This window comes from Saccoglossus kowalevskii, chromosome 7 (genome assembly GCF_978046115.1).
Source record: "Saccoglossus kowalevskii chromosome 7, keSacKowa6.1, whole genome shotgun sequence".
In the NCBI taxonomy this organism is placed as follows: domain Eukaryota; kingdom Metazoa; phylum Hemichordata; class Enteropneusta; family Harrimaniidae; genus Saccoglossus; species Saccoglossus kowalevskii.
In genome coordinates this window covers 32,097,973-32,242,151 of record NC_140647.1, presented here as the reverse complement: position 1 = coordinate 32,242,151, position 144,179 = coordinate 32,097,973, and the positions used below count along the sequence as shown (strand labels likewise).

Genomic DNA, 144,179 nt, shown 5'->3' with positions numbered 1-144,179 from the left:
ATGCATTGCTACTTGCACCCATAAATCATCATATAGTTGGCATGTATTGTTACTTCCACCCATAAATCATCACATAATTGGCATGCATTGCTACTTCCACCCATAGATTATCATATAGTTGGCATGTATTGTTACTTCCACCCATAGATCATCACATAGTTGGCATGCATTGCTACTTGCACCCATAGATCATCAAATAATTGGCATGTATTGCTACTTCCAGCCATAGATCATGACATAGTTGGCATGCATTGCTACTTGCACCTATAGATCATCACATAGTTGGCATGCATTGCTACTGCCACCCATAGATCATCAAATAATTGGCATGCATTACTACTTGCACCTATCGATCATAACATAGTTAGCATGCATTGTTACTTCCACCTATCGATCATCACATAGTTGGCGTGCATTGCTGCTTCCACCTATAGATCATCTCACAGTTTGCATGTATTGCTACTTCCACTTGTAGATCATCACATAATTAGCTTGTATTGTTACTTCCACCCATAGATAATCACATAGTTGGCATGCATTGCTGCTTCCACCTATAAATCATCTCACAGTTTGCATGTATTGCTACTTCCACCTGTGGATCATCACATAGTTGGCATGTATTGTTACTTCCACCCATGGATAATCACATAGTTGGCATGCATTGCTACTTCCACCTATCGATCATCACATAGTTGGCATGCATTGCTGCTTCCACCTATAGATCATCACACAGTTGGCATGCATTGCTACTTCCATCTATCGATCATCATATAGTTGGCATGCATTGCTACTTCCACGCATAGATCATCACATAGTTGGCATGCATTGCTACTTCCACCTATCGATCATCATATAGTTGGCATGCATTGCTACTTCCACCTATAGATCATCACATAGTTGACATGTATTTCTACTCCCACCTATAGATCATCTTATAGTTGGCATGCATTGCTACTTCCACCCATAGATCATCACATAGTTGGCATGTATTGCTACATCCACCCATGGATCATCACATAGTTGGCATGTATTGCTACTTCCACCCACAGATCATCACATAATTGGCATGCATAACTTCCACCATAGATCATCATAAAGTTGGCATGCATTGGTACTTCCACCCATAGATCATCACATAGTTGGCATGTATTGCTATTTCCACCCATAAATCATCACATAGTTGGCATGCATTGCTACTTGCACCCATAGATCATCACATAGTTGTCATGCATTGCTACTTGCACACATAGATCATCACATAGTTGGCATGCATTGCTACTTCTACCTATAGATCATCACATAGTTGGCATGTATTGCTACTTGCACCCATAGATCATCACATAGTTGGCATGTATTGCTACTTCCATCCATAGATCATCACATAGTTGGCATGTATTGTTACTTGCACCCATAGATCATCACATAATTGGCATGCATTGCAACTGCCACCCATAGATCATCACATAGTTGGCATGCATTGCTACTTGCACCCATAGATCATCACATAGTTGGCATGTATGATACTTCCACCTGTAGATCATCACATAATTGGCATGCATTGCTACTTCCACCCATAGATCATCATACAGTTGGCATGTATTGTTACTTCCACCCATAGATCATCACATAATTGGCATGCATTGCTACTTCCACCCATAGATCATCACATAGTTGGCATGCATTGCTACTTGCACCCATAGATCATCATATAGTTGGCATGTATTGTTACTTCCACCCATAGATCATCACATAATTGGCATGCATTGCTACTTTCACCTATAGATCATCATACAGTTGGCATGTATTGTTACTTGCACCCATAGATCATCACATAGTTGGCATGCATTGCTACTTCCACCATAGATCATCACATTGTTGGCATGCATTGCTACTTCCACCTATAGATCATCATAAAGTTGGCATGTATTGTTACTTGCACCTATAGATCATCACATAGTTGGCATGCATTGCTATTTGCACCCATAGATCATCACATAGTTGGCATGCATTGCTACTTCCACCTATAGATCATCATAAAGTTGGCATGTATTGTTACTTGCACCTATACATCATCACATAGTTGGCATGCATTGCTACTTCCACCCATAGATCATCAAATAATTGGCATGCATTGCAACTGCCACCCATAGATCATCAAATAATTGGCATGCATTGCAACTGCCACCCATAGATCATCACATAGTTGGCATGTATTGTTACTTGCACCCATAGATCATCACATAATTGGCATGCATTGCTACTTGCACCCATAGATCATCAAATAATTGGCATGTATTGTTACTTCCACCCATAGATCATCAAATAATTGGCATGTATAGTTACTTGCACCCATAGATCATCACATAATTGGCATGCATTGCTACTTCCACCAATAGATCATCAAATAATTGGCATGCATTGCTACTTGCACCCATAGATCATCACATAATTGGCATGCATTGCTACTTGCACCCATAGATCATCACATAATTGGCATGCATTGCTACTTGCACCCATAGATCATCAAATAATTGGCATGTATTGTTACTTGCACCCATAGATCATCACATAATTGGCATGTATTGTTACTTGCACCCATAGATCATCACATAATTGGCATGCATTGCTACTTCCACCCATAGATCATCAAATAATTGGCATGTATTGTTACTTCCACCCATTGATCATCATATAGTTGGCATGCATTGCTACTTGCACCCATAGATCATCATATAGTTGGCATGTATCGTTACTTCCACCCATAGATCATCACATAATTGGCATGCATTGCTATTTCCACCCATAGATCATCATACAGTTGGCATGTATTGTTACTTCCACCCATTGATCATCATATAGTTGGCATGTATTGCTACTTGCCCCCATAGATCATCATATAGTTGGCATGTATTATTACTTCCACCCATAGATCATCACATAATTGGCATGCATTGCTACTTCCACCCATAGATCATCATACAGTTGGCATGTATTGTTACTTCCACCCATTGATCATCATATAGTTGGCATGCATTGCTACTTGCACCCATAGATCATCATATAGTTGGCATGTATTGTTACTTCCACCCATATATCATCACATAATTGGCATGCATTGCTACTTCCACCCATAGATCATCATATAGTTGGCATGCATTGCAACTGCCACCCATAGATCATCATATAGTTGGCATGTATTGTTACTTCCACCTTTGGATCATCACATAATTGGCACGCATTGCTACTGCCACCCATAGATCATCAAATAATTGGCATGCATTGCTACTTGCACCTATCGATCATAACATAGTTGGCATGCATTGTTACTTCCACCTATCGACCATCACATAGTTGGCGTGCATTGCTGCTTCCACCTATAGATCATCTCATAGTTTGCATGTATTGCTACTTCCACCTGTAGATCATCACATAGTTGACATGTATTGTTACTTCCACCCATAGATAATCACATAGTTGGCATGCATTGCTACTTCCACCTATCGATCATCACATATTTGGCATACATTGCTACTTCCACCTATCGATCATCACATAGTTGGCATGCATTGCTACTTCCACCTATAGATCATCATACAGTTGGCATGCATTGCTACTTCCATCTATCGATCATCATATAGTTGGCATGCATTGCTACTCCCACGCATAGATCATCACATAGTTGGCATGCATTGCTACTTCCACCTATCGATCATCATATAGTTGGCATGCATTGCTACTTCCACCTATAGATCATCACATAGTTGACATGTATTGCTACTTCCACACATAGATCATCATATGGTTGGCATGCATTGCTGCTCCCACCTATAGATCATCTTATAGTTGGCATGCATTGCTACTTCCACCCATAGATCATCACATAGTTGGCATGCATTGCTACTTCCACCCACATATCATCACATAGTTGGCATGTATTGCTACTTCCACCCATATATCATCACATAGTTGGCATGCATTACTTCTACCATAGATCATCATAAAGTTGGCATGCATTGGTACTTCCACCCATAGATCATCACATAGTTGGCATGCATTGCTACTTCCACCCATAGATCATCACATAGTTGGCATGCATTGCTACTTGCACCCGTAGATCATCACATAGTTGTCATGAATTGCTACTTCCACCCATAGATCATCATATAGTTGACATGTACTGTTACTTCCACCTATAAATCATCTCACAGTTTGCATGTATTGCTACTTCCACCTGTAGATCATCACACAGTTGGCATGTATTGTTACTTCCACCCATAGATAATCACATAGTTGGCATGCATTGCTACTTCCACCTATCGATCATCACATAGTTGGCATGCATTTCTACTTCCACCTCTTGATCATCACATAATTTGCATGCATTGCTACTTCCACTTATAGATCATCATACAGTTGGAATGCATTGCTACTTCCATCTATCGATCATCATATAGTTGGCATGCATTGCTACTTCCACGCATAGATCATCACATAGTTGGCATGCATTGCTACTTCCACCTATCGATCATCATACAGTTGGAATGCATTGCTACTTCCATCTATCGATCATCACATAGTTGGCATGCATTGCTACTTCCACCATAGATCATCATATAGTTGGCATGCATTGTTACTGCCACCCATAGATCATCAAATAATTGTCATGTATTGCTACTTTCACCCACAGATCATCACATAATTGGCATGCATAACTTCCACCATAGATCATCATAAAGTTGGCATGCATTGCTACTTCCACCCACAGATCATCACATAGTTGGCATGAATTGCTACTTCCACCTATAGATCATCGCATAATTGGCATGCATTGTTGCCATTATTGGTGTGTTCTCACATAGTTGGTATTCATTATTGCCATTACTGGTGTGTTCTCACATAGTTGGTATTCATTATTGCCATTACTGGTGTGTTCTCACATGGTTGGTATTCATTGTTGCCATCACTGGTGTGTTCTCACATGGTTGGTATGCATTATTGCCATTACTGGTGTGTTCTCACATAGTTGGTATGCATTATTGCCATTACTGGTGTGTTCTCACATGATTAGTATTCATTGTTGCCATTACTGGTGTGTTCTCACATAGTTGGTATTCATTATTGCCATTACTGTTGTGTTCTCACATAGTTGGTATTCATTATTGCCATTACTGGTGTGTTCTCACATGGTTGGTATTCATTATTGCCATTACTGGTGTGTTCTCACATGGTTAGTATTCATTGTTGCCATTACTGGTGTGTTCTCACATGGTTGGTATTCATTGTTGCCATCACTGGTATGTTCTCACATGGTTGGTATTCATTATTGCCATTACTGGTGTGTTCTCACTTGGTTGGTATTCATTATTGCCATTACTGGTGTGTTCTCACATAGTTGGTATTCATTATTGCCATTACTGGTGTGTTTTCACATAGTTGGTATTCATTATTGCCATTACTGGTGTGTTCTCACATAATTGGTATGCATTATTGCCATTACTGGTGTGTTCTCACATGGTTGGTATTCATTATTGCCATTACTGGTGCGTTCTCACATGGTTGGTATTCATTGTTGCCATTACTGCTGTGTTCTCACATGGTTGGTATTCATTGTTGCCATTACTGGTGTGTTCTCACATGGTTGGTATTCATTGTTGCCATTATTGGTGTGTTCACACATGGTTGGTATTCATTGTTGCCATTACTGCTGTGTTCTCACATGGTTGATATTCATTATTGCCATTACTGGTGTGTTCTCACATGGTTAGTATTCATTGTTGCCATTACTGGTGTGTTCTCACATGGTTAGTATTCATTATTGCCATTACTGGTGTGTTCTCACATGGTTAGTATTCATTGTTGCCATTACTGGTGTGTTCTCACATGGTTGGTATGCATTATTGCCATTACTGGTGTGTTATCACATGGTTGGTATTCATTGTTGCCATTACTGGTGTGTTCTCACATGGTTAGTATTCATTATTGCCATTACTGGTGTGTTCTCACATGGTTGGTATACATTATTGCCATTACTGGTGTGTTCTCACATGGTTGGTATTCATTATTGCCATTACTGGTGTGTTCTCACATGGTTGGTATTCATTATTGCCATTACTGGTGTGTTCTCACATGGTTGGTATTCATTATTGCCATTACTGGTGTGTTCTCACATGGTTGGTATGCATTGTTGCCATTACTGGTGTGTTCTCACATGGTTAGTATTCATTGTTGCCATTACTGGTGTGTTCTCACATGGTTGGTATGCATTGTTACCATTACTGGTGTGTTCTCACATGGTTAGTATTCATTATTGCCATTACTGGTGTGTTCTCACATGGTTGGTATTCATTATTGCCATTACTGGTGTGTTCTCACATGGTTGGTATGCATTGTTGCCATTACTGGTGTGTTCTCACATGGTTGGTATTCATTATTGCCATTACTGGTGTGTTCTCACATGGTTGGTATGCATTGTTGCCATTATTGGTGTGTTCTCACATGGTTAGTATTCATTGTTGCCATTACTGGTGTGTTCTCACATGGTTGGTATTCATTATTGCCATTACTGGTGTGTTCTCACATGGTTAGTATTCATTGTTGCCATTACTGGTGTGTTCTCACATGGTTGGTATGCATTGTTGCCATTACTGGTGTGTTCTCACATGGTTGGTATTCATTATTGCCATTTCTGCTGTGTTCTCACATGGTTAGTATTCATTGTTGCCATTACTGGTGTGTTCTCACATGGTTGGTATTCATTATTGCCATTACTGGTGTGTTCTCACATGGTTAGTATTCATTGTTGCCATTACTGGTGTGTTCTCACATGGTTGGTATTCATTGTTGCCATTATTGGTGTGTTCACACATGGTTGGTATTCATTGTTGCCATTACTGGTGTGTTCTCACATGGTTGGTATTCATTATTGCCATTACTGGTGTGTTCTCACATGGTTAGTATTCATTGTTGCCATTACTGGTGTGTTCTCACATAGTTGGTATGCATTGTTGCCATTACTGGTGTGTTCTCACATGGTTGGTATTCATTATTGCCATTACTGGTGTGTTCTCACATGGTTAGTATTCATTATTGCCATTACTGGTGTGTTCTCACATAGTTGGTATGCATTGTTGCCATTACTGGTGTGTTCTCACATAGTTGGTATTCATTGTTGCCATTACTGGTGTGTTCTCACATGGTTGGTATGCATTGTTGCCATTACTGGTGTGTTCTCACATGGTTAGTATTCATTATTGCCATTACTGGTGTGTTCTCACATAGTTGGTATTCATTGTTGCCATTACTGGTGTGTTCTCACATGGTTGGTATTCATTATTGCCATTACTGGTGTGTTCTCACATGGTTAGTATTCATTATTGCCATTACTGGTGTGTTCTCACATAGTTGGTATGCATTGTTGCCATTACTGGTGTGTTCTCACATAGTTGGTATTCATTGTTGCCATTACTGGTGTGTTCTCACATGGTTGGTATGCATTGTTGCCATTACTGGTGTGTTCTCACATGGTTAGTATTCATTGTTGCCATTACTGGTGTGTTCTCACATAGTTGGTATTCATTGTTGCCATTACTGGTGTGTTCTAACATGGTTGGTATTCATTATTGCCATTACTGGTGTGTTCTCACATGGTTAGTATTCATTATTGCCATTACTGGTGTGTTCTCACATAGTTGGTATGCATTGTTGCCATTACTGGTGTGTTCTCACATAGTTGGTATTCATTGTTGCCATTACTGGTGTGTTCTCACATGGTTGGTATGCATTGTTGCCATTACTGGTGTGTTCTCACATGGTTAGTATTCATTATTGCCATTACTGGTGTGTTCTCACATGGTTGGTATTCATTATTGCCATTACTGGTGTGTTCTCACATGGTTGGTATGCATTGTTGCCATTACTGGTGTGTTCTCACATGGTTAGTATTCATTGTTGCCATTACTGGTGTGTTCTCACATGGTTGGTATTCATTGTTGCCATTACTGGTGTGTTCTCACATAGTTGGTATGCATTGTTGACATTACTGGTGTGTTCTCACATGGTTGGTATTCATTATTGCCATTACTGGTGTGTTCTCACATGGTTAGTATTCATTATTGCCATTACTGGTGTGTTCTCACATGGTTGGTATTCATTGTTGCCATTACTGGTGTGTTCTCACATGGTTGGTATTCATTGTTGCCATTACTGGTGTGTTCTCACTTGGTTGGTATTCATTGTTGCCATTACTGGTGCGTTCTCACATGGTTGGTATTCATTGTTGCCATTATTGGTGTGTTCTCACATGGTTGGTATTCATTGTTGCCATTATTGGTGCGTTCTCACATGGTTGGTATTCATTGTTGCCATTACTGCTGTGTTCTCACATGGTTAGTATTCATTGTTGCCATTACTGGTGTGTTCTCACATGGTTGGTATTCATTGTTGCCATTACTGCTGTGTTCTCACATGGTTAGTATTCATTATTGCCATTACTGCTGTGTTCTCACATGGTTAGTATTCATTATTGCCATTACTGGTGTGTTCTCACATGGTTGGTATTCATTGTTGCCATTATTGGTGCGTTCTCACATGGTTGGTATTCATTGTTGCCATTACTGCTGTGTTCTCACATGGTTAGTATTCATTGTTGCCATTACTGGTGTGTTCTCACATGGTTGGTATTCATTGTTGCCATTACTGCTGTGTTCTCACATGGTTAGTATTCATTATTGCCATTACTGCTGTGTTCTCACATGGTTAGTATTCATTATTGCCATTACTGGTGTGTTTTCACATGGTTGGTATTCATTGTTGCCATTATTGGTGTGTTCATACATGGTTGGTATTCATTGTTGCCATTACTGGTGTGTTCTCACATGGTTGGTATTCATTGTTGCCATTACTGGTGTGTTCTCACATGGTTGATATTCATTATTGCTATTCCTGTGTGTTCTCACATAGTTGGTATTCATTATTGCCATTACTGGTGTGTTCTCACATGGTTAGTATTCATTATTGCCATTACTGGTGTGTTCTCACATGGTTGGTATACATTATTGCTATTCCTGTGTGTTCTCACATAGTTGGTATTCATTATTGCCATTACTGGTGTGTTCTTACATGGTTGGTATGCATTATTGCCATTACTGGTGTGTTCTCACATGGTTGGTATTCATTGTTGCCATTACTGGTGCGTTCTCACATGGTTAGTATTCATTATTGCCATTACTGGTGTGTTCTCACATGGTTGGTATGCACTATTGCCATTACTGGTGTGTTCTCACATAGTTGGTATTCATTGTTGCCATTACTGGTGTGTTCTCACATGGTTGGTATTCATTGTTGCCATTACTGGTGTGTTCTTACATGGTTGGTATGCATTATTGCCATTACTGGTGTGTTCTCACATGGTTGGTATTCATTATTGCCATTACTGGTGTGTTCTCACATGGTTGGTATTCATTGTTGCCATTACTGGTGTGTTCTCACATGGTTAGTATTCATTGTTGCCATTACTGGTGTGTTCTCACATGGTTGGTATTCATTATTGCCATTACTGGTGTGTTCCCACATGGTTGGTATGCATTTCTCCCTCTACCGATTCTCACGTGATTGTCATGTATTGCTCCTCTACCGATTCTCACGTAATTGGCATGCACTGCTGCCTGTACCGATTCTCACATGGCTGGCATGAATTACTTCCTCTATCAATTCTCACATGGGTGGCACGAATTGCATCCTCTATTGATTCTCAAATGGTTGGCATGCATTGCTTCCTCTACTGGTTCTCTCATAATTGGCATGCATTGCTTCTTCTACCGATTGTCACATGGTTGGCATGCATTGCTTCTTCTGCCGATTCTCACATTGTTGGCGTGCATTGCTTCCTCTACCAAATCTCACACGGTCGGCATACATTGCTTCATCTACCGATTCTCACATGATTGGCACGCATTGCTTCGTCTACCAATTCTCACATGGTTGGCATGCATTGCTTCCTCTAACGATTCTCACAGGATTGGGGCAGGCATTGCTCCCTGTACTGATTCTCACATGGTTGGCATGCATTGCTTCCTCTACTGGTTCTCTCATAATTGGCATGCATTGCTTCTTCTACAGATTGTCACATGATTGGCATGCATTGCTGTCTCTACCAATTATCACATGGTTGGCATGCATTGCTTCCTCTGTCAGTTCTCACATGGTTGGCACGAATTGCTTCCTCTACTGGTTCTCACATTATTTTATTGGGATGCATTGCTGTCTCTACGGGTTCTCACATGGTTGGCATGCATTGCTACTTCACCGATTTTCATATGATTGGCATGCATTGCTCCCTGTACCAATTCTCACATGATTCGCATCCAGCGCTTCCTTTACCGATTCCCACATAGTTGGCATGCATTGCTTCTTCTACTGGTTCTCTCATAATTGGCATACATTGCTTCTTCTACCGATTGTCACATGGCTGGCATGCATTACTTTCTGTACCGATTCCCACATGGTTGGCATGCATTGCTTCCTCTACCGATTCACACATAGTTGGCATGCATTGCTTCTTCTACCAATTCACAAATGATTGGCATGCATTGCTTTTTGTACCGATTCCCACATGATTGGCATGCATTGCTTTCTGTACCGATTCCTACATGGTTAGCATGCATTGTTTCCTCTACGGATTCCCACATGGTTGGTATGCATTGCTTCTTCTACCGATTGTCACATGGTTGGCATGCATTGCTTCCTCTACAGATTGTCACATGATTGGCATGCATTGCTATCTCTACCGATTATCACATGGTTAGCATGCATTGCTTACTCTACGGATTCTCACATGGTTGGCATGCATTGCTCCTTCACCGATTTTCATATGATTGGCATGCATTGCTCCCTGTACCAATTCTCACATGATTCGCATCCATTGTTTTCTGTACCGATTCCCACATAGTTGGCATGCATTGCTTCTTCTACTGGTTCTCTCATAATTGGCATGCATTGCTTCTTCTACTGATTGTCACATGGTTGGCATGCATTGCTTTCTGTACCGATTCCGACATGGTTGGCATGCATTGGTTCCTCTACCGATTCACACATAGTTGGCATGCATTGCTTCTTCTACCAATTCACAAATGATTGGCATGCATTGCTTTCTGTACCGATTCCCACATGATTGGCATGCATTGCTTTCTGTACCGATTCCTACATGGTTAGCATGCATTGCTTACTCTACGGATTCGCACATGGTATGCATTGCTTCTTCTATTGATTGTCACATGGTTGGCATGCATTGCTTTCTGTACCGATTCCCACATGGTTGGCATGCATTGGTTCTTCTACCAATTGTCACATGGTTGGCATGCATTGCTTCCTCTACGAATTCCCACATGGTTGGTATGCATTGCTTCTCCTACCGATTGTCACATGGTTGGCATGAATTGCTTTCTGTACCGATTCGCACATGGTTGGTTTGCATTGCTTCTTCTACCGATTGTCACATGGTTGGCATGCATTGCTTTCTGTACCGATTCCCACATGGTTAGCATGCATTGTTTCCTCTACGGATTCCCACATGGTTGGTATGCATTGCTTCTTCTACCGATTGTCACATGGTTGGCATGCATTGCTTCCTCTACAGATTGTCACATGATTGGCATGCATTGCTATCTCTACCGATTATCACATGGTTAGCATGCATTGCTTACTCTACGGATTCTCACATGGTTGGCATGCATTGCTCCTTCACCGATTTTCATATGATTGGCATGCATTGCTCCCTGTACCAATTCTCACATGATTCGCATCCATTGCTTTCTGTACCGATTCCCACATAGTTGGCATGCATTGCTTCTTCTACTGGTTCTCTCATAATTGGCATGCATTGCTTCTTCTACTGATTGTCACATGGTTGGCATGCATTGCTTTCTGTACCGATTCCGACATGGTTGGCATGCATTGGTTCCTCTACCGATTCACACATAGTTGGCATGCATTGCTTCTTCTACCAATTCACAAATGATTGGCATGCATTGCTTTCTGTACCGATTCCCACATGATTGGCATGCATTGCTTTCTGTACCGATTCCTACATGGTTAGCATGCATTGCTTACTCTACGGATTCGCACATGGTATGCATTGCTTCTTCTATTGATTGTCACATGGTTGGCATGCATTGCTTTCTGTACCGATTCCCACATGGTTGGCATGCATTGGTTCTTCTACCAATTGTCACATGGTTGGCATGCATTGCTTCCTCTACGAATTCCCACATGGTTGGTATGCATTGCTTCTCCTACCGATTGTCACATGGTTGGCATGAATTGCTTTCTGTACCGATTCGCACATGGTTGGTTTGCATTGCTTCTTCTACCGATTGTCACATGGTTGGCATGCATTGCTTTCTGTACCGATTCCCACATGATTGGCATGCATTGCTTTCTGTACCGATTCCTACATGGTTAGCATGCATTGCTTCCTCTACCGATTCCCACATGGTTGGTATGCATTGCTTCTTCTACTGATTTCACATGGTTGGCATGCATTGCTTTCTGTACCGATTCCCACATGGTTGGCATGCATTGCTTCCTCTACCGATTCCCACATAGTTGGCATGCATTGCTTCTTCTACCAATTCACAAATGATTGGCATGCATTGCTTTCTATACCGATTCCCACATGATTGGCATGCATTGCTTTCTGTACCGATTCCTACATAGTTAGCACGCATTGCTTCCTCTACAGATTCCCACATGGTTGGTATGCATTGCTTCCTCTACCAATTCTCACATGATAGGCACGCATTGCTTCGTCTACTGATTCTCACATTATTGGCATGCATTGCTTTCTGTACCGATTCCCACATGGTTGGCATGAATTGCTTGCTGTACCGATTCGCACATGGTTGGTTTGCATTGCTTCTTCTACCGATTGTCACATGGTTGGCATGCATTGCTTTCTGTACCGATTCCCACATGATTGGCATGCATTGCTTTCTGTACCGATTGTCACATGGTTGGCATGCATTGCTTTCTGTACCGATTCCCACATGGTTGGCATGCATTGGTTCTTCTACCGATTGTCACATGGTTGGCATGCATTGCTTTCTGTACCGATTCCCACATGATTGGCATGATTCCTACATGGTTAGCATGCATTGCTTCCTCTACGGATTCCCACATGGTTGGTATGCATTGCTTCTTCTACCGATTGTCACATGGTTGGCATGCATTGCTTTCTGTACCGATTCCCACATGATTGGCATGCATTGCTTTCTGTACCGATTCCTACATGGTTAGCATGCATTGCTTCCTCTACCGATTCCCACATGGTTGGTATGCATTGCTTCTTCTACCGATTGTCACATGGTTGGCATGCATTGCTTTCTGTACCGATTTCCACATGGTTGGCATGCATTGCTTCCTCTACCGATTCCCAAATGATTGGCATGCATTGCTTTCTGTACCGATTCCCACATGATTGGCATGCATTGCTTTCTGTACCGATTCCTACATAGTTAGCACGCATTGCTTCCTCTACAGATTCCCACATGGTTGGTATGCATTGCTTCCTCTACCAATTCTCACATGATTGGCACGCATTGCTTCGTCTACTGATTCTCACATTATTGGCATGCATTGCTTCCACTACCGATTCTCACATGATTGGCATGCGATTCTCACAGGATTGGCAGGCATTGCTCCCTGTACTGATTCTCACATGGTTAGCATGCATTGCTTCCTCTACTGGTTCTCTCATAATTGGCATGCATTGCTTCTTCTACAAATTCTCGCATAATTGGCATGCACTGCTTCTTCTACCGATTGTCACATCATTGGCGTGCATTGCTTCCTCTACCAATTCTCACATGGTTGGCATGCATTGCTTCTTCAACCGATTCCCACATGGTTGGCATGCATTGCTTCTTCAACCGATTCTCACATGGTTGACATGCATTGCTTCTTCTACCAATTCTCACATGGTTGACATGCATCACTTCTTCTATCGATTCTCAAGTGATTGGCATGCATTGCTTTCTGTACCGATTCACACATGGTTGGCATGCATTGCGTTCTCTACGGATTCCCAAATGGTTGGCATGCATTGCTTCCTCTACTGGTTCTCTCATAATTGGCATGCAGTGCTTCTTCTACCGATTGTCACATGGTTAGCATGCATTGCTTCTTCTGCCGATTCTTACATTGTTGGCGTGCATTGCTTCCTCTACCGAATCTCACATGGTTGGCATGCATTGCTTTCTCTACCAATTCTCACACGGTCGGCATACATTGCTTCCTCTACCGATTCTCTCACATGATTGGCACGCATTGCTTCGTCTACCAATTCTCACATGGTTGGCATGCATTGTTGCCATTACTGGTGTGTTCTTACATGGTTAGTATTCATTGTTGCCATTACTGGTGTGTTCTTACATGGTTGGTATACATTATTGCCATCACTGGTGTGTTCTCACATGGTTAGTATTCATTATTGCCATTACTGGTGTGTTCTCACATGGTTAGTATTCATTGTTGCCATTACTGGTGTGTTCTCACATGGTTGGTATACATTATTGCCATCACTGGTGTGTTCTCACATGGTTAGTATTCATTATTGCCATTACTGGTGTGTTCTCACATGGTTAGTATTCATTATTGCCATTACTGGTGTGTTCTCACATGGTTGGTATACATTATTGCCATCACTGGTGTGTTCTCACATGGTTAGTATTCATTATTGCCATTACTGGTGTGTTCTCACATGGTTAGTATTCATTATTGCCATTACTGGTGTGTTCTCACATGGTTAGTATTCATTATTGCCATTACTGGTGTGTTCTCACATGGTTGGTATACATTATTGCCATCACTGGTGTGTTCTCACATGGTTAGTATTCATTATTGCCATTACTGGTGTGTTCTCACATGGTTAGTATTCATTGTTGCCATTACTGGTGTGTTCTCACATGGTTAGTATTCATTATTGCCATTACTGGTGTGTTTTCACATAGTTGGTATTCATTATTGCCATCACTGGTGTGTTCTCACATGGTTAGTATTCATTGTTGCCATTACTGGTGTGTTCTCACATGGTTGGTATTCATTGTTGCCATTACTGGTGTGTTCTCACATGGTTGGTATACATTATTGCCATCACTGGTGTGTTCTCACATGGTTAGTATTCATTGTTGCCATTACTGGTGTGTTCTCACATGGTTGGTATTCATTATTGCCATTACTGGTGTGTTAATATGTTTAAGAAATCGGAGGCTAATAATAACCGCTTATGTTGGGCATGGAACGTGAAATAATTACTTTTTTCGTTTGGCTTTGGTGATGTTTGGCATAACAAAGGTGTTAACAATATTGACAATTTTATTGTAATATTTAAACAAAAAGCTTGACATTCAAAAGTGGCATACTCAATTACATATATAGGTGATATACCTTTAACATATAACAAATTTAAAACTGTATTTGGCCAAGAAAAATATCTAAACATTGTTGACAATGTATCAATCATAACTTTGTGTTTGTAAAGTCCGTATCTCTGCACACAATTTGCGCATTGAAGCTGATAGACCATTACATAATGAAAGGGCTGACAGAATGTGTGTTTATTGTAACCTTAAGTTGAGGATGAATTTCACTTTTGTTTGATTTGCCTATTCTATTATGACTTGAGAATAAAATATATGTACCAGAGAATTTTCTTATTTTCCCCATAATAGATAAATTTATTCATTTAATGAATACCACTTAATGTAACTGTTTTTAGAAACTTTGCCAAAATTATTTTCTATGCAACTAAGTAACGTAATTTTTAGTAATATTGAAATGTAAGTTTCTGTGTATTTGTGTTCTGGGTTGTTACCATTTAAATTTTAGCACGAACTGTTATTAAGCGCTCTGTAATACATTTTGACAAGTATTGATTGGCCAGTGACGTCACGTACTTATCATAGCCCAGTCATCCATCTAAAACATAAGTAGCAATTTACTTAGTCACATGGAAGCAGAATTTTTATTTTGCTCACTAACTGGTAATTATTATATCATTTTTCGCAAATCTTTCATCTCATTGCGACCTCAAAATGTAACGTTTCGTTTTTTTGATAAAAGTGACTGCAGTATTTTATAACTTTTTTTATATTTGAGTTAAAAAGATGGTTATCAACGCAATGCGAATAAATGTGGGTGTTGACGTCATTCTACCTCTGCTGATCGAGTGACACCAGGCAGCAAATGAGGAAGAAGGAGCGTACATAGTTACCTATTACTGGGCATACACAAGTTAATGACGTTAACAAATATATATATATACTTAATATTCTTAGCAAGAAAAAATAATTAGTTCCGGCCTCAATAGTACGAGATTAGTTTGCCGGCAAATAATATTGGATGTTCGCTGCGAGAAATACAGATCAATGGCATTCAGAATAGTACATGTCTGACAATTTCCTGTATTAAATGAAGTAATTTTAATTTGTACATGTATAAAATAAACAATAATAGCGCTGAATCTTACTCAAAATATGTCCACAGTTCATTACTTGACTGAATGAATAAATAAATAAATAAATACAATCGTCACAAATTCACCAATCGGACAATTTTAACTTGGCTGTTGTAGAGAACAATGTTAGTACACATATGTTTCAAACTTAAGTCACAAAATACCAAGCCACATTTTATGAAGCCAATATTGCATCGACATTATGTTTAAGGGCCTTGTATGTTTCATAATATTTTTCGTAAGTTTCGTAATAAGTACTAGCATTATCGTGAAAATAATGATAATGGATTAATGAATGCATTGCAAACCAAATTGCATCATGTTGTGACTTGACGTGAAAATCATGATGACATATATTATATAGACGTCTATCCCGGGAGCCTTTCAAATTGACAAATTAAACTCCCCCATCATTTGTTTGTAAAAAAAATCTTTTCAGCGAAGAAATACACTATTTAAGTAATGAAAACCCAACTGTGGCTCTCATCAACTTGATCGATGGATTGGGAATTCCGAACAAATCTGTCAAGCACATTGAAGAAATGGAATACGGAGAAAAACCGCGAACAGATGTAAAGAAAATGTCAGGACATATGGAATTAATAGCACCGTTAATGATTTACATGTGAAATCAATTGGTGCATGAGAAGACACATGTAATCACACATGCTAAACAGCCTTGGTTACCTATTAACCTATTTACTGAACACCGCTTGATAAGTGCCTCCATTATTTTAGACTCGCTAACACTGGTGGTTAATTAACTACCACTGGTGACGTTGAACCTTTAGTTTACTGTACAATGCGACACGTGTCACACCCGATGTGGCGGTTAAAAAATCAATAATATTTTCTCTTCCGAACATAAATTATAATGTGATGAACTCGTTCAAAAGTATTTCTCGTTAACATTGCTACCGACTTTTGTATATTAGTCTTAATACAGTAGCTCACGACACAAACTGCTGAAATTGTGAATAAATTCTAACCACATGTGTCGACAGCAAACTAGAACTACATGGCACCTTGCTTGTATCCAAAAACGCACCTATTTTGTGAAGTTAAACGAGACAGTGTTGCGCGAAGGTTTTACAGATATAGACTTGACATACTGAACTGAGCTTTCAAGCGATCTAGTAATACTCATATATTATATAACAATTTAATTATTTTTTTTAATTAATTACGCGTGGGTTGGACCAAGTTTTACTTTTTTTTTCTTGGCGCACATTATTTGTCGTGAGTATTGTAAGATTAGAACAACTGATTACTTACTTTGTTTAAAAATATTGTCAATTACCGACAGACTTCTGTCTACAGTGTAGATATATTTAACTATCCTGTAGACAAACGTCTGCAGGTATTATTATGAAACAAAAAAAGTAAAAGTTGTTCTGATTTTACAACATTCAGAGCAATCGCAACGACAAAAATTCGGCGGTTTTCTCTGTAATTGCTCGATTAAACTCAAATTTGGAAATATAACCAGCAAACAGAAATAACAGTTTAATACCAACATTTAGCTTGCAGGAATTGGATGATTGAATGAATATGTTTATTATCACCTATATTCATATGCCAATATCTCGTGTGATTTATCTTATTTTATGGTAATTAATATCACACTGATTTGTATTTAAATTTGATAGTGATTTCCATATTATTAAAAAAACAGCTTTCAAGAAATATAAAAGGTATTGATTTGGAAGTAATATTTGTTGACATAAACAATGCATTGAAATTGCAACATTATAGCGAAGTTGTACATTGTCGTTAACATACACAATAATTTTGCCAGGTGCACCGCTGGAAGGTAAAATATAAATATAAAAATCGGTGTATAAAAAGTACTAGTGTATTGCTAAACTGACTATGGCGTAATGAGAAGACAGGATAAACAACATTGTGTTTGGTAACACATCGAAAACCTTACAAAATCAAATGCCGTCCATAAAGCTTAATTACATCGATCACGGCCAATGTAGACCATCAATCCAACTGCAAATATGATAAGATGGAGAAGAAGACACTTCCGGCATTCGACCTATAGAAAATGAGCGAGCTACTTTAAAGATCGGCCCTTACAGTATTTCACAAAAGATACGGGCGGTTCCATAATTACTGGACACAAATATGCTGTGCGCGAGCCTGAACCCTGGGACCATCATGTGATACTAATTATGGCGTTAGAAAGACAATTAATTTCAAATCCGAGTAGCGTCTAAAATGCCATGTTAAATTAACACATAATTCGTAAAGAACTATTGAGAGTTTTGACAATTGTTGAGCACGGTGTACAGCCAACAATGTAACAATACTTGGCCCAGGATTAACTTAGATATTCGTTGTTCCCTAACCCCTTCATTATTTCTTATATATCGACTAAATACTTTATACGTTACGTAAGTTCGCAATCAATAACACCAAGAAAATGAAAACGTGGCTTTTGTTATATGCAATTCACTGTTTAAGTCGTGTTGGTGGTTTCACACGGTAAATTCAAACCATCCAATGATCAGCTGTTCGCAATGCGTTAAATACGGAATGCGTTTCTGAGCATATGATCAGGCAACATGGAGAGCGGAGAATGTAAGCTGTCAGTCATCCACCCGGGCACTCTCGACCCTGGGTAGCTAGCTGTCATTCATTCTGTCAACCGTATTTCTTAGCCTAGTGTATTGATTTATTTATCTAAGTGTATACAGGGGCAAAAGCTCATGACGCGAGACTTTTTCAATTGTTCGTACACACACCATTACACCGGTTCGCACGTGGCCTGTCAAAGCTAACTGCCATTTACCCGCCTTCGTTGTGTATGTATGTATGTATGTATGTCTAACAGTGAATACCATGACATCATACTACGTGATATGGGAAATTATCACAAAGTGTAACAGGATGATGACGATGGATTCCGAACTGACCACAGGATATTTCGCGTCGCGCTAGGGTTAAAATAATGTCAAAATAGCTGAGAGAGATTGGATCAGTTGATTACTTCGCCCAAGCCTCAACATTTTTCACATGCCATGAGTTTAATGTGACATTGCCAAGTACAGGAGTCGCAAATGACGTATGGCAAATTCCTGATGGATTTGTTCAAGGTTTCAATTATAAATGTCTTGCACGGTAATACAACCATTGCCAACGGCCCGTTCTCGATCAACACCACCCATGGCTGGTTACCTATAGGGAGAGAGCGATAGAGAAAGACCGAAAGAGGAATTCTAGCTCGTTATAAGGGCTATCAATAGAATCCCCTAAACATATAATTGTCAAACAAACACTAATTGCTTGTTAAAGAGATATTATCAACGGGATATTGACCGGCATTTATTTGTGAGTACACACATACATATATATATATATATCGCTGTCAAAGTATTCTTTGACAGCTCAGTTGTAACTCATCTGTCACACAACTATTTGATTATACTTCCAATTACGCAATTTAGCTTAATCTGCTTGGAATGCCGGGCATACTTGATATGATTGAGATTATCCAGGGAACAAGTAGATCATCATCATGGTTACAAACCCTATTTTGGCCTTTAACGTTCCAACGCTGTGTTGCCATGGAAACCGCAAGTTCCACAGGCTTAATTTAGTCAGAGTATGCACCTATATCATGCAGTGCGGGTCTTCAATGAAGTAATTCAACGCATGATTTATTATCTGAGACACGCTAAACAGTAACTCAACAAGGGGGAGTGGTTGAATGAAAGAATAATGGACAGCCAATCGTTGTCCTCTCGTCAGCTGACTGCTGTCAGTTCCCAGCAAGACACATTATCCGACGGAACGAGTATAAAAGACAGCAAAGTTATTGAGTGCTACTTTTGCGTACTGACCATCCACGACCAAATCACTCTGAGCTCAGATAGCTTCTTATTACATACTTCTTGTACTTCTCAATACCCAATCGAAATGAGAAGCGCTGTTGCACTCGTCGTTATTGCTGCCGTGTATTTGATTCATATGACGGAGAGTAACAATGCGGCAGAAATATATGACGGAAAACAGCCGAAGCATGAGTATTTCGAATCAACGGAGCATCACAAACATGACCGTACCATAGAAGAAGCATCACCGACAGAGTTGTCACTAAACGAAACATTTGGAAACAGCACCCACAATAGCACAAAGTCAAGTAAACGCTGCCAACTTTGGGAACACGAGAAGAGAGCGCGATTAGAAATAATCAAAGCTAAAATTCTGGAAAAGCTAGGCATGGACAAACCACCTAACATAACCAAACCTCTTGCTGATATTCCAGAGCATTTGTTGAAGCGTCTAATTGCCCATAATGGATTCCAAGAGCTCCAGCATGACTCTCCAATGCACTATGAAGACAAAAAGACAACAAGAACAGAGAAGATAATAATATTTGCTTCCAAAAGTGAGTAAACTATTCATATATTTACCGAAAATTAGCTTGTGAAGGGAATGGACTCATACTCAAAAGAATACTATAATATATCAAACTCCGCTTAACATTCAATCATTGTATTAAATTCCAAATAGACATCGACGATTGATTAGAAAGGCATGTGTTATTATATCTATTACCAAAATATGCAACCTTGTGAGCAAGTGTCAAGGTAATCCCGGGGATACTGGCAGATGAAGTCGTAACAGATAACCCTCACATCCCGTACACAGGTTCCCAATAGTATATTTCAGATAAGGCTGAGTGAATTTTAATCGCTTCTTACACCTCGCTCAACAAGAGCTGCAACCACTCCAATGCACAGCCAAACAAATGAATTGCGACATTGGGAGAATGCTCCTGTGTGTTGAAAATCACGATGTAATTCCTGATGCGTGCCTCGTTGTTGAGTATCAACGTATTCAACTAACTACTGTTGAAATGCACTAGTCATAGAATAATTACCACGTCTTTATTTCAAATGTTTATATAAGTTTTGTAACAATTCTCACTTTTAGATACACGATTCACTATTACGGTGACAAATTCATATTATATTCCACGCTGCGTTAAAGTATATATATAGTCACGCCCACATAAGAGTAGTGGGTTTTGCAGAACCTATTAAAACGGTATATGATATGTCAAAGTGCAGTTAAAATGTTATCATTGAGTGTACGGTTCTCATATAATCAGATTAAAGTGGGTAATCTCATGCTTTAGAAGTCATGCCAATGAAAAGAACAATCCCGCAGCTCCGAGAGAGATTGGCAGAACGACGCCAATAGTCTCATGTAAGCAGGTCGTATTGTAAGAGAAGTCAAAGAAATAGTCACCAACATGATCAATGTGTTAACAAACACTGAATTAAACTTCTCAAGTGTTAAGAATTCGCTTGCTGTAAACTGATACAGTTACAAGTGTGGCAGAGGTGCTAGATTACTAGTCAAATAACCAAACGCACGCCAAACCCACGTGCCACAGGGCCAGGTTAAAGATGAGTTACTGAAGGCTATGATGATTTATAGTGACATACATTACTAACATCTGGATGTAATAAAATCACGTAAATGTCAAGCATCTAAAAATAAATTATTAAGCTATTACGACCGATACCATTCGACAAATTCCGGATCGCGCTATAAAAGTGATACTGAAAAGAAATAATGTTCTCACTTAACAGCTAATTCTAATTTAAACCTTCTTTTTTATTAAGGGAAAATGTGACAATAAAGCTGTACATTGAGTTAATAGTTTCATGGGTCAAAAATATTACACCGAAGTTTGGGCTTGTTTTCTGTTTTTATTTAGAGCACAATCTCGCCTAGTTAATGTGACAGGTGGCTGGTTTATCGTACACGTTCTAATGATTGGCATGTCTAAACAGAACAGACTATACAGAGTCACGGGGCACCAATAGAATGTTTGTTGATGGAAACAACAAAAGACGTGCCAGTAACTAGATTGATGCCATAGTGCAGTACGTTCAACAAAAGTGTAGTGTGTTTGTTTGAGAAACAGAACAGACAACAATCATAGCGAGTGGCATAAGACGGGTATAACACTATTAGCTTTAAAATATCAACTCTATGAATGACAATTTTTTTTTTTAAGCAAAAAATATAACATAATTTCCCATAAAATAATCATTGAGACCATGTACAACACTGGTATCTTAAAAATATCTTGTATTTAATTGAAAAATCTTTCATTTGCCATAATATTTATAGTTCTATATAGTCATAATGCTATAAAGCAATCAATAATCATCATTGGATGGTAGCATAATAAAACACGTCCAAATTGTAACCATCTTTTTTTACCCAAAGCAATGAGTATTATTAATTCTCAGCCATAAATATGAATTTATTTCGCTTCATACGTATTCTCATTACCAACATATTTGTACAAGTACAATGGTTCGGCGATGAATTATAAAATATAATAGTCTAAAACAAAAATTAAATGAATGTACCACATTTGTTGCCTAACACCTCAAAATTAATACGTGAAGTTATTTTCTTCTTTTCTTGCAGATCCAAATAAGTTCATGAAACCAGAACACACATCGCACGGCTATTCTTTCTTCGAATTCTCCCCTCAAGTGCGAGATGCACAGATAATAGAAGCTCGTTTACATGTTTATATTAGACAGCAAGAAGCAGTACAGACCACCGCAACCTGGTTACACATTTATGAGCTTGGACCACCAGGGAAACACCACTACAACAAAATTGCTTGTAGCAGAAAAATAGAACTAAGTTCCAGAAAGGGTCACTGGGAACAGTTTGACATCCAACGTGTCGTGTTCGGGTGGTTTCATGACCATGAAAGCAACTGGGGATTAGATATTGATGCAACGGACCATGAAGGCAACTCAGTGGTTGTCACAAGTTCCGATTGGGGTTCCGAAGACCATCAACGCGTGAGTACATTAGCTAATCAGTCAGTCATTCACTTGTTCACACAGGTGGAACACTTGTGCAACGTTTATTGGCCACTCAGACAACACATGATATCACCCGAGGAAATTAGCAGCTGGACATCACAACTAAACGACAAATTATTTGATATAACTATGTTATGCGTATTTGTAATTATATAGCAAAGGAACGTTGTTCCCATAATCCAACATCATGGATACAGTTTGGCTCGGGTTTGGTTAATCGTACCAGAAATTAACATCAACAAGAATCAATACCATATTAATGATATTATTTGTTGCTCTTTTACACAATTTTAGTTTCTTCATCATATTTTTTTTTTGCATTTACATAGATGCCCTATCTGGAACTACGCACTCGTCAACACAACTTGAGACATAAAAGATCACCAGAACTAAACTGTGATGAGAAATCGGAAGAGGAACGGTGTTGCCGATATCCACTAGTTGTTGACTTTGTGGAACTCACCTGGGATTGGATAATCGCACCCAAGACCTATTCCGCTTACTACTGCGCAGGGGAGTGTCCCAATGTTTACAATCTTCAAAATGCCCACAGCTATTTCGTTGAAAGGGCTAACCCACGAGGACACGCAGGACGATGCTGTACTGGTTCAGAAATGTCCCCAATTTCGATGATCTACTTTATAGACGAAAAAAGCATAATGTTTGGTGTAGTGCCAGATATGGTAACAATCAAATGTGAATGTTCTTAAATTAACAATGATTCAACGAGTGCTGCATCGGAAGTTGAACTGCTTGCCTTGACAACAAAAACACTGTTGTGCCTTGAAGCTGTACATTATTTATATCCCTTGCGTTTCCAGGGCGGATAGCTGTCACACTCCCAAGGGTGTAAAAACAAACAATTTACACGCGAAAGAAATATATTAACGCGACATTTACTGAGAATAAATATTTGAATATCAGAGTACTTGGATTTTGGCCTGCCGTCGTGGAATTCAAGAGAAGTGAGAAGAAAGAAAGCGATAAAAAACAGATTAGAGTAATATGGTTATCCGTGACGCGATTGTATAAACTGTAATATGGCTGTCCCATTCTTAGTGTTATATTAGACAGAAATAGTGGACCAGGAATGGATCAGTGACAAATAAATATAATAACACGTGTGGAATGCCGGACACTTCCACATAACCTTTCTCCTTAGTGCCTCAGATTAAAACCCTTCCCTTTTACTTCCTTAAGGTAGCGAAGAAGAACTTAGTTTTTTTTCAATTCATTTTGTAAACACAGATGCTGCATAATGCATCATCATACTTAATGAAAACACAGATTGCTTTGTGCAAGGAGTGGATCTGTGTAATTGGTTGTTATGCAATTGTATAGTTAGTATACCTACTGTGGAACTTGCTTGTCATTGGATAATCCCAGTTGACATATTTACATAACAATGGGTGATTGCTTGGAAATTAGGTGAATAGACTTATCTATTGTTATTTCTTTTAGGAAATCACAATTTGAAAAAATGTATATAAGATTGTTTTTTTTTTGTTTCTGCAAGGTCTTAATCACTCACTTAGATTGACCAAACTTTTGCTAACTTATATAATAATGCTCTATGAAATAGATGATTCTACTATTTACATGTGTGTATATCGACGAATAATGCCAGTATGAATATGAGTATTTTCAACAAAATGCGTATACGTATCTATGTACTTATTTGTAGCTACTGTATGTATCGTTCATATCAAGAGTAGATATCCATTTAATGTCACCGATCAAACAGGAATGTGAATGTTGATACACGTTTGCTAATAAAAGCATGGTTAAGAACCCGATATCGACCAGATGTTCTAATGTAACAATAATATGCCTCTCTACTCAGAATCACAACGTGCCAACAAATAATTTATGACAAACAAATGTTGACCATGCATAGACTCTACTGCATAGGGCTTACAGGATATGTTGCTAAGCATATCAAATAGCAGAGTAGTTCAGCTATGAAATTCAACATGCTGTCAAATTCTAAAGAATGTATAAATGTATGATTTGGAAAAGATATAACTTGTTATGTGTATTGGTGTATACGGAATTGAGTAATACATAAACATTAATGTTGATTCATTATTTGGATGCATACGTCGAATATTTTAATTAATCAAAATCAAATTACACACGTGCGTATTTCATATGATAGCTTAGTAATAATAATTACAAAAAATATTTATTGATATGCTGAATCTTTATGAAAATGAATAAGTGTCAAGAGGGGAAATGACATGTACATGACATGTACATAAATTTGCTTTATATAAAAAATTTCCTTTTTTTCGTCAGGCGATTGAAAACAACTTGACCGGTCACACGCAGAAAAATACCCCCCCCCCCCCATTCAGAATTCCATTGCAGTAAATTAACCTTTAACCTTTCCTTTCACTCATGGGCAATTGGCGTTACCAAAATGCCAATGAAAGCATCTTCATTGGATTTGAATGCAACGCAAAAATGTTCAGAATAAATGTTTTATAAATATTTATAAATGTCTAAATATCAAATTCACGTCATCGTGAAATCCAGTTCGTTGGTTTGGGAAGCAAACGTTTTTTTACAGCAACATCATCATGAAAAAAAAATTAGTAGAAAAGTAAAAATAATTCCCACAGTTTTAATTCTATCTTCCTTAATTTAGGTCAATGACAGAAACGTTTTGATCTGTTCGACTGCGCCTGATATGTTGACTCGTGGAAGGGTACATTTGGAACTGGTGTGGCGGGCAACTAGTTGCCTGACCCATTCATGGCGACGCGATAATACCTCAAAAACGAGTCAATACATTGACAACAAAGCCTTGACCCAGTCGATGACATATTTAGGATATACGGGTGACGCCCTCCCCATCAATGCGTGATAGCAGTGTGAACATGTGGACGTTGTTCCCATTATTCACAGAGAACATCCCCGGTCGAGCAATTACAATTATAGTATCCCAATAGTTTGTAAAATACGTGTAGTTGCACATTCGAAAAATAAATCGCTTTTTTGCCGACTAAAATATATTCGTAGGCGATTTTTCAGATTGATTTCTTAAAGTGAAAAATCATGGTGGATTTGTTCCCGAGGTTTGTTGTTCAAACGATCCGATTATAAACGGGAAAGTGTTCACCTAATTTGGTCGTCTTAGTTGTTTGCTCGTGGATTGACCTCAAGCACAGCTCAGATGTCGTCTAATAGCCGGGGCTCTGAGGTATTGTATTGTATAGCCTAAACGCCGGTTCAATAATGGCTATATCATGTAATAACAGGTAAATACACGAAACGTGGAATACTTTTGTGGGAATTAGAAAAAAAACGTTTCTCAGCCTGTCTCTATTTGCCTTGATTTGACTAGGATTCAAGATTTTGGTCTTTGAACATCGGTATATTATACGCATTTATGTTTATTTATTATCATTCGCCAGCTAACTGTAACCAAGTGAAGCTCCAGAATAGGAACTGTAAACTGGACAGAAATTACGTCACTGCAATCAACAATATATTTACTCGGATGCTACGAAATACCCACAGCAATCCAGCTGAATTAATCAGACTTGATTGAAGGTGCATACAGTAAATAGGAGCGTCACAACAGAATGTTGCTAGACGCACGAGGTGCAGATCATTAAAAAAATAGAAAACTGACCTTAACATGAATCAGCAACGTCTCAGCGGTGTTACCAGGCGTGCGAAATGAGTGCGGAACCCATCATCCTCTAATATATTGTTAATACCTTTCAAGTAATAATTATCTAATCTTGTGATCTATATAAGAGACGTAATTAGGGGTGTTGTCTCGCATAATTTGCTTTGAAGTAATATTTGGTAATTATCTGTTCATGTTTTCCAAAAACACTTTTTTTGTCACATGACCTACATGGTCCACCGTATCTTAATTTGAGACATGTATACACCCTGAGATGGAGCCGAGGGAATGTTACTTGAAAGATACGGGAAACTGATAATTTCCAATTGAAATCATCTCGCTCATCATATAGCTTAACAGTGGGTAAATTAATAATCAATTTTATTTGGGGAAACATATCAAGATATGAAGCTGAATCCATCAGGGTTAGTTCAAATGAAGATAACGAGAAATTTAAACTCAAGAGTTCTCCAATTTACCTGGCAGGTACATGTTGTTGGAACACATAGCAACACTTCTTTGTCTTAACTAGATTGTGTAAATTCGACCTCGTACAAGAAGTGGTGCACAGTTTGTGTCCATTGGAATACAAATAGTCTGTCTAAATACGAACTAACCAAACTTGACAAATATACTGTCAATGAGAAAATTTACCTTAACCATAATTTCAACATCAGTATATTGTTGTTTTGTATCTATGCATTGCTAAAATATCCAGAGTTGTGTTCACAATAAATTTATATCTCTGTATATCATTTTCGTAATTGAGGCCTGCTTTATTAATGAAGCTAGTCTAGAATTAAGTTTATGCTGTGTAAAATAAAAAAAAATAATAATAATCTCATTTGAATAATCCCATTAGTTACATAAACAGTATCACAATATCGACGAAGACAATTCCTAATAAGAATTAAGAACTTGCAAACGAGGTGGTGAAAATATTGAATATCACTAGGTGTTTCGGGTTAATATTTTACCTGATCCCATAATCCCACGACAGGTTCATATTAGAGGAATTGCGTGCTTCATTGCATGGCTCCTATCCCCGGTGTCCTTACCACCAATCTCCGAAGAAATCTTATGGCGACCAGCCTTATTATTCAATTCCAATTTTGTCTAACCACACTACGTGGGCTAGATCCACTTTACATCGCATACTTCAATAAATAAAATCAGATCATCAAATGCACAACTGCTAAATATACCTAAGGCTAGACTCGAGTCTTAACGGGTGGCAGTCGTCTTGCCGCGTCCTGTTCGATATGGGACTCATAGCGACGTATACAACGCGTGTAAAATACATTGTTTATTTACATGAAATTCGAACACGCGCTGCGCGACGACCACCGCGCTTTAAAGAAGAACGATCGTTCTAAAATTCGGCACCTTCATTTTTATCTACCCGATCTAGACTAATGTTTCAGTGAGCATTTAGAATTAACTGTACATTCGATCATATTGGGATGTTACATAAAACTCATCACTAGTAAGCCCGTGCTTCAAATGGTTGGACTGCAATCATTGTATGGACATCTAGGTGCAGGTTACACGTAACAGCCCAAGTGTTCTCTTTGTTGAATTTCATTACTGAAGTAGACACACGCAACCCAAAACAATGAGCGCATTATATGTTCAAACCTTATTTTGACAATTTCGATCAACATTAGCCAAGCATGACCACAAATACGGTCAGTTGAACACAAATTAGTTTGTCCTTTCAGTAAACCGATCGTAGTAAGTAAACAGTGCAGGCATATGAAATTACATTTACAACTATGCTGTTACACTCACTAATAGAATCACGTATCAGTAACGGCCAATAGGTCCAATTGTATATATTTTTTCATACAATCACCCAATACCCAACTTACTGTTACTGCGTGATTTATTTGGTAAAACGGGATTTAAAACTGGTATACATCGCTACTTGGGCAATATGTATAGTTTATTGGTTTGCAATAAAAGATGTCTGAAAAGTCGGTCACAAGTGAATATTGTATCGTGTACAAGAACGATAGCTGCATGCACTGTAATTCCCCGTAAACAACTCTGTATAATCTCAGAGAGGAAAACAAAATGACCCATATTCGTCACAGTTCACTACTCGCCTCTTAAAATGATGATTAATAGTTTGTTGCATATTCGACAGTAAAGAGGGGAATAATCTAATAAAGACAAGCAGTAGTATACAAATATGTAAGATATATGTCCGAGAAATATGAACTAAACATGATATGTCCAATTAATTGATCACGCACACATTACCAGTATTCAATGATGATGAAATCGGAATCTGTCAGGCATTGCGACTTCCAGAGATGTTGTTAATAAACATGCGACTTAAATGTAATACACGACACCCCAGGAGCTGATAAATCTTAATGATGTATTTTCAATGTCAGAGAGCAAGGTTACTTGTGTTTTCAAAAAACGGTATGCCGTGAACTAACACCTGGAGTTGTTCCAGGGGAATATTTACGCATATGCCATTTTTTGAGATAATCAGTACACTAAAGACAAAGTCATATTGGTACGCGCGAAGGCCAACTCGAATTAAGAACGTCTGAAGTATCATTCATCCAAACAGATTCTAATTAACATAAATGTGCAGTAGACAACATGGCATGGAAATAGTGGACACCTGGTCAAGCCGGTTTAATGGGGGAAAGCATAAGCTATGGCAAGTGTCAGAGGTCAACTACATACAGATTGATGACGTGTGGTATTAGAGAGGCAACCATTGACAAGAATCCCACTGTTATCACGTGTAATATTTATGCTTCTTTTAACAACTTCTGACAGACAACCGAAAAATGGCCATCATTAAAGTGAAGAATTAATGGCAACAAATGCACTCATAAAAGTACGAGAAGCTCTATATAATCATCGACGTACACGTGGCGAACACATACAAGTGACGCCTTAGCATAAGAAAATAAACAGAACAGAGTCATGACGTGTTTTCAGTAAACAGAGATATTAGTCAAATATATTGCTTCGAGGTACTGGTATGAGATATTGATTAATTAGAATAATACACTCATAAACCAATTAATGTCGACGATTTTACAATATTGATCTATAAAGCAATTGCTCGCTAATATCATACACAGAACAAATTACTTAGATTTTTTTTCAATGTGTACTCTGTGGAACCGATATGTATGAGATTGTATGATTGCGGCACACTGAAACATAAAATATGAATATACATGTGGGGGGTAATCAGTCTATTTCTAATGGTGATACAAAACAGCTTTTGTCCGAAACTATTGCGTTACAAATCCTTTCACAAAAAAACATTGTGAACCAACTTTGATATTGAATGCTATTAAAGTTGCGTTCTTTAATAGTAATTCTCAAATAATAATAATTGTTGCTGCCATTGCAAATCGTGCTTGTCAACAAGCAAATTGGAAGATCACAATAGCTTTATTGCAAAAAATGGCAGCTTATGTGATGATTATTATTTGAGTAATAGATCTCCAAACTCAAGGTCGAGTACATGTGCTTGCAAACACGTGTCTACCATATTAACTACGAATTGCATTGACCTTAATCGATGTGCTGGCACGGTTTTTTAAGAAACGAATGACTGAAATCAAATGGGGATTTTTTATTAGCAAATATGTGTCAGCTACAATCCATCAGGATATTTGACTTTTGAACATTATGTACTAAATTTAAATACCACATGGTAAATCTAAGTAAGGCATCACATCCAGTGGCACGACGGACTGTAGGCATTCTGATTGGTACACACATTGTACACAAATATTATCAGCCTTATTTTCGCATTCGTGTGAATTCACGGAATCCTTAATCAAGTCACGGTGCTTCAAAACACACGTATATAATTTCAAATTGGTGACATCAGACGTTTTCCTCCCTCTATTATTTGAAGAAAAATAATATATATTATTATGTTTAAGATATTGTAGAGCATTTAGATAATTATCTCTTAAGAGACATAGTAAATTATCCATGAAGCTAGGGTTAATCGCAGATTATTTAAAACACTCGCACTGTTACGAGTTTTTTTGATTGCATAAACAAACATACATGTCTAACAACTTCTCCCGGTCATGTGAACGTTTGTTTGTTGCAAACACTGTTCGCGTTTACTGGTCAATCAGTTTCAGAAGAAGTTGGTGAACGAGTGCAGGGGCAACCATGTAGTTAATAGGAGCTTTATAGCTCCAGGTCGAATCACGTTTTTTTCAAATCAGCCATGCTGTGGAGCAGTCACTTTACCGACTGAGTTAAACACGTGATAGATGAGGAAACACAAAGAGTTGCCCTAATATATGCATGTATCACAAAGCACTACAAATTATCTATAACGCTATTTGATTTGTACTATTGGACATTTCTCTGAAACTTGCACATTCGCAGAGTATTTTGCATGTTTTTCAAAAGTATGTTTTGCAATATTTTACCAGAATGCTGGTGAAATGTAATTTATTATTTATTACAGGTGCTTAATTGCTCCTTATTTTTTTATAAACATATTAAATTCTGTCATGTATACGTTCTCCGACTCAACTGGTAAATATTTGAGAAATGTAATCAGCAATTTAAGTACTGAATGGGAGAAATTACTAATTTTTTCCCATTCAGTGACAGTTATCTAAGAATTGTTTAGTATGGTTGTTATGGTTCAGCGATTAAACTTGTATGTAGATATTTCAGAATACACAGAAAGCTGCACATTCGTGACATTTACCAACCAACCAATGTAAGCAATTTATTACAAATCGTAGCACATGCACTATGTATCAGGTTCACCGTGTACATTTTTTTCTCTCATTGGATCATCGACCAAATTGTACATGCACGGAAAATAAGTTACTAGTATAATATACGCAAACAGAAAACACGATAGGATTTGTGGACAATTCACATACACACAACAGAAAAATGATGAAATCGATAGTAAATATTGAGGCTGCGCATCTCGTAGTTTAACCAAAACGATTTACTTCCGCAAATTGTCCTTACACACTGGTACTATCTGTAAACCCATAAGAACTCGCGGCGTTTCCAATACAAATACGTTGAACAAATATAACGTATAGCATAGTTTGCTTACTCGTTCTGGACACCTGGTATCATCACTAATACCATTACTGCCAGTGGTTCAAGATGAACCAAGCAATTAGTAAATGTCTTGTGTGGAATATAGCAATCCTTTTTTGATATTATTCCTTCTTGGATTTTTAGATTGGCTGATAGGCTGTTCACATAGTGCTAGGAGAGTTTGATTCTAGAAGCTAGTTGGCGCTCTTGTAGTAGACCCAACCAGCGTACGTCAGCAGCTGCGTGAGATACGGGCGTGGGATATGCCAACCATATATTGCGTGGCATGTACATATAGACTTCATTTAAGCACAACCTTTCCATTTCAAAGATGCATCTATCCAATCAACTACTTATTTGTTTCCAGTAACACACAATACGTGATCTAAATGTGTTTTTTTCGCGTGGCATTCGTTGATGGGCATTTCTCGCGTGTGAGGGGTAACTGGATATTGGTCATCCGTGACAACTTCAGAAACTGCTAAATAGATTATCGTCACTCGATAGGTCCAAACTCATATCTGGTACGTACTCCATCTTTTGGTCCACCAGGAATTCAATAATAATTTGTTCAAAGTTTCGGTATGACGTCCCCTAACAATAATATGTAAATTTGGTAAGAACAAATGTACTAAAATAGTCTCTTCCAAATATTCAAACCTTAAAAAATCCTTCATACTAGCTCTACTTCTTTAAATGTGTTCATCTTGATACTGGATATCTGAATACAAATTAAAACTCTATTCACGGAAAAGAAACACGCAAATACAAATTCAGGGGTGGGTGGTAGTTGTAGGAAAATACTAGGTAATTTCAGAAGAAGAAAGTTGAGTTGAGTGGATTGAAACACGTCACTGAATATTACGTCATGATTGCATTAGATTCTGACAAACAAATGAGTAAACCAAATAGCGATATGCGTATTTATAATTTTTGTGGCTGTGAAATATTCCTCAAGGATTTTGTTCTGGCAATAAACTTCTATGAGATTCACAACAAATCACTGAAAATCACAGTAAAATAATAAAAGTAAATAGGGTTATCGTCTGCACACATTGTCCATATTTGATCTCACGCGCTGTGCCGCATTCTACGGTTAAGTCAGTTTTATTTTTAGTAAGATCTCGTAATCGAGAAAAACGTCATTGCTCTTGCTTAGAAAGTTGTCAATGTCCTGGACTCACCGATGAATCTGTTATAAATGCTTTAAACCTTTACCAAAGTAGTTTATCGAATGGCATTTGTGAATAATCCTGTCATATATAATGTCTTTATAAAAATGTAAATATATTTTGAAAACAACTGTGTGAGGGCATACAATTTACAATGTATGCAACTACAAAATCTATTAATCTGTACATTTATTTAAGTCACTGAGTATCATGTATTAATTATAGACATACTGACTGGTGCAGAACTTGTACAAAACATATACATAAACATTTATTTGTTAGTTTTACCGAAATCTGGTAATGCACGGCTGGTAACCTGTTCTGGAATGGCAGAAATGCTTGACTTTGGGGCATGCTTAGCACTGAAATGTCATTCGTCTGAAAATGAAACCAAGTGTATATATAAGTGTGTGACATAATGTGTAATGCATGCATGACGTTTGATAGTGGCCAGTGCAGGTATGCTAGAAATATGGCTTCAGAACAGCATTTATTGAAGCAAAATGGTCAACAACCATTTTTAAATCAAACCCTAAAAAATGATGTTCATCAAGGTTTCATGATTTATATCATATGTACCAAGTATGAAAGCAATCGCAAGGCACAACTAAGAACAGAAATGCTTGATTTTGATGCATAATTAGTTTTATTATATCAAAAAATGAATGCATGTATATATATATATATATATATATATATATATGTATTATGTATGTATGAAGTTTACATGTGATTAGGTCAGACAGATACACGGATGCACAGAGGTGAATGTAGAAGTCTTCGTTTTCAGACTTTAAACAAATAAATACATATGAACAATATAAAAACTAATTTGAGAATTGAAAACATACAATTTAAGAGCAGTAATTATTAGCTGTTTTTATCTTCTTGTGCCCTGTTCAATATTTCTTTCTCATACTCGTCTTTTGTTAGAAGTTTTTCCATTTGTGGATCACTATTACCAAATTTTGGAAGAATGATTGAGATGAAACCATCTGTACTGGGCTGAAACAAAATTGAAAAGTAATTAATTACAATACAATTTTCAAATAATTTAGTAATGTATACGCAATTGTTAACCAGTGAACACAAGTGTCATTTTCTAGTATCTACATATTGTTTGCACTTTTGTTTTTACCAAATTTGTTGTTATAATGTAATCTGGGAACTTTAATTACATACAGTATGTATTTACATTGAGTTTATATAAAATACACCAGACATGAACTGCACAAGTATTATCAATTGTATGTGAACTACTGGTACTAGTAGCTGTTACAAATAAGTTTCAATACATGTAAGCAAACTTTTTGTTATAATACACTAGACATGCTAAAACCTGTTTTTTTTATTATGATTATAACATATCAGACATTCAACTACCTAAACACCATGTACTTGACATGAAAAAGGATGCACTGATGTTATATGACTAGACTGTGGTATGTTATTATACACCTTGTATTAATTAGAATCTGATGCAGAAGTGTTAACATTGGGTAAGGCTGATGCAAACAGTCTGGGGACAAATTCAGTAGTTCAGTAAAAAATACATGTTAGGGGCAAGCCTGTATACAACAAGTATATAAATGAATTATAAATGATAATTATGAAAATTTTGATCTATTTAAATTGAAATGTTATAAAAGGAAATGTTATATGTGAGACACCAGATAGGAGAATATTAGTTTAAATTAATAAAACATAAATGAAGATAATAGACAATGTATCTTGACAAGTTCTGTCAGTTGGAATAAACATACTACACATAAACATACATAAATGTAGTTGAGTGTTTTCGATATCAGTTTATAATTAAAAATTTTATGAAAATTTAAATACATTATAAATATAAAGACAACCTGTCTAAGAATAACACTTTGGGATAAGTCCATAGACTCTTTTTTAAAGATCAGTTTCATTGATGTGTGAATTATATACATGATTGAAATCATATAGAAAAGATGCACTTTACAAACACGTTTGATGCTATGAGACAAGATGGAAATGTATTGACTGAAATCTTACCTTTTCATTGATTAAGTTTGGCACTGAAAGAAGTTTCTCGTTCACTTCAACTAATTTTCCATTGACACAGCTGTAAATCGTATATTGCGAGTCATCGTCACAGGTAATGATGCACAGAGGTCCTGTCTCATTCACCCACTGCCCACCCTGTCGAAATGATCAGTATCAAACAATAATTCATTGATTAAGATATTATGTAATGATTAATGTGTTGGCATTTTATATTCTAAACTAATTCATCAAATGAATTGCACAGTTTCACAAACTCAATGTAAACATATACCCTTGTGTGATTCTACCAAAAGTATTTGACCTTAGTGAAACACATAGATCAAGAAAAAATCACATTTATGACATACATTCAATCAGATTTTGCATAAAATATGGCCATGGTCATAAAACAAAATGGTGGCATATCAAATTGCCAATGATGGCGCACTTTAAAACCCATTCAGTGAGCAGGATCTGCTTAGGTATAGCAGTGAAATGATGGCTGAATACGAGAAGATGAGTGCAATTATTATTACACTGAAAACAATAGAATTTGTCATTCCGTAAAGAGCTGTATCAGCACTTGTTTCTAAAAGTATCAAATTTGTCCTTAAAGTATTTCACCAACATTGACAGGTTCAAGGTTATTGACGTCACACGATACAGAATCGCAAAAGGTTATCACAAGAAGTAAACATCGGTCAATACGATCACCATACTGCCTTCATGCATACTTTGCAGCATTCTCGTGATAACCTCTTAAAACACGCATTCAGAATAAGAAATAGGGAGTATTATTTGAACAAGTCTGCAATACATGAAATAACTTGGATGGCGAACCAGATACAAACGATGCAGCATTCATCAGTTTAATCGCATGGCAGATTACATTCAGAATGAACTTAAGTACGTACATAAATACAAAAGAAATTAAAGATTGCATCATAGAGATGCCCTCAGCTTCTGTTTACACAGTCTGGTTGGCTGGATGGTTACTGGACATAGGGTTTTATACCAAGAACATGGGACTAATTCATTTGATGCCCTTGGGTATCCTTAGTGATGATGACTTTCAGATAAGACTCTTGAAAACCAAAAAGCTTACTGGGAAACTCAAACAAGTGAATTGATTGTTACATAATTGTAGCAGCAAGCAAAACTCATGCAAAATTTATAAAATTTATTCAAGAACACATACTGTTAATTAATTGTCATCAAATTTTGCACTACAACTCAGTTCATAAAAAACTTTTCACTTGGTGAATTTGTCGTCTATCATCTTTTTTCTAACATACACTTGGATCGTGAGCTATCAAGTAATAATGCATAGAGGACCTGTCTCATTAGCCCACTGTGTATACTCTGTCAAAATGAATTAGTATTCAAACCAATATGGTAAAACGTAAGAGTTTTGATACATAAATTATCCTTTAATTTGTTCTGAGTCTATTCATCACCTAAATCATATTTTGTGAACTCACAAAGCCATAGTTGTGATGAGTGAAAACTATGGCAACCTGAAGGCAGATTGGCAGAAGCATATTTCTCGTAATCAATTGTGGTGTTTTTTTATGACACAATTAAGATCCACGTTTGCTACGAATGCAAGACATACAGCACATCAAGTTCTGTGTGATTAACCAACCATTTTGGTCATTAAAAAAACACTATTGCAAACTTGACATTAAATTTTGCTCAGGAGTAGATCCAAAATTGCAGACTGGCAGCCATTATTTGATTGCATGTGTGTATGTGAGCAATGTTGTCAATATACATTGTGCACCCCCCCCCCCCAAAAAAAATAAGGAGGATTATTTTAGAATTATTAAATAATAACATGAGAGTACAACTTCACCTTTTTTCCCTTTCCTGAAACTTTGTTGTCCATTCTGTTGAGGTTTTTGGTTACTTGGAATGTCACATTCTTGATTGTCTTGTTATTTTTGATGAGTGGATGGCTATCAGCAATCGTAACTATGATAACTCTGAAACAACAAAGATTTGAAATATAAGTCAATGACAGAATTTTCTCATACTATAAATCACAACATATGACACAATCTGATTATAATAAATCCAAGCTTGTTTTTTATTAATCTATTTATTTTGTTTTTAAATACAATCACACCTGTGTATAGCAACCGCAAAAGAAACTTTGTTAAAATGGTCTTTATAGACAGGTGGTCTATATATGGACCCCCAACCCACACAATTGATTGTACTTTTGCGTTCAAGGCACATTTATTTGAATTGATCACAATCAAAATACACACATACAAACATCCAGAGTTAACACAACGAACTCAATGTGTAATGAATTGCAAACAACATTATCACATGATTTAGGTGCTAACTGATATTTCACACTAAATGTGACGATATGCACCATATCATGTGATGGTAACGTTTTCATAGTTACGATATGAGAATTATACACTGGATAACAATAATAATAAAAACAAACCCTGCCCCCAGGGTTTGACCGGACCCCATACAGAAAAGTTCGTTTAAACCTGTTCTAAACTTTTTGGATTTCGGCATTCCCATGATGTATCCTAATAATAAGGTCATTATGAGGATACTGCAAAGTATGCACTGAGACAGTATGCAGTTGCATCGACCTCCACTGCGCATCGGTCGTTACTCTTGCAGTATTGATTTCATGCATACTTAGCAGTACCCTGGTAATAACTCATTAATAATATATGAATCATGATGTGAAGTATGAATCTACAGATGAACATACTGCTATAAACACAAGGTACTGCAGATCTAATTCATATCATACTACATTCTCAAGTACACATTGACATTAACAGGAGCTTTTTTTGCTTTATCTAAAACTCATAAAGCACAACTTCAAAGCAGTTCCTTATTGTACAGCAATTATACGCCTTTATTGAGTCTAGGTTACTGTGTCATCTGAGCAGCCGCCGGGCAAATCTTTAGCATAAAGATGATACTGTTTGAAATATATTTAGTTAAATTGCTTGAGAATCTGTAAACGAAGTTGAAAGGACCTATTCAAGTGTAACGATGAATATTATGATACAGTGTATGAGAGCGTCATGGATCGTGGTGTTTTGCCGCATATTGATTTGACTGGTCAAGCATAAGAACACAGGTCATACAGAGAAGATGTGAAGGACAAACATCAGATACATAATGAAATAAATATGGTACCATATTTACCCACTAGAAATGCATCTGTAATAGGAGTGCATATAAACCACTAGTCACATTATATTATATTTTAACACCTTTATTACATTTTATAAACCAAATAGATATGTAATTCATTCTATAAGGTTGTAATAAAGAATTATCTTATCTTATCTTATGTCTTATTTTTACTATGGACACACACCTGTCATTTACATAATCACAAATGCTACGAATAAAGCAGTACATAAATATCAGGTAAAATCATGTATTCTTTTCAAGTATTCAAATTAGGGATACAACAAGTTTCATTTCACATGCTTCAATGTGACTGCTGGTCATGTCTGTAAGATGACAAAATTTGCAGAAAAATTTGCAACTTGAAATTTTAATTTTATTTGTCCAGGCTCATGTACAGAGATACCATCTTTGATCGATTGTGTTTGTCATGGACATGTGTCCTGACATGCATAATTTGAAAAAAAAATACAAAACATGTCAACGATAGCTGCCAGTTGGTAATTTTGGATTCAAACAAGAAACAAATCGTCATGGAGATGTATCTCAACATGTATAATATAATATATTCCTACATGTATGATGTATGTGCCAAATATGAATGAAAATGTTCCATAAGCCTTAGAGATATAGCAGTATGGACAAAAAGCGAGATGGCTGCCAGTCGGCCATCTTTGATCTGATTATGAAACAAACTGACATGGACATGTATTCCAATATGTATACTGTTTGTATCAAATTTGAACAAAAAGTGACAAGGCATGCGTAAGATACCACATTAAAAAAAACAAAATGGCTGCCAGTCAGTATGTCCTTATGTCCCGGATAAAGTACTAGGCACATGCAAAGAAAGAACATATTTGGTCCACAGGGTTCAGAAATATGTTCAGATGGACAGAATGATGTGTAATAACAAGCAGCCAGTCGGCTGAGATAGCTCTGCTGTTAGCAAAGTACATTTCAATTAAAGAACAGAAGATATCATTAGAAAATGAACAATATGTATAGTATCAAAGCAATGGGATTTGCTGTTTTCAACAAGAATTCAAAAATATCACTTTTCACTAAAAATGACAAAAACAATCATCAAAATTAGATAATTGAAGATATCACCACGAAATTAACAAATCTGAAAGAGGTCCACATGTAGTACCTATATATGTAATATAAAATCAATCGGACTAGCGATTTTCAATAAGAAGTCGAAAATATCACTTTTTACCGAAAATGACAAAAATATTCACCAATATTAGAGAATTAAAGATATCATTACAAAATGAACAAATCTGAGAGAGGTCCACATGTAGTACAAATACATGCAATATCAAAGCAATTGGACTTGCAGTTTTTAACAAGGAGTTGAAAATATCACTTTTTATCAAAAATGACAAAAATATTCACCAAAAGTAGAGAATTGAAGATATCATGAAATGAACAAACCTAAGAGAGGTCCACCCAAGGTACATATACAACAAGTATCAAAGCATTCAGGCTTGTAGTTTTCAAGAAGAAGTCGTAAAAGTAAAACATTGACACGGACGACAGACGACGACGGACAATCACTCATATGATAAGCTCCGCTCGACAAAGTCGACAGCGGAGCTAAAAAACTACGATACAAGCTGATGAGAAAATTCCATCTGTATCAAAAACAAGCCTTGCATTTGTATCTAAAATTAAAAAATAAAATATTTCATCTCTCAGTTTTTACTGAGGAGCAAGTTGAACAAAATGACCGTATAACCAGCTACTTTGATAAGACATTTAATTAAAATGGTTATCGGTTAGAGATTCATTAAGTAGACAAAATGAGTCTAGCATAGAACCTTGAAATCACAAATACAAGACGATAAACTAAATCAAAAGAAAACTTACTTGTTCGAATGCTGGAGAATACACAAATCTTCACCAGGCCTGCCATTTACATCTACAAGATGGAACAACACATAAAATAATTAGTAGTTATAATTAATAATTAAGACTATTATACATCTGTCACAGCAACACCATAAGTTACAGTGTGCCATAATTTTGAGGTATTTTACATGGTATTTTAATCTTATCATATTAGGATTATGCGCGTAAGTGTCCTCTAATAATAAAAAAAACATGGCTGCCACCAGAGTTTTACGGGATTCAACACAAAGAAGTTCGCTGATTCTGTTCTAAACATTTTGTATTTAGGCATTCCCATGGTGTATCCTTGGAAAGAAAAGATGTATAATAATAAGGTTTTTATGAGAATACCTATGTATGCACTCAGACAGTACGCCGTTGCATCAACCTCTTCTGCACATCAGCCGATACTTCCGTTGTACTGTCTTTGTGCATACTTCGTAATATCTTCGTAATAACCTTATATTACTACAAGAATACAAAGTACGCATTAGGACAGAGTGAAGATCAACAGCATATGCAAAAGATGTAATGAAAATTTAATTGTTTTTATTGAATTGTCGTAATATACTGAAAGGAAAATATTCTTCAGTAAAATCAAAATTTCATCAAAAATGAATAACACTAAAAATATATTCACAAATTTACCTTTAAGTAGATAAATATTATTATGAATTTAGCTGACTATATATATATATATACAAAAAGAGGCCCTCAAACTTATATTTATCTATTTGTTTGTTTATACAATTTTTTTTTTTATTATCTATCACTTTCTATAAATACAAATTTTTGCTTTAAACTAATGTAAAATTATTTACAAGGAGGCCAAAACGTTATTATTCTCATAATTAAAAGTTATTATAACCACGGTAGTTTTGACCGATGAATATTCCATGCGATTCTGTACTATGTTATTATTGTTAGTTTTTTCTGCTTGTTTTCATAATTCAGTGAAATACAACAGGCAAAATTCCAGCGAAATGCATAATATAATATTCGTGCCAGCAGGAACAGATGTATTCAGTGGCAGGATTTCATTTCCATCACACATCATTCAGTCAACTAAAAATTACTTTCCACTAATTTGCATGTTATTAGCATAAATATATGGCATGCTACAACAGAGAATACAGTATTACATTGATCTATACAGCATAAAAAATAATGCCTTTTTAAGCTTTACGATAACTTGAATACGAAATCTGGGAAAACTACATAAAGCTCACAGATGAAAGAGCTCTACAAATGTAAGAAAATGCAATTTACAGTTTTTTATATGACTTTTCATCAGTCCACTATCTTGCTTCTCGAGCAGAGGATTATGGGTAAAAGTATAACATCATATCCATATTGTGAGAAATTTCCTTTAAGCTTAGTTTATGGAAAAACGGGAGGCGTTGCTTGCATTGATTTCAGAACATGCAAGCTCTGTTTTCATTTGGCAATTAGTTCCAGCAGCAAAATAGGGAACTTTCAACTGTCATCTATCTAACAATACCTGATGGAGCACATGGGTTAAAAAGGTGAAAAGGTTGAAAGTGACTCGTGAGAAAAAAAAATATTGCATACACTCATATACGACATGTGTCAAGCTTACGAGTAAAAAGTTCACTGACAAAGTCCAAGGGTATGAACAAAACCAATCTGTGAGAACCGTATGACCTTAATGACTTTTTGTCTTTCAATCATTGACAGAGGTAGTGGAAAATATACAATGATTTACGCATCAGTAATGTTGATATTTCAACACCAGGATGTATGTGTAGCTATTTTTTATAATGGGCATAACTAATTTGTAACCATAATCTATACAAAATAAATTTTCAAACATGCTAGTGTCTTAGTTAAACCATTAAACCACAGTCTCTCTATCATCAGTCTTGGCAACAGCGGAACCTAATTTTTGTTGCTATCTGTGAATGGGGTAAACAGATGATTCACACCTTCGAAAAACAGCATAGGGGCAATACAAATCACAGCATGGAGACTGGGGTAAAACACCTTGAGAAACAACACAAGGTGAATAATAGCAGGTATGAAATCAACGACTGACACTATGCTAATTGTATAGCTATGCTTTGCGGAATACCGATGGCCCCAGAAGATAAGTTGTTTCACACCTAAAACAATAGTCGTTACTGGATCAGTGATAGAGGGACTGTGTTTAAACAGGAACCGACCACTGCTGCATGACTTGTGGACAGTCAATTCGTATAGCACCCTCTACAGGCCATGTTTGTTTAAAAAGACTGGGAAATTAGGAATTGCTCTCCTGTAGACAGTACCGGAGTGATTACGAAAGATCTTCAAATTGATAGTGATACTAGTAATTAGCTATTACGGGTCTTGGTTCGCTTCGGTGAAAGAGCCACAAGGGGGGGGGGGTTACTCTCGTGCAATAGGAACAGGGGGGATACAGTATGAACCTCACGTCCATGTACTGTCAAACAACAATTTTTGCACTAAAAAGTAAGTGTTGAACTATCTGTTCATCAAAACTGGAATGTCAAGCTACCAATTCAATCATACACTGGAAAAATTCAGAATATAACATTCAAAATGCAGAAGTGAGTGTTCAGTGTTGTCGTTGTTGTTGTGTTTTAACATATTGACAGACTAGAAAAAGCTTTTGAAAATGAAACAATATTTAATTATAATTGCTCAAGAGACTAATCCCAAAGTTCAAAATGTCATATACCATATCGATTGAAAAATTTAGATAGCATTATATGTTCTGATCAGTCTGCTAGCAATGAATTACATGCATGAATTGTATGTGGAAATAATTTGTATCAGAGGTACATTACTTGGGGTTTGCAATGCGCAGAGTACTGTGTATGGTGACGTCATGCCAAGATCCCATTCAAGTCTCATCTGGTAGATAGCGAGACTGATGCTACTACCTTTTGACATGACATAGGCGGTTTGTAATAAAACAATAAAACATGTATTACCACATTCATAGTGAAAAAATGTAATACATTGAAAATGTACAGAAAATATAGTTATTGTAATCCGTCATATCGTGAGCAGCTATTTTGATCCACCTGGACATCCCAGTATCCTAGTTACCTCGGGCATGCGCATTCGCATTTTTCTGAGTTGGAACGCTTATGCAAGAGCAAGATTGAAACGGGATGTTGGTATCATGTCACCGTAGTTGCGAACCCCAAGTAATGTACCTCTGTTTGTATATATATTTGCAATCTTGGTGAATTTTTTAATAATATTTGAACTATAACCAGTGGATTACAAGAAGGCATTTTTTGTTTTAGGACATCTATAAATATTTTAAAAACATTTATCCCAAAAAATCCTTGCACTTCCTACAAATGCAGAGAACAGGGTTTCATTGGCTACAGTAATTATTTGGTAACGCCCCTTACCCATGAGTCTTTGCGAGATCCCTTCAGTCATTGACAGATTTACTGTCATGAAAGCAAAATTACAGTGATTCGTTCGCTGAAATAAATTTAAAAGACTAAGAAGTATAAGTAATACCATTATTGTTTGTATCAGAATGTTAACTGGCTGAGTTCTAGACTGGAGGTATTTATACGCTAAGGCTCGTGATTGGTTGCTCTCAATTACCATTTAAAATTTATAAACATTTATAAATATGTGATATAAAACAAATTCACGCCTTCGTGAAACCTGGTGTAACGAACTACAAACTTATTATTATTTATTTTATATATTTGTAAATTTGAATATTGTATTGTTCTTGTGGTGTGTATGTTCATAAATTAAATATTCACTAGATTATTTATTACCAAATAAAATATACTATTACTATACACACTGTACAAATTAATTAAAACCCTACTTCATAGTATTTTAGTACTAGAACACAAATGTCAAATACGGGGGGGGGGGCTTTTCTTCGCATGGTACAAAAACGCTTTAGAAATAGCATTTTTGGAAACAAACTTACCTATTTTGTACCCTCTCCTAAAATACCTGTCGACTACTGAAGGATATGAACACTTTAAAATCCTGTCTGATTTCGGCGACGCCTTGCACATCGACTTTGACTCCTGTTCAGTAGAAATTGAACACGCCGCCATATTGATTAGTTTGACCTAGCTAGACCCTTTAACTTAATGTCTATTCGAAAGTCATGACGTCGTGCACACTGACTGTTTCAGTTAGTGATAGATTTGCGTAAGCGATGAATTATCTTCTATGATAATTTCAAATATTTTTTTTCGGGATTGGTACAAGCATAAAGCTAAAAAAAAAGCTTTATGAAACAATTCTCTGCCATCAGTCCCAGAAACCAGTTACCGCAGGATGGCGCGTGACCCTATTTACGCATTATAGTGAGGTTATCGGACTTATTCTCATGAATAAGACGATGGGGGAGCTCGTTCGCCGGCAAGAGAAAAAAAAAATGTCATCAACTACGGTGGTAAACTTTTCCCAATTTGCGACATCTGTGGCATAAATTTGATAAAGGTAGAACCGGCAGAAGCTAACTCAGTGGATATCGGCCATTTTGCCTGTATAAGTTTGTAAGATTTATCATAGGTTCTATGGCAGAGATGTTATACTATATATGAAAATTGTAATGTATTGTGAATGATGGGGTACTTTTTGTTGTCCTCAATTATTTCAAAAATCTGAGTTTTAAAAAATGGTAAAAAAATGCAATTTTTCTTTAACATTGTGTTTTATTATGGAATTATGCTAAAAATAGCGATTTATTTTTTTAAAACATATTAAAAGTAACACACTGTAACACAAAAAAAGAATGCTATTTCATGGTGCCATGGGACAATAGATTCATGAGTAGGCTTCACAACCGCGAGCACGAATATCTACTATAAAGATCCTTGCCATTGGGCACAATTTTAGGGTGTACCCTTGAGTAATGTAGTATGTTTGGTTAATTTATGAGCTTGCAGTTGGGAATATATTTGTTATACTGTCGAATCATTGAAATAAACACGTTATAAGCACATTTATAATGGTATTTGTTTGAAGAATCGATATACAGTATTTTGGTTTTGTAAATGTTCTTCAAAAGTAACATAACGCAAAATAAATAAATACAAAGAATCGGAATATTAATAGTGTTGCACACCCCGTGGGAAATGTACCATATGACGTGCTGTCATTTTCAGAAAAGAAAAAAAAGTACCGAACGTGTTAAGCAAAGAGACAGTGAGATTTTACAGAAAGATCCAACCTGCAAACTCTACAAATTACTATGTTTTTCGTTGTAAAATTACTCACTTTTAATATACTTATCAAACATACTTAGAACATAACTAATTGGAGTGTTTTCTCGAGGTGACATTTTTTTTCTAATTTGGAATACAAATGGCTGGAAGAAATTGTTTTTATGCAAATATAGTGTTTACATCTGTAATGCAACAAATACTTGTTCTGTTTTTTCTGTGTTAGACATAATAAATCCCACAGTCCTAACAGGCAATGCGCACATTTTTAAATTTAGTCTCTCCTCCCACAAAAATCCCATTACACGCCTGATTATGCATCGACTACACTATAGTAATATACATAATTCGCACAACATTGGTGACACGACCGTGAAGGTGATTTTCATGAAGAGGTCAGTGTGTATAGATAATATTGTGTTATAGATGAAATTATTGTAATACTAATTTAATACACTTCCCATTATGGAGTGTAACACCTGTTCTATATTGATCATTACTGGATGTACGTACGGCAACATATACACAGCAACTTAAAACATGTTCGCCACTCTCATCGACCACTTTTCAACATGTTGATGTTTTCTATCAATTCTATAGTGGCTTAAAATTAATGGGAAACCTCGCTGGATCGTACAGTTTCGGAGATGTAAAAATCATGGCTTTCCACGATGGGAAAATTCGATATTGCATTCATACGTAACGACTAAGTTGGAAAATTCATCTACACCCCTGGATACATTACAATATCTGCTGAATACAAACAGCGCATTTATATATCATTGTCTTTGGAAGTGTGCGAGATGTCCCTGTTACGTCTTCTTCGCGTGTGGGTAGCCACACTGTCGATCGGAATGCTGGTGTTTACTGGAATTGTACTGTTCACATATGAAATACGCACACGGACTATGTGGCGGAAACAGATGGGCGACTTAGTCAACATAGAGTACAGGGACATAGAACAAGGAAAGATCTCAGCCAACACTAGTAGTCTGCGTGAACCCCATGTGACAAACGGTGAGTCGGGTTAACTTTAATATATAATAATAATAACTACGTAAACAACGTGTAGTTGCACAACTACCTAATTCTTCCATGTAAGTAGTAAGCCTCTAATTTCAGTCCCAAACGCGACGATAGACCTTACATTACATGACGCCACAGGCCAAAATGTACAAAACATTGTTTAGTGTAGCTGTTGTTTTTTTTTTTTTTGAGGAAAGAACACAGCGAATTTATAAAGAACGGGATAAATTGTGCAATTTGTTTGACTCCCAAACATTCAAACAAAAAGCGAAATTCATCTTTAACAAAAAAGTGCAACATGCATAGTAAGTCACGTTTTCTATTTCTTCTAGGGGTATTCGTTCACCATTTTCACTTATCACATGATACAGACACCAACTTGAATGGACATGTTATTGGTTAGAGAAAATGCGTGCAAGCATGAGTGTATCTATATATGGCACATTTTAGACGCGTATGCAAATCAATATTTGCATCACATGGAACATTTGGAGTGATAGTCCGGGCAATTTTGACAGACTAGTATTAGTATGATAAACATTCCAAAATAAATGCGCTCACGACTGCTGGTTTCGATTTATTTCTGGTTAATTTTAATAATGCCGTGCCTTTACAATTTTAACTATTGGGAAGGTTCGATTCAAATTGAAGAATATATGTTATGCCCACTATACTTTCATTTTTTGTGAGTTCATGTCATCCGGATGAGACAATTTCTTCATGGTGATTATAGTTTTCCATTATATAATGGAATATAATCACCCATAATGCATTGGTGTGTGTGTAGTAATATGCTTAGTAGTGCGAAATTTGAATTCGGCTCGAACTGGTCGATGATATGCTGGAATTGTTAACCCCACGCATGCGCAGTGAAATACTGATAAAAATACATTACTTGCACATGTCATATGCTTAATGACTTTACAATATGAAACATTCGTAACAGATCGTACAATTGTTCCAATCGTTTTACACCATTTCTTTATTTAGCTTTCAGTTAATAACTGAATCGTTCGCTGGTAACCATGACAATATTGAATAATTTCGCTTTTCTTTCCAGATAAGTACTTCTCAGCATCATCGAATCATGATTTGAAAAATGAAGTTCGGGTACTCATTTTTGTGTTGACGTCTTCTAAGACGGCTTCTGAGCGGCTATCCCTGGTACAGGAGACATGGGGACGACGCTCAAATAAGATATTATATCTTAGTAGTAATGCTGATTCCAACATGTCGATCATCGGTCTGGGCGGGACGGATGGTTACGAGACACTATGGGGAAAAACTAAAAGAGCATTTTCTTACGTGTACAACAATCATTTGAACGATGCTGATTGGTTCATGAAAGTCGATGACGACACCTACGTGGTTGTTGAAAATTTGCGGCGCATGCTCCGTGGTTACAACGCGTCGAAGCCGCTCTTCTTTGGACACCGTTTTCGTTATCCTTCTTCCGTCCGCCAGAGTTACATGAGTGGAGGCGGTGGTTACGTACTCAGCAAAGCAGCTCTGGCAAGATTTGTAAGGCTCGGACTGCCAAACGCCGTTGCGTGCGAGCAAAACGATATGGGTGCCGAGGATTATTTAATGGGAAGATGTCTCGAGAGAGTTGGTGTAGTACATGGAGATTCACGGGATTCCAGAGGCAGACAACGTTTTCTTCCCTTATCACTTTTCCATCATTTCAACGGTAATTACCCCAAATGGATGTATGAATATGAATATTATCCGTTAAGATCAGTGAGTATATTATTTTCTCATAATAATTTGTCAACATAATCTAATTTTAATAATTTGTTTTATAAAGCGGTATTGTATGTGCGCCTTCGAAATTCTTGTATTCTATCCTAAGCATTCTCTTCATTTTTAGAAATAATTATATATTTTACAATTTAAACTGAAACGAGGTGTTTCTATTGGCCGATTAGATAACTTTGGAACGTTTTCAAATGACGTTGTTACGCACTGTGCTCTTTGGATAGACTCAATTGCCATTGAAATGACTAAATATTGGTGCATATTTATAATATAAAGAGAATGCATTTGTTGCGCTGTAAAAAAAATGTATTTTACAGACAGTGTAGACAGGTGCAACGAAAGCGTCATTATTTAAAAAGCGATAGACGCCACGATGCGTCCTGTTCGATGTGCGTCCCATGCGACGTATACAAGGCGCGTAACGCGTAAAGGGCGGTGGTCGTCGCGCAGCGCGTGTTCGGATTTCATGTAAATAAACAATATATTTACACGCGTTGTATACGTCGCTGTGAGTCCCATATCGAACATGACGCAGCACGATCATTGCCGCCCTTTTAATTAAATTTCACCAGTCTGTTCTTGTTCATGTTTTTTGTATGTTTCAGGGCAGGCAGTGTTGTTCTGATAGCCTAGTGAGCGCACACTACGTACGTGGAAATGACATGCATTTGATGGACTACCTTATTTATGGACTAAATCCTGAATAAACTGCCCGGGATAAACTGTCGAAGACTACTCTAGAACGTGTGACAGAAAACTGATCTGTTTTATAATGCAGTCTATATTGAAATGGAGAACCCCGAATTAGAATTAGAAATTAGATAACCGCGTGATAAGTGAGTCATAAACATACATGCTACTTGAATCGATTGTGGCTTGTGATTGTTGAATTATTCGTATTGCCGATATGTGAAATACTAGTAAACAAGATCCACCAAAAGATCGGAACAATGTGCATATTTTAATAAATCATTCGTAACACTAGTGACTCAGAGGTAGTTTCTTCTACTTGTTTGTAATTATTGACATGTGTAATATGGGTCAACCAATCAGAAGACAGGCTAATTAACTTATCAACTGAGACCCGGAAACCATACTTTCTTGGATAAACTTAGATCCCGAAAACTTGCGTTCAAACAAGCCCGATTCTGGCGGATAATGTGAGAGCGCTTACACTGATGGCAAGTCTGTTGGGATTTCGCGGTCACATGACTTTCGCGTTAGACTGCAATCAAGTCTAGTTTGATATACTAAACTTCTAGTCGGTGACACAGAGTGCAAAATTAGCAAATATTCTTTCTTGGCAGAGTGGTTCATTTGAGGTAACATCCATGTGAAATGTTAATCACTTAAATTTATAACTATATCTGTCTCAAAAGTACTGCATACATTCCCAATAAAGTAAGCACTGAAAGACAACCATCAGAACATTCACACACACTGAAATAAGGAGATATTCACGCCCCACAATGACGTAAAGTAGATGGAGTACAGTAAAAAGTGGTCAGTCAATTGCAAATGAAAAAGACCCGTAAATCTATATAAGTATTCGCTTGTTCTAACATTTTCAAGTTAGTAAGACTTACCTGTAAACATAGGTAATTCAAGGCTGTAAGGAAGCAAAAATTAGTTGGTCCGGCCATCCATCGAGGGCCGTATGCCCGAGGCGTATGATGACCACGTCTGCTAGGGGGGACAACAGAAGTGGTTGTTGTGCAGAGAACCGTGCACTCAGGATCGTTCTTGCCCATGACGTGATTTAGACATGGAACATAGACGGCCAACTCATGCACGTCGATGTCAAGAAGACCATGGCATCTGATTACGAGTCCCTTTATGGCATTTCACTTGAGCAGATCTCTTCCCCTTATTCTTACTGAACATCTGCATATAGTCACATATGTAGAAAAACCATTAGCCCAGCTGTCATGGTAACAAGGAATATTGAAGGCATAATATGCATGTACCAGGAGCGAAACAAAAGTTGCAGCCGGCTGATGTTAGTTTTTTAAGGCTTGAGCGATAAAGAGGCAAGGCCTCTCAGAATGGATTGAACCATGTTGTGTCCTGGGAGATTCCTCTACCTAGACTCACTTTTAGGATGATACTTCGGTGGTGTTCACTGTAGAAGATACTTTTTTCCTGTATAGCTGGCTTAGTACAGAAATCTAACTAGTTGAGGTGTAGAGGAATAGAAAGGTTGGATGTAAAATAGTAAACACCAATTTCTGAAATACTACAAGTTTCTATAACACAACAGGGATAGTCTCCATAACAGTGCTGATCAGAGAATAATTTATAGGCATGAATGTGTAAGTGTTCTTTCCGGAATTGTGAGCAAGTCTGCACAGTTGACTGCAATGATCCACTGATATATGTGGTAACATCATGGGTCCACTTTTGACCAGAATGAGGCCATTAATGTCATCATTGAGTTGGTTGACATTGACAGTTTCCTGAGCACTGCCATCGAAGCAGTCTTGTGGCGATTCTGAAGACAATCGTTGTAATCTGCCACTCTAATGTTGTTTCTACATAGTATAAAAGTATTATATTTTGTATTTACACTCTAGCTGAATGTTGTGCAGTTCATCCCAAGTCTGGATTTCTACTGCAAGGAAGAGACATTTTGCATTCACATACAAACTTGCTTGTTCTTCCCAGAGACCCAATGCTTGTTTGTCCATCAAGTTGGCTTCCAATACAAAGTTTGATTGTGCCTGCTAGAAGAGACAGTCAGGTAAGGTGGGTAGGAACCCTGAACAAATAATCAGGGTTGGTCAACTACTGAAAAACATCTAGACACCTAACAAGGTTGTCCTATAGGAAAAAGTTAGGTTCCTGTACGTCGAACAATAGTTTTTGTTTCAGTTTCAAGGTGGCAGGTGACACCAAGCTTGTCACTCAGATTAACTTTCCCCACCATGCTCATTGTTCCAATGTGTTAGTCCTATAAGATCTTCTCATAGAGTTTCTCTGAGGGGTGGGAAAATACACTGCAGATGTTTATTTCCATCTCCAGGTAGACCAGAAACATTGATCAGAAACACAAAAGGGTGCTAGTAAACATTTATTCAGCTTTTCTTTCAATTGGTTATGGGAAAACACGTCATCAATATAGTTGTCCCATAAGTGTAGCTGTAGTACTACTACTTGTCACACTATTGTGAATATCAGTTGTGCAGTGAACATGCAATTAGGGAGGACTCTGTAATGCTATACTGACTCCCCAACCTCAAGAGGTGTTCACTGTCTGGGTACAGTGGAATATTTAAGTGTCTTTCAAAAAATCGTTCAGAACTCACACTGGTGATCTAATTTGAGATGTGTACTCTAATCAGACAGATCCATGAACGAACGCATCTGCCATTCCTGAACAGACGTGCATAAAAGCCTGGGTCTAAGCTCTTTGACATGTTTAGATTGTATGCTTGGCTTAGCAAGGCAGTGACTTCTGTATTGCACATGTTTTCTCTTGGCAGCATTTACTCTCTGTGAAGCCAGTACTGCCGAGTGATAATGAGAAAATCTGGTTATGCCCGGTGATTTGGCAATGGTGGGACTGGGTCGGTTACTTGAGACAGCGAGTTACTGCATGAAATATGTTCCATCTCTGATTAGGGCTGGACAGGAAGCATGCAACCTCTGATCTCTTACCCCAAGACTGGTTGGAGCTATTGCTTGACGAGGATAAATAATGTGTGGAATGGACATGTCCAGTGTCTCCACAGCAAATGCCCCAAATGACAGACGAACATCTGAGTTTCCCTTAAAGACTGTGTGTGTGCATATTTGAGTGTATGGTATCAACACTGACGACTTTCATTCAACTTTACACCTACCAAGTGACGACAGACCTACCAAGTGATGACCCCAATCTTTGTTTCATAATTTCTATTAATATTTAATCGAATTTAAGTTTGAATTAATATTAATATACCTTACTAAACCTAAGCTTTGCAAACATTTCTATATTTAGTCACAGGATATTCGACTTTTATTTAATTAAACTTGAATTAAAATGCAATTCTATGTTAAATTGCATTGAACTGAGTTTAATTAAACTTTTAATAAATTTATGACTTTCCACAAGTACAACACTACCAGCTTTGTAAGATTTCACTTCAACTTGGGAATGAAAAAGGGTGGACTGTTTTTTTTGAAAATTCTGGTTCCTAAATAGTCTCGGGGTTCCAACAGCCAAAAATCGCTTCTTCAAAATGGGATACAAAAATGACAAATTCAGCTGAATTCTGTTAGCAGTTGACTTAATGTTTTAACAGATTATTTTGCAGTGAAAATTTGTTATTTTTTCATAATTTGTAGGAATCTGAAAAACCTGTTTCACAACTAGTCTCTGTTTAGTTTCAAGCCACATTTCAAGATGGATGCCCCCATATCAGAAATTAATTAATTACATTTATTTTATTATGTGTACACAAACTGACTGATCAAAACACAGTTCTTTTTACACTGGAAACTCAGACACTGAAGAGTTCAGTGTAAAAGAAGCAAACTGCTGGACACAGCCATGCATGGCACAGTCCCAGTTAGTTATCAAATTTAAGATGTAGAGTTTTGTTTATAGTAATATACATGTAGTTGGAACATAAACATTATGTATATGTGAAGTTTGAATGTAATCGGTCCAGGCATGCAAGCACGCAAATACAGAGGTGAATTGATAAGTCTTGTTTTCGAACTCCGTCCGTATGGGGACTAAAAATATCAGACTTCTGGGCCCTTTATGACTAACAAATTATTTTAACCAAACTGGTCATCAAGTCTATTTTGTCATAAATTTCAGGTTTACATTGTATCAGTGATACTGGAAAACGTTTAGTCGAATTTATTTTTGTTTAGTTATTTATCAATAAATGGATAGCAAGAGCTCTTGGAACAGATATATTTATGGTAAATAAGCCCATTTATATACAGCTTTGTAAACATAATTAGTAATACCAGTAACAAATGTTATAAACAAAGTACATTGCTAACACGTGTTAGAGGCACTTCAAGAAAATACAAGCACAATTCATGTTCACAACAATAATTTACATATTAACAGTAAGATGATTTTATTTTGATGTCAAAATATAAATTTCGGCTTACATGCATTTTAATTAACTGGTGATTCATTCCTAATAGAGTAAGTATTGTATAATAAAATACACATCAACTGCCAAAGTCAATTGAACTACCCGTGAGAAATTCTGCTCCCACTATTATACCGGTACATTTGTTCTCAAGATTTGTAAATACAAGACATACTCATTCCATTATTATAATTAAAAGTTGTAGAAAATATAGAAATGTTATGTACAGATTTACAATATTCCAATCAAATATTTGTATGACAAAAACGTTTAATTTTACCTAACTATTTACAATCTGCACTGGGGGGGGGGGGGGTATGAAAATTATGTTTGAAAAGTGTACAAAACTATTATTTGGAAAATATTTTACATTACACAATTATTTATGTGAGCAGGTCATTAGTTTGCCTAATGTTGAAAACATGATGAAAGCTGTATAATCCTTGACAGAGTCTTTATGATACACCAGTATACGTCGAAAAGGCAGATCCATCAGGTATAAGTGCCTGATTGGTAAAAACTTCTTTAATTGGAATGAAATGCTGTTCAATGAGAAAAAAAACAAAATCAAAAAATTTACATATATAATAACGTAGCGTAACGTTTACAACCTTGTCTCATGAGAATGTAGACATTAATTAACAAATAGGAATTCAATTCAAGATTAGATACAAACTAAAGATATAAGTACTGCTTGGTACAATCTTTTCCATGCAGGGCAGATATTGAAATACAAGTTTTTATTTTTGATATGTGACTCTTAAAAATATAGAACATAAAAACGAGTGATACCTGTATAACACAGTATTTTCTTGTTGACGATGAATAACTTTTATCATACATGCAACAGCTTATATAAAGCATTAAAACTAAAATAAGGCTTGAATTCAAATGAATTCTTGGCATGAATGTTTTGATGCCCATTTATGCACATGTATAATGCAATTGTGACATGTTGTTGACATTGTAAATACCCGGTACCTCTTGGAATTCAATAGCATTTCAAATTTATATGTGACAATCAGGTAGTTTTGAAACCGGCGCATTCAAGATATTAAATGATGTTCATGCATACTAGATTGAGTAATTTTAATATGTTTCTTCTTGAACGAATCACATTTATTTACACTGCCCAGCTGTTCTGTTTTCATGACCGTCGTAAAAGGAGTGCCAGCCAGAGTATAATATATAAATATAAAAAATCAAATGACTGATATTTTCATTTGAGATACTGTTTAACGCATGATATTTTCTCTCCTATAACAATATAACATTTTCATGTATGATAATATCTATATCTAAACGAAATTTTGCATGGAAAATAATGGCTAAAATTTAATAATTGTGACAGACATTTTCTGTAATATGTACCTTTCCCATCATGATAATATTCTCGCAACCACATATTTACATATTATACAGCAATTATCATGAATTTCAATGAGGTTTCGACAGCCAAAATTAATCTGTTTATAGTATAGTATAGTATATATCTTTGAGGAAAGTAAGGAATCACACATGTGGGAATAATGGTACACCTTGCATTTGGCTAACATACAAATATTGTTTACGAGCAACATTTATTATATATCCATATCTATTCAATGTTACATGAAAGAAATGCCTCAGCTCCTTATTCTTTTGTTTATGGTTAACAACTCCCCTGATGAAAGCCTTCGCAAATAGCTGATTTGAATGGTACCGTATATGTCAAACAACGATGTATTGAAGGTTTCACATGTATAAAACAACCTACCATGTCATCTCCACCATCTAGTATCTTAGCAACAGGATTCATGAAGTTTCTTTCCACACGTGGTTTCGCACTAAACTTGCTGAGTGACCTGCATGTTGATAGCGCAACTTCACTATCTAGAAGCGCATCATGGAAGTGTTGATTTCCTGTAGGGAGTAAAAATAGTTTCAGGTATAGTGACTTAAAAATGAGAAAATACCACAGAAATTATATATAGCAGTGGCACTGGCAAGTATGAAAGTTGTTCAAAAGGCGTTGTCTTTACCACTAAATGGCACTCAAATTATAAAAATTATACAAATACGTGGCAAAAACTATAGACAATCAGATGTATCATATATTTGTCAAACTATATTCTTTGAAATATGCAAGAAAAGATTTTGTAGAATGATTTGGTATATACAGTCAGAGTGTAACTTTATAACTAAACTTAACGTTTAGCTAGATAATGAAATTGAACAAAGCAAAGTCAGTTGACAGCCAGCCAGGGAGTTAAGTTGCCCTCAGACTGTACTGTATATACGGTACTGTAATTTAGGCAACAGGGACAGGCCCTAATTTGGTTCTAAAATAGGAGTCATAAAATGTTGAAAAATTAGTCAATCAAGAAAAATATCCTTATGTTCAGTATATTTAAGGTAGAAGCCTAGTCATAAAATTTGACAAAATTGGTGATAAATCGCATGACAATGTTCATTAGTTTATTATGTACAATCATGAAGCTAATGTCTCATGGTACATTATTTTGTGTGTTACAGTTATACTTGTTGAGAAAAGTGTCCTAATATTTCTTGAAAATTGCTATTCAATGAAACACAATGTTAAAGAAAAAATGCATTTTTTGACACTGTTTAAAACCCAGATGTTTTAAATAATTCAGAACAAAAAGTACTCCATCATTAACAATATATGATTTTTTCAGTCTATGTCACAGGTTAGATTTTGAGATATAGCATAATATCTCTGCCATAGGAACCTGTGGTAAAAGTGTTATAATAGTGTCAAAATGGCGACTTTCCACTAAAATACAACTATCAATTTCTTGAAAAAGGCTGGTGACCCCAACTTTTTTTAGGTTGAATATCCTTAGATTGCCTTGGAGTACAATTTATTGCAAAATGAATAAATTCTTGGTTTTTAACTTTATGAGTAGGCTTCTACCTTAATGTAATATGAAATTATTTTAAAAATTTGTTTGTATGTTTTTTCATACTTGAGTTGATCTGATTACTGATGCTGCAAGTACAATCTTTTGGCTTTGATTTTGATGGGAAAACGGCACGATTTTTTTCTTTAAATCAAAAACTGAGCATTGAATAATAATTTAACACTTTTTATGGTGATAACAAGCTCATTGATGGAACAAATCACGCTAGCCACAATAAACATCATACTCCTGAATAGACATCAATGACTACAGGGAAAAACTAAATTAGACTCTAATTTAGGCGTCAAGATTGAAATGTTCAAAAAATGATGCATAAATTAGAGATTTTATGGTAGTACTGGTAGAAAGTAACAATGTAATGTAATATCATCAGTTATTGGTACTCTAGATTGATGGCACAGTGTACTTAATTCTCTTGTGATCAGCTTGTGGTGAAATGGATTGAGCTGAAAGGTAAGGTGCCTCCCTATTGTCCAGTTTCTGTTATGCAGGTTGTCCATGGCCAACTGGCACCAACTCCCCCCTCTTAATTGAGTATGGTTTTAATTTTAGCTAATTTATCACAACTGTTCTTACAAAATTCAGTACTTTATTTTATTCATGTTTCAGATTTTTGACAAAATCACAAAAGATTTTTAACAAACCATTGTAACCAATGGGCTTACCTATGGTTCTGTGTTTCAGTGAATGCAAACCAACAGGAGATTTGGACCTCATGTTAGCACCGAGTGAAAGTGAACCTTGAATCCTCTTCTGATTATAAAGACCAGGTGCAGAACAGACAGATGATTTGCTTTCTGGAGAACATGCTTTATTTAGACCACCACTTGTAAATCTGTTTGAACTCCAAGCAGAAGTTTCAGCTTTGTAGCTTTGAACTGCATGGTCTTTGTCTGCTGATGAGTGATCAAGTGGGAAATTGTTCTTTTCCGAAACAGGCAATCTGTTGTCATGAAATATAGTCGTTCTTGCTTCTGGAGAAATTGGTCTTACAGCAGGAGAGTCAACAGAGAGACTAAGGGGAATCGGTTCTTTAGTGACTAGTTGACTGCAACTTTGCATGGCCAATGGAGTTCTAATTGGCAAGTCAATGTCTGCATATGCATGCTTGGAAAACGATGGTGTCTGAGGAAGATAGCGAGACAATGTTGTTTTCCCGGCTACAATTGGCTTTGGTGTGTGGATCGAACGTTGCAAAGACTTTGCAGTAGAGTGTATGGCAGTCCAAGGTGTTGAAGTAGTAGTTGCTACAGCAATTTGTTGAGACACAGAAGAAGGCACAAGAGAAAACGATTCACTGTTTTTAGATTCTTGTGTCTGATTGAATAGGTAAGATTTATCTTTCAAGGCCTTTGTTTCTTGTTTGGTATCGATATATGGTTGTTGGTAAAAGTTGGATGAAGTTGTGGCCATTTGTGAGGAGACTGCAGCAATATTTGATGGAATTTGGGTGAGAGTTTTTGAAGTCTGAGATTCATCAGTTGACACAGGGTGTTGTTGTCCAGTGGTTATGGCATTTGTAGCTGGATTCCAAGCATTCAATGGTCTGCTAGTGCCATGTTCCAAATCAGACTTGACAGATGAAAGAGTGTCAGAGGGAAATAAATTGATTGGTTTAAAAGCTGTAGATGTTTGGTTGAAATCAGATTTCTTTGAAGCCGTCACTTTGGGTGATGAAACGGGCGACAGTACTGAACTGACAGTGTTCACATGTGCAGTGGTAGGTAACTGCATCCCGGCTGATGACTTAAATGCTGAACTGCCATATGACGAGAGTCTTAAATCACTTGTTTGTGCATGACTTGGTAAAGAATACAGTTTATCATTACTGACATGGGCTTCGTAAAGCCTGGCCTTTTCTGAGTACCCATTTGAATTTAAAATAGAACCAGTACAAGAACTGAAAACTGAATTACTCGCTTGATGTTGATTGTGGTACAACGATTGCTGGTACAAGTGGTCTGGAGCTGATGCATGATGAAACAGAGGTCTCATTGCTGAATCAGATAGATGTGGTTCACACGGATTCGCCAGTGGATCAATGTTTGTGTGCAACAACCCAGTGAGACTATACTGAGATACTGATGGAATTTTTTCATGACATTGAGATGTCAGCAGTGTGGTTGGCTGATTGTGATCTTGAAATTGTTGTTGAGATCCATGTGTATACATCAGATTTACATTCTGGTACACTGGCTGTGACCCACCTAGACCATGCTGAGGTATTGCTGAAATTGTTTTATGATATGAAGATGACTGTAGTGAGGTTGGCTGATTGCGATAATTGTGGTCTTGAAATTGTTTGTCAGATCCATGTGAATACATCAGATTTTCATTCTCACCACCTATTGATTGATGTTGCTGTTGATTCAAGTTCATGTTCTGTGGAGTCTTGTTTAAAGCTACTGCATGATTGGTAGGTGTAGCCGCAACAGTTGAAAATGTGTTCTGTTGTTCATATTGACGAGTTGAACAATGACTACCAGGACTATGATTCAAACTGGAAGGGATATGCGTTGATTGAGTCATCATGGCAACAGCCGATGACGTCTGATTTGGGGTACCCCATGCACATGACGCTATATTTGGCTGTGACGGCTCTTGGCCGTTCTTCATTAACAATGGTACATTAAGCAAATCATTTTGTTCCAGTTGTTTAATTTCTAATTCAAGTAGTCGCTCAGCCTCTTCAACTTCCTAGAGAAAATACAAATTATCAGAATTAAAAATGGAGAATCTTGCCATAATCAGAGTGATGTAATAACAGTTATATCAATAGTTCTACTCAGTCACCTTTACCAACTGATTAAAGATAAAAACAATCACAGCAAATTTACACAAGTAGTAGTCAGTGTGCTTCTTTCATGCAATACAATGACCACCAGCCATATTCTTAATGCCAAGGAATTATAAGATAAGGATATACAACTTTCATAAACATGTACAGTGATATGCCATCTCACAAGAATGGAAACTCTTAAGCATTATGTGCAATTGTCAATCAAACGTATTTGATTGCAAAAACAGAAAATGAGTGATAATCACTGTATCCGAACAGACAAAACATATTATATGCTTTGCAAATAAGCATAGTCTGAATTATAAATGTATAATGTTTGAATAGTTTTGAATCAAGAGCTGCATTTATTAAAACAAAATGGTCGACAGTCAGCAATTTTGTATCGGATTTGAAAATCAAAAAATGCATTAAGGTGCCATAATTCAGTTGAAGCACATACATAAGGCAGAATTTGACAAAAATAACTGTTGACAAATAAGATACTATCTGATTAGTCAGACTGTTATGGTAGACAATCAGGTACAATCTTGTAGGTAGCTTCACATTGATGCAATATGTCCATTGTATGTACCATTTTTGAACGAAGTTCATTCGCTTCCGAAATGGCAGAAATGGTTGTGCGTCAGCCATTTTGTATCTCATCGTTAAATGAATACAATTGCATATGTGTGACATGTGTACAAAGTTTGAACATGGACATGGCTCCGGTATTCACTAAAACAGAATGGCCAATTTGAATCTAAAGTTGTGCATCAAGTCCCATAAGGCCCAATATATATGTACTTTGAGAGTTTGAATGCAATTCTTCAAATCACAACGGAGATCAGATTTGGAATTGAATTTTGATGATAACCACAATTCGGCCATCTTGAATTAGATCATGAAACAATTAATGTGCATGTGTCGCCTAAGATTGTGTGATGTATGTGTGAAGTTTGAATGTGATCGTACCAGGCATGTCTAAAACACAGGTGAAGACAACATACACAGAGGTCAATCAAGTCCCTATTGTCAGACTTGATTATTCTCAACTTATAAATCAGTGATATTTGCATGAATATAATTTCATTTACCCTGAGATGTTTCAGGTCCTCTTCTCTTGCTGCAAGTTCATGCTGTTGTTTCTCTTGTTGAATCATACTGTAAGGAGTACAGTAATCCTTAGTATCATCATTCATCATAGGAAGGCTGTTTTCCTGTAAATAAAAACATGAATCAATACTGAACAGAACAATTAAGAAATCAAAGGAAGCTTAGAAAGAACTCCCTTGTGCTGAGAGTATTGAAGACATTAAAAATTAATTCAAAATTACTTGTACATGAGATATTGATGGAAGAGCTGAAAACTAATTATGTAAATCAGGTAACTAATATGAACAGAACAGAACAAAAAAATTATGAATTATTATGCTAATTAGAGAATTAATATGAACAAATTTTAACCCAAAATTAATCAGGCCTGTCTATTGTCCTAGAGCACTTATGTACCAAATTTTATTCAACTGTGATGATCAGTAATTGAGATATCAGTGTTAATTAATTATATTAATTAGGTGATTAATAAGCATAAATATTTACCAAAAACTAATTGGGTTTCTGCATAGTTCGCTTTAAAAGTTTCATTAAAATCCAATTTGTGGTTCTTTATATATCAGTAGAACATTATGCAAATTAGCTAATTAATATATACTGATATTACCCAAAAAACTATCAGGTCTGTGCAGTGTCCTATGACATCTATGTACCAAATTTCATTGAAATGTGATGATTACTACTAGAAATATCAAAAGCTGAAAATTAATTAATTATGCAAATTAGGTAATTAATATGTACTCATATTACCCTAAAAACTATCAGGTCTGTGCAGTGTCCTATGACATCTATGTACCAAGTTTCATTGAAATGTGACAATTACTACTTGAAATATCAAAAGCTGAAAATTAATTAATTTTGCTAATTAGGTAATTAATATCTACTGATATTACCCTAAAAACTATGAGGTTTGTGCAGTGTCCTATGTCATCTACGTACCAAGTTTTATTGAAATGTGATGATTAGTACTTGAGATATCAGTGGAAAAGCCGAAAATTGATTTATCATTATGCAAATTAGGTAATTAATATTGGACAGATTTTTACCCAAAACTAATCAAATCTGCACATTAGTTTGGAGCATCTGTGTGCCAAGTCCAATGAGTGGTTCTTTAAACCGGACACACATACAAACACACATACAGACACACTAACTGCAAAGACTCCCTTTTTGTGCTTCGCACTTAGGAGTCAATAAGACTTATCATAGTTGGTAAAATACAAGGTCTATCAGAATGGCATCTATCAGAAAACTGCCCTGTATATTGGGTGCTTACTTTAAAAGCTTTGTCATTCTCAGGACTGGTCAGTAGATCAGCCCACTTTACAGGTCCCTTGGTGTTTGGCTATAGGAAAAAAAGATATGAAATGGTTAAACATCAAGCTAAGATAAGATAACACAAAAACCTCAATCACTGGTAGACTGAAAGCATCTTGTGAAGCGACACCAGTGCTTATGCTGTACTTCTTATGAGATAACAAAATGGCCATTACATTGCATGTTTTTTCTCCATCAGAACATGGAAAGATAGTATAGTAAAACTTACTGACACAAAAGCTTGTGGTTTTTTTGTTATGTTGTATTTTGTTTTTCTGACAGGTAAATTTGGCGATGCTGTAGATATGCTCTGTTCTTGTAATAAAGACACTTTCGGGTTCAGCACTCTCAAAGCCTGGAAAAATCAGAAAGCAATAATGAGCATTCAAATAGGTGTATTTGTTGCACAACATTTTAAATCGGGGTTACACAATTCATGAACGTTTTGTCATAACATGCATGTTTCGCATGCAGCCCATGTTCTAACAAGTCATTGTCAATGTCAAGTCTCTGTCCAGTTTTTAGTGACTGTCAACATAGTGCCAAATAATTATTCCCACTTATAATATGACAGACATGATACAAAGTGGAGCCAGTTTATTTGTGTGATTTCTTCCTTTACATGGTAAATGCGTAAAGTTTGAGCATGATCAGTCTAGCCATGTTAGCAATATGGTTTTCAAAACAGCATTCTCGGCTGAGATAGCTCCGCTGTTAGCAATGCACATTACAATTAAGGTAGAGATGCACTTTATTTGTGAATTTCAATCAAAAATAGTTTTTTTCGTTTTTTATATAGATTTTTATCTAAAGAACATTCTGTGAAAATTTGACCAATGAATTCTTATTGGAACACCGTTAAAATTGCTGTTTATTTTCTGGTTAAAAATAAAAAAACACTCACACGTGGCAATGTTTATGTCCAATTGCCTAATTTGCATGAGTAACCAAATAACAAGACTGTACGGGTCATAGTTCATTCAATTCACGCGCATGTGCAATTATTCTCAAATCAGTTCTCGCTCGCTAGCAAACCAAACATTATATTTCCTCAGCGGTTTTTCTTAATTTTTATCATTACATTATGCGTGGTGTGAAAAGAAAGAGAGGTAGAAAGAAGATTCAGATGATTTCTATGTCGGAAGATGCAAAAGCTACACTGAAGGCATCAGCCCACCGAACGAAAAACAAATCGATGTGAGCGTCCAAACATGACTTTCCCTGAAGGCATGAATCCGAGTTTCTGATTGACTGAGAGATTTTATTTTTAAATAATTGTTCTCAGAAAATAAACTGAGCATGTGAAGAATAATTTAACATTGTTTACAGTGATAACTGCTCATAGTCGAAACGAAGCTTACCCATTCATGCTTGTCACGATAAACATCATACTCTTGAATAGGCGTCAATGACTACGGTAAAACTTAGACTCTATTTTAGGCATTAGGAATGATTGAAATGACGCCAAAATACACCTTAAAAGTCCCATTTTATTTATTTTTTTCTAAATCCCATCCCGAATTTACGGCAGAATCTGGTCCCTCAAATAAGGAACACGTGAGCTTTGATTCTAACAGGATATATTGCACTGGGTCGGGGAGATACAAACTTTTGTGTATCTTTTGTCCAATGGGTACCTGTACTTCGATCATTCGCAAGTTTTGCTCGGTCGTGCGAGACAGCTTTGTTTGCAACCGGACGAGGACGAACTCCGTTTAATTCAATAAAGCAAACAACTGACAATGCTAAAATAAATTGCAAAGGTACGCTAAAATTAATTGAAAACAACCAAATAATTTCAATGAAAAATAAATCACAGAGAGAGGTAACTTGATACATTACGGTAACAACACTTTTGACGCGCTGACCGCTTCTCCGCGTCTGATGTTTTGCTTTCCTTGTCATAATACTTACTGATTGATGATTTTGTTTTGATTTTTGAGCTTTTTAGCCTGCAACACGGCCACGACCTTTGCTTTTTCCGTGAAAAATGGGGAAGTTTACGTAAATTTGACAGACATTCCATTTTTTTAAACTACCGAAGCACACTGTTTAGCACTCCCATTTTTTTCATTTGCCGATTTCTATTCAGAAAAATTCGACCGCTCGAAAATGCACCTTAATTTTGCACTCTTAAAACATGTCAGATTTCCAACACTAATTATTTAAAACCGGTCGAAATTTTAAAACTTTTACGTTAGGAGCTGGAGCTCTCTTCTTGCAGGCGACCGTCGCCGGTAGTACAACAGCATGTTTTGTACGTACATCCGTGCGCTGATTGTCTGCGACTGTCTTAGAAAATCCCTGAATAAGGCGTTGCCAAAATCGGAAAAATAAAAAAATGCCCCCTTAAAAAACGAACATAATTCAAATATTTCTTTTAACAAATATGTTGCAGTGGGAAAAATGGGATTGGAAACAATGAACAAAACTTCTGTGCCTCGCGTTTCGATTCTAGGATTACGCGATTATTCATTATTGTGCGTTCGCTTCCTGGAGTTGGTTCTCAATACTACATAAAAATCATCAAGGATAAATAATTTAATATCCCACTTTGTACTCTTCATGGTAAACCATAGGCTCTGAAATACTCGTAGATTTTTTATTGAAAATACATCGAAGAGAAGCCATGATATTTTGATCGTGATAAAAGGTCACCTTCCTAGGACCGCCCCCTGTTTAATAATTCATGAGATGACGTCATATTTACTGGGCATTGCCACGTGTTTTTACCGACCCCATCAAAACACTGATATGAATGACGTGTTTCTGATTTATATATTCAAGAGCAGTTGTTCTGGTCCAACGATTTTATATAAAATGTCTATGTCTATACGTCAACTTTCAATTTCAATAGTCTAGAAAGTATGACAAAGTATGACAAAGCAGTAAATCCTGGTTTAACGCGCAAATATGCAAATTAGCCTTTTTCTCGTCTTCTATTTTTGGTGAATTCTTGGGTTTTAAATTAAAATAGCTGATAGACGCTTTGGCCATTTGCCTCTAAATTTTCACACATTATTGACAAGGTGTTCCCCCTTCAAAATGCGTCCGGACAGTTTATTACGGCGAGTGGAACAAAAATAACAAGTCCACAATTAACATGGATATATAAATTATGCAAAAATAGAAAAGAGTGAACTTTGAGGTCATGCTATGCGACTTTGAAAGTCGTTAGAGCAATGAGTGGACGCATTTGAATTAGTAGTATACCAAGGTATCCAGGGATGTACATGTAATTTTACCCACAAATGGACTTGAAGTTTTTAAGCTAATTTTTTTTAAACCACTTTTGTCCAAAAAAGCATATTTTTGACCCAAAATCAAAAACGCATTCTGGATATTTAAAATAAAGACAAGTTTTACAAAGTTTGTATAATAAGCTTTCAGAAAATATATAACATGTTGGATATATAATACCATCTTCATTGTCTAATTACTCAATTAAAAAGCAAGCCAAATAAACTGCATCTCTACCTTAAAGAACTGAAGATATCATTAGAAAATGAACAATATGTATATAAAAAGCAACGGGACAAATCTGAAAGAAGTCCACACGTAGTACGTTTATATGTAATATAAAAGCAATTGGACTTGTGGTTTTCAACAAGAAGTCAAAAATATCACTTTTCACCAAAAATGACAAAAATATTCATCAAAATTAAATAATTTTCACAACAAAATTAACAAATCTGAAAAAAGTCCACATGTAGTACCTATATATGTATTATAAAAGCAATCAAACTTGCGGTTTTCAACAAGAAGTCAAAAATATCACTTTTTACCAAAAATGACAAAAAAAATCACCAAAATTCGAGAATTAAAGACATCATTACAAAATGAACAAATATGAGTGAGGTCCACATGTAGTACCTATATATGTAATATACAAGCAATTGGGCTTGCGGTTTTTAACAATAAGTCAAAAATATCACTTTTTACCAAAAATGACAAAAATATTCACCAAAATTAGGGAATTAAAGATATCATTACAAAATGAACAAATCTGAGTGAGGTCCACATGTAGTACCCATATATGTAATATAAAAGCAATTAGACTTGCGGTTTTTAACAAGAAGTCGAAAATATCACTTTTTACCAAAAATGACAAAAATATTCACCAAAATTAGAGAATTAAAGATATCATTACAAAATGAACAAATCTGAGAGAGGTCTACCCAAGGTACATATACACCAAGTATCAAAGCATTCAGGCTTGTAATTTTCAAGAAGAAGTTGAAAAAGTAAAACATTGACACGGACGACGGACAATCACTCATATGATAAGCTCCGCTCGACAAAGTCGACAGCGGAGCTAAAAACAATATGGCCATAAGTCAGCAATTTTGAATCAAATCGGGGGGGGGGGGGGGGGGGGGGATGTAGCGCATCAAAGTACCCATAGGTTTCTGATGAAGAGGTCATTTTTATCACATGTATCAGAACATGAAAGATAGCATAGTTAGTACACTAGTCCAAAGAAATTATAAAAAAAAAAAAAATAAGTAAAATGTTGCACCCAAATGATTGAAAAGAATTAAAAAAGGTGTGATTTTGATGCATTATTAGGCTGTTATTTGGACATCTTGAATCAAATTATGACACAAATGCATGCACATATGGCCGATATAATGCATGTGTGACACTTGAACTTGATTGGTCCACCACATCCAAAATATGAATTCAGAACTAAAATGGCCACCAGATTAAAATAAAATGGTGTGCATCAAGGTCTTACTACCGGTATATTTAATACAGGTATAAAGTTTAAACCCAAACCATCTGAGATACACAACTGAGATTCAGATCAGATATGTTGTGGATATTTCTTCATGGTTGATAAGATTCCCAAATTTGAAGATGGTCATATAGGAATTGTTAGAGTTAATTTAACCACAAGAAAAGTGTTATGCCAGAGCCGGAATTGTCATGTCTATTGACACCCCCTCCCACATTACATTCCTTCTGCCCATGACTTGTTGCAATTATCCAAAGTGAATCAGCTTTGTTGCAGGTACATTTATGTTCCTTACCTTTCCTATTGAACAGGGAGTCTTGGGTTTTGTAATAATGCGTTGAGCAGAGCCAGGTCCACTGTCAAAATTCAGATTCCCACCATTATAGCTAGTACCAGAAACATACTGAGACAACCTGCCAAACATGGGCTGACCTTGTGACATGTACGATTTCTGACCTAAGAATACAGACGATTGATATCGTAATGATGTTGAGTGCACTGTATACATACACACGTGGCAAATAAAGAACATAACATGATATAAATTAATAGAGGCTGGTTCATAGGGTGTCTACACCTTTGACACCTACAGGAATTCATGGTTGAGTGAAGACAGTGATATGGATATAATTGACATATCATTGCATGATTTAAGTAGGGAAACAAGAATGACAATGTTCTCAACAAAATCTATGGTTTATACTGACATGTTAGAGGCTGTAAACTTGCAATATAGAAAAGAAGAATTTAGTGACTTTACAAAATTTCAGAAATACAATACATCTTCTGAAGTCAGAAAAATGTGTGAGTAGAATTAAGTTTATTAAAATTCTTGATAAGGTGCAAATACAGGAAATACATGGAAAATATTCAAGTATTTGCAGTCAAAAAACATTACTGTGTGTTCATAAACTAAATATTTCTGAAACCGTTGACTTTCAAACACAACTCATTAGTCTTTCAGCTAAAATATCGTAATCTGATATGGTAAACCTTGGTTGCCTGTTACTATTGGTATTGACACCCCTCCAAGTTTACACAGATTTTGGTAAACCTTGGTTGCCTGTTACTATTGGTATTGACACCCCTCCAAGTTTACACAGATTTTGGTAAACCTTGGTTGCCTGTTACTATTGGTATTGACACCCCTCCAAGTTTACACAGATTTTGGTAAACCTTGGTTGCCTGTTACTATTGGTATTGACACCCCTCCAAGTTTACACAGATTTTGGTAAACCTTGGTTGCCTGTTACTATTGGTATTGACACCCCTCCAAGTTTACACAGATTTTGAATGAGAAGTGGTCACAATTTGTAACAGATGTGCTGAGTATTTGTAGACAGACAGACATCCCATAATCCATACATATTAAAAATAATTGATTCATGCATGAATTTATGATTTCTTTAAGACCCCAAATAGCAGGCAACTGATGATCATTTTGAAAGTACTATTGGGGGGGGGGGGGGTACAAAACAAATGTGACATCTACATTCTTTCAAATGTTAAATTCATGTCTCAATATTAAAATAATAGCTTTTAATTCTTAAAAAGGCCTTGCAGTCAACCATGTACATATGGTCAAGCATATGATGACTTTTTCCTTAATCTTAACAAAAATTTCTATGGTTATCTATGTCTTATTTGAAAATGGAATTAAGGATAAAAAAGACTATCAATTTAGGCTTGTTAGAGAACTTTACATCTTGCAAAAGAAAATTGCAATACAATGTGATACAAAATATTATCCTCACCTGTTGCCACTGGTTTGGTTGATATATTTGATCCAGTCATGGTCAATCTTTTATATGTGTGCTCCCAAAACTCTTTGTAGATGTTATCAGTATTTTGAGATTTTCTGTTATAAACTGACAGCCTCTCCTGAGGGGGAGAGGGTAATAAGATTGTTTGATTTGTCTGATTCAGTCCATGCAACAGAAAACATTATATAAACAGCAGCCTTCAAGATTTCTACAAATCTCAGCTCATATTTCACACTTATTTATGTTCAATTGACAGTGTTCTTCCTGAGACAATTACCATAGAGTATAGCATAACAATAGAATGTGTTAATCACCTCTATTGTATTTATTGTTATGCATAAATAGCTTTATTATTTATCTAAAATTAACTCTATAATACTCTGTTATATGATATGAGCTATATGACCTAAAGTAAACACAAAGAACAAAATTAATTTAAAATGCCCACTCACACGATACAACTTATTTCTACTTTTTCAAATTTCTTAAATAATCTATCAAAAGATCACTCATATTATCAACTTTTTTAAGATTTTCAAAATAGCAATAATGGGTTAAAAAAGTGAATGTGAATCCAGACAAACTCATTTAGTTTTGGCATTCCTATTGCCCTGAAATGAACATTAGTGAAATAACAAAATAACAATAATACATCATATTCGATAAAATGCATTTTATCCCAGGTCTGATTTCGAAAACTTTTAATTTTAAATATACTTACATATCTGGGCAGATTTCCCATAGTCTGTCGTGTAAACGCCTTCGGACGTTGCTTAAAAAAATCCACACCTTGATTATTGAGAATACTTGCTAAAGCAGAATTATCACTTTCAAAGTCAATCCCGCTATCTGAAAACCAAAACATATTTTTCATTGTACTTAGATGTGCTGTATTTTTCGCCAATTTTCGCCAATTTGTTGTTACACTTTCATTGCATTGCTTAGTAGCAAATGATCACGGTAGCGAAATCCAGTCATGGTGTGTTTCACAGATAACATTATTACTTAGTATCGATTATAATCATGTACAAAAAATAAAATGCAAGTAAAATTTAACTTAATTCAATTTAATTTAATCGTAAGCGAATGTTTCCGGTTGCATGTCAACACTTGAGGCGATACGATATCCGACCTGAATTGTGTTCTTTGACCTGATGGGCTGGATGATGCCAACGTGATCAATTTACCATGGCTCATTTAAATAATGTATGTTAACGTAAGAACGCAATGCAGAAGAGATTTGTCTATGTTTGTGATCTTTTGGCTTTGATTTTGATGGGAAAACGGCATGATTTTTTCAAATCAAGAAATTATTTATTTTTGAAAATTAAACTGAGCATTTGAAGAATAATTTAACATTGTTTACTGTGAAAACGGTACATTTGAAACAGAACATTTTCGCGTAGTTTTAATTTCGCGTTTATGGACGCGAAATTGGAAACAACACAAATATTTTCTACTTCTACAGTAGACAAAAGAGACGTGTTTCAAGAGAATATAGACAGATTTCTTAAAATCTGTTAGAAACAAACCGAATTTTTTGCATAAAAGCCGCACAGTAGCAGTGAGGGACTTTCGGGATCGCGTATATCGCCGATAACCGGAGGTCGATCTGCCAGCGCCCATTCATGATCATTACGCGCCAAAATTTCAACTCTGTCTGGCGCTTACTTGGGGTGAAAAATACACCAATACTGGCGCCTCGTTGAAGGTGGCGCTTAACTGAAGACAAATACGGTACCCGGTACATACAATTTTGAAAGGTGGTGGCAGTACAAAAAACTTTGTATACGCTTGTAAAAAAATCTAGTGCTGAAAAACCGTGACACTTTACCGTACTTCCCTGAGTATAAGCCCCTCCCCGAGTATAGGCCCAGGGTGTTTTTACCGGGCGTCGGCGACATTTATTAAAATATGCATGTAAAAATTTTATTTCATTGCATAAAAACATGATTGGTACAATAGTTTGGTTCCAGTTTTTACGAGAAAACTCACATTAATTTCAAAGTGCATGGTGGGCGAACGTACATAGTTCGCACGTTTTCCATTCTGTTATTTACTCGGGATGAACCCTGATGTTGCAATACTGAAATAATCCATATTTCTTTTGAGTAGTAGTTTTCCAAACAGCAAAAATGTGCTCGTCAAGTCGTGAACCTGGACACTATCACCTTTTTACTTTTCCGAATAATCTTGTCCATTGAGACTATCGTGAATAGGGTGTGAACGAGCAAACTATTCTTCGACATGACTTGTTGGCGGCTGTGAAAGGTTTAAATACTTCCCTCACCCTCAGTTTACCTTTCGAAAATTGCGAATCAACAGCTTTTAGGGAGAAAGTCACCGTTTTTTGTCAAAATCAGTGTTAACAGATCGCATTTTAACATTGCGGTAATACACTTCCGCATTGCGTTGGTAAAAATACTTCGTCAATAATTGGAAAACTTCGATTTTCATTGCTTAACGAAAGACGTGACCTGTTAGGTCAAATGAAGTTGTTCAAGTCAAATTATGATGAAACCATGGCGGAAATAGCTTTGTATCAAGAGTTTGTGTACGATCTTGCTTTCGACCGTTTTCCCACTTACCCTAACCATTTTTGCAACGTAAATTCAGATGGTATGTGAATCGTATTGTAATAAAATTTTTGTTTTTTGTTCATATTTGTTTCTTCATTGTAAAAAGCGTAGTTGAAATCAATGACGGCTCGTTTTGAATTTTTGTTTTCTCAAAAAGACGTAATATTCTTCCAAAACCAATGTGAAAGAAATATGTAATTTGGATAATGTTTCGAGGCTAGGAAGATGGTTACAGTTTTAAATGCACCAAAAAAATATCTTTTCTAAGGTGATCCTCGAGTATAAGCACACCCCTTATTTATGTTCAGGCCCTTGGGCTTATACTCTGGGAAGTACGGTATATTGTTTATATTAGATTAAAACAAACTTTTGAACTTACACATCCACTACACAAACACCTATCACACACTCACTCAGTCAATCAGTCAGTACAAATTTTGAATTCTCACCTTTCTGTTGATCTGCAAGTGACTTCGCTTCTCTATTGGCTTTGATGGGGTCTTCTTTGCGTTTTACAATTTCTTTGGTAACTGGAGAAGGTTTCTTTTCAATATTCCTATTATTATTATTGACAGTACCAGCTGAAAGACTTCCAAGTACCTGTCGAGTGGGACTTTCTTCTGATATTGGTTTTATTTGAAATGGAAATCCAGACTCTTTGTGCCTTTCTCTAACCCTGTGAAAGTCAACACATTTGTTATGAGATATCCACCCCAAATGTTTATTACATCTGTATAAATCTGATTGGAAATTGATTTCACCTGTATTGGATTTTCAGCTAAAAACAATGTTTGGTAGGTTTGGAAGTCTATGACAGGAAATTACACTAGTAAAATATATAGAAGTACCAAATATTTAGAAATACAAGTTTTGCACATCAAAGTTCAATGTGTCTGGAAGCTGTTGAATGTTTGTGTAAATTCAAATTAATTAAACAGAACCTGTGGGGGTTGGCAAAAATTAAAAATATTAATTAATTAAAAGGTGGTGGTTGTCACAATTGCATGCAATTTAAAGTTATGTAAATAAACAATTATTTGAGCAACATGTTTATGTTGCTATGGGGACCCATATAAATGCAAATTAAGACCATAGTCTTTCAAGATATTTGGCCACTATTAAAAGAAATATTTAAACTTCCATCAGTTTTTTCATGCTGTTTACTAAATAAAAATATATGGTGACCAAACAAAACATGATTAAAACTATAAGAATTTTTGAGCTATTTACCATTGGTTTCTATGCATTTTAAAAAGTTTATGACGTCTATCATAATTGTTTACTTTGAAAATAGTTCCAAAAATGTACATTTTTTTCTCTAACAAAATATTTCACGCTAAGTATTTTTCCTTCACCCTTATTAAACACATGGCCTGTAAGATTTTTTTTTACAATAGATATTGGCGATCCATGACTATGGAGGCTTTCAGCAGTTGAAGTGTTAATACATGTAGGTTGAATACCTGTGAACAAGTGCAACTGCATTCACTAAAAAGTTTAGTGACAGTGCAAGACAGAATACTTTAAATTGGGTGGTTTTCATTATCTGTGCAAAATCATTTGTGCCATGAATTTGTGGTTTAAAAAAAAGTATTTACTCAACCAATATTTTCTTGGAAAAAGAACACATTTTATAGTATTAATTTATAGGTATTTAAAAGTGATGTATATTTCATTTCACATCGTTGTCCAAACCAAGATGGTCCATAACAGCAAGTCTTCTGAAATATTAGAGCAACAAGGTAGCTAACTTACATACTTATTTGCTAACTAATTTGGTTTTGACAAAAGCAGGTGACGTTAAATTTGATTCATTTCATTCTGTCACCAACAAATACTATCATATCTCTTATAAAATAATATTTTATGAGGTTTTACAGGATTGATAAGTACAGTATACAAAATTGTTTGACAGCTTTAGATAAAAACAAACTTGACAGCAAATTAGTGAGCAAGTTCTCCTTACTTGCTGCCCCAATACTTCCGAGACTTGCTGTGAATTATGTATACAGTCTATGTTGCACTTTTTTTAAAAAACTTTGTTATTACCATGTATGAGGCAAAATAGACTTTTCCCTTATGATATGGACTTGCCACATACATGTACATTACTGGTACAATGATTACTGCCACATAGTAGCAAAATACATGTACATTAAGAAGTTTGCATAAATCAAAAACTACCAGGAACTGGATGTAACTATGTTGGGTCTGCTGTAATTGTAAATACAAACTAACCTGTCAGTAGCAATAGTAGGTCTTTTACTGTCTTCCCTCTCTTGCAATGCTCTGCTGTCCACGATGGAATTTAAAGCATCTTGGTCCAGTTCAAAGAAGTCCTCGTCTTTTTCAGCCTCAGTACCCTCATCAGTTAGCAAATCTCTACATACAGCTGGGTGAAACTTGGTTCCTGGTTTTGTCAAATCAAACTCGTGTACCTAAAAAACAATGAAATCATTTTTACTTTCTGAAATTTTAATAGAGGTAAAACTAATGAGGGAGTATTACACTTAAATATTATATTTTTCAACATTGATATTCAATAACTTCTTTGGAAAAACATACTTAACATTACAGTATAGACATTGTCCTTATATTAATTGTAATGTCGGCAAACTGAAATTGAAAGGTCTTTTATTTTGGAGTAATTTGGCTAAAAATCATATCTGATGTTACATTGTTTGAGAGTAATACTGATCAAAACCTGAGATATTGCACCTTCCATCGTTTAAGATATTTATTGTTTTCACCTAAATAATTCCCATCATGCATTGCTGTTTGAATTCTGCTTTGGGAATGCGCTAAACACAGGTAACTTAGGAAGTACACTGTACATAATGTTTGATGTTCAAAGTTCGTTGAGACTCTGATAACACAAGTAAAATAGTCTGCCCATAAAATCTATCATTCGAATCGTACGGCCCCGTGTCTTCTACCTATAGGCATTTACACGATACCGTGCAGGATTGCATAGGCTAATTGCGTATCTTAAGCAGTGAGATCTGATTGGGCGCGCCTCGAAACAAGGCGCCCAATCAGCTTGGACGTACCAAATTATAAAACAAAATTCCACTTCCTGTTTTTGTCACTATGAAGACATCCTTCCCACACAGAACTGTGTCGAATGCCTGTACCTGATGAGGCTTGGGGGCACCTACACCGAAAACTTTCGCAATTTTATCATCACAAATATCACGATTCATGGGTGCCGCCATTTTGTTGAAAATGAAACGCCAAATTGGGATTTGTAACACGCAAACTGATTGGGCAATGATTAGCCGCAACTGACTACTGGGGGCGCTGTTAGAATACGCATATTTGATGGTCGTTCTGCCAAGGTCTGTTTAGAGGCTTGGCCAAATAAACTTAGACCTTGGCTAGCGAAGATGATAAAATCAAAAAGGAAGAATCTAATGGCTCTACAGGAAACAACTCAAGAGTCTAGTGTACTTCTCAGAATACTGGAAAATGCTGAACATTGAATGTTGATTTTGCAATTTAACATTTTCAACCGTCGAACAGGGAATTTGATGTGTGATTTGGTGACACCCTAGGATGATGAAAACTTCACATAACTGCTCAGTAACATTTGGCTAGGGATAAGAAATTTCCGTTGTGGATACTGTCTGAATACCATAACATGTAGCTGTGGCATTTATTTAAGAACACGTTACTTGACATGTCAAAGGATTCAAACACAATTTTGCCGACAATACAAACTTTAACATACCTGCGTCATCGGCTTCTTGGTGCAAGCTTTGCCCTAAAGAGAAAAAGAGTATTTCACATTACTCAATGGATAAACACAATTGTAAAGACATGCAATTGTACACTTATCTCCTTTGTACATGTGTATAATTATGCTTCTATTTTTATTTAGTCTTTTATACACACTTACAGATTAGGATTGTTATTATTGTTCATTGCATACATACAATGGCTTAATAAGTTTTCCTATAGACTATTTTCATACTGTATAATGATTTACGGTATGTCATTTGTGAAAACAAAATTTCGTTGCTATAAAAAAATATTATAACTCACAAAAATCAAGAAAAATTGTCCCTTTGCGCAATTAAAGTAGTTTACAGCAGTGGACAATGGCACTGAAATGGAGTTTATGACCCTAATTCATATTTGTTTTTTGAGTCGGTGCAAGTGTCGTGCAGTGTTGTTTTGAGTACATTTACTATGAAATAATACATTTACACTAAGTTTTTTCTTTTGGCAGCACGAGATAAGTCAAGTACATGTAATATTATGGTTGATTGTACTTACAATTTGTAACTTAGTATTCCAGTTTTTATGAAGTTTATTGAAGTCAGGTACGCGTCTAACTTTTGACATTTTCTGAGTAGCCTGCTCTTTTTTTTTGTCATCATCTTGCTTGTTATCACTCACTGGTATAGGTATCCTAATAAGAAATGGGAAAATTAAATTACAATTGTTTCAAATTTGTACAAATACATGTTTCCATGCTGTATATGATGGAAGCATAGCTGTAACAGATCAGAAGCTATCATTGCCATCCATCATAGCTTACACTCTACTGCAGAGAAAACATGGGACAGTGATGGGAGAAATTTGTTGGGACATACATGTATAGGGTTTCAAGGCTAACTTTTTTTTAATGGAAGCTAAGCTGGGTTACCAGTCTAAGAGTCAGTAACCATGGCAGCATTGGGTAGTTCATCAGGTTTAGTTGGTATTTACAGCCAAGCACAAAAATGTGAAAACAAACAATTGTCATCCACAAGTTTATATAAAACTGGTACATGTGTATGAAACAAATTTATTATTATTAGAAATTGTCCTATTGAAAAATGCTAACCCATGGACAAGAAATTGACAGTTTTCCATGAGCTACATGTACTGTTGATTTTGACTTTCATGGAATTTTAGTTATAATGAACACCATCAAATGATCAAGCCCTGGCAATTTCTATGAATATAGCTTATATGTATTCATACCAACATATATACACATATGTAAATATGTCTAGACTGTAGACACAAATCTGCAGGTACTGAATATTTTGAAGCAAAGTAGATGATCAGTGAGTTGTTTTTATCCTACAACATTCAGACCAATCTCAATGACAAAATATTGGTGGTTTTCACTGTAAGATCTAAGGTTTAAGACAGGTTTTAGAATTATGTTTGTTTAAAACTGACAGAATAAAACTAGCAGTACCCCCATACGTTACCTTGTGGAAGCTCCCTTAGCTGAATTACCTCTGGTAGCTCTTGCGTTAGATGTTGTTCTTTTTGGTAGAGGTCTTAGAATGTAAAAAAAAAAAAGAAGATTTTTTAAAATTGTACATGTTGTAGTTGTATTTCTTATATGTAACTATAATCTTACATGAACTCCATTGCTATGTCTTGTTGACAACTACCGTAAACAGACACTGCTCAAATGAAAGAAATACATGAACACAAGCTGAAAATAACTCAGCTGCCATAGAAATGTTGTTAATATTTTGATCAGATAATGTACTCATTTGGTAGATTATGCATTATCTACCAAACTCATTCATTATTAATTATATAATTGCATCAAATTGTGTTAAATATTATGTGTTATAATCATAATATTGCCCTTACTAACTCGTGTTATTATTTTTACTATTTTATGATTTTAAAATCTAGAATACAATATATATTTTACTTGCAAAGAAATGTTGATACTAGTATATTGTAAATTGTTGTGATTAGGGAGCATATCTCCTTAAAATGATATAAATTGGAAAAGGGATTTATTATTAAGCTCTTCTAGGACTTGATTTTGGCGAGTGACAGTGGATTTTTTTTCAGCTCCATGGACTGTGATTCATGGAGATAAAAAAACATCATCGATATAAAATTAATGCTTTGACGCATTGTCTGAGCATTGTATTTCAGACGATAACCCGTTTCTATTATCATATTTTGAATTACCTACCTCGAACTGGGCATCCGCTTAGACGGAGCAACGGTTACCGCTCTGCTTGATGTGGGCATGGTGAATGTCCACTTTGTGAGCTAAAACTTTTACCCAAGCTATAAATTCCCAGTGCTGTGGCGATTTATAGTAATCGATCGTCCGATGACGCTGAGCTCAAGTTCAAAGTGGCATCATTTACCACTATAAAGCAAAAGCAATAATATAAGTTGTCGACATTTGAAAATATAGTTTCTCTTAGAATATGTCGGACAGGCAGCACAAAGCTGTTGTGATATACATATGTTCTCAGTCGGGCTTCTAATAGCGAAATAAAAAAGGAAGACACCACAAGCAAAGATCCGAGAACAAGTTCGACAACCAAATTTCCCGGACGGTTACAGTAAATAAGACCAGCCAATCAGTGAGCACGTAAACAAACATGGCCGAGTAGATCGCGAATATCTCAAGAAAGGAAACGAGATTTCACGAGACTTTGTTTTAACTGCCCACAATGCAATGCAAAAAGAGGAACTTACTACTAGTTTATGAGGGTCGACAAGGGGTATTTTTGTAAGCTGTAATAATTGTTTTGTTTTTTTCATTTTCGTAATAATGTAATTTAAATAAATAAAAAAAAACGTAAATTCGTAGACATGGGCAAGGTGTAAAATGTAATCAGCTATTTTATTCGTCCGTAATTTGTACAAAAATCTAATTTTTTTGTAAGCATATAAAGCATTTTCGTAATTCGTATGCAATTTCCAATTTTGATTGTTAAACACAAATTATCAAAGATACTATAAAAATGTAAAATGTGTTCAGGAATTTGCTTTATCTGTAAAGTGTAAAAAAATAATTTCTACTGTAAATAGAACTTTCATTTTATTTCCTGTAAAAAAGTAAAATGTCGTTTTTATTCTCTGTAACCTGTACCAAAGACATCCTAATGTCTTTGCCTGTACCGGCTACCCACCCCCTCCGGTAACAGTGGCGATGTGCAAAGCGTGAGATGCTGAATTGTTCGAGCTACGGACATCGAGTTACGAAAACATCGAGTTACAAAAATGATCACACCCGCCAAACTTCGAATTACGAGAAATATACAACGTTAAACGAGACAAAAATGCTATGCTGCCTATAACTCGAAGTTCGGTTAACTGTTAATTAAAGTTCGGAGTTACTAAATATTGACAACCAACAAGAACAAAAAAATAGGTTTTCGTGACTCGATTACGAATTTGAAGATAATTATTATTATCATTCGAGTTATCTCCGCTATAGCAACCAATAATATACAAGCATAGCAACTATATATGTTCTTCACACCACGGATCAATCTCCCACACAGAGTTCTATTTTGTACGAATATATCTCTGCCACTACTCGGTCTTATGCTCGTCGTTGATTGGTTGATGCGTCACAGTGGTACTACTTTTAAAGACAGGGAGGGGATTGGCACGAGAGGGCGCCATCCGATCTGAATGGGACGTTTCGACGTCAGTCGTCCGTAGCCCACCGTCAAAGCAACAACGTCCCGTTTACGAACAGATGAAATAATTTAAGCAATTTCTTTACAGAATAATCCTCAACGAAACATTTCATAGACAAAAACAGGCTCCAAAATTATGTCTATTGCAAAACAATTCAACCGACAACTAGTTTGACGCCACAATTTCTGGCTGGAGTGTCATGATTTATATTTCAGCCTAACGGTGGTTGCCATGGCATCTACTGATAGGGGTTAAATGACGAGGTCAGTCAGTTTGACAGTGGTTGCCATGACATCTACTGATAACAGGTTAATGACAAGGCCAGATGGCGAGCTAGTCGAAATCAGCCAAAAACATCTTATGAGTCTGCAGTTTTAAAAGATTACAGTACAGTAGCTGTAATCCTAAACCAATCTTGTTTGCGATTCTAACAAATGTGGTATCTTTGTGGAATGTTATTGCAAGACTATTACCCCATAAATATTAGTTAGTGTTGACATATAGTAGTGGGTTTCTAAATAGCTTGACGATTAATCAATTGATTATGATGTGTAAAACTTTCATGTGATTGGTTGTTTGTTTGAAGGCAAGGCCTTGGAGTCTCTTATACTGATTGTAATTGGTTAAGGAGTGACAAGAAATAAAGAGTGATTTAATGCTGTCTCGGGTGAAAAACCAAGGACTTAGCAGAGAATGAGTTGGAACGTGAATGGAGCTTGTGTGTGTTTCTTGTGAGTCTAGCGTGGAAAACGACCGAATCCCGGTTACCTAAGTGAAAGGTTTTTAAACATCAAAATTACCTGTCACAGGAGCCCGAGTTCTATGCGTGATTTAATTGCGTTCAAAACTGTTCCATTTCAAACTGCGCATGCACACACACTGTGGTTTCTCGAAATGCATACTAATTAGGTAACTTGTCACTGATAAAAGTCACCGAAAACATTTTGAGCAATTTTGAGCAATAGTACTAGAGTCGAAATATAAACGTGCCTCTGCATTCTCCATTAATTTCGTAACTTGCTATGATCATATGGTAAAGAGAAAACATGTGCTTACTTTCAACAGTTAGCTGGAGTCCGATCGAGAACGTGTCTCAAAAAATATCTTTACATCACTTTTCCGATAATTTTTTTCAGCTCGTAACGATAGAATCAATCAATTTAGAACTGACATGTATGCTATCGGAAAGCATTTTGGCACAATTTTACTGAAAAGACGAGTTTTCATTGCTCATGAATATTAATTTATGCAAATAAGACGATTATTTCAACCAATCGTGTCATGCAACTCCCCCCCCCCCCCCGTTTAAAGACGCCCACCCATTGACGCTGCAGGTCGGCGTTTTTTCTACACCGATCTAACGCATATCGCGCAAGGTGTGCCGGGAGTTTGTTCGAAATTTCGAATGTTTAGAAGTGAATCGTCGGTCGGTACGTATTTTACGGATATATCAAATCGTTTCAGGGGCGTATAAACACTGTTGTAAAGAGGCGGCGGAGCGGAATTTTAGCCAAAATCGGCTAGTAAGGCGTCATATGACACAGGTTTGTGATGGGACAGCGCTCCCGGTGACGACACAACGGACGCCCACCAAAACATTGCCGTGCAGGCCCTTGTTCGATTTTCGAACCCAACGAAAGCGTACACATTGTTTGTAAATGTTGGCTATTTTTAAAGTGAGAAGCTCAGTTTTTACTTTCCGTATTAAATACAAACGGTGTGGCAGTAAGACGATTTAGTCGTCAATACTACGAAGTGCTTACGTTTGTTTATATTTCGTCGCCTGGCAATCTAGTGTCTAGTGTCTTTGGTTTGATGAACCAAATAACACCTTTATATTAACCGTTAATCCGCAATAAAATTATTTTCTTTTGTAAATTATAACTATTTTTACCTGTGACAGGACGTTTGTGGAAAAATCATTATCAGCTATCGATAAAATATTTTAAAACTTGTTTAACAGTAGGAATAAATCAACATGTCAGCGCTCTAATAGCAAACAATACGCAAATAATACGCGTAGTAAAAGTCTTGTGGTGTTTCACCACAAAATGGCGGTGTGTAGTGACAGAGCAACCTCCTTCGCACAGGTCTTTGCGCTTGACATACTGAACTCCAGTCTCTACCGTCAGCCTCTTAGTCCCAGGTTACCGCAGGATGGCGCATGGCCCTTGTTAAAGGGCGGTAGTCGCCACGCCACGCATGCGCGAGACATATGGTTCTCATATAAACAAAGATGACTACTTTGGCTGTTTGCAGATCAACGAGTACAAACTTAGACTTTATTAAGCTTTAATTAGGATATTTTTTTTAGGTGATTGGAAGGTATTGAAGGAGGTGAAACTGTGAGTGAACTCCTGGCAGTTCGATACGCGTTACTTATCGTCACAGCACAAAACAGCTTTGCAAAGAATTCATTTACATATTCGATTATGGTCGAATTACAAGTCCATGTCGGTTAACAAAGTTTTTTTTCAAGTCACCTGGTTATTTTAATCGGTTTTATAAAAACGTTTTAATTAGTTAAATTAAAACTTGCATGATTCACGCTAGGAAATTAGATTACTAGTATATAAACTTACTAGAACCTTTGTGTTCTATGGCTGTTAGACGCGGAAAATCAAATCCGTTCAAGCCAGAAATAGTATTGAAATATTCACCAGAATACAAGATGAACGGAAGTGTTAGGAAACCCCTTTCAGTGAAATTAATGTTTCTTTCTCAACTATATACGTATCACGTGCGCCATTTCACTACAATAACATTACCTTGCAAAACATAGTCCATTATAAAATTGTTCGTATTTACGTTTTCACAGAAGTCAGACATTAAATAAATAGTTCGGTTGCCACGTATATTTTTCCCACTTTTTGTAGTTCGGTTTCAAATGAAACAACTGCGGAAAAATGACCGTGCGTAGCGAAGTAATTGACCACAAAAATGCCAGTGGCACAGGTACTATTGCGTAAAGCGCCGAGACCTATGGGAAGGAGATTGGTGTCAGAGATACTTTCGGTGATCTAAGTGCAAGGATCTCTGGGAAGAAGAATGACCTCGGCTGTTAAAAGAAGTGCTCACACGTCGAACTCCGCACAGTTCGATACGCGTTACTTATCATCACTGCACAAAGCAGCTTTGCATAGAACTCATTTGCATATTCGAATATGTTCGAACTAGACCCTGTCGGATAACAAAGTTATGCGTATGTCACTTGGTTACTTTAAACTCTTAATAAGACGTTTCACGCCCCGACTCCGAATAAAATGTTTTGTTAATTAGATTAAAATATACATGACTTGCGCTAGAAAAGTACATGCCAAAGCATTAGTTTCTATTATAAATGACTAACTTTATAAACTTACTAGAATCTGTGTGTTCTATTGCTGTTAGACGCGCAAAATCGAACCCGTTCAAGCCAGAAATAGTATTGAATTATTCACCAGAATACAAGATGAACGGAAATGTTAGGAAACTTTTTTCAGTAAAATTAGTCTTTAATGTTGCTTTTCTAACTATATACGATAACAGAACGTTTTTTCTTCCAAGTTTTAGTGTATCACGTGCGCCATTTCACTACAGTAACATTACCTTGCAAAACATAGTCCGCGATAAAATGGTTCGTATTCACGTTTTTACTGAGGTCTGACATTAATAAATAGTTCGGATGTGACATACGTTTTTTTCCCACTTTTTGTAGTACGTTTTCAGATGTAACAGGTACAAGAAAATGGCCGTGCGTAGTGAGGTGATTGACCACAAAATTGAAGGCTGCCTGTGGCAGAGGCACTATTGCGTAAAGCGCAAAGGCCTCTGGGAAGGAGATTGCTCACACGTAAGTGCACGCGATGACGTTCCAAATGCGGGGAACCTAAAGTTCCATAGCATGATTCTACTGAACCGCATTCTACTGCGTTGGTTGTTTATTCTCCGCGATTTAAAAAAAATATACTGGTCCTCAGTGTAATTATTGTTTTAAAAAGTCAATCATGGGATGTGGTCAGAGCAAATCAACCCAAATAGGCAGAACTGGGTCTGCCCCGATGAACCGTTTGGAATCACAAGAACTGCGACTTCGTTTTAAAGGCGACATGTGCAAAGTGAATCCATCTGTTTTACGAGCAAAACTAGCCGAGGTATTTTTTAATATTCCACAATTATTGGATATTATTATTATTATTATTATTATTATTATTATTATTATTATTATTATTATTATTATTATTATTATTATTATTATTATTATTATTATTATTATTATGAGAGTTGACCATTTATTCTGGTGATATTTATGATATAATGTGTTTATAGGTCACAGCCGTATATACGACGTATATGTGAGTGTATAGTACAAGTCACAACATAGATAATTTTACTGTCGCACCACAAACCCATTTTTTCGATATTTTATAAAATGAATCCAGTCAGCCAATCAACTGACGCAGTTTCGCATGTGTGAGTTTAGTTAATCACAGCATTTGAAAATGTTACTAACAATGTTATTCCATCGTATACAATAAAGATATGAATTTGTTTTGTAGAAATATTTTATCATGCAATTGATGGTTGACGACAATCACCGCACCTGTAAGATAATTGGCCGTTAATCGGCCAATGCTGCAGAAACCCGTAAAACTTATGAATAACAGGCGTAACCAAATGGTCTTTTTCGTCCAACGGGAGCGTCTTTTTTTGGATTTGAATGAATGGCGAACATCTTCCGAGATAAATATATTATAAATGTCTATAAAACAAATTAATACCTTTATAAAACTCACTGTAGAAACCTCTTTTTTTTAGTTTGAATTGAAATACATTTGTATATATTTATAAAAATCACGGGAATAGATTCTTGGTCGCGACAATATGTCGGATATTTTCATTTACACTATTATCTTGTCTTGCCTAGGTTACAGATGAAAGCCCCTTTCGGTTTGAGGTGACGCCTACCGAACAAATGACGGTGTACCACGTGAGAGTGATTCCCAACAATACGGAGAATACGGACCAAGAAAGGAAAGCGGAAAATATCAAAGTACGCAATGTTGCTAAGCAAATACAGAAGAAAAGTAATAACAGAGAAATTCAATTTGAAGACGCCGAGGTGTTTAAGGCACAGCCATTTGTAATGGCTATGAATCTGTAATTACGCGACGGACTGGTCGTCGAACCTGGAACGTTGAACAACAGTCCGCGATAGAGGGAATGTGGTTGAACACGTGACAGCCAGCTTTATTTTAGATGTCGCGAGCGAACAGACAATGCCAATTGCCTTATAGATATTATATGTTTAATAAATATAAATAGAACACGTCATAAAGGTGATAATAAACATATTTTCTGCACTTTGGCCTCTTCAATGACCTCTTTGTTCTCGGAGGCTATTAAAAGAGATGTGTATGATTCTATTCATATGCAGTACAATGTTATGAACAGGGGCTTAAGCTTCCTGCTTGGGGATCTGGGAACTTCGTCTCGCTTGGCTGATAACACTTACACGCAGAGAAACCAGATTCGACCCAAATACACATTAGTTTATTACAGATTGTCCAGCTTTATTCTTCCCATTTCTCTCTCTCCCTCTCTTACAAACTGTTACGTGAAGTCGCTATCATAACACATTCCTCCTCTGACAAATTTGAACTGTCTCCTAGTTCAAGTGGAAAAAGCTAAAATTACAAACAATATATGTGCGAGCGTGAAGTCGCTATCATAACAACAACATCCAATCCGAGGAAAATAAGATGTATTGTACGAACGTTTAGCGTCATCTAATGTTTCGGATTTGTTACCGACACGCTGTGTAGCTTTCACAGTAAAGAACTCACAACGAACATAAATTGCAGTCAAGAATATGAACAATTATCTCTAAATGCCAACACAATAGGTATTATATATAAATTTATAATTGTACAATATCAAGATGTTTTCTTCCCGCGAGTCACTGGCACCTAGATACAAAAAGCCACGAGGCTTGTCAATATCACATACTATATCCAGGGTAACACACTAGTACACTCTCCCTGCTAAAACTTTAATACTCGTATTTAAAAGTTATGCGAACAATGAAAACAAAACCCAAAATACGTGTACACATTTCTATACCGGTAGATGGGCTATCAGGACCTGAGTCAGAGGGTTATTTTTTCGACGGTTCGAATCCTAGATCTTGTCATTAAAAAAAAAGAAACATTTCTTTTTAAAATGTAAAAAGTACGTTGCACGTTCATGTCCTTCAAAGACAAAAGAATGATTGATTCTGGGTAACAGTGTCGGTCACCGGTGGATAAAGAAAATATTTTGTAAACCTACTTGTTTTAGTAGACTAAACCCTGCACATTTGTTAAATCGGGGAAGTCGTCACCTGCGCATGCGTCAGATGGGCATAGCGTGTCATTATTTACAAACAAGCGTCTACCCATGAGCCTTTGTGCTTTTAGCGTGTGTTGTTATCGTCGCTTGGAACTCCAGCGCCGGCGCGATGACCCCCCCCCCCCCGTTTAACACTTGCAAATTTAGCGGGCAACGTGCATCGTCTGGAGTGGATGGAGAACAGATGGTAATTAATATTCTATTGTTAATGGAATAATACTTTGATTCCTATGTTTTTTAAATAAAATAAAATATTATGTGAGTGTATAAATGGTGAATGCCGGATATCGCGAAACAAATCCGGCTTTCGATATAACCCGACTTTCGCCATTTATACACTCCTATAATATTTTAATAAAAAACGAGTTTATCCGTAATGGGTAAAAAAACAAAACAAAATATATAGAAGAAAATGCACCGAATACTACTATAGTTACCACCCGTCAGAAATAATGGTACGTCCCTGGTTACTAAGTCCACACGTATCGCCATCAGCGTTGACACTTTTTTAAAAACTATGAACTCATGAAGGTCAAACCCCTTACGATTCCTGAACAGGCCTGTTGTACATTCCCCAGGGCACATTGCGAAGTTATCATCACAGAAAATACGTTGGATATTATATGTTATACAATCAACCATGACGTCACGCGTTGCTGTTGTAAGCGTTTTTTTTGTGAAATCACAAGGATGTGTAAGATACAGCGTGGTCTATTTGCGGGTATGAATTGACAGTAATGTCAAAATCTACCCTCCAACGCTCCCCAATTAAATTGTATATGCCCCTCCCAAGGACACATCTAGAGGGGCCATATACAATTGAGTTGGGGGTGGGTGGGGGTAGAATTAGGGGTACGGATTTTCTTTTCCAGGTAACAGGAAGCAATAAAGGAATCGGATTTTCTATAGTGAGGGCGCTGTGCAAACAGTTTGATGGTGATGTGTATCTCACAGCTAGAGATGAAGAAAGGGGAAAGAAAGCTGTGGAGGATTTAGAAGAAGAAGGTCTTCATCCCAAATTTCACCAGTTGGATATCACAAACCAAAAAAGTATTGATAATTTACAGAAGTATTTGAAAGATAAATATGGAGGACTGGATGTACTTGTCAACAATGCATCTATAGCATATAAGGTATAACGAGTTCTTTTCTTCATCAAATACAGCACCATGTCGACTATAATACTACGTGTCATTATTGAGACAATGACTAAGCGTCGTCTGGAGGGTCGTCATCTGCGCACACGCGGGAATTCAGTCCCAAGCGACAATAACAACACAAGCTAAAAACGCATAGCTCTTGGGTAGACGCTTGTTTGTAAACATTGACACGCTATGACCATCTGAATCGTGCGCAGGTGACGACTATCCCACTATAAATCTGCTGTTTTTTCTCACACTCCAAGTGTCACTGTAATTCACAGAGACATCCATCTTAGGAATAATCACTGAATCACAAGAGAATGTTTATTGTTTCATAATGTAACCAGTAATGTAAAGTTGTTCAATAATAACATGCAACACAATTCTATTTTGTGTTATCCTACCGGAGATTAAGAATATGTTTTAAAAAATACAATATTTTGCAACACATATTTTTGAAATTATTCAGGATAATAAAAAGTACCTCATCAGCCACGACATGTTATTTGTTTATGTCATCAACTATGAGATGGAAATCGTTATATTGTGGACATAAAATAACCCCCATTTACTGAAATACTTAATACTTAAATAACTAATTATTATTAATTACAATTAAAAATCGTACAGTGTGCATGTGTATAATATTTTTCTAGGTAAAAGACGTTACCCCCTTTGCTGAACAAGCCAAGTATACAATAGCTTGTAACTTCACAGGAACATTAGATGTATGTAAAGCGTTATTACCACTGATCAAACCACATGGCAGGTAAGGATTATCGATATACCTTTGATAAAGTTAAAAAATAGTGAGAACATATTTTATGAACTGTTTGATAGAGTAGTTATTTCAGTGTACATTCATTCATGTAATAGAATAGATAACAGTAAACTAAATATTGGAATAATTGGGCATAATATAGTATACAAACATATATTAGTCTCATTCATGGCATGTTATAGACTGTGAACTTTCAATTACAACCATTACATATGAAGGTCATTCCATTAATTTACAGAGATATGTGGCACCAGACAAACTCTGTGGTTACGTTATTATTATAACATTTAACAATGAATTGGCAGAAGCGCCATTGACAAGGGGTCGATACTCAGTGTGACTCGTTTGTAAAATGAGTGTAATGTTCATACGTAAGCTGTCATGCCAAACACAAAATGATATGCAGGCTTTACTCAATGCAATGATATGACATAATTGATGCAATGCAATTTATCAAAACACATTGAAATGGTATATGTTTTATTTAATATACTTCTATGTTACAGAGTTGTTAATGTTGCAAGTGGTTCTGGGACACGTGCTCTAGATAAGATGAGTTCTGAACGTGCTAGTAAATTTAAGGCACTTGATCTCACAGAAACTGAGCTAGTGTCTCTTCTTGAAGATTTTGTGAAGTAAGTTAACACACAACTCATTATGTATCATATTGCCAGTTTCTGACACAGCGTGTCATTGCATATATGACCACATACATCATATGTACCTGCACTATTCATATATACTAATATGACACCATTTTATATTAAAGTGCTGCCAGCGATGGAACTCACACTGAGAAAGGTTATCCTAACTCTGCATATGGTACATCTAAAGCTGGTGTAATTGTTTTAACTGGAATCCAAGCACGTGATTTGAAAAATGACCCACGAGAAGACATCCTTATTAATGCAGTGAGTGACCAATGAATCGTTCTTTATTTGAAAGATGTAAAATAATATTGTCACGCAATTTGCATAGACAATAATGGAATAGTGTTACCATTGTCATTATCTTTCACGTCATATCGATTCATTTGTATTGTATATTTCTAAACTGTAAATTATATATTAATGCAGACTAATGAGCTACAATATTTTATATTTCAGTGTTGTCCTGGCCATGTGCAGACTGACATGTCAAGCCACCAAGGAACAAAGACTCCCGATGAAGGAGCAGAGACTCCTGTCTATCTTGCTTTACTACCTCCAAATGCTGGTCAGCCACAAGGAGAAATGTTGTCAGACAAGAAGATTGTAAAATGGAGATAAATACTTAATATATTCATATGATAGCAACATTCCCTTACGATGCCATTGGTGTAGCTGTGATCAACTAATTATTTTCAATTTATAAATCATATTGTATCTTTATGCTAGTAGTCGTTAAATTAATTAGTTAAAGTCTGAATGCTATTTACCTACACCAAACACAATTTTTGGCAAAATGATAAACATACATTAAGTACTGTGTTGCATAATATGATAAGATAAAATCAGATTAGCGCATTACCATGGCGTGTGTGTTTGTACCAAATAATAATACTTTTACACCATTTGTCATTATGAATCCCCATTCGAACTGACTGCTACATGTATGTATGGACGTTGAAAGTAAATAAAAAATATATACTACCTGTGTATTAACTAACGTTAATGAAAATATTCTAGTATTATACTCCAAGTACTTTAGTAACTTGTATATATTTATATCATAATGCACAGTGATGTTGGTGAAAGAGGTTTTTAAGTATAGTAGATGTACAATACCACATACTAAACAAATAGCGATGTGTTAAACACTTAACGAATTATGTAAAGTATTACATAGAATGCGAAAATCAATATGAGAAAGGCGATTCACGGACCAGTAAAATATTTACCTTAAATATCTCGGAAAGCTGCTATTACGCGGTCGATAAGGGTTTGAACAGTGAATGTTGTAATGTATACGATTGTAGTCATTAGTGGGAATGGAAATGCAAATCGAGTATAAACACGGAAAGAATGTAGAAATTGTCATAGATGTGTTATCAATGACCAAAATTATATTACGTATCTACATAATTGTAAAAATAACTAATAATTACAGTATCAAAATTGGTATTTCAAATATCAACCACTTAAACAAAAATCGTTTGTATATATATGTTTTTATAATGCACGTAATAGTGCTATAAAACATGTAATAGTTCTACAATGCACGTAATAGTGCTATAAAACATGTAATAGTTCTATAATGCACGTAATAGTGCTGTAATGCACGTAATAGTGCCATAAAACATGTAATAGTGCTATACTGCACGTAATAGTGCTATAATACATGTAATAGTGCTATAATGCACGCAATAGTGCTATAATAAATGTAATAGTTCTATAATGCACGTAATAGTGCTATAAAACATGTAATAGTGCTATAATTTACGTAATAGTGCTATCAAACATGTAATAGTGCTATATTGCACGTAATAGTGCTATAAAACATGTAATAGTTCTATAATGCTCGTAATAGTGCTATAAATATGTAATAGATCTATAATGCTTGTAATAGTGCTATAAATATGTAATAGTTCTATAATGCTTGTAATAGTGCTATAAAACATGTAATAGTTCTATAATGCACGTAATAGTGCTATAATACATGTAATAGTTCTACAATGCTGGTAATAGTGCTACAATACATGTAATAGTGCTATAATGCACGTAATAGTCTATAAAACATGTAATAGTTCTATAATGCACGTAATAGTGCTATAAATATGTAATAGTTCTATAAAACACGTAATAGTGCTATGAAACATGTAATAGTTGTATATTGCACGTAATAGTACTTTAAAACATGTAATAGTTCTATAATGCTCGTAATAGTGCTATAAAACATGTAATAGTCCTATAATGCACATAATAGTGCTATAAAACATGTAATACTTCTATAATGCACGTAATAGTGCTATAATGCACGTAATAGTGCCATAAAACATGTAATAGTGCTATACTGCACGTAATAGTGCTATAATACATGTAATAGTTCTATAATGCACGCAATAGTGCTATAAAACATGTAATAGTTCTATATTGCACGTAATAGTGCTATAAAACATGTAATAGTGCTATAATGCACGTAATAGTGCTATCAAACATGTAATAGTGCTATATTGCACGTAATAGTGCTATAAAATGTAATAGTTCTAGAATGCACGCAACAGTGCTTTAAAACATGTAATAGTTCTATGATGCTCGCAATAGTGATATAACATATGTAATAGTGCTATAATGCACGTAATAGTGCTATCAAACATGTAATACTTTTTTAATATACGTACTAGGGCTATAAAACATGTAATAGTGCTATAATGCACGTAACAATGCCATAAAACACGTAATAGTGCTATAATGCACGTAATAGTGCTATAAAACATTTAATAATGCGATTGATCGATAAAAAAATAAAAATCAATTCATCGTGGTTAGTACTTGCATGGGAGACAATCTGTGAAAACCAGCGGGATATATTTTGTTGGGGTTTTGCCGTACACAATGAAAAGAGAAGAAAGCAATTGTTGTGCACTATTTCCCACTCTAATGTCGAACATTTTATGTAGAAAGTCGTGATAATTATTAGAAATTTATAAGTTCATAGAAAGTTTTAAAATATGCTCGTATTTTCAATTAAAAAAAACAGTTTTTGCAGTCTGCACCTAATTATTCTAAGCTGTTAAAACAGCTTGAAATGTTGTATAAAGCAATAGAAAAGTTGGTAGATTTGCGTGTTTATTTGAGCTAAGTTGTTGTTATTGTCATGAATTTGTTTTCGCGTATCTGTTAACCGACTTAATTAGTTGATTATTAGCTGAATTGCTGTGTTATGTCTGTCATCGTTTAGGTCTATTTGAAGTTTTGGACGGAACTTGGCTCAGTGATTTAGAACTAATTACGAGATATCCGTCGCGATTCTGACAGTTTATATTCATAGTTATTAATGTAGTGAACGATTAATCAACAGATATGACCTATTCAGTACTTAGTGTGATTGGCTTTATGATTGAAGGTTACGCCCTAGAGTCTTTTTACTGTTTTGTAATTGGTTAGAGTTTTGAAAATGAATAAAGAGAGTTTGAGTTGGTCTTGAGGAGCACAGCACGATAGACGCAGTAGAGAGAGTACAGTCCTGGGCAGTCGAGAGTCCAGTCCAGGGGCGAGCCTTGAGGCAGTCCAGTCTTGGGCGAGTCTTGGTTCAGCCTTGTGAGAGTCTTGGGGACTTTTCCCCAGGGCGCTGTGTCTTATAGAGTGCTCCAAAAGATCGACTAAGACGAGAGTTGAAACGTATTTCATTGTGTGTGCCTTATTTGACTGTAAAGTTAAAGTGACTTTCCCGATCCCGTACCTCAAGGGGACGAGATAGAGAGACGAGACGAGTTTCCCCCCTGACAAGTGTGGAGAACCCAGAGACAGAAAGAATTTCCCCCTGATACGTGGTGGAGAAACCGGGCAGGTGTTTAACACACATTGACATCCTGTGAAGAGAAGTGAAATGGCGAAGGTGTGTCTTTCTTGCGAACCGAACTAACTGGCTCGATGGCAGAGACAAAACCGCGCTTGACGACTAACGACTTTACCAGTATGGCACCGATGAACGACGCTGAAGAGATGAAGACTTCTGAACCCCTTACGAAGGATGAGTACCGGATAGGACTGTATAATTAAGAATTGGGCGACATTAAAGACAAGATGAAGAAAAAGAACGACCCGGACTAACGCGACGACAAGAAGAGACGCTTATAGACTTTGATTAGAACTTTAGCTATCTGTGTATTGCTTAGAGAATCGCTCGTTGGACACTGTAAAGGACACTGTAACTCAGGACGTTGAACTCTTTTCCACAACCCTAACCCTATTGTTCAGTAATGTAATGTATTGCTTGCTTTTCCTATCGTTTTTACCGTTTCTTTTAGTGATGTTGGATTGTATGTATGTAGGCGCCCAGATCTTTGTTTTGAAATGATATTTAGTGACATTCGAGGTCCTTTATAACGATTTAAGCGCGCCTCAGTGGACAAGTATTTGCAACACAGTGTTTTGAGTTTTGTGAAGTTTATGGTGTTTTAATGAGTTTATGAGTACGGAATATGATGGGAGGAATGATGCCCCCACGTGTTTTTTTTAAAGAGTTTTGAGATTTGTCGATGTACAGAGATATCGACGTTTTAAGAGTTGTTTTTGTTTACGTGTTGTTTCCGGAATACTTCTGACGCTTTTTGAGTTTAGTAGATCACCTTTGTAACGTTTTTTTTATGTCTTTTTGAGATGAGAGTTTGGTGCGCTTATATACGTATTGTTTGATATCGCAAGCTTTTGTTCATGATTGACAGGATTATATGTAATTCAGTAGTTTCTATCGTTTTAGTCTTTTCCCCGTCTTTTTGCCAGAGGAGTAATGTGTTATGATAGTATCATGATTTATATTTCAGTCAGTTTGACAGTGGTTGCCATGACATATACTGATAAAGGTTAATGACAAGACCAGATGGCGAGCTGGTCGAAATCAACCAAAAACATCTTATGACTCTGCAGTTTTTAAGATACAATACAATAGCTGTAATCCTAAACCAATTTTGTTTGCGATTTTAACTAAGGTGGTATCTTTGTGGAATGTTAGTGCGAGACTATTACCCCATCAATATTAGTTAGTGTTGACAATATATAGAGTGTTTTTTCTAGACAGCTTGACGAGTAATTAATTGATTATGATGTGTAAAACTTTCATGTGATTGGTTGTTTGTTTGAAGGCAAGGCCTTGGAGTCTCTTATACTGATTGTAATTGGTTAAGGAGTGACAAGAAATAAAGAGTGATTTAATGCTGTCTCGGGTGAAAACCAGGGACTTGGCAGAGAATCGTTTGGGAACATGAACGAAGCTTGTGTGTGTTTTTGTCAGCCTAGCGTGGAAACTACCGAATCCCGGTTACCTAAGTGAAAGGTTTTTAACCATCAAAAATACCTATCACAATAGCTTTGTCTTTGCATTCTGTTTCCACGCCGTATGACTTTTGTTTAGATTAACGACTTTTGAGTTCAGTTGAAGTTTATAAGCGTATATGGCAGGAGTTTGATTAATAGCTTGTTTTTTCATTGTTTATTAGTTACCGCTTTGCAATGCTTTAACCGAGAGACGCATCCCTGGTAATCACGTGATCATGCTGTCGACTGCAGCGATTGGCTGATCGCTTGGTTACACCGCCACGCCTTAGTTTTTTTGACCTTTTGATATCGAGTTTGTAACCTTAGTAACGGAGACAGTGCAGCAAAGGGTTACCTCAGCGAACTGTTTGAGAAAAGTGAGTCGTTTGGTGGCCTTTCCCTTGTTTTTGATTTATAACCGTTGATATTTGTGACTTTATAACCATTGTATTTAGACTTATAATCAGTTTATTAATTAGTGTGTTTTACTCTTTTTGATTTATACCTTTTCTTAGTATTGTATTTAACCCTATGACGATGAGTGGCTGACGGTATCTTTGATTTATGAACGTGTTATGCCCGGAGGCACAATCTCAGTTTGGGTGAAGGGATGTGTCATGAATTTGTTTTCGCGTATCTGTTAACCGACTTAATTAGTTGATTATTAGCTGAATTGCTGTGTTATGTCTGTCATCGTTTAGGTCTATTTGAAGTTTTGGACGGAACTTGGCTCAGTGATTTAGAACTAATTACGAGATATCCGTCGCGATTCTGACAGTTTATATTCATAGTTATTAATGTAGTGAACGATTAATCAAAAGATATGACCTATTCAGTACTTAGTGTGATTGGCTTTATGATTGAAGGTTACGCCCTAGAGTCTTTTTACTGTTTTGTAATTGGTTAGAGTTCTGAAAATGAATAAAGAGAGTTTGAGTTGGTCTCGAGGAGCACAGCACGATAGACGCAGTAGAGAGAGTGCAGTCCTGGGCAGTCGAGAGTCCAGTCCAGGGGCGAGCCTTGAGGCAGTCCAGTCTTGGGCGAGTCTTGGTTCAGCCTTGTGAGAGTCTTGGGGACTTTTCCCCAGGGCGCTGTGTCTTATAGAGTGCTCCAAAAGATCGACTAAGACGAGAGTTGAAACGTATTTCGTTGTGTGTGCCTTATTTGACTGTAAAGTTAAAGTGACTTTCCCGATCCCGTACCTCAAGGGGACGAGATAGAGAGACGAGACGAGTTTCCCCCCTGACAAGTGTGGAGAACCCAGAGACAGAAAGAATTTCCCCCTGATATTATATCGAACCCTGCAGTTATGCAGTATGAAACATGAATAAAATCCAGTTGAAGTCACCAATGTTAGCAGACTGTCAAATGTGGAAAGCGATTGAAAAGTTGGTGAGCATGCGTGCATATTTGCCCTAAGTCATTTCATATCGGGCCCCGCAGATAAATGTATAATAAAAATATGTAAATTTTAAAGTCTAAAAAAAGCCATTTGTATAAGCAGATTCTACCACTACCCGACAGTAAAATGATAAACAAAGTGCTTACAAAGTTGTGAAAAGCTAGTGCAAAGTTGCCAAATTTACATGGAAATGTACATAGTACTTGCATGGGATACTGTCTAAGTAAACCACCTGGTGTAGTTTTTGATTCGTTTATCACACACATAAAAAAGATATGTGGAAATGTCTATGCATTCTTTTGTACCCTGGTGTCTATCATTTTTAGTAATTAGTCGTGGAGATTTTTGTATTATTTAAATTCATAGAACATTTTCTAATTCCCTCTAATTGTCAATGAAAAAGTGGTTGATCCTATCGACACATCGTGGCTTTAGACCATTAACACACAGTGCAAAGTTGGTAGATGTATTTATATATTTGTCCTAAGTTGTTGGCATACAGAACCGCGCAGTTACAAAGTCGAAAAATGAATAAAAACTAGATGAAAGCAGCCTATATTAGCACGTTGTTACATGAGCTGTCTATATAATGTTAAAATACAGTGTACAAAGTTGGAAAAAGCGATTGATGATCGATGACAAAATTAAAAGAAATATTGAATTTCGAACTAGATTCAACAAAGCACATTTAAAAAAATATAACCGGCTGGACAAAACTGTTTATGATATGATGGGGTGATAGAGCGGTAGCCTAGAGCATTTTGATCAAACGAACGAGATATCAATATGTGAACACATGAGCATTTGTGGTGTAACCTAACATATGCAAATATGGATGTCTGTCGGGGACCACCTGCTGCGTGCGTCTTAGAGGGGACAAAATGCACTCGATTAAACATTGGAGGTACCACCCCAAACCAATTTGAAATTAACAGGTACATCACACAGAGTATAAAATGGCTCCTGCCAGACAAATTTTCTGCTGCATTGGGACACCCAAAATAGAGCCCCCAAGATTTGGGCTAGATCAAACATTGGAGGTACCACATGAAACCAATTTCAAAAGAATGAGTGCATACCACAATGCTCAGAATGTTCAATGCAAGACAAATTATCTGCTGCATAGGGCCTACCAGACAGTCTCCAAATGTGACCCCTATGCCTACTATCTTAGAATTAACCGAGAGTAAATATGGAAAATAACACTATATTAGTGTCTATATTAGTGTACCATTTACTATTAATTTCTTTGTTTTCTTGGAAAGCTTGTTTTAATAATGGATTGGCGAGTTCTGTACAGGATTACAATACTTTATCGTTTGTTTCCGATAAAAGTCTCCAATGGGTGACGCCCAAATTCACCGTATAAGCCTATTGTTTTGGTGTTTCACAACAATGACTAGCTGTCTCAAGGGATTTTCGTCTTCTCAATTTTCCAAGATTATCGTCCTAAGGTTGTTTTGTTTACTAGAAAGAAATGTCCTTTGGCACCATTTCTTGTACTGTTACTAAAGCACGGAATCATCTTGGCCATTCACGCAAACTGCATATCAAGACTTTTACTGCATGCTGGATGTAATTTGACCCACGAATTCTGACCTTGGATTCTTGCCACATTTACTGCCCTTTCATACCCATTCAATTTCTTTTCATTATTTTATCCAGATTTTATGATATTTAATATTTAAAACCAACATTTATTTCACAGTCACTCTAGTTTTCACTTTTCTAAAATTATTTTACTGATCAAACGACTTTTCACTCCCATCATGCAATCTCCCATAGTACTTCCGCAGATCGCCAACATAACTACAAACAACCTCGTTCTCGGGAGCTGAGGAATGAAAACAAGGTGTAAATGAACTACAAGAGTCAACAGCAAGGTAATTGATGTAGATATAGCGATATCAATACAGGACTGAGTTTGTGATGTTCTTAATCTGAATTTCATTTGGAGGGTTTTCGTAAGCTGTAGTCAATTGTATTTATTTTCATAACATAGGCAAGGTGTCAAATGTAATCGGTTATTTTATTAGTCCGTAATTTGTACAAAGATATTATTTTTTGTAAGCGTATAAAGCATTTTCCACATTACATTTCGTAATTCGTCCGCAATTTCCAATTTTGAATCTTAAACACAAATTATCAAATATATTATAAAAATGAAAAATGTAATTAGGAATTTAAATGAAAATGACTTTCATTTTATTTCCTGTAAAACGTAAAATGCCTTTGTAACCTGTACCAGATACCCCCCCCCCCAAGTTGAATATATATCTTCACTAATTTAACTTTGGATTAACTATCCATGTGCCTTTTCATTATCTGTTCTCCAGGTCACAGGAAGCAATAAAGGAATCGGATTTTCTATAGTGAGGGCGCTGTGCAAAGAGTTTGACGGTTATGTGTATCTCACAGCTAGAGATGAAGAAAGGGGAAAGAAAGCTGTGGAGGATTTAGAAAAAGAAGGTCTTCATCCCAAATTCCACCAGTTAGATATCACAACCCAAGAAAGTATTGATAATTTACAGAAGTATTTGAAAGATAAATATGGAGGACAGGATGTACTTGTCAACAATGCATCTATAGCATATAAGGTATAAAGAGTTATTTTCTGTGTTAATCACAGTATATGCAATTCACCGATACTATACTACCAAATATGCTGGTGCCAATAATGTATTTCTATAGTTGACAATTGCATTTAAAGTACATTCAATTGTTTTTTGGACAATAGAGGAGTGTCAATATGTTGTGAAGTTACATACTTAGCATCTTGTTTAAAACCTTGACCGATTATGAAAATCTGTATTGACATTTTGTGTATGAAATGCCAAACATAATTTGTGTGTAATTACACAGTAACCAGGTACACCTAAAACTTTAATGGATGACACCTGTCAGACAAGGTGTTAGTTGTTATTGATTCCCTTTTTGGCATAATGCTGACCATATTAATCGTATTATGTTACTTGCCGACTGTACGCAATATAGAAGACTACTTCACGAATTAATTTTGTGTGTCTACCCTTTGATGAAGAATTCAAATCTACCATTTCCAAAACCTACTTATAATTGTTTGGAATGATGCCATAAACATATCATGACAGTGTTCACTTGTTTATTATTTACAATCATGGAGCTATAGTTATATACTAGCATGTAACACAATTGAGTGTTATAATACATAATTTTGACATTTTGACAATTTTCTTTAAGTGGCCCAAAGTTGTTTAAAGTCAATATACTGACATTGGTAGGCAATGGATACATTTTGGGTATTTTCATTTATTAGTTTGTTCCTTATATATAATTGACAGTGTGTCTGTTAGTGTCTGTAATATTTTTCCCCAGGTAAACGATGTTGCTTGTTTTGCTGAACAAGCTAAGGTTTCAGTGGCTTGTAACTTTAGATGTATGTAAAGCTTTATTACCACTGATCAAGCCACATGGCCAGTAAAATATGTTGACACACCTTGGATAGTTTTACACTCATGTAATACAACATTAAACTAAAGTTTGGAATAATTCAGAATAATATGGTACATGCTTTTAATCAATTACTGTGATATAGTGAGGTGTGCAACTGCTTAGCTTACAGTATCGAGGTACTATAATAGCTGTCGTGGTCGTGATTGTGAATCTCACGTAGGTTTATACTATTAAGACACTATAGTTACAGTGGGGTATTCCTTCCTAAAAACATGTTTCTATTATATGATTTAATAAACACATTTAAGATATTTTATTAAATATAGTAATATAATTGTATGTTACAGAGTTGTTCATGTTGCAGGTTCTTTTGGAATACAGGCTTTATGTAAGATGAGTCCTGCACGTGCTAATGAATTCAAGTCACCCAGTATCACAGAAACTGAGCTTGTGTCTCTTCTCGAAAATTTTGTGAAGTAAGTTAACAGTGTGTCATTGCCTTCTCCGATCACATTGTACTATTTATATATACTGATATGACACCATTTTATATTAAAGCGCTGCCAGCGATGGAACTCACACTGAGAAAGGTTATTTTAACTCTGCATATGGTACATCCAAAGCTGGTGTAATCGTATTGACTGGAATCCAAGCACGTGATTTGAAAGGTGACCCACGAGAAGACATCCTTATTAATACTATGACAGAACCCCACACCCTCCCCGTGGCTTTCGTTGCGTATGGAAGTTATTTTCACGAGTGATGCGGTGTATCCTGCGGCCGTACTTTCGAGTGAAAATAACTTCCATACGCAACGAAAGCCACGGGGAGGGTGTGGGGTTCTGTTATTATTACATATGTTCCATACTTGATCATTTCGTATTAAAGAAAGAACGTGCAAACCGGGATGGAATTTAGGTCGGGGAACCCCATTGCCCATTATATGTTCCAATATAAGTGTTACGCCCTAGCAGCGCGTGTCAGTGTAGAACGCGCCCGGAGAACGCGAGTCACTGTTTGTTTGAAATTAAAATAATCAGACGTCTAATCTGAGTCACTGTCCGAATAAATAACTCATTGACGTTTAGTTGGGACCACGGCAGAACCAGAACTTGAACTGGACGACTATGATACACAGTTTATGTTGAAGTTAAAAGTTCCTCCACAGAACTGTGCATTGGCAAACATGCCGTGCAACTGCGGTACTCCACAGACGGGATGACTTTTGTCGACAGCGGTTGCCGCTTAGCTGCACGCTACAACTTCGTGTGTGATGTTGCTTGCTGGTCGTGGATTGACTGAGTCTTGATTATCGGTTAAAATGTTGCTCTTTTGGCGTTGGTAATTTTTATTTGGAACTGAGTAACGCCGCAACGTCACCAGCAGAAACCTGGTATCTCGATGTTGATGGTTGCGGATGCATAGTAATCGCTGATTTTACTGCTGGTGGATCTTCTGAGAGCCCTTCAAGGTTTATAAAACTCAGTTTCCAGGTGGTCAATATACATTAAGTTCTCCCAATCGTAGTATTCCATTTGATGTACACCTGACATGCCAAAAATGTTGTTGGACGATTTGAACTGGATAAAAATAGCAGACGAAAATGTGTTTACAAAATAAAAATAGTTCGGTAGCCAATGAAAATACCATGTTCATTTGCATATCGACCGTGAAAATACCGAAAACATGGGTGATATGCAAATTAGTTTGGGCCAAAATAAGTGACTGTCTAAAAGTACCATTACTGTTGTTCAAATTTCATTTCACTCGGCAAGTATATTCATGTACCCCAAGGGGAAAATATCGTACTTCTAAATATTGTTTATTCCGAAAAACTGTACTCCTGAAGGGACTACTTTGTTTGCTCTCAGACCTCATTTGCATATGGGTTGTGGAAATACCGATTTTGATTTCAGGGACGAATCAAAATAAACTGCAGTACATATGTAATAAAGTGAGTTATTTATTTATTTTTTATTTATTTTAAAAGTCAAGGAACTAAGAGATTAAAAAACAGTTCCGTAAATTTGTACGATAGTAAGGTAGTACAGAAGGGAAATAAATATGCGTGATGGCTCATGAAAACAATTTAAGAGGAATACAAATTGTTATGTTATAAAAACTGCGTCAATAAACTTTCTTTTAAACTAAACTGATGTTCGCATAAGGCAGCATACTCAGATGACGCAGTGGAAGTATGGTGCCACAAAAGAATAAAATAGTCACACTTATTGATGATATTTCCGAAGAGCTTTGCATCGTCAGCATAACACTGTGATCAGTTAACCCTGTCAGGCATTGCTTCGATAAAGATAATAAAATCGCAGAGAGCCAGAATAATGCCTTGTGGTACAGAAGATGTCACAATCGCTCAATGTGATGAAGAACACGTTGACTACGATTTCTCAAATGCAAGCAGTGCCAGTTATAAATATTTTCATGGATTCCGTAGAATTGCTTTTTTATTATTACAATTGTTATCTTTCGAAATATAACGATATTCGTCTTAAAGTGGTTTTAATAAGAAAAAGAAACAGATTACGATTACGATTCATTTGTATTGTGAGTATTTTAAACTGATGATCAATGTTGTAAATTACATATTAATGACTAATGAGATTCACAATTTTATATTCCAGTGTTGTCCTGGCTATGTGAAGACTGACATGCCAAGCCACCAAGGAACAAAGACTCCTGATGAAGGAGCAGAGACTCCTGTCTATCTTGCTTTACTACCACCAAATGTTGGTCAACCACAAGGAGAAATGTTGTCAGACGAGAAGATTGTAAAATGATGAATACTGGATATATCTAGACTGTATTCCATTGTACATTGGAATTGTGGCCAACTATTTTCAGATTATAAATCATATATTGTTCCGATTAAACCTCAGTGATGTAAACATTCATCTTATTTTAATTTACTTTGCAATATGTGGATATTAATTTAATTGTCATTTGATTCGATCTTCACGATGATTGTTTATGATAAATTATGGCGCTTATAGTCCTATAAGTACTAGTTTATAATTTATTTTTTAAACCTAAATGCTATTTACTTTACATCTCATATCAAAGACATTAATTTAATGCAAATCATGTGTGTCTGTGCTTAATTATATCAAAATACGTAATATATCAGTCGGGATTTTTTCCATTACATACCCACTGGCAGCTAGCAACAATGTCTGTACCTATTAACGTTGACAGTAAACAACAATTCATGTGCTTAGTGTCTTGTTCTACACCATAAACTATATGAATTATATATAATACATATTATACAGTTACAATGATTATGACATAACTAACCAGGGAATCAATAATTTACAAATGATTAGATAAGATAAAGAAAATTTAAAAGGCATGGTCAGAAATTTTATATTTTAAAGAATCGTGGTTTGCAATTTAGTAATTTAAATGGGTAGTCTATGCTAGTCTTCAAGATGAAAAAAATCTACAATTTATTATATCAGTTTTCATTTCTAGACATTCAACTTTTCATCATAATTATGTAGTCCGCCCTCTAGATTCTCCGGCAAAACGTTATGGGTGAAGCATGACATTTTAACCACTGTCGTGTCCTCAACATCTTAAATAAGACTTCAAATATGTTTATATACGTTTAGCACATGGTAGCATACCATTGCTCACCATACATATAAAATAGTTGTCATAACAACATAGCTGAAAATATTTTGTTTACATTTTCTTATGCGAATTAGTTAAAATGTGCACACCTCTCGTGAATTCACAATGAGAGTAGCGTATATAGGTTACGTTTAACCTGTTCACCGCAAGAGCAAAGAAATGTTATTCTATTTTTCAATGACCAAAATAATGATGTTTATTTAAGTTACCATTGTTAGCGATAACTTAACTTGTCTTTGTCTTTGCGAAATTCTAATTATTACCATAATTATGTGCACGAGTAATATGCACATTTTAATTAATTCTTAAGTATTTCCTAAATTATTAATGAAACCATTTTTAAATTAATATTTAAAATTTACATTTAAAAAATAAAAATGGTGGTGAACGTATGCTAATTAAAAGTTGAATATGTATAGCAAAGGTGTATAGAAATGGTATTCTTCTGTTTTGTAGAGCTCTTTCATCATCTGAGAGTATCATGATAAGAACTTGCACTATTCTTTTAAATATATAATACAATTTGGCAACAAATATTGTTTAAATACTTTAAAGAATATATTAATACATCAAACTTATATATTTATTGTTATTGGTTATGACATAGTATAACAATGCCTTTATGCCTATCAATTTCGATGTCAGGTCTAATACTCGAACACAGGAATTGTGTATAACTCGTGCATATCCGCTCGGAGTTATTTACTCTTGTTGACCATTTCTGCCTGCTACAATCTTTAATTAAACTCTTCAATACATTTTATTAATTGCAAGATAATCACTAAGTCCTACAGAAAATCCTAAAAATACGAATGAAAAATGGAGAGTTCTTGAAAAAGAATCGATGTTCACTTGTACTCTCAGAACTCTAACTTACAGGCGTTTTGTGTTTTTCGGTACATTGATATTCTCGCTCTTGTTTGTGCATATACAATCGAGCTTTATAGTGAAATCCAATGGGAACAAATCGTGCGCCATTAATAGTTTATTTATTTCCGCATTCGTGAAAGTATCATTCGAATTTAATCGCCAAAAATAAACATCATGAAGGTAAATCATTGAAAACGTGCCTGTCTCAAATATAAACAAAATAAAGCTGTTTCAACATTATTCATATATAATATATATATTTATATATATTTCCCTTATCTTCATTCTGTTAATTTGATGTGATGTGTAAGTTTCGGTAATTTATACAACCGGGAACACGTCTGTCGTGATTTTGAGGGTTTCTGCCAATCAAATTGTTGTTGATAATGCTAATCTTTAAGGACTGGTCAATAGAGGGCTGCGAAAGCCGTATCCAGTTCATATGTTATATATTTCTTATAGGGTCTCTTAAAATTAAATGTAATTGTTTCGAACTACTGGCGTTTCAGTTATCTACCCTATGACTATTGCTAACATAATGACACCATGTACACATGTTGGTTCACACAACGTTGCAGTATTATTAAGGATCAACAACTTACATGTTTGAAGTATACATTATAAACGCATATTACATGAATCTCATAAATAGGTTGTTTAATAATTGTATTCAGTAGTAGCAACTTCGCAATGCTGTAACCGTGAGACACATCCCTGGTCATCACGTGATTGTGCCAACGGCTGCAGCGATTGACTGATTGCATATTTACTTTGCCACTCCTTAGAGTTTTATTGGAGAAAGATTTTAGTATGATAAAGGAGAGCAGAGTGGAGGAGAGAAGAAGACAGCGATTAGTGACCTCAGCTGACGGTTTGGATGAATAAAGCTATACTGGCATCCCTACGTGTATGCGTAATTTCCACACTCGCAAGAGTCCCCATAACTTATCCCATCACACATGTTAACACTGTGGATTTATATTTCTGTGCTGGAGTAACGCACATGAATCTCCTGAATGTGGTTAATATTTAAATTTTAGCCCTGAATATCTTTCCGTGTTTGACAGCTAGTTGTTGGAAATGTGATCGATGTTTTGAAAAAAGGCATGCTCGCATCATAACAACAATATTCTGCACTGTCAAGATCAGCACAAATTAGCTATAAATGTTTTTTCTGGCAACGCAATGTGACTAGTCGCCGTTCGAAATCGTGATGGAAATTATTTCACGACGCGTCCCATTTCCAGTTCCCAAATAAAAGACGAATAAAACTGCCAACAAACAACTTGGCCTCGTATTAGCCTGGCTGTTAGGTGTTAAGGTAACATTTTAGCATTCTTCCCAGTAGCATCGCGAACAGTTGGTATTATAAGTCTCATCCTACTTATGGCCCTGATTTTACTCTAGCCGGCCATATAAGATAAGTACAAAACTGCAAAGTCATGGTGACATGAATTTCAATCTGAGTTATTATTGTAGTGCTCTAATACAAAATCTGATGAAAGGATTGAAGATCGAATAGTGAGCCGTTCTTACCACAGCTAAAATACGCATAACCGAAATGTCAGTATTAGAAAAAAAACGAAATCCACAGTTGTCTTTGATGTTGTTAGAAAGGAAGTATGAATGATCACGTAACTCTCAGTAGTACGAAACTGCTAAGTCATGCTGCAAAGCATGAGGGATGGTCAAAATTGTTGCCGGGGTGTACAGTTTACAATTTTAGGTATTTTTCTCATTTGGTCGACATTGTGCTGCTTTGCGAGACTTTATAGTTTAGTTTGCTGCTTATTCGAATTTTGTCTATTTTTCGCCGCATTTTTTTTACTGTTTACTGATTCTCACCTATATTCAACCAACAGTCTGAGAATTAATGACACACTTCGGAACCTCGTGATACATGCTGTTTATAGTTTACATTAAGATGTTTTTTCACTTACAAGATTATATTGAGTTATCTGGGTTACAAATAAAAATCACCCTCAACCAACAGTGTTGAGCATTAAAGTGATTTCCAACAATACAGATCAAGAAAGAAAAGTTGAAAAGGTAGAAAAGTAATAACGGCAAGATTGGGCTCAAATACGACGTCATTTCCGAGACAAAAATGCAATTTTTTTTGTAATAATGGCGTCATTCCCGATCATTTTTGCCCAAACTTCAAAAAACTACCTTCGTTAAGTTTTCAAAGTTTACCCATATCTGGAAACAATGTTGCGGAAATCTTTCAACCCATTTTGGCGGCACATCACGTGTACATTTTCTATGTCGAATATACAATCAACGGAACTGTTTGTTGAAAATAACTGTTCTAAGATAATTCAGTTTTGTGAGCACAGGAAACAATTGTCTAAGGACAGGTTCGTCTTTATGTAAACTTGCTGTGCAGGAAAGGAGATTGACCGAGTTCAAGAGAAGGGAGAGATAAAGTACTCCCATAATTGATGCTAACATAAGAATTAAAATACAGAAATAACATCAAGTATGTGACAGGTTAAATACTGCCAGTGTTATTTGGTTACCATTGAAACAAGATCATCAAATCATTTAGGGTTTGCATATTGCAGTATGGCTTTGTGTTATGGTATTATGTTCAACGAATCTTTCACACAATAACGTCAGGCATCGATGAAAATGTTTTATAACATGTTATGAACAAACCAAATAATGGGATGCAAGAAGAGTTGATATTAAACAAATATTTTTCGTAAATAATTTAGCTACAGACCTCGGCCAGTTATGACAGAATCGACGGGTTTCTGTGTCTTGTGAGTATAATTTTAATAACCGCCACACGGTCGAAATGAAGAAAGCATAAGCATGATACTGGTAAACTTGCCACCAGCAGAGACAATGGCACATCCCTGAGGTATAAGATTTACGCCACCTAGCGTTGAACCTATGAAAGTCAAACAAGTTTCTTGAGTTTCTTGAACTGGTTCGTCCGTGATTAAATACGTTATCCTCATTCATCGTAGCAATTCCGTTAGAATCTGATCACCTGGTATAATACTATACAGCCAAGTATGACGTCACGCGTTGCTGTGGTGAGTGTTTTTTTCAAAATTCATGATGTTCAAAATTCGCCTCCGACCCATAAACCGATTCACATTGTCTTGACGATTTAACTGATTACATACACGAGCGTACAGATTGCCCGAAACAATAGGTTGTTGTAGATAGGCGTCCAATCCTTATTCATTCATGAATTCCGGCACTCCCGGGACTTTGTATCAGCATAGTCAGTCATACACCAGATGTCAGATCACAGTGGTGCATGTCGTATTAAACCTTTTCCACATTTATCAATCACATGTTAGACAATTTTAACAAACACGTCATTTGCAACAGAGTTCATAGTTGGGGTGTATATATATATATATTGGGTATATAATCTCGGTATACTATAAAAAATAATATAATGTTGTAAGTGTCCGTAGTTAAGGTCACTTAGGCAAAAGATTAAGAAATAATTTAATTATAAATACTAATACAAACAAATAATAATGCAAGGTCTTCCGTTTTCTATGGCGTGCTGGTATCTGCATGGCAATTGGTCTGTAGTACCAATAATGCCAAATCACTGTGACGTCATTGTTTACATTTTTGCCGACCTGCATGCAAATGTCTGATAACAAATGTCGCTATCTGATCAGAACGATCTCGAATACGCTGTGACAACGTTGTCTATAATAGGGACACCTGCATGTTTATTTAAAAACAATAACAGCGAACAGTGCCGTTATTTTATCTCCATGTGCCGTTAAAGACTATATGTGAAGTTCAAGTGCAATGATCTTCATTGCTCAGAGTAGACTTACCAGCGAAATCTGTGATCCAAATCCTCCGACATGAATTGTGACCTTCATCAATCAAAGTTGGACAAACATTCTAACAGGGAAATGCACTACACAATCATATTATAAGAATTGTACAATACTTCTGGAATCAAGGCATGCATCGTGTTCAGCAGTAATGGCATACTGTAAATTTCATACAATATGGCGCTGTAGGGTATGCATTATCGTTTAGACAGCCAGAGGCGTCGGCACCACATTTTGCATGGGGGGGGGGGGATTTGCTCACCATCCCTAGCGCCGATTTTGACCAATCATGAGTCTGATGAATACGTTTTTGTAATACATGTACATGTCCCTATTTATCTATTTATTCTTCAAGATATCGATAAAAGACTGTGTCCCTATTCTGAAGTTCGGTTGGATATATCTTGGGAAAGTATTAGGAACGTCATTTGTTTATTACATTCGAGACAAAACAAAATGTAATGTAATATAAATACTGTGCGAATACATAATTCAAAATCCAAGCCAAGTGAAATATTAAAGGGAACTAAAATGTGTACTTTACAGTTAATGTCTAGGAATTATATTTGGTTTTGACGCTTGATATAAAACTGGTAAAATGAAGTATAATTAACTAACCGTAACACATAATTTAACTTTAGATTAATCATTAATGATGCTATTCACCCATCTGTTCTCTAGGTCACAGGGAGCAATAAAGGAATCGGATTTGCAATAGTGAGGGCGCTGTGCAAAGAGTTTGACGGTTATGTGTATCTCACAGCTAGAGATGAAGAAAGAGGGAAGAAAGCTGTGGAGGATTTAGAAAAAGAAGGTCTTCATCCCAAATTTCACCAGTTGGATATCACAAACCAAGAAAGTATTGATAATTTACAGAAGTATTTGAAAGATAAATATGGAGGACTGGATGTACTTGTCAACAATGCATCTATAGCATATAAGGTATAAAGATTTTGTTCTTCATCAAATACAGATATTGTAATGTACTGAGTTATCGTGCATGGGTGCGTGCCTGCCTGCTTGTGCGTGAGTGGTATCAACGTTGTGATGACTTTTTATTTAACTTTACACCTACCAAGTGACGACCCTCACTATTTTTATAATTTATATTAATATTTAATCTAATTTTAGTCAAGTTTGCGTAGCTTATAGTATTAATATTAATATAAATTGTACCATACCTAACCCCTTTACTAAACCAAAGCTTCACAAACATTTCTATGTTAAGTCACATGATAGTCAACCTGTATTGCAGAGATCCCTTGTCCGATTGTTTTTCAAATTTTACACCTAGCTAGTACTTTATCTGGAACATAAAAATGCCCTAAAATGAAATTTTTCTGGACAAATTGAGGCCAATTAAACTTGGTATGAAAGTTGTACATGTTGTGTGTCTGATGTCTGTCATAAATCCTGATTTGTGTGCTTTTTAATATTTAGTTTCAACACACAGGCTTAGTAATGCATGCCCTGATTGACTTGTGGTAATTTTATATGGTGTTATTCAACCAATGAGAGAATACCTTGTGAGAGTGGGCAGATTAACTCTTTTGAAAATTTTAATTTGTTGAGACACGGTGATAATGAAATTTCTTTTATAGTGCTTTTTGACCGAGCTGATTTTGTTTATATATACACTTTGTGTGATCTTACGCCCGATCATAAAATTATGTTCAACGGAGCCTTCTTTTAACATCCATTGGTAAATTTTCTAAAGATTTGGTATGATTATTGAACATTTTATGTTCAGATCTTTCTTATGTTCTTGAAGAATACACATATTATTTCAGACATTATGAGGATCATATCGGGTTTTGTATATCATGGCATAAATATACACATGCAAGTCAGTGTGCCATTCAATAAAAACGTGCTGCTGGTAACATTATGCTTTTTAAATGCACCACAATCTGTTATTTTGGAATGTATGGAATCAGATTTCATACATGTAAAATCTCATTTTCAAACTCATTGAAGGAATGTGCCATACACGGCTTGTCTTGAAAATTACCCCCCCCCCCTTTTCAAGTCAATGTCCCTATACTGGTCAGGAGAGCAATTTATTGTAATACCGTAACGGGTACATTCTTGGTATTGTCATTTATTGTTAGGCATTACCTCAAATATAATCACAAATATTGTGTATCTGTAAGTATAGAGTTTTTTTCTCTCCAGGAAAAGGATGTTGCTCCTTTTGCTGAACAAGCTAAGGTTTCAGTGGCTTGTAACTTCACAGGAACATTAGATGTATGTAAAGCTTTATTACCACTGATCAAATCACAAGGCAGGTAAGGGTTATTGGTACACCTTTGACAGAGTTAATTATAGCTTTTATACAGTGTACGCTCATGTAAAAATAATTGATCATAATATTATAGTTTTAAAAAGCAGTGAGGACATATTTTTCTGAACTGAAATTTGACAGAGTAGTAATTTCATTGCACGCTCATGTAATGGAATACGTGGCAATAAACTTGACAATTTGAATTATTTAACATTATATAGTTCAAATAAATATAATTGGTCTCATTCATGACATGTCATAGAGCAGTGGAGCCCAGGTTTGGATAAATATAGACTATGGCCCGAAACTACTTGGAACCAATTTGTATGTGATTATAGTAAACTAGCCCATGTAACAGAGTGGCGTTCTGATCTGCATTAATACACCCCTTTTCACCAATTTTAATTACATCTATTGGAAATGTAGATCATTCCAATAGTTTGCAAAGATATCTTGCACCATACAAACTCTCATAACAATTAACAATCAATTGATAGAAGTGCTTGGGAAGAAGTGTTGATAATCTTTGAGCGTCGTTTGTAAAATTAATTAAATGTTCACTCATTTTTGTATTCTAACATATTAGTATGCTTTTATTTAACTGTGTAAAAAATTAATATATGAGTTATAATAACAAAACGATGCAATATTATTCCTTTTTTACCAATACTTGTTGGATAACGTATATAATGATCGTCTCATAATGTAATTAACAAAATACCCGAACTCTACCTAAGTAATTACACTGCTCACAGATGGAATACTCTGGGATGATTAAATAATGTGATGTGTTTACGTAATGCGAAAGGCATTTAAGTGAGTTCTAACAGGCCTAAAGGGAATGAATGTGATATGCCGCTACGTGGTCGTAAGTTTGAATCTCACGTGTCGCGTGTTTATATGTTCGTGATGTGCATGTAGTTCATACTACACACAGATACTGGAAATTGTTGTATACTGATACGTTATTGTTTAGAGTACAAGAGTATAGTAATGTAGGTTAATAGTACAGCTGCAGCTATTCGACGAAATGTTTCAATGTATGATTTAATCATTAAGATGACATAATATGTTTTTGTTTTACTATAATTGTATGTTACAGAATTGTTCATGTTTCAAGTGATTCTGGAATATGGGCTATGGATGGGATGAGTCCAGACCGTGCTAGTAAATTCAAGTCACCAACTCTCACAGAAACTGAGCTTGTGTCTCTACTTGAAGATTTTGTGAAGTAAGTTAACATATAAATTATAATATCATATTACCAGTTTCTGTCACAGTGTATCATTGCAAAATCTGATCACATACATCATATGCACTTGTACATATTTACTGATATGACACCATTTTATATTGAAGTGCTGCCAGCGATGGGACTCACACGAAGAAGGGTTATCCTAACGCAGCATATGGTACATCTAAAGCTGGTGTAATTGTATTGACTGGAATCCAAGCACGTGATTTGAAAGGTGACCCACGAGAAGACATCCTTGTTAATACAGTGAGTTACCAATAAATCGTTCTCCTTCATTTAAGAAGAGAAACTTAGCATCAGTTAATTTATCACACAATTTGCATGGAAATTGCTGCGAGATCCTACGAGTAAAGTAAAATGTTTATAATTAAATGGTTCCGGTTTCATTATTTTCCTTTCAATTATGAATATTGGCACTGTATCAAGACCAAGATTCATTTCTACAGTTTGTTCATTGTTGTAAATTAAATATTAATAATGCTGACTAATTAAAATTCAGACTAAAAAACAGATATTTTATATTTCAGTGTTGTCCTGGCTATGTGGACACTGATATGTCAAGCCACCAAGGAACAAAGACTCCTGATGAAGGAGCAGAGACTCCTGTCTATCTTGCTTTACTACCACCAAATGTCGGTCAACCACAAGGAGAAATGTTGTCAGACAAGAAAATTGTAAAATGGAGATGAATACTGAATATATCTAGTTCATTCATCATATAGCAACATTCACATACAACACCATGCCATTGGGACAAATTGGAAAACTTAGCCATTGTAAATAATATTGAAATGTTCGATGTCAACATATCCATTCTTCTCGTTTTAATTTTACTTACAAAGTATGCAGCGTTAACATCGTAATAATAAAACGTGTTATGTAATGACTGACCATAAAGGCTGTTTGTGATAAATTATTTCGCTAATCCTGAGTTCAATTTTAAAGTTCAAGAAATAGGTATAAAGTTATCATTCGATTTCTTTTTGAATCAATTTGAAAGTACAATTTACTTTACATCAAACCATTTTTGTCATATATATCAGTCGGGTATTATTTCAATTATATACCCACTATTCAAACTGAGAGCTAGTAATGATGTACGTACATATGGACGTTGACAGTAAATATTCACCTGCTTTGTTTCAAAAGCAATGTTGATTGAAATAACTTGTATGTATCACTTTCAAAAAATCATATTTTACTCCAGTAAGCCCCAAGGCTTACCATACATTATTGTATGCAGTTACTAGATAAATCAATATAATATTGAAGGGAATAATAATAATAATAATAATAATAATTGTGAATTACTGTTTTATTACAAATTAGCGTTAGTGTTAGTGTTAGGGGAAGACATGGAAAACTGCATGTAAGTTGACAATCTTTATATTTTATTTCGATGCCGTACCTACACCTGCTCCCTAAATCTAAGACACGTAATTCAAAATGATTAAAAAGTAACTTGCCATGACGTCAAACTTTGTTTACGCACGCGCAACAAAATGTTCATCCATGATGAACTCGGTAATTCATCAATAAATGTTTCGGTGTGTACAATGTGTGTCACGAAAACTAGATTACCACGGACCCCTATTCTACACCAACGCCAAATAATAATATCACGGGATCACAGTCTTATAATCTTTGTAATAATACACTTATAAAAGGGTTTGTCATCGACTTGCTGTTCTATTCAAACTATACCAAAACCGTATTTGAGAAATACATTTAAATAGCATGTAACATATAATGTTTGTTTACAAAATATTTCAACACGCGTTGCATGGCAACTATATCGCTTTACTCGATAAATGTAAAAAAACAAATACGTATGATGCCTAAATTTATGTTTTGAAATTCAATCATTTTCGACATTATTCATGTTTAACCCTGTTTCATTAGATTGCCTTAATGAGATGCGTTGTGATAATTTGTTTTTAGCAACATCAAAAAATTGTTTTTCTCCTTTCAATGGTATAGTTATGGTGGATCTATTATAACTAGAATATATTATTCTTTCTAACCATCGTTCTATGACTACTGTGATTGGACTAGTCAAGTTATGGTCACGTAATAATTATGGTTTGTAACTATTAAATGATCATGATTTAACTAAACTGCACCACGACTAGCATTACGACTGTCACGGTTCCCACCCTACAAAAATAATGGCACATCCCTAACAATAAGGTATACGCCACCAAGCGTTGAACCTATGAGGGTCAAACAATCACCTGGCATTTCGCTGGACGGACCGTCGTTTATTACATGAGCCGTAATTATCACAGCAATTGGAATTACGCTAGGATATCAAGTGAAATAATATCTACAACCAAAAATGCCGTCACGCGTTGCTGTGGTAAGTGTTTGTAAAATTTGTGGTCTTCAAAGTTTGCCTCCGTCCCGAAAACCTAGTCATATGGTCTTTAAGTTGCTGCAGTTTATACAGCTCTCTTGGTCGTGGTATACGTAATATCAAAATAGCTTAAGCGGCCAATAAGAGCTGCTAAACTGCAGCAAGGTGTTAAAGGTGTTACACTCTGATAACACACACACTGGGACACGAGCGGTTCAAAGATTTGTTCTGTCTTTACCGTTTTTATATAACTCTTAGATGCAAGGCTTTTGGGTAATGTACGTTATGTTCACAGTAGCCTTAGATTTTCTTCAACACGAATTGTTTCCAGGCTCTCCCAGGCACGGGCGCTTGCAACAGGATTTATGGTTAAGCGAGATAGGCTTGGGTAGGGTTATATACTAGTATAGAAATAAAGTCCTTATTTCTATACTAGTATATAACCCAAGCCTATCTCCCTTAACCATAAATGCTGTTGCAAGCGCCCGTGCTCCCAGGCATGTTACTCATCAATCGAAGTTGAACAAAAACATTTTACGTTCCGCACAATAATGTAAACCTATTCGCAAGTGTATTCATTTCCACACACAAAAATAGCTAAATTTGTTTTATTATTGCTTAATTATAAAACCGTGTATTTCAATTATTGAAACGCCGCGTTTTCATCAGTCGATCGGTTCCACGCCGATCCTTGTTATCAGATTATAACTGGGTAGTGCGTGAGGTCAATGCACGGACAAGCATACAATTGGGTGTGTATGACTCAGCAATATTCAATGTCTCCTCATTATTGCACCTATCGCTTGGACAATAAGCCCGCCATGATTCAGCGACATTTCGAAGAATGTTTTTTGTGAATATACTATATATGCCGGAAAGAACGTTTTCTTTTATATTACCACACTATCGATGTTTTTTCCTCGTCAAGTTGCCGCTGCAGGTATAATTATTTTTTTTTTCGAAATCTTGGGGTATTATAACTGAATTAAAGAAATCCACAATTCTCCCTATTGCATGTAATAAATCACCATCGTCAGAATCAGGTTTGTATGACGTCATAGCTTTACAATCGTAATCACACATTAATGCAAACCTTTATCTCTAAGAATATTCATTTCAACAAAAAGATTCCCAAATTTAACTGAATTTATATAATTCTGATGCAAGTGACTTATAGCAAATCATAAATTTCCTTAATTCGCAACATTTTCACTGGGTTCTGGACAACAAGAAGTCAAGACTTAGGTCAACACGAACATCTTTAAAGTAGAATGGTACTTTTGTGTTTTTGACAAATGTGCACATTTTCGCCCTTGTAACAATATTTCCTGTCATATTACGTAAATAATGTTTTCAATTACCCTTCAATCTCAGTCTTTTGAGGAAAACTGGTGGATATATCTTGAGAAAATAATAATCTTCTAGGCCCAGAGATTGCACAATAGAATCATAGGACACTATTTGTTATGTTATTTACAAAGTCTTTTGTTATCCATTGTAATTTTAATCTAGAAAGTAAATTTGTTGTGAGATTAGGCTTAACTGGAAGTGTCCCTTTAAAGTTCAGGATTAAATATTAAGAACGTCATTTGATACACCGTATAGTACATTCGATGCAAAACAAAAGATACATATTTAATGTCATAAGAATATTGTGCAAATACTGAATTCAAAAAATACAAGCCAAGTGAAATCAGGGACCTAAAAACTCGTACATTACAGTTAATGTCTATAGAAATTATATTTGGTTTTAACCTTGATATAAACCAGTAAAAGTGAAGTATAATTAACTAACCGTAATACATAATATAACTTTAGATTAATCATTAATGATACTATTCACCCATCTGTTCTCTAGGTCACAGGGAGCAATAAAGGAATCGGATTTGCAATAGTGAGGGCGCTGTGCAAAGAGTTTGAAGGTGATGTGTATCTCACAGCTAGAGATGAAGAAAGGGGAAAGAAAGCTGTGGAGGATTTAGAAAAAGAAGGTCTTCATCCCAAATTCCACCAGTTGGATATCACAAACCAAAAAAGTATTGATAATCTACAGAAGTATTTGAAAGATAAATATGGAGGACTTGATGTACTTGTCAACAATGCATCTATAGCATATAAGGTATAAAGAGTGTTTCCCTTCATAGACTATAGCATATATAATGCACTTATACTAAGTTGTTGCGTTGTATTTTATTAATAATATTATATATAGAAGTCTAAGTTTTGAGAATATTGTCATGAACCAGAACCGGGGGGCACTGGCCATTTTGAGTTTGGTAGGGTAAGTAAACCCAAGACGCCATCATAGACCATTTTCACCTAAAAAACTATTCCCCTTTAAAGACCAAATAGTGATTTGGTCGTATTATTTAGCTGTTTGGTCTAGAGTGAGGTATAGATTTGCTCCCCTTTTGGTTCAATATCCGGTTTGCCGGTCTATACAAATTTATACCTCATTCTAGACCAAACAGCTAAAAATTACAACCCCAAAGGGCGACACGTCCTCATAATGTGATTTGCATTAAGTGACAACCCCGGGAACCAGATGACAATGTTTATTGTGTAAAATCGTGCTATAGTTGCATAATAACATGAGCACCATTCTGGTTTGTGGTATAATACCAAATACTGACATTATGACACATAATACCTAAAGTCAATAATCTTACATTGGTAAGCTTTATTGCAATATAGATACATTCAGGTAGTTTCATTCATCAGTACGCTTCTACCTTAAGTATATTTGACACAGTGTCTGTATAATAATATTCTTTCTAGGTAAAAGATGTTGCTCCTTTTGCTGAACAAGCTAAGGTTTCAGTGGCTTGTAACTTCACAGGAACATTAGATGTATGTAAAGCGTTATTACCACTGATCAAACCACATGGCCGGTAAGGGTTATCGATATAAAAATGAGGATCATTCAAATAGTTTATAGTTATATCTAGGAGAAAACAAGCTCTGTAGTAATTAACACTGAATTTGAAGCTCCAACTTGAATGAAGAGTCAATAATTTGTTAGAGTAACTTATTTGTTATTAGTGTGAAATAAAATATACAGTTTGATATGGATTTAAAGATTTTTTTCTATGAAAATAATTAGTGTGAATTTTACCTGAAAACGTTGTTAATTTCGATTTGGTATTTGCCTCTGCCTCTGCATTGTGAGCAGACCCCCCCCCCCCCAAGAGCAATCGTAGCTGAATATGTTGTACTGACTACTTGACTTTATTTAAGAGGGGGGTTACTGTGTAGTCTGGCACAGTGAGATGATAATTTCCCTAAAGTGGCGAAGCAATATGTCATTTTAGTTAGTTTTAATGTTGCTTCTGTTCCAACACATTCAGTTAGTATCAAATGTTTTTTTTTAAATATTTGTGTTACAGAGTTGTTAGTGTTGCAAGTCTTGCTGGAACATGGGCTCTAGAAAAGATGAGTCCAGAACGTGCTAGTAAATTCAAATCACCCAGTCTGACAGAAACTGAGCTTGTGTCTCTTCTTGAAGATTTTGTGAAGTAAGTTAACACATGATATTGCCAGATTCTGACACAGTGTATCATTGTAAAATCTGATCACATACATCATATGCACTTGTTGTATTTATATATATTGATATGACACCATTTTATATTAAAGCGCTGCCAGCGATGGAACTCACACTGAGAAGGGTTATCCTAACTCTGCATATGGTACATCTAAAGCTGGTGTAATTGTATTGACTGGAATGCAAGCACGTGATTTAAAAAATGACCCACGAGAAGACATCCTTATTAATGCAGTGAGTAAACTACGAATTATTTTACTTTATTTGAAAGGGAAAACAATAATTTCATTTGAATAAATATATTAAATTAAAAGTATAATTGTCACATAATTTGTAAAAGAAAAAAATAAATTCTCATTATGATCTTTGGAATTATAACTGTATAATATAGTAAGAAAAAAAGCAGGTCACGAATCATTTGTATTGTGCGTTTCTAAACTGTAATTTATATATTAATGATGCAGACTAATGAGATACAATATTTTATATTTCAGTGTTGTCCTGGCTATGTGATGACTGACATGTCAAGCCACCAAGGAACAAAGACTCCTGATGAAGGAGCAGAGACTCCTGTGTATCTTGCTTTACTACCACCAAATGTCGGTCAACCACAAGGAGAAATGTTGTCAGACAAGAAGATTGTAAAATGGAGATGAATACCGAATATACCTAGTTTATTCATAATATTACTACATTTACTTACAACATCATGCCATTGATACTCACTAGAAAACTAGCCATTCCAAGTTATAAATTATATTGAAATTTTTGATGTAAACATATCCATTAATCTTGTTTTAATTTTACTTGCACAGTCTGTAGTCTTAATGTGTATTAATAAAATTGTATTGCTTGTAACAAGTGAAGGCGCTAATCCCGAGTTGATTTTTAAAATACAAAAAAAAATATCATAATACGATTTATTTAACATCTCATATCAACCAAAATAAATTTTATGGCAAAAACGTAAAATCACAATGACAAACATATATTAAGCACTGTGTTGTATAATGTTTTCAGAAAAAAAATACGTTCAAACCATTTTTGTCATTTCAAACATTTCAAACTTCTTTTTTTTTTAGCTCCGATGACGACTTTGTTGAGCTGAGCTTATCATACGAGTGATTTTCCGTTATTGTCCTTGTAAACTTTTCGACTTCTTTTTGAAAACTACAAGCCTGTTTGCTTTGATACTTGGTGTATTTGTACCTTGATACCGTGATGATAGCTTCTAATTTGATGAATATGTTTGAAAAAAAGTGATATATTCAACTTTGAAAACAAAGTCCAATTGCTTTGATACTGTACATATAGGTAGATCTCTCTCAGATTTGTTCATTTTGTGATGATATCTTCAATTCTCTAATTATTTGAATATTTTTGTCATTTTTAGTGAAAAAGAAAAACGATATTTTCGACTTCTTGTTGAAAACAGCAAGCCCAATGGTTTTAATAATATACATACAAGTTCCTCGGGCAGACTTCTATCGGATCTTTCCCTTTTCTAATGGTATATTAGTAGTTTAAGTTACACTATAGGGACGGAAACTATTTATCTTCAATTTTATCTCAGTCGAGAGGCAGTTTGTTAGGAACATTTGATAATTAAACATTTAAGAATGTTTTTTTTTCTTTTTTATGGTTGGTGCCTATTTTTTTATACCTAAAATATTTAGTTTTAACCATCCTTCTACGACTACTGTATTTGTATGTGTACTAGTTGCATTATGGTCACGTGATCAGTCACACTCTACGTTTACGTTCCGTAACTTATGAAATTAAATTAACAAATTGCACAGCAAACACGCGTAAGTTAATTTGTTGTCAACATGTCGCATACTCCAAGTTGACGGTGCGTTGGTCTTGTATACAATATTTCTATCACGGCTGTCTTGAATGGTGCTTGGTTATGGCGTGGTATAGAATAGAATAGAATATTGCTTTTAAGAAAATTCTTTTTTGGTTTCTACACATGTAGAAGGGAATAAGGCTCAAGCTATTATTTGCTCTCGTATTGTATATGGTGTTTTTATATATCTAACCCAATAGTTGTCTGGTATGGGCATTTATAATAGATGTAATTTTATCCTTGTTTTTGATATTGTTGATGTTATCAAACAAGGAATACAAGATCTGAGAGTAACGATAAATTATGTGTATTCGCCACCACACTCCGATTTACCAAAAACTACATAATTAGTGTCAGCCATGGTACATGGTTAAATCATGGTCACTTGAGTGTTACAGCACATACACTTACTGGCGAGTCTCGTCCCCGGTTGTGTCGAAGCATATATATAAGACAGAACTTGATACATATGACAAACAAGCTGCTCTCTGATTGGTCTGACTGTTAGATGTTGGGGTTGGGTAGCCAATCAGGCACAGAATTGCAAGTAGCTTCGCGGTCGTGGTATTACATGTGGTGGTCTTCCCGTGACCCAGATTCGACTCGTACAACCACAAACATTGTGTTCCTAGTTGCAGTCTCAACTAAACCTAACCATGAGTTCAAGCACACTAAATGCTGCCAGGGTGCAAAGGTTACAATGTTATTTTTTTTTTTTCTAATGTATCGTCTGTTGTTCTTTTGACCTTTACCCCCACCAACAGAATTATTACAGAAGCATAAACCAATAAAAGAAATTACTAAAAGGCCAAAAATTGACAAGCAAATACGGACGGAAATTTTATATTTTTTGTAGGAACGTCATTTCCGGTCCAATTTTTGCCCAAACTTGCCCCAAAAGGAAAAGCTCTACTTTCGTTAGTTTGCGTAATGTTGCTCATGGTTAGGGATTTTTTTACCCGGAATAGTTTTCTCATATCTAGGACATTTTTTTGTGGAAATCTTCCAACTCATCACGCATACATTCCCTATGTGAGTTTCCGCTCAAAAAATTCCATGTATTCAACAATTCATCGAACAGCTACAGTTAATGAAACTGTTCGTCCGATTCCATAACTAAAGATACGTTCGTCTTTATGTGATTTTTGTTGTGTAGAAATGATGACATTATTCGAGTGATTGCCAGTTAAAGAAGATCGGGAGATAAAGTAAATTCACAATTGCTGCCAACATAGTAAACAAAGTACAAAAATAACACCAAATATATGATAGGTTAAAATACTACTACAACAAATATTTTCAATAAAATTCTTTGCGCGTAAAAATATTAAAAATCAAAGAAAATATTTTAAAAAAGAAAATGACTATTGTGTGTACAATTCACGAACAGTTACAAGGTCAGAATAAAGAATACATAATTAGCCTCATAGTACTAAACCTTCCACCCGACAGAAATAATGGTACATCCCTGAGTATAGTGTATACGCCACCAACGTTGAACCCATGAGGGACGAACTCGGGGATATCAAGTGAAATAATACTCTATATTCAAGAATGACGAGACGTATTGCTGTGGTAAGTGTTTGTGAAATTCATGGTGCTAGAATTTCGCCACCGAGCCAAAATCCTAGTCATACGGGCTTGACTAACACCACAGTCAGCTGGCGCACACATGATAATAACATAAATACGATATGTACTATATGGGGGCCGCCATCTTGAATGACGCATAAAACTAAATAAGAGACAAGTTGTGAAACGCGTTTTTCAGATTCCTACAAATCAGGACAAAAATACCAATCTTTCACAAAAATACGGTTCGTTGGGGTTATATTAAGCCAATCGATAACAACATTCGGCCTAATTCGTCGTTTTTGTGTGGAAAAATCCCTTGAATACGAACACCTAATTACGCGAAGAACCTAGAACACTAAGCCGGGGTATTTGAAACCGAAATTGTCATCTATGCGTTAGGCCGTCGCTGATTGGCTGCTGAGTTGGAATGCCAATTTTTAGTTTTAAATACCCCGCATGATGCTTACGTTCAAGGTTCCTGGGTAATGTACGCCATGCTTAAAGGTGACTGAGGTGACTTAGATGTCCTACAACACAAATTGTTTTCAGGCTCTCCTAGACATGATATTCATCAATCGAAGTTAAGTAAACATTCTGTCTCGAAATTGTACTTCTTATTGGTCGATCGGTATCACGCGCAACATTGTTAGCGACGTCAATGCACAAACATAAAAACAAGATTATGTGTGATGCAGCATTATTCGAAATTTTCTAACTTTTGCACCTATTGTTTGGACAACAAACCCACTATGATTCAGTGGGATTTCTGAAATGCTTGCTTGTGAATGTTTTTCCCATAACTGAAATAACGCTTAAGATGCGCGTACAACAATGTTGATTTCTTCTTCGTCATGCTACTATTGAACGTAAATTCAATTTTTCGACATTTCAAGGTATTATAATTGAAATAAAAGAATCCACACGGCTCATTATTATGGGTTGTAAATCATCATTACATTGTATGACGTCATAGCTTTACATTCGTTATTACATAATAATGTAAACCTAATAATGTTCGCAAGTGAATTCATTTCACTGAAAAGCCTTCCAAATTTAACTGAATTTGTTTAATTCTGATGGTTAATAGTAAATCCCCAATTACATTACATTTGCTTTTAAGGCTAGACATAAACCTGTAAAAGTGAAGTATAATTACCTAACAATAAAACGTAATTTATCTTTGGATTAACGATCAAATTGTCTTTTCACCCATCTGTTTTCAAGGTCACAGGAAGCAATAAAGGAATCGGATTTGCTATAGTGAGGGCGCTATGCAAACAGTTTGATGGTGATGTGTATCTCACAGCTAGAGATGAAGGAAGAGGAAGGAAAGCTGTAGAGGATTTGGAAAAAGAAGGTCTTCATCCCAAATTTCACCAGTTAGATATCACAAACCAAGAAAGTATTGATAATTTACAGAAGTATTTGAAAGATAAATATGGAGGACTGGATGTACTTGTCAACAATGCAGCTATCGCATATAAGGTACAAAATGTCTTTCCTTCATTGACTACGGCATACTTAAAAGGCGGTAGTTGTCGCGCCGAGCATGCGCGAGACATATGTCTCATATAAACAAAGATGACGACTTTGGGTGTTTGGAAGTTATCGAAGGACTCGCCGGAGGTAATTATAGGTTATTAATTAGTGGCGCCCAGGGCAAAACTCGTACTCGTGATTTCATTAGAAAAGCGCATTGAATGATGGGAAAATCAATGTGTATCAACACAAGTGTCGCACATGCGCAGCGCGACGACTACCACCCTTTAATGCACTGATACTATTCCCTGTTTTGACAAATCAAAATCAACTGTATATCAACATGTTGTGAAGTTACATTTGTAGCATCTTGTTTTAATCATTAACCAAGTGTAATTAATCTGTGTTGACATTTATGTGTAAATGGTGGACAGGTTCGTTGTTATTTGTTGTCAACATTTCATGTTATGTATTATTTCTGACTGTACGCAATATCCAAGTATAATGTAAGTCTGTCTACCTTTTGATAAAGTTCCAAGAGACAGTCATTCTCAGAATGGATACACTGAGAAGGAGAAAACCTACTTATAATTTTTTTAGAAAGTTGTTGTAAATCACATTGAACCATAGATACATAATAACATGTAACATTGATCTGTTGTTAACCTAAAGTTATTAAAAGTCAATAACCTCACATTGGTAAGTTGTACACTTCATTTCAGTATAGATACACTTTAATTAAGTGTAAACATTTTTCGTTGTAGTTAAACGATGCTACCCCCTTTGCTGAACAAGCCAAGTTTACAATAGCTTGTAACTTCACAGGAACATTAGATGTATGTAAAGCTTTATTACCACTGATCAAACCACATGGCAGGTAAGGGATGTTGATATACCTTTGATAGAGTTAATTATAACTGTTACAAAAGTGTAATAAAATAGGTGGCAATAAACAAAAGAATAAATGATCATAATATATAGTACATACATATAAAATTCGACTCAAATTTTAGAGCTCTATCATAAATGGAACATACTTAAAACAGTTGTAAATTATTAACCTGCATTGTTGTGATGACCAAAATGTATTTTGAAAATCTAACAAATGAAATCGTTTTAGGGATAGATGCTCACCTATCATCTACATTTTACTGGACGCCAAAACATTAGCCACATAAAATGTTATGATCATTTGAAAAATCAAGGCAGCACCTCCACTTTCATCTGTTAATTTGCAAATTAGTGTATATTCTGACATCAAAATGATCAATCAAATGTGTACCACTCAGCGACATTCGTCAGACCTTTTCACTTTTTTTTCAGATATTGTAGATGTGACACATATAAACATAACAGACATCACAGGGGTTGTTGTTACATTTACGCTTTCTAAAGATTTCAATCTCTAAATTTTAAAAACAGACACAATTTTCTGGTGAAAAGGCAAAAATGAAACTTTTAAAAGAAATAAAAAGTGGTATGACTCGTGTTTTGTGATACCCATTTTAATTTGAATCTTCAATAAAGGATGTATTTACTTAGCAGTCACATGAACACATTACAGTTACATCTAAAGTAACATTTTTATGTGGTGTTAATTATGAGCTTAAATTAAATATATAGTTCAGATGGTTTCAAACAATTCTTGATAATTAGTGTGAAAATCTCTTCTACATTCTTAAATCCGATTTGGTGTTCTGCTGTCATCCTCACCATGAACTACTTGGCTTTGTTTATGAACAATGAAAATATTTTATATGATTCACCATTCTGCCTAAAATGGGGAGGGACTATGCTATGGTAGTGAGTTTTAATACTGCTTCTGACGTATTTATATGTTGGCAATGTACTTGTAGTTCGTATTACAAGAATACTGGGAATTATTGTATTGTGTAACGCTATAGGTTGCAGGACTATGTTTAAGATAAATGAATTTTGGTTAGTGGTACTCACAGATATACCCTCCCACAGCATGATGCTCTTTGAACGAGTGTTTCAATAACAAATTCTACCATATTTAGTTAACATCACATTTAAAAAAAATTATGTTACAGAGTTGTAAATGTTGCGAGTGTTGGTGGAACATGGGCTCTAGATAAGATGAGTCCAGAACGTGCTAGCAAATTCAAGTCACCCAGTCTGACAGAAACTGAACTTGTGTCTCTTCTTGAAGATTTTGTGAAGTAAGTTAACATATATCACATGATATTGCCAGTTTTTGGAACAGTGTGTCATTGCATTCACCAATCACATTGTACCATTTATATATACTGATATGACACAATTTTATATTAAAGTGCTGCCAGCGATGGAACTCACACTGAGAAAGGTTATCCTAACTCTGCAGCTGGTACGGCTAAAGCTGGTGTAATTGTATTGACTGGAATCCAAGCACGTGATTTGAACAATGACCCCCGAGAAGATATCCTTATTAATACAGTGAGTGACCAATGAATCGTTGTTTATTTGAAAAATGACAATTACAAAAATATTAGTAAATTAACTACATTAAATATAAAAAGTAAAATTTGCACACACAAAATTAGTAGATATAAAATTCTTATTACTATCTTTTGAATTATAACTATATTTTTAAAAATAATTTAAAGAAGTAAAAAGTTGATGACAATTGATTGGTATTGTGTTTGTAAACTCTAATTTATATATTTATGATGCAGACTAATGAGATACAATATTTTATATTTCAGTGTTGTCCTGGCTATGTGATGACTGACATGTCAAGCCACCAAGGAACAAAGACTCCTGATGAAGGAGCAGAGACTCCTGTCTATCTTGCTTTACTACCACCAAATGTTGGTCAGCCACAAGGAGAAATGTTGTCAGACAAGAAGATTGTAAAATGGAGATAAATACTGAATATACCTAAGCTGTTACATGGAATATAATTCATTCGTATAATAGCATCAGCATTCCATTGGTACATTGTATAGTTATGGTCAACTTAAATATTCCAAGTTATCAATCATATTGAAATTTAACATCGTAATATTAACATTTGTCCATGATGATTGTTTGTTATAAATTTTGACGCTAATCCTGTGTTCGAATAATAAATATTACTTTATCATTCATTTCTTTTTACATCGAAATATAATTTACTTTACATTTCATATCAAGCACAATAATTTAATCCAAAACAAACATGCATTAAGCAATGCATTATGTGGTCAGATAACATAAGGTTTACGTATTACCATGTTTTTTGTAGTTGTGCTAAATTATATAAAAAAAATGCGTTCAAACCATTTTTTTCATTATATATCAGTCGGGTATATTTCAATTATACATCTACTATTCAAACTGAGAGCTAGTTATGTACGTACGTATGGAGGTTGGCAGTAAATATAAATATACCCGCTTTGTTGAATTAAGTAATTTTGATTGGAATTACACTACAACTTACGTTAATCACCAGTGAAATATCATGGGCTCATAAAAGTACTACAATTATGACGACATAACCGACAATATATATCAATAAATTCCACATTGAAACACACATATATATAATATATATATTCATATTCTACTGTATATGTCATCCATCATCGTTATTATCTGGCAAAGTATTATGGGTGAACCATCATAAAGAAAATGAACAGTGGAACTCAAAACTTGAGCTGAAGATATTAATTTTTTATTTTATTTTTTTACCATATGTTTTCTATCTTTGTATATGTTATACAATATATTGATTAGAGTAACTTACCTAGGTATATTTTATTAACCTCTTGACAGCAAAATGGGGATAAAGTGTCATTTTTTATTTAATTACCAAAAACAACGATTTTTATTTATTTTACTTTTTTAGCATAAATTAAATAAAGTGGTTTTCGTTTTCTACACAATTAATATTATATACATGTTTACATTGTATGTATTAAGACCAAGACCGTATTTGAACATTTTGATATGGGTAGCCCAAGTAGTTTTTACAACATAGCATGCATGAGGATTCCTACAATTATCTATTTCCAACAGTGTCAACCAATTAAAAATACATCGCTTAAAATATATACAGCATAGTGGTGATCTTTCACATTCACATAGTACTGTCTGATACTATTTACGCCCAGTAGGAAATGACAAAATGTAAACTTCACACTTCTACGTTCTTAGAGTATTCGTAACTCATAGCAAATAACTGGTACAACTATTGAGTCAAATAATTTAAAAGCATTTGATAAAGAGAACGTACATTTTCTGATAATGTTGGATTCATATTGCAAAATATGTTATTTGTTTTTTTGAAATTCGAACACACTAATATATAATTCTTTCTAACCATCGTTCTACGACTACCGTGTTTCAACTAGTTACAATATTGTCACTTAATTTTTCGCGCTTGGGGTTAACTTTCGAAACTATAAAATGACCATGATTCAATTTATACCACGCTTGTCGCGGTATGGGGCGAATCAAATCAAATGAAATACACATAGTTAATTACTCAATTTGTCGCGTATTCAGAGCTGTCGGTCCGTAACATATACAGTATCACTGCTGTCTTGAATGGTGGTTAGTTATGGCGTGGTATATGAGATCAGAGAGTAACCATAATTTATGTGTATTCGCAACCACAATCTGATTTGCCGAAACTCCCTTATTCGTGACAGTTGCGGTACAAATTAATAAAAACACGGTCACTTGAGTGTTGCAGCACATAAAACTGTCGAAGCATATGTACGTAGCTTTTTTATACATGTGAACAAACAAGCTGCTCTCTGATTGGTCTGACTGTTAGGTGTAAGGGTTGGATAGCCAATCAGGCACAATCTTGCAAATAGTTGTGCATGGACTCGCGCCATTGGTTAATTCCAAGACGTGGATTCTTAGGTTCCGTGTCAACTAAACCTAACAATGCGAGGTATAAGGGAGGATCAGTCGTCCATTGCTCTTTCGAAGTTAGAAAATAATATTTTTGTTCTATTTGAACCTCACTTCCATCCAACCTACAGAATTATTGGAACAAGCTTCACGTGACATGTTCACATGATGTTGGTTGCTAGTATTTTCATTTACAAGCTTATCTTGAGCTATCTAGATTACAAATGAGAATATTTTCGATTCGAGGTGGCGTGGTTTCCAACAATACAGAAAACCTTGACAAATTTAAAAAGCCAATATAAAAGTATCAAATATTGACAAGCAGAAACAGAAGTAAAGTCTTGTCTACTTGTCTACTTATGTCACTGTATCTACCGATTGAAACCTTTACAACATATGGTGTATATTTAAACTACAACTATACCGTGTGACCAGAATGAACTGCGTCAACCGAGCACAGACACAAACTCTTCGTGACAATGGTAAGATCGGGTTAGAATTTAACGTTTATTTTTGGACAAAAAGACATTTTTTGCATCGAAAATGGCGTCGTTTCCCTTTATTTAAAAAAATTTTGCTCATGTTTAGCCATATCTAAGCAATTGGTTGAGGAACGTTTTTTGTGACACATGGCGTATGCATGCAAGTGGCCTACGAGGGGTGTTCAATATGTAATGCCCTTGACCCATTTCCCATAGCAGGAGATTAATGAAACTTGGCACAGTTTATAACTCTTTCTCTACATAGGAACCACCCAAAGTTATGCATTTCTCCCAGCGTTTGATGCAGCTCTGGACACCGTTTTTGTAGAACATCCCGGGTTGGTCCTCCAACCACGTCGTAACTTCAGAAATCAAGACTGCATCATCTGGGAATGCTTTCCTTTCAAAAACAGCTACATGGCTGGGAAGAGATGTAAGTCAGAGGGTGCAAGGTCAGGAGAGTAAGGGGGATGGGGAGGATTTCATATCCACACGCCCGTGCTTCTGATCTGGTGACATGCGAGTTGTGGACCTGAGCGTTGTCCTGCAGGAGGAGGATAGCTTTGCTGATCCAGCTACTTGATTTTGATAGCTTCTCTTAATTTCATCAAAAGTGAAGCGTAATAGGCTCCTGTAATTGTGGTACCCTTTGCCAGAAAATCTGTCATCACTACACCGTCCTGGTCCCAGAAGACTCTGCGCATGACCTTGCGAGTGGAGGGCTGCAGCCTTGACTTCTTTGGAGGTGGTGAGTCCAAGTGCTTCCACTGCATTGACTGGGTTTTGGTCTCTGGATCATAGTGATGGACCCAAGTTTCATCCTGTGTAATCAGTCTTTTGAAAAACATTGACTCGTCTTCTTGGCGCATCCCTAAATTCATCATCGAGCACTCAACGCGTTCTTGCTGCTGGAAAGGTGTGAGCAACCTGGAAATCTATCTCGCAGACACCTTATGCATATGCAAATGGTCATGAATGATAGTTTCCACAGACCCTGTACTATTCTTGACCTCTTGGGCTATTTTGCGAACAGTAATGCGTCGATCTTCCAAAATGGCTGCCTCACCTTGACTACAGAAAAGGGACGACCAGGTCTTGGAGCTGTTTCCACAGACTTACGGCCATGTTTGAATTCACGATGCCTGCGTTTTACAAGGTCATATGATGGGACATCATCACCATAAGTTTCTTTTATTTCATCAAAAGTCTCCTTTGGTGTGCGTCCTTTCAAATAAAAAAACGGATCACTGCGCGACACTCATCTGGCTCCATATCACACCTGACTCAGTTCATATGTAAATCAGTAACCACAGAGCTGTTTTTGCAGCATAACCCATAGAGATGTAAATCATTACACATGCAAAATGTCATCTACAGCAAGTTTCATTAAAAACCAACTTACGGTTCTAGAGATATCAGTGGAAAGTCGGTTTGTGAGCATTTGAGAGGGGCGTGCACTGATCGAAGGTTCTCATTGATCTATCAGTACCACGTGTAGTACATTTTGTACATAAATGTTGTCTTAAGCAAGTCCGATGACCCAGCATTTTTATTTCATTTTATTCATTCTAGTGTCATGAAATATTTTTATCTTTGAGTAGCGTTTTAAATAACTATTGTTACTGGGCTGTGGTCCAACTAGTCTCTTTTGCCAGAAAGTTTGGTAAAAATGTGACCATTTGTTAACATCGAGGTGATTGATTTCAAGATATCGATAAAGGACTATGATGTTCCGCAGTTCGGTTGGATATATCTTGGGAATGTAAATGTAAATAAGTCCAGGATAAAATATAATATGTTTATTACATTTGATGCCAAACTGAAAGATACGATGTAATATGAATACTGTACGAATACCGAAATCGGGGACCTAAAAACTCGTACATTACAGTTAATGTCTAGGAATTATATTTGGTTTTGAGGCTTGATATTAACCAGTAAAAGTGTAATTAACTAACAATAAAACGTAATATAACTTTGGATTAACCATCCATGTGTCTTTTCATCCATCTGTTCTCCAGGTCACAGGAAGCAATAAAAGAATCGGATTTGCTATAGTGAGGGCGCTGTGCAAACAGTTTGATGGTGATGTGTATCTCACAGCCAGAGATGAAGGAAGAGGAAGGAAAGCTGTGGAGGATTTAGAAGAAGAAAGTCTTCATCCCAAATTTCACCAGTTAGATATCACAAACCAAAAAAGTATTGATAATTTACAGAAGTATTTGAAAGATAAATATGGAGGACTGGATGTACTTGTCAACAATGCATCTATAGCATATAAGGTATAAAGAGTTATTTTCTTTATTGATCACAGTATATGTAATTCACTGATACTGTGTTATATCAGTAACTTATCAATAACGTATTTATATGGCTAACTGATGCATTTAAATCATATTCAACTGTTACATTACATGCAAGTCTAGTTATTTGCAAAAAGGTATCTGTAAATCACATGACAATGTGCATTAGTTTATCGTATATAATCATGAGACGCTATTGTTCCATAAATACCAGATTTTGAGATGCTGTTTTCAGTTCCCGTTGCACTTGGCGTAGGTTTTTTTTTTCAAAAAATTACCGAATTCTGTATATCGCCTAGTGAACTGAAATTGTCGAATGTTTAACTCAAATGTATACATTGTAATATATGCGACACAAATGAACAAATGTATTTCACATAGAATAATCTGTGTCTGGCGACTGTGTTTTCAATGCAAAATGTTAGTGATGGGTTGTTATGCATATTTGCAATAGTATCTACCTCTTTTGAAGTATTTTGTACAAAAGTAGGGTGATTATACTTTCGCTTTTTTAAGGTAGAGATGCAGGTTCGTGGGCACTTTGAAGTCAAATTTTTTTTTGCTTTTTATTATCCAAAACGTCTTGGCTATAGACTGTTGAAATTTTGTAGAATTGTGAATAGTGGAACATACTCAAAAAACGATTTTAAAATATAGATAACAGGTGCAAAATTATCTCTTTTGAATGCTTAGCAAGATTTAGCAAGGATGTACATAAATAATAATAAAAAACATGGTAAAAAGAAAGAAATGACGGGATCTCCATATTATGCACTGTATTTAACTTTTTACAAAACGATAATACATTTAAATTTGAAACTGTAACAGCCATTTTAATTATGAGCATTAGCAAACATTTTACTGAGTGAATTGTTATGCAAATTAGCAATTATCTCAGCTTCTTTTTAGTGCACATTCCAAATAGCTCCTAGACGCTTTGACCTTTTGTTTTGAAATTTTAACAAATGATTGACAATGTGTTTATCTTCAAAACGCCGTCGGGGCATTGTTTTTAGTTGAATAGTGTTACAGCAATCGTTCAGACAACAAGCCTGGGTGTTAATTTATGCATAAACTTGAAGTAGTGAAATTTGAGCTGCTGCCCTACAAAAGTGACAACTGGTAGACAGTTTTCAAGACGGCGCTTTCTTCATAGTAAACAGATGTACCCATAAACCAATTTTGACAGGGAACAGAAGCATGGTTTAGAAGCTATTTTTTTTAAATCACTTTTGACCAAAAAAGCACATTTTTTGCACATTTCAAACTACAGTGTCCATAATAATAAAATACTAACAAAACTTTAAAATTCATACAATAAGCTTTCCGAAAATATATAGTTTTGTGGACAAGGGAGGTCATCTTGGTTTCCTAATCAACTAATTGAAATACCTGTCAGGTAAACTGCATCTCTACCTTAATTCACTTTTCCAACAACGTAGTGTCGTAGTCTGATGTGACGCTACTGACAAATCTATTTGACAGCTGACAAATTGTACTGTCCGTACATTCTCATGATATATAAACATATCTAGAGCACCTTGAAATGTATTAAATATTCGTGACGTATTTTCTCTAACTAAATTTCATTTACTCAATTTTTCATTAATTTTACATCTCTTACAAGACATTTTATTAATAAATTGACCTTCACACATTTGGCCTCCCCTTATATTAATAATGTGAAATTTTGTGTTTTTATTATGGTGACTGTAAGTTCACTTTCAAAATAAGGTTTTTTACTTGTGCTTTACTTGTGCTTGTTATATTAACAATGGCCCACAAAAATATTTATGATATATTGGGGTGATTATAAGTCAGATCATTTGCTTCAAAGAGGCATAATACCTGCCATATCTATCCGGGTTAACTTTGCCTCACTTTGAGCTAAAAAGGTCAGTATTACAGATTCGTGGATTTTAAATTGTTTATTGACAGAGTAAATACAGTCCCTCACATGCACACATGTTCAGACACCTAAACAACTGTCTAAGCGAAATGCTAATAGTATATGTACCCCTGCATGAAAGTTGTTCATACTTTTCTACACAATATGTACTATAATATGGCATAGTTTGTAAGCCACTAATTTAAATCAGAATGAACATCTTAAACGTAGTACAGCGTCCGGAGTTGTTGAGAAATAGATTTCTTTCTCCGATGCACTATTTAATTATTTTTCACTGAGTCTTTTCAATAAACGGCTTTTCAATTTTTCTACTGATTTTTTTTTTAGAATGAAAATATTATTTTTTAATTTAAAATCGTTATTTCCATTTATATCATTCACTCAGTAGGGAATATATCTGAAGAAATATATTCACGCTTAATGCATGTATTCGTTATTTCCTTCACCCACTTATCTACATCTTTTAGCCACAACTTCTACAATCTCTGGTTTAAAAAAATGACCAAAATTTGTCAATAACATAACATTGGTAAGCGGTACACTTTATTGCAGTAAAGATAAATTACAGATAAATTTATAAGTAGGCTTCTGCGTTATGCATAATTGGCAATGTGTCAGTATAATATTTTTTTCTAGATAAACGATGTTGCTCCTTTTGCTGAACAAGCTAAGGTTTCAGTGGCTTGTAACTTCACAGGAACATTAGATGTATGTAAAGCGTTATTACCACTGATCAAACCACATGGCCGGTAAGCGATATAGTTGGTTGTAACTGTTATAAAATGCACGCCGATGTAATGAATGTATGGCAATAAACTAAATAATAGAGAATAATATGGTAATAACATATATAATTGGACGCAGTCATCGCATGTCGTAGATCATAATGCTAAGGTTTAGGTAGATAACAAACAACAACACTTGTGATAAATTTAAATAGCCCTTGACGATTCTCATTTTCATGATTTCGCCAACTTTACATCCACTTCTATCACATCAATAGTTTATGGTCATAATGAGAAGCAGACACACTCTGTGGCTGCATTATTATAACAATTAATACTTAATTTGCAGAGGCTTCACCTTGAACAAATAGACAATACTGCGAGTGGTTTCAAGTATTCAGTGTTCATTATATTAGTATGCTCATACATTTAACATCGTTAAATTCATACACAACATATCATACAAAAGATATTAAACAGTATTATGCAGATTTTAGGACCATACTCGTTGCATAACATATATGCTCCAATGTAATTATAGTCTCATAGTATAACGCAATTTACAAAATACCAGAACAATACTGAAACGTACAATGTACAATAATTATACATATTATAACTGTGACTCACTGTGGTATAATAATAATAGAGGGTCGGTTACTTTGGCGCAGTGGGATGCTAATCTGCCTAAAGTGGTGAGGCACTATGCTATGGATGTGACTTTTAATGTAACTTTTAATGTAACTATCGATTTGTTTTACTTTATATTTTTAATAACACATTTTCTGTGTCACCATTTCCAATTTGTAACGGTCATTGTCGAAACGTGGACGCTAAAATCATGGCATATAGGCCATATGTGGCCGCGATACGCCATCAATTGAATTCCCATTCAGCCAAGCGAATCCCAGGTGTATTTATGTGGTTATATTCAAAATCACAGTTATTACCGCTTTAACATATAGGGTATTTGTACACGAAGGTATTAGTACACAAAAGCTTGCTGATAATTGAAGACGTTTTTTTCAATATCTACAATCTGTTACAGAGTTGTTAATGTTGCAAGTGTTGATGGAATATGGGCTCTGGATGAGATGAGTTCAGAACTTAAGATGATATTCAAATCATCCAGTCTGACAGATACTGAGCTTGTGTCGCTTCTTGAAGACTTTGTGAAGTAAGTTAACACATAATATCATATTGCCAGTTTATGACACATTGTGTAATTGCAAAATCTGATCACATACATCATATGCACTTGTACATATTCATATTTACTGATGTGACACCATTTTATATTAAAGCGCTGCCAGCGATGGAACACACACTGAGAAGGGTTATCTTAACTCTGCATATGGTACATCTAAAGCTGGTGTAATTGTATTAACTGGAATCCAAGCACGTGATTTGAACAAATGACCCACGAGAAGACATCCTTGTTAATGTGACCAATGAATCGTTTTTCTGTAATTGGAAGTCGAAAAATTATATTAGTAAATTAACTGGCAGTTAAACTATGGTTAGGTGTACGTTAACGATATTTAACGGTCTGTTTGGGGTCGGGTTTCCAGTAAACATCCGTGATACAAAGTAGTAATGCACAATTGCCGAGTATGTGCATATTAGAGTATACAGCATTTTGTTTTCAAAGTATCCGCTCACCTCTATGGATTGACCATGCATATACGCAACTTCTCGATCTAAGAATTGCTGGTTCCACTCCAGGTTACTGCTGCTCAAACAATAACCTATCCTTAAACGATAAGGGGAAACGTTTTCGCTCTTCACTTGAACCACCTGAGAACAACCTAGTTCTGCCCTCTCCTCGTAAAAGAACACTGTTGAGAACAAAGAAACCAGTAAACGGATACTGTTTTAATAAGGATGGGATACTTTCCAAGTAAACGGGCATTGTTGAGAACAAAGTAATTAGTAAATGAGTACTGAGTACAAAGAAAAAGTACTTTCCTAGTAAATGCTGAACAAAAATCATCCACTATCGAAAGAGAAAGGACCGTTACAACAATAGCGACCAGATAAAAAGTAGTTTTACTACATTGAATAAGAAAAGTCATGTTACCCATTGTTCTGGCCATTGGTTTATTTTTCTAAAACAACACATGTCTCTTTGTCTTTATGCTAATTGTAATCCGGCCACACATGTATTCATAGTATACAGAATGGAACAGTTACAGATAACTGTAGCATATTTTGTAATCAGACATTGTCTTAGTATGTAACTTTGCCATAGTTTGTAAGTCACTATTATATCAGAGTGAGCACGTAGTGCAGCGTCTGGAGTTGACGAGAGATAGATTTCTTTTTCAATTATTGAACAAGTTGCAGGTGTCTGAAAAATGGGAATTTGAAAGGTCGTGCCTATGTCAAATGTTAGTTGAATTATTCATGAGCAAATGGCAACGCATCAAATACATCCTTTGTATTTATGTAAATCAACTCACGTTCAGCGCTGTACACAGACAATGTAACTGATTTCTGAATCTTTCAATGTTATTGTTTCCTTCGTGGTAGAGGGTAAATCAGCTTCATGTGTTTACAATAACTATCGCATTTACAGTTGTCAGCAACTGGTAAACTCACTCGGTCTTAGGCCTCGCACTCTAACTCGTGACACTAACTATACTAAAATTTAAAATTTAGAATCGTTCAATGTAAGTAAATGAAACTGGCCATGATTCATTTGTTTTGTGTTTATAAACTGTAAGTTGTATATTAATGATTTCAGTGTTGTCCTGGCTATGTGGACACTGATATGTCAAGTCACAAAGGTCCAAAGACTCCCGACGAAGGAGCAGAGACTCCTGTTTATCTTGCTTTCCCACCACCAAATGTTGGTCAACCACAAGGGGAAATTTTGTCAGACAAGAAGATTGTAAAATGGAGATGAATACTGAATATACCTAAGCTGTTACATGAAATATATTAAAACATTCATATGATAGCCATATTTCTATACGACACCATGACATTGGATATTGACTTAACCAAGTTATAAATCATGTAGTATCTTTATATCTATTGAAAATAATAACTATTGTAATATGTAAAAATATCCATTCACCTTTTCAAAGTTAGTTGCATATTGTATAATGGCATTATGAAATTATTATAACATATTAAAATACGATTGTCAGTTCGACTAAAAATAGGTACTAGAATGTCGTTTTTTTAAAAATTAAAATGTAGGTTACATCTTGTATCGACATGACATATGGCAGAACATGAACCATATATATTTAAAAAATAAGTTAAACCATTTTGCCATCACCTGTTAGGTAGGTATTTTTCCATTATTTCCATTTACACCACTTTTCAAACCAGCAACAGTGTAATTACAACAATGTATTTACTTATGAACGTCGAGATTAAATTTATCTTCTCTGTGTAATAACTAATGTCGATTGGAATATTCTGGCAACATACAACTTGTTGGAATCTCTTGTATGGGATTATTAATAGCATAATTTACTGCAGTGCAGGTTCAGAGAATTTCTAGTACATTTCAGTAACTTACTATTAATTACAGTCAACTGTGATATTTATACATTTCCTATAGCAGTATATGCCTCTGTCCCTGCAGTGCAGGTTCAGAGAATTTCTAGTACATTTCAGTAACTTACTATTAATTACAGTCTGTCACACGCAACGTAATATTACCGTAATTGGTATAGTACAGGTGTGATGGTTCAAATACCAAAATGGCAACAGTAACATAAAGACTTCCCTGGCGCCGATGATAACATACGAACACGGAGTCAACAGATGAGGTTTCAACTGGTACTGGTATTATTATACTCTGCACACATCAAGTACAATAACTCGGTAAAACTCCAAACCTCCAATAACTAGATACTTAAACTCCAACACAATTCAACGAGATCTCCGATCTGATCTCGGTGCTGAACAACTCCCCTATATATACTCACACTGTATATAGACCATTACATCAGCATACATAATGAGTCTGGAACTTCTAGAAATTCTAGAATGTTCCATTACCTTCTATTGCCTCCTACAGTGTTCTATTACCTATTCAACCAGTTTCTAAAAATTCCACCCAGACACAGTACGGTTCTAGAACATTCTCAGTCACACGGAAGTGGTGTCATGAATTTGTTTTTGCGTATCTGTTAACCGACTTAATTAGCTGATTATTAGCTGAATTGCTGTGTTATGTCTGTCATCGTTTAGACCTATTTGAAGTTTTGGACGGAACTTGGCTCAGTGATTTGGAACTAATTACCAGATACCGCCGCTATTCAGACTACTCATTCTGACAGTTTATATTCATAGTTATTAATGTAGTGAACGATTAATCAAAAGAGATGACGTATACAGTACTTAGTGTGATTGGCATTATGATTGAAGGTTACGCCCTAGAGTCTTTTTACTGCTTTGTAATTGGTTAAAGTTTTGAAAATGAATAAAGAGAGTTTGAGTCGGTCTTGGCAAGTACTCTACGATAGACGCAGTCGAAAGTCTAAGAGCAGTCCTGGAGAGCCTTGGGCGAGTGTTGACGCAGTCTAAGAGAGTCTTGGGTCAGCCTTGCGATAGTCTTGGGGATTTTTCCCCAGGGCGCTGTGTCTTATAGAGTGCTCGATTGACCGACTAAGACGACAGCTGAAACGTATTTCGTTGTGTGTGTCTTATTTGACTGTAAAGTATAAGTGACTTTCCCGATCCCATCCCTCAAGGGGACGAGATATAGAGACGAGACGAGATTCCCCCCTGGCACGTGTGGAGAACCCAGAGAGAAGAGAATTTTCCCCCTGATAGTGGTAAACAAGTCGTATGCGACACAGTCACCTGTGATATTTATACATTTTCTATAGCAGTATATGCCTCTGTCCCTGTGGGAATAATATCCAGTCACAAGCCTACACTAGAGTGTAAATTCGGGTTCTCTGCTAGATTTGTAACTCGCTCACAATATTCTAAGTATCATACACAGGGACGTACTATATGATGCACAGTGGCGCTGCAGATAAACCACCTAAAACACGCCAAACTAATAGGTTGGTAGGTAGGTAGGTAGCGTAGAGTATAATGGTCGTCTCTTGGCGTTAGTCAAACGGCCAAGCCCAGAGAGCAAAACAAGTGAACTCAGACTCGGATAGACTCAGACACACAACTCTTATGTAACATGTATTTTCATGAGGTAAATCACGTAATCCAAATTGATACATCATACGACTCAAAACGCCTTTTATGGGCAGTGATTCAATACACCCGCATAAGTTTCCCGTAAATACTTTGAATAAAAATACATTGAATAAAAATACAAATGTGATTGTAGCACTTCCACGTCGTGGTTAAATGCTTTTACGAATTATATACGCCGTGGGAATCCTGATAACGACCATGATGGGTGTCCGTACGAGCGATATGACATTCCATTGAGCATTTGAGAAATACTTTTACCTAAGTTTTATATATTTGGATAATTCATTTTATATTTATTATTATTTGTTTGTGAATTTGAACATTCTTATACATTACATTATTTGCATTCTTATATTTACAGTGTTCGCATGGGTAGAATTCCAATTTAAGGTGATATTGTGACAGTTTATTTAACCTTTTATATAGTTTATTCGTCCTAAAGTCGATTCGGCCCAATAGAAGATTTGTCCCACAGTCAAATCATTCGATTTAAGGTTAGACTGCACCTAGTCGCCTAAACTCCACTTAGCAGTTACCAACGCGCAACAAGATCCCAAAAACAAACTGTATCCAATCATGGTCACGCACTCACGGTGTATACGTATGGAAGACAGTTTATTCACATTATATATTGCTGTTAAGAGGTGTTAGCATATTTGTATTTGACATGCAGTAGGCAAAATATCTTGTTACCATCCCAAAGGAAGTCACACTTGCAGACAGTATTATTTTGTTCTAGTTAGTGAACAAAATACACAACATCGCTTTACAGTCCAGACACTTGAGATGCAAACAAATTAAGCGATATCACCGAGCATCGTAGAGTATTTGGATTCAGTTGTTTACATGTTGACCATAAAATATACCGTACTTGGAATTGGAACCGTAAATCGACAAGACCTAGTGCACACACATTTATACTACCACATATACTATGGGATAAGTGAGTCATGCAGATGTGATAACTGTACACTGCCCATCTGCATATAAATCGACATCGTCCTGCACAATATTATAAGGCTGACTAATTTTAATGTGACGAATGTGGATTAGGACGATTAGACTGTGAAACAAACGACCATATTCGTGATGTAATAGTTGCATCTCAGGTCAAATACATGTATTCAACTGAAGCAATAACATACATCGACACTGTTGCGTGCTCCACCATTTTGTACAAACAATCATTGCAAGAAACGGTATATACACATGGCAGCAATAAATAACCGCTTCCATAGACCGCAAAATGTCCCCAGATATTGCTATTCTAAACCATATATTTAATTTGCATGAAATTGAGGACATATTAATATGATATTGCTGGGAAATATGTTTCATCGTTGTGCATACCAACCAAAGAAGTCTTAGCATCGTTACATTACATTATATTTAATAATATAGAAAATCTATAATTACTCCCAGTGACCTTGTAATAATTATATGAATATTGGTTTCAATCAGTGCACACATAACTGAAAATATATCACGTGGGATGCTCGGTTGCCTCTACCTAGCGATGCGTGATTATGGCAATAAATTTAACCAAACATGGGCCACAGGCAAATGAACATCATTGTTTGAGTAGCAGAGGACCCAGTTGCCGAATATATCCATTCCATATTTCCATTACTAGTCTATAGGAATATATAAATGTCTGTCACAGTAGAAATATATCACACTGCAGATCAACCTTTGTTACTGCCCAACAAATATGTTTTAGCCGGTCCCATATTAGAATTGTGTTACTGAATTTAAAGTTCACTTTAAATTTGATCGGAAAGAAATAACTTCATCGCAATTTAAAAGATTTGTGTGACCTGTTTACAAACGCAGAATAATTGCATGTGTAGGTTATCATTTCAAAGTGATGAAGGAAACAAGTGTGTGCCAGTGTGGTTGAACGTCATCTCTTTCTAATCATCCAAACTGTGATGACCTTGCTAGAAGTATCTACTTTTTGATTAAGAATTATTTTTCTGAGTCTAGTAATCAACACATGTGTAGAATGGATTGTTTCTCCATTTGACTTTAATGAGTTGCTAATAATATTAACAATTCAACCAATCAACATACAATTATTTGTTGTGTCAATACTGTTGTCTTAAAATCATTACGCATACTATTCCACATATGACACTCCTTCACACAAGCCTTTGCAACCATTTGGAACAACATTATTATTACTTTCATCTCCATTGATACAACTTTTTATCTTGAAACATTTCTCCTTGAAAACCATTGGAATTTGGTGGTAGTAAAGCAAGATAGGCAGGAGTCTCTGCTCCTTCGTCGGGAGTCTTTGTCCCTTGGTGGCTTGACATATCAGTGTCCACGTGGCCAGGACAACACTGAAATATAGTAATGGGTTCATATTAATGCGAGTTAGAATCATATATACTAGTCAAAATACCGCAGTGCAACTATAGAAAGTGTAATTTTGAAATGAATTAAATTTTAGCATCTAGCGTAACCTATTACAAGACATTAACAAATAAATTAAAGAAAGACATACAAATATCCAATCACATATCCGAGTATGTAATGCTTAAAAATAATCAACATCATACAGTATAATATTTTGAAGTATGTTTACGAAGTCATCTTTCTTAAAGAATCATGTGCACTAGACAACGCTGTCCACCATCCTATGATGCCATTGAAATTGATGCATTTACCACATTCCCTAAGACAATATCATATACATCCACATTCTCTTTTCAATGATTATTCGTAGATAATATCGGTGTAATTGACATAAGTGACATTACTCACAGCCATAATGAGGATGTCTTCTCGAGGATCATTTTTCAAATCACGTGCTTGTACTCCAGTCAATGCTATGACACCTACTTTAGACATACCATATGCTGTATTTGGATAACCTATCTCAGTGTGAGTGCCAGTTTTGGCAGCACTGAAAATGTATGAAATACATTGTCTGATAATCTAAGCTACTCAATCGGAGATTGTCAAATTAAGGTGACATATTATGGCTCTGACACTTTTATATCGACGAATTATTTAATTATCCCAGATCGAAGAATTTAGCATCATTTCTTGGTTGTATGGGTTAAATTTAAATGAATACTTACATCACAAACTCTTCAAGAAGGGACACAAGCTCTGCTTCTGTAAGACTGGGTGATTTGAACTTACTAGACAGATCATCTCTCATCCCATCTAAAGACCTCTTTTCAACAAAACTTGCAAGATTGACAACCCTGGAGAATGAAGCAGAATGGTAGTTGAAATACAATACCCTTCTAGCGTTCAGCTTTGGAGAAATGTTTATAGAACTGAGGACCCGATGGGGGATTCCCACTATCTGATCCGCTGAAACCAACATTTAGTATACAGATAGATGAAATCATTTCAATGTTCCGTTTAGAAATAAAGCTCAATAAACATTACACAGAATTATACAAGGCGTAAAAGGTCTATTACAATCAACTCCTCTATTTCTTTGACAGGATGGACTTTTTTACTTAATCTACATTGATTTGCACCAAAATATTTTACATGTAAGCTAAATTTCATTTGATTTGGCATGATTGATTTTGAAATATCATTGTCATAAATTGTCAAACACAAACTGACAGTTATCATCGTTGTACACGGGATACTGCATAAAAATTATATAAAATTGTTCAGATCGTGCATGAGACTTTTATTAATGATCATAATCTCAAAAAAGTTTGACAATAAAATGGTGTGTCGATCTTACATGCTACTGAATTGGATAAATAAGACCATGATATAAGAAATCAATCAAATGGCCGAGCAACTTCCATTTACCCACCTGCCATGTGGCTTGATTAATGGTAATAACGCTTTACATACATCTAAGGTTCCTGTGAAGTTACAAGCTATTGTAACCTCAGCTTGCTCAGCAAAAGAAGCAGCATCTTTTTTCTGAATGAATAAAGGTAGTAAATAAAGTCATCATATAAGTGACGTATTTATTATCTGCTCGCTGTAGACCAATTATTGTTTGATTTAATTAAATCCAATTTCTGCAAAATGTGTTTTGTCGTTAACTTTTATTTTGATATCATTGAGTTAATACCTTGTATGCAATAGCCGCATTGTTGACAAGTACATCAAGTCCTCCATATTTATCTTTCAAATACTTCTGTAAATTATCAATACTTTTTTGGTTTGTGATATCCAACTGGTGGAATTTGGGATGAAGACCTTCTTTTTCTAAATCCTCCACAGCTTTCTTCCCTCTTTCTTCATCTCTAGCTGTGAGATACACATAACCGTCAAACTCTTTGCACAGCGCCCTCACTATAGCAAATCCGATTCCTTTATTACTTCCTGTGACCTGAAAAAATTGCATAATTATATAACAATTTAAATATAATTTTTTGAGTCACAGCCTTATTGTTTGGCTGTTGTAAACAATATCCCAGCTGAACAAAACTTCGAACAAAAGACAACATTTGGCCATCAAAACAATTCTAAATAGAACCTTGGTTGAGTATGGGAAATATTGTGCGAGTTGGCGAACCATCATGCGACAATTGAGATCAACCTTAAATTCAATCTTCGACAGCAGTTGTCAAACCAGGGCGGGCATTTATATTTACCACAAGCATGGGTGGCGTGAGTGGTTTGTGTGACAGAATCAGCATGTGGTCCCGTGTTAAAGGACAGTGGTCGTCGTGGCACGAATGCGCGAGATATGGGACTCATATGAACAAAGATTGCAACTTTGACAGTTCAGATCAATTCAGACGTTACCAAGCTTTATGTAGGTGATTGGAAAGTATCGAAGAAGTCACATAGCCAGCTCTCACATTCTCATGGAAATTCTCTGTTTTCAAGTCAGGATGCCGGGTAATGAATACAATGTACAAAGACTTATTTCTCTTATGGTTGTATGGACATTCAAAATCTACAGTATTACAATCATTGTCAGAAAGAAGATCTGGTTTGACAAATCCTGACATAATATCTTTTAGTTGTTGAAGCAGAACACTATTCAACTTTTGTATAAAGCTCACAAAATCGTGTGTATTAAAAAACATAGTTGAACTCTGGTGACCTTGCCCTTTGTTATATAATATAATTCCCTTTATCATAGTTTGTTTCAATATAAATATGCATTGTCATAATTAATTTTGAATACAAACAAGTTTTGGGGTTGAACCAACAGTGGGGAATCAGTCTACCGAATGTCCTTAAAAGATGTAAATATCTTACAAAAACATTGGTGTCTTATTTGTTTAATTATTTTAAGAAACATAATTTCCAGCTTTATTGAAAGTAATTGAGATATTTTAGAATAAAAACAAATGTCTCATTGCAAAAAAAAGTGCTGCATTTAGATGTGTGTTTAGATTCATAAAACATGCAAGATAACAGAAAAAATTAGCTGGCTTTAGTCCAAGTATTTTGTGTCTGTCAAAAATGAATGATTCACTGAGACAAATATGAACTGCCTCATTGTGTGACTACTGTATTATATGAAAAGTAAAAAAAAAACACCCTTTATGAATAGCTATCATGTTGCAAGCTCTGCTTTGTATGCAAATCAACTTAAATAGTTGGTGTCCAGTGGAGGGAGAAGTCAACAGTACTGTTGCCTCCTGAGAATCTACATCTTCAAACACTGCAATCTCTGAAGTGCGTTTTTAAACTAGTATTATAAAAACTCTATCATTCTGTTCTAATAGCTGAAACATATTCCTGTGAGTTTTCATTTGTCGAATGAACTGTTTGTCAAATACAGAATACATATATTTTAGAATAATTTTCTTTTTAAAATGTGGATGAAATGTTTTGCTTTTAATGTATTTTTTATGTATTGTTTTTGATTTGATAACTTTGAACTAAACAGATTTTCTATTAGCTTCAGATCTTGATCAAAGTTAGGCACCCAGCTCATAGGAGTGCTTATATTGATTTTCGACATCTTGTTTTCTGTAAAGATTTTATTGGTAGGTTTGCAAATGTGTATCAGACTGTGCAATCTCTCCATGAGTTGGTTTTGAAACCCAGTATGAAATTCTGAGATACATTACCAAGGATATTATTACAAGATAAATCATTTGCTTCATTGAACACATACAACAATGCATATTTCCACTGAGATCAGTGACCTTTGATGTGTATCACCAGTGATCAGTCAAGTATAAACAGTCAAAATATTTTATCAGATTTTCTCAATTTTTGCATAATATTTTCATACAGGACATCTGTTGTTCAAACTCAGGGAAGACTTTATACTGATGAATAAGGTGACCAAGTTTGATAAAGTTTGGAATAGAATTAGTAAAGTTATTATGCACACAATAACAATTATTAACGACGACGACGACGACGACGACGACAACGACAACAACGACAACGCCGGACAAAATGTTTCCCTTAATATACCTTTCCCTTCCATCTTTGATGGTACGGGCAAGGTAAAAATGGTTGAAAGACAATTTGCGTTCACAATGTGCTAGATTTAGGGAGAATGGTACGTCTTTTTAGTGGAATTTAAATTGCGAAATAAATTGCATCGCCATTGATTTCCACAACACTGTTACAATGACGAAACAGAAATGATCACAAAAAATACGCACGTTTTATTACAATATTATTTACATACCATCAGGATTTACGGTTTTGGGAAAAGAGAATCGTCATTATCTTGATGAATGTTTTCAATTGTACGCAAACTCACGATGCAAAGCAATTTCTGTCATTATGTTTTCTCGCGCGAATTGACCTGCAACATCGTACTTTGACCAGGTAAGTCAGGTGTTCTGGTAACGCAATGCGGAAGTGAATTGTAGATGTCGATGTACGTTCTGTTGGAATTGAATTGGTTTATGCATGGTTACCGTGGTCTACACATTCTCGCGATATTCACGGCAGTCGATATGAACGCTGTATTATATAAACTTAATTACCGGTAATCGGAAAATTCAAACAATGCTCAACGCCCGGGGCAGTTGATACATAGCTCGGTAGGGAGGTGCCACTGAGTGCTCAAAGGTGTGACCATTTTTATACCTAGATAGTGGCAAAATCTATACTGTTCCTGTCATCACTGTTTATTCCAAATAAAACAGTTACAGTATTTGCTTTATTAGAAGAGCATCTCCAATAGAAGCACATGGAAGCCAACAGTTGTATTGTATTTTGTTTTATTAAAATATGTATTTTACTGATCGCTCATATACGGACGTATAAGTATAGCAAATTGGAAAAATATTACAGATATTTATACCTATCTTGACCAGAAATAGGACCGATACTTATACCAAAAATCCAAAAAACGAGACCCATTTCGGGGGCACGTCCCCATTAGGCAAGTTTTATGTATTGCACTCCCCTCGAGCTCAAAGACAATGTTTTATGACCAGGCAGTCGAATTTGTAGCATTTTGGAAGGGATGGGCGCTGTATGGGGTCGGACGAGTACGGACAAATCGAAGTAATTATTCCCTGTATCGTAATAGCGTAATCGAGCTGAAAGCGTATTGTTTAGCAAGAGCGCATGCGCACATGGTGTAAGGTTTTAATATTGAGTGACCGTATACAGAGGACGGTAAAATGTTGATCAGTGCACCACGTACGTCGATGGGCGTGCACAGTCGCCCCAATAGTAACATGGCCCTTCACCCTGTTTACAAAAGGGCATGGCCATGCTGTGACTTACCACAGCTATCCGAGAAGCCATCTGAAGGACCCAATCGACCACGCATGAAAGCAATCAACCCAGCAATCAACAAACTGCACAGGCCACCAATTTCAGAATTTACACTCACTATGGAGCTCAGTTATCCCCTTAAGTTAGTGATTATTTGGCGTGGTATATTTTGGCGCGGTGTGATTTTTCGCCGTTGGCGGTGGTACCTCGTAGGTTTTCAATGAAAACAAATGGCATCAATAATATCAACAATTCAGTTTTTAATAATTGACAAGAAATTTTCAGTTTTAGAAGAACGAAATGTTACACAATAATAATCATATTCTTGTTTTATTTCATTATAGTGGTAATTAATTTATTTTAGACAGAAATGCAACAACAAGTTCCAAGTGACGCCAGGTAAAGTGAGGTTGTTACGAAATGTACCGTAGCAATCCAATCGTGTTCATAACATTAGATCATTTGATGGCGCCACTAAGAAAGTCCCTCGCTATATTGCAATGTTTATATGGAGTTTGTGCCTGCTGTAATAATAGAGTTTAGAAAATTGCAGAAGGCAATAATTGCCAATGACTACAATTATCTAACTACTCTATTGTATTTATCGATACTAGCAAATTTCACCAATTATATATATAGTTATTCCATAGATGCATAGAAGGAAGCAATCTTATTTAAAGCAGGGGAGGCGTCACCTGCGCATGCGTTAGATGGCCACAGCGTGTAATTGTTTACAAACAAGCATTTTTGTTATTGTCTTTTGGGACTCAATTCCCACGCGTGCGCAGGTGACAACCCCTCCGCTTTAATACAAAACTGAGTCACATGGAGCGAATTTTTTTTTATAAAGAATTAACAAAGAAATTACCGTTTATCGCGGTTTATTTGGTGTTTATCTTTACAACTCTCAACAAATTATAACCCATGTTCATTTCTACACATCATAAATTGCGTTCATATAAATTAGCAAGATAACATTGTATGAATAAACAACATTGCTGATAATTATGCAAATAAGGTACATTGCCGGGGATAAGAATGACTAATTTATTCATTATTTACTAGTAATGTGATATCCACATTAGATATATTTATTTATGAAATATAATACAATACTTATGTTACCATTACTTTCATTATATTTTGTTGGGCGTGGTGATAGAACATGTATTCCATGGCTGGAACTGACAAGGTGACTTTCTTTGCCACTGTCAGTGCAAACTATCAAATACAAATGTTTAGTTATTT

The 144,179-nt window shown here is 35.8% G+C and overlaps 8 protein-coding genes and 3 pseudogenes across 9 annotated transcripts; 8 read left to right on the top strand and 3 right to left on the bottom strand.

Moving 5' to 3' along the window:
• Positions 1 to 20,236: 20,236 nt before the first annotated feature.
• LOC100366911 (growth/differentiation factor 8-like) lies at positions 20,237 to 25,181 on the top strand. The gene is made up of 3 exons (XM_085501913.1): positions 20,237 to 20,906; positions 22,973 to 23,361; positions 23,715 to 25,181. Exons 1-3 carry the CDS (start codon positions 20,237 to 20,239, stop codon positions 24,093 to 24,095), a joined length of 1,440 nt encoding a protein of 479 aa, XP_085358039.1. The 3' UTR covers positions 24,096 to 25,181.
• Positions 25,182 to 33,522: 8,341 nt separating this feature from the next.
• Positions 33,523 to 44,465, bottom strand: LOC100367063 (protein Abitram-like). Its single transcript, XM_002734774.4, has 6 exons — positions 44,309 to 44,465; positions 40,351 to 40,402; positions 37,151 to 37,280; positions 35,305 to 35,451; positions 34,128 to 34,281; positions 33,523 to 33,654 (listed from the first exon to the last, which is right to left on the bottom strand). The coding sequence occupies exons 1-5, from the start codon at positions 44,439 to 44,441 to the stop codon at positions 34,147 to 34,149; spliced, it is 597 nt and encodes a 198-aa protein (XP_002734820.1). The 5' UTR covers positions 44,442 to 44,465; the 3' UTR covers positions 33,523 to 33,654; positions 34,128 to 34,146.
• Positions 44,466 to 46,360: 1,895 nt separating this feature from the next.
• On the top strand, positions 46,361 to 49,325 carry LOC100367212 (glycoprotein-N-acetylgalactosamine 3-beta-galactosyltransferase 1 pseudogene; annotated as a pseudogene). Its single transcript, XR_013420515.2, has 3 exons — positions 46,361 to 46,574; positions 47,644 to 48,323; positions 48,947 to 49,325. The product of XR_013420515.2 is annotated as a glycoprotein-N-acetylgalactosamine 3-beta-galactosyltransferase 1 pseudogene (transcript).
• A 4,069-nt stretch (positions 49,326 to 53,394) lies between these two features.
• LOC102809039 (uncharacterized) lies at positions 53,395 to 77,016 on the bottom strand. Its single transcript, XM_085501912.1, has 15 exons — positions 76,592 to 77,016; positions 75,858 to 75,929; positions 74,929 to 75,064; positions 74,381 to 74,413; positions 72,889 to 73,088; positions 71,100 to 71,326; positions 68,793 to 68,920; positions 68,063 to 68,189; positions 66,604 to 66,764; positions 61,800 to 61,925; positions 61,530 to 61,598; positions 60,235 to 60,357; positions 57,061 to 59,058; positions 55,194 to 55,373; positions 53,395 to 53,979 (listed from the first exon to the last, which is right to left on the bottom strand). The coding sequence occupies exons 1-15, from the start codon at positions 76,648 to 76,650 to the stop codon at positions 53,893 to 53,895; spliced, it is 3,726 nt and encodes a 1,241-aa protein (XP_085358038.1). The 5' UTR covers positions 76,651 to 77,016; the 3' UTR covers positions 53,395 to 53,892.
• Positions 77,017 to 84,899: 7,883 nt separating this feature from the next.
• Positions 84,900 to 88,014, top strand: LOC100367363 (carbonyl reductase [NADPH] 1-like). The gene is made up of 6 exons (XM_002734776.4): positions 84,900 to 85,093; positions 85,305 to 85,565; positions 86,231 to 86,343; positions 86,862 to 86,990; positions 87,125 to 87,266; positions 87,462 to 88,014. Exons 1-6 carry the CDS (start codon positions 85,073 to 85,075, stop codon positions 87,621 to 87,623), a joined length of 828 nt encoding a protein of 275 aa, XP_002734822.1. The 5' UTR covers positions 84,900 to 85,072; the 3' UTR covers positions 87,624 to 88,014.
• Positions 88,015 to 94,667: 6,653 nt separating this feature from the next.
• Positions 94,668 to 100,050, top strand: LOC100367518 (carbonyl reductase [NADPH] 1-like; annotated as a pseudogene).
• A 4,545-nt stretch (positions 100,051 to 104,595) lies between these two features.
• On the top strand, positions 104,596 to 109,924 carry LOC100367671 (carbonyl reductase [NADPH] 1-like). The gene is made up of 6 exons (XM_002734778.3): positions 104,596 to 104,711; positions 106,170 to 106,430; positions 107,664 to 107,776; positions 108,875 to 109,003; positions 109,132 to 109,273; positions 109,555 to 109,924. The coding sequence occupies exons 1-6, from the start codon at positions 104,691 to 104,693 to the stop codon at positions 109,714 to 109,716; spliced, it is 828 nt and encodes a 275-aa protein (XP_002734824.1). The 5' UTR covers positions 104,596 to 104,690; the 3' UTR covers positions 109,717 to 109,924.
• Positions 109,925 to 111,252: 1,328 nt separating this feature from the next.
• On the top strand, positions 111,253 to 115,793 carry LOC100366455 (carbonyl reductase [NADPH] 1-like). Its single transcript, XM_002734770.4, has 6 exons — positions 111,253 to 111,386; positions 113,242 to 113,502; positions 114,162 to 114,274; positions 114,770 to 114,898; positions 115,020 to 115,161; positions 115,422 to 115,793. Exons 1-6 carry the CDS (start codon positions 111,366 to 111,368, stop codon positions 115,581 to 115,583), a joined length of 828 nt encoding a protein of 275 aa, XP_002734816.1. The 5' UTR covers positions 111,253 to 111,365; the 3' UTR covers positions 115,584 to 115,793.
• A 2,469-nt stretch (positions 115,794 to 118,262) lies between these two features.
• On the top strand, positions 118,263 to 122,922 carry LOC100366603 (carbonyl reductase [NADPH] 1-like). The gene is made up of 6 exons (XM_002734771.4): positions 118,263 to 118,351; positions 119,576 to 119,836; positions 120,595 to 120,707; positions 121,885 to 122,013; positions 122,128 to 122,269; positions 122,539 to 122,922. Exons 1-6 carry the CDS (start codon positions 118,331 to 118,333, stop codon positions 122,698 to 122,700), a joined length of 828 nt encoding a protein of 275 aa, XP_002734817.2. The 5' UTR covers positions 118,263 to 118,330; the 3' UTR covers positions 122,701 to 122,922.
• Positions 122,923 to 125,114: 2,192 nt separating this feature from the next.
• Positions 125,115 to 133,005, top strand: LOC102809298 (carbonyl reductase [NADPH] 1-like; annotated as a pseudogene).
• Positions 133,006 to 137,291: 4,286 nt separating this feature from the next.
• LOC100366755 (carbonyl reductase [NADPH] 1-like) lies at positions 137,292 to 143,051 on the bottom strand. Its single transcript, XM_002734772.4, has 6 exons — positions 142,941 to 143,051; positions 139,348 to 139,608; positions 139,081 to 139,193; positions 138,374 to 138,502; positions 138,054 to 138,195; positions 137,292 to 137,629 (listed from the first exon to the last, which is right to left on the bottom strand). The coding sequence occupies exons 1-6, from the start codon at positions 142,959 to 142,961 to the stop codon at positions 137,468 to 137,470; spliced, it is 828 nt and encodes a 275-aa protein (XP_002734818.2). The 5' UTR covers positions 142,962 to 143,051; the 3' UTR covers positions 137,292 to 137,467.
• Between the last annotated feature and the right edge of the window lie 1,128 nt (positions 143,052 to 144,179).

Excerpts from the sequence above, each read along its gene's own strand:
- LOC100366911 (XM_085501913.1), top strand. The coding sequence starts at position 20,237 with ATGGACAGCCAATCGTTGTCCTCTCGTCAGCTGACTGCTGTCAGTTCC. Across the intron at positions 20,907-22,972 it reads AATAATATTTGCTTCCAAAA|ATCCAAATAAGTTCATGAAA; the intron begins GTGAGTAAACTA and ends CTTTTCTTGCAG. Across the intron at positions 23,362-23,714 it reads GTTCCGAAGACCATCAACGC|ATGCCCTATCTGGAACTACG; the intron begins GTGAGTACATTA and ends GCATTTACATAG.
- LOC100367063 (XM_002734774.4), bottom strand. The coding sequence starts at position 44,441 with ATGGCGGCGTGTTCAATTTCTACTGAACAGGAGTCAAAGTCGATGTGC. Across the intron at positions 35,452-37,150 it reads TTTCAGGAAAGGGAAAAAAG|GGTGGGCAGTGGGTGAATGA; the intron begins GTGAAGTTGTAC and ends TCATTTCGACAG. Across the intron at positions 34,282-35,304 it reads CAAACTTAATCAATGAAAAG|CCCAGTACAGATGGTTTCAT; the intron begins GTAAGATTTCAG and ends ATTTTGTTTCAG.
- LOC100366603 (XM_002734771.4), top strand. The coding sequence starts at position 118,331 with ATGACGAGACGTATTGCTGTG. Across the intron at positions 119,837-120,594 it reads ATGCAGCTATCGCATATAAG|TTAAACGATGCTACCCCCTT; the intron begins GTACAAAATGTC and ends TTTTCGTTGTAG. Across the intron at positions 122,270-122,538 it reads AAGATATCCTTATTAATACA|TGTTGTCCTGGCTATGTGAT; the intron begins GTGAGTGACCAA and ends TTTATATTTCAG.
- LOC100366755 (XM_002734772.4), bottom strand. The coding sequence starts at position 142,961 with ATGGCTTCTCGGATAGCTGTG. Across the intron at positions 138,503-139,080 it reads TTAATCAAGCCACATGGCAG|GGTTGTCAATCTTGCAAGTT; the intron begins GTGGGTAAATGG and ends TTCATTCTCCAG. Across the intron at positions 137,630-138,053 it reads AAGACATCCTCATTATGGCT|TGTTGTCCTGGCCACGTGGA; the intron begins GTGAGTAATGTC and ends ACTATATTTCAG.
- LOC100367363 (XM_002734776.4), top strand. The coding sequence starts at position 85,073 with ATGACGTCACGCGTTGCTGTT. Across the intron at positions 86,991-87,124 it reads CTTCTTGAAGATTTTGTGAA|TGCTGCCAGCGATGGAACTC; the intron begins GTAAGTTAACAC and ends TTTATATTAAAG. Across the intron at positions 87,267-87,461 it reads AAGACATCCTTATTAATGCA|TGTTGTCCTGGCCATGTGCA; the intron begins GTGAGTGACCAA and ends TTTATATTTCAG.
- LOC100366455 (XM_002734770.4), top strand. The coding sequence starts at position 111,366 with ATGCCGTCACGCGTTGCTGTG. Across the intron at positions 113,503-114,161 it reads ATGCATCTATAGCATATAAG|GTAAAAGATGTTGCTCCTTT; the intron begins GTATAAAGAGTG and ends TATTCTTTCTAG. Across the intron at positions 115,162-115,421 it reads AAGACATCCTTATTAATGCA|TGTTGTCCTGGCTATGTGAT; the intron begins GTGAGTAAACTA and ends TTTATATTTCAG.
- LOC100367671 (XM_002734778.3), top strand. The coding sequence starts at position 104,691 with ATGACGTCACGCGTTGCTGTG. Across the intron at positions 104,712-106,169 it reads TGACGTCACGCGTTGCTGTG|GTCACAGGGAGCAATAAAGG; the intron begins GTGAGTGTTTTT and ends TCTGTTCTCTAG. Across the intron at positions 106,431-107,663 it reads ATGCATCTATAGCATATAAG|GAAAAGGATGTTGCTCCTTT; the intron begins GTATAAAGATTT and ends TTTTCTCTCCAG.
- LOC102809039 (XM_085501912.1), bottom strand. The coding sequence starts at position 76,650 with ATGCCCACATCAAGCAGAGCGGTAACCGTTGCTCCGTCTAAGCGGATG. Across the intron at positions 74,414-74,928 it reads GGAATACTAAGTTACAAATT|GGCAAAGCTTGCACCAAGAA; the intron begins GTAAGTACAATC and ends TTTTCTCTTTAG. Across the intron at positions 53,980-55,193 it reads TAGATGGTGGAGATGACATG|CATTTCATTCCAATTAAAGA; the intron begins GTAGGTTGTTTT and ends CTCATTGAACAG.